The 144179-nt window shown below is 49.4% G+C and overlaps 2 protein-coding genes across 2 annotated transcripts in view; both read right to left on the reverse strand.

Annotated features, from left to right (window-relative positions):
• Nucleotides 1-10757: 10757 nt before the first annotated feature.
• On the reverse strand, nucleotides 10758-81936 carry ZMAT4 (zinc finger matrin-type 4). Its single transcript, XM_076358918.1, is given in 8 exon segments — nucleotides 10758-11230; nucleotides 19532-19628; nucleotides 29316-29543; nucleotides 38261-38417; nucleotides 46840-46929; nucleotides 62038-62139; nucleotides 81689-81823; nucleotides 81826-81936. Coding segments are annotated over 8 exon segments (936 nt in total). The 3' UTR covers nucleotides 10758-11214.
• A 43516-nt stretch (nucleotides 81937-125452) lies between these two features.
• The window catches only part of SFRP1 (secreted frizzled related protein 1), a 23722-nt gene continuing 4995 nt past the window's right edge, over nucleotides 125453-144179 (reverse strand). Inside the window, exons 2-3 of the mRNA XM_076358851.1 lie at nucleotides 142138-142215; nucleotides 125453-132065 (exon numbers count right to left, since the gene is read on the reverse strand). Coding sequence (XP_076214966.1) covers nucleotides 131743-132065; nucleotides 142138-142215 — 401 coding nt within the window. The 3' untranslated portion in view covers nucleotides 125453-131742. The remainder of the gene's footprint in view (nucleotides 132066-142137; nucleotides 142216-144179) is intronic.

Consider the following 144179-nt stretch of genomic DNA (forward strand, 5'->3'; position numbering starts at 1 on the left):
TTCGTGCTCTGCAAGGCCAAACATAAAGGACTCATCCTCACAGAGTCCATCTGAGGGCCCCACTCATCCCTGGCACTACACCATCATATTCCTGGCACTAGCAAAGTTGCTTTTTCATTATTTAACACTGTGCACCTGCTAGATTCCACATTCCCTAACAAAGATAATAATTTCCTCATTAAGAGAAGCTATAGAATCAATAGCACAGAGCTGTGAGTGAATTGAGGTCATTTGTCTGTTAAGACCAGCATTAAATGTATGTGCAAGTGGGACTTTACAGAAGATGCTATTATGAACTGGCTTTTCACTATTTCTTCCCTTCTGGATGGAAAGGCTTGTTCTGATCTATTTTTGAATGCTGGTTATCTCCAGGCCTTTGAAAATCCCCTTCCAACCCCAAGGTGTTCATCTCACCTCACAGAGCAGCATTTTTCCACCACAGCCCACCTGCACAGAGCCTGGAGACTGTGGTGGGACAGGCATTTTGCTCCAGCAAAGGGAGCAGCCCCATCGCAGCAGAGCACAGGGCACAGCCAGAACAGCCAGCCAGCCAGCATGGGGTCTGTCGTACTCCGGCACCACAAGATGCTGCTGGAGCAGGCTTTGCAGATGCCCTGGCTGAGGCGGCGGGGCTGCTCTAGCTCCCCCCTGCCTCACGTGGCAAGGGTCCCACTTCCAGCACCCACAAGGTGCAGAGTGGGAATCCGGATGGAGACTGAAGTCCCCGTCAGGCTCAGACCCCAGGCAAACCTCCACTAGCAACCGTGCCACATGGTGCCGCACAGCCTGCTCCCCTGCAAGGGTAAGAGCCTGCCACCGGTGCTAATTAGAAAGGATGCTTCCTGAGCCGGGTGAGGTGGGTCGTGGCTCTGATGCCTGTCTCAGATGCCACTGAGGGTTGAGAGCTGCCACATCCTATGAAAAATAAATTAAGGTTAGCCTGGATATTTGTTGCCTTGGGCTGACAAGGTGCAAAACAGCTTTTCTGTATTTTCTACCATAAAATTACTGCTATTGTTACAGGCTATAGTGATGTAGTAAGAGGCAAGCTGCCAAACTGCCACATTTTTTGATTCAAATGATTTCTTAACACATGAACTTGTAGGAGGCTTTATGCTTTGGCGACTATAGCCCTCATTTCCAGGAGTGAGAAAAATCATAAAATATGGGCCTAACTAAATGCCTAAAGGATTGTTTAAAATATTGTTAGATTGTCTGATGAAATAAAGGCTTTCCACAAGAATTCAGTGTGTACTCACAAAGAGCCAGTGTTGTAAAATACTAAATTTGAACTCATTCAGTTATTTACATTTACTATGATAACAACTATGATTATATAAATGGATTGAAGCTCTGGAGTGAAACATCCATCCCACGCCTTTGCTTGGTCTCATTCCTCCAGCCACTTTCTGAGCAAATGCTCAGGGGGGTTTTTTCTACCTCATACTGTTCCTTTTGTCCCGCATAGTCTGAGTGGGTGGCTGCAGAAGCTGCAGACTGATTTCAGAGCAGCAGACACGTTTCTTTTCTTCTGGAGCTGGTGTGATTGAAAACCCCTAATTCTGCGCTGCCTCCCCGCTCACAGATCGCTGAGAGGTTCCTCTTTCAAAATATTGTCACTCAATATGTATGTAGTGTTTACATGAGCAGTGCCTATTCTGGTCTCCAGTCACGTGCCTGCTGCTGTCATTTTACACAGCAAACGGGGATGCTCCGGAGAGGACTGACAGTGGCTTTCCCTGTCTTCTGCTCTGCTCTTTCCAGATCAATAGGAGGCAGGAGCAGGGGGACCTTGTTTCCTGCTGCAGGAGCTTGCTGCTCCCCCCTTGCTCCTCATCAGGATCAGCAAGGGCAGCTTTGTTGGCAGAGGAGAATGGGGGGGGGGGGGGGAGGAAATGTATCTCCCTGTTCTCCCTTCCACATGCCCTTTACTGTCTGTGTCCTTTGATCCCAGATTAAGAGAGCACGTTCAAAATTTAGTGATGCTAAATGTGAACTTGGCTTAAAGCTGCTCCTATCTCCCCAGCAGCACTCAGCACGCTCCCCACCACCCACCCTTGCTGGCCAACAGGGTTTGCTTCTCCTCCAGCCCCCTTCTCTGCCAGGGAGCTACGACAGCAATTAGTGGACTCAGGCTGGTGGGGATGTGCTTTTTCCTCTGGATTTTTCTTTTCCTTTTCCCATTTCTTTAGTTCCTCTTTTCATCTCTCCCCTTTCAGTCTTGGCTTTTTGCCTCCAGGCCATTTTCATGCTCAGCCATGGGGGAGGGAAGGTGGAGCGCAAAACCAGAGCACAGAAAACCACCTCCCAAAGCTGAAAGTGGGGAGAGCCCCAGAAGTAGCAGTGCTGAAGGTCTGTGCATCTGAAACAGCAGGGAAGAGTCAAGGAAGGGGATAGGAAAAGTAGAAAGAAAACAAGATAAACAATCTCCTCGTGCTGTGATCTGCAGAAAAGCCATAAGGATGATTTGGGATTAAGCACTGACAGCAGGGGATGCGAGTTGGAAGTCCATGGAGCTCAGCTCCTAAGTCACCTAGTCACACGTCAAAACATTCCCCCTTTCCTCAGCCCGAGGACCTGGGACAAGAGCATTGCTTCTTCTGCAGTCTTACAAAGTGAAGGTGTGGAAAACGCTGTCGGCACGGGGAATTTGTTCTCAGGGCTTGTTCTGAGCCATTCCACAAGCCCTGGCTTGTCACGCTCTTCCCTGCACACCTCTGCTGCGCAGCAGCCGTGCACACAGTGCTCCGCAGCGCCATGCTCCATCCACCCTGCCAGTGCCCCCGGGCACCGCCGCTGCCGTACGGATGGCGAGAGATGACTCCGCTGCCGCGTCCCAGTCAACGGCACTGGCTGATGAAGCCAACACAGCAGCCTATGGCAGCTGTGAAATGCCAAAACCTGGAGAGTGATCAGTGCCATTGTTCATTATTGGCATTTTAATTATTCTGCTGGGGTCAGCTGCAATAAACAGACTCCTAGACTGGGTCAAACTTTTGCCATTTTACAAGTCAAAAACGCCCAGCAAAAATGTGATATTTAGCCTAGCTTGGAGCTGTCACAACAGGCACAAAATCCTGTCTTACTCTCCTGTTAAATGATCCTTGTTCTAAGGAAAGAAAAAAAGATTAATGAATGCATCCATATGAGCCATTAAGAGAAATATAAAGGCAGAGATAAAGAAAGATAGAGGCAGAGAATGGTAGATCCTAAAACATGCGTTTTCTGTGATTTCATTCTTTATACGATAGATGCAGTTTCTTTCCTTCCTCAGACTAGAAAGATAGACTTGACAACCATCTCATCAACAGCAGTGTATAACATCATCTCCTTGCTATTAATATGCAAATTGAAATGCACACACTGATTAAAAACATATTAGACAAAGGCTATTGTCAAAGACCCATGAGCACACTACGAGCCTTGATTAGCGAGCAGTGGCCCACGGAGGGTATGCTGCTTAAACTGCTCCCTTTCAAGCACTGGCACGGCAAACCAGCCCACACCATCGAGGCAAGCGAGCTGTTCCCATCACTGCTGCACCAGCATAAGTAAAGCCTCCAGGAAAGTATCTGCAAATAGAGTCCTCCTGTCGGGGCTTCTCACAGACACTGATAAAAATTCACCCAGCTCTGCATTTAAGCTCAGGTCCTGCTGGCAGGACCTGCTGCAGCCACCAGCCTTGCTCGGGTACCTGCTCCGCTGGTGACGATGCCATCCCCCCTGCACAGCTGGGTACCCGCAGCTCCCTCCTTGTCTTTCCTGGGGAGCCCCCTGGCTCCTGCAGCTCCCAGCAGTCGGCTCGAGCAAGGGCTGGGGGGACAGACAGAGCTTAAATGCAGCTCCAGGACCAATGGGCTGGGGATGCGTGGGGCGGGGGGTGTCCAGGTGAGGCTGGCCGGGGCAATCAAGGACCCTGGTGCAGTTGGGACCCTCACAAGCATGTTGTACTGATGACATTAAGCACACTCCTTCACAAGACGGTGTGTGAAAATGGACAAGACCATCATGGAGAGATGCCCAGGATAACTGTTCAGCATCAGCTGCTCATGTTTGCCTTTAGCAAACCCCAATCTGCAACCCCTCTGTTGAAGGATAGGAATTTAGGTCCTGGCAAGAGTGCAAGCCAGCTGCACTCAGAGATGGATTTTAGTAGTCCTGGCAGGATTATGAGATGCACAAAGGTGCTGGGAAAATGAGGATATGATATAGAGAAGGAATTTTATAGAGTTTGCTTTAGATCTCCTGTGACTTAGGGTACAAGTAATATGTAAGAAAGCGGTATAAAAGTGCAATACATTGCTCTGGCTTGAAGAGTTCTGCAGCTGTCTCCCGACCCAGCTCCTTAAAGCCAAAGAACACGCTTAGCAAAGATAAACATCATGGGATCAACAGGACCAGCTCCATCATCCCTATTCTGACACTGGATATAGAAATTAGACTAGAAAATTTATCCTAAAGTCTTGCAGTTGAGCTCAGTGCAGTAATTTAAGTGGGGAACACTTTGCAATGTTAATGGATGTTTGCTTTCTCTCTCTTGAGATCCTGAACATTTAGCCACCAAATTGGGTCCTCCCTATCTCACAGATCTGCAACAGATCTGGAGGGTTCCCAATAACCACTCGCTGGTGGGAGAGGACTTTCAGCTGGTCACACGCTCGAGGAGTTCAAATGAATCCAGACAAGTGCAGAAAGCTGCTAGCACAGCCAGAAGGAGGAATGCAGACTTTCACATACATAATTTGAAGATTACGGAAGGTGGTTTTAAAGGTCAGGGCTTGCTAATTAAGTTGATGCAATAGGAACTTAACAAAGAAAGTACCACTTATGTACTAGGAGCATTCTTCTCCCGTGATTAATTTCTTAGTGTTAAGTAGCGTGTCTCAGGGTAGAGTCACTTTACACACTGTTGCCATAGAGCTCTATTGCCTTAGCACAAGCGGGCAGTTAAAAAACATGTATTATTTGTGCTGTGTTATGTCTGAGCATAAAACACTACAGAAAGTTAGTGTCTCACCTCCCGAAACATAACCTAACATATTTGCTCCAGAGCCTGAAGAACTGTATTAGTATGTGCTACAAAACTCTATTGAAACTTGTCTAAAAGATTACAGTTTTGGTGTTAATAATCACACTTCCAGCTGTCTCCCAGCGCCAGCAGTATTCCAGTTAGCACTGCTCCTTAGAAGTGTGTGTGTGGCAAGACACAACCAGACTGACAATTATTGAGATTTACTTTCTTTATAGAATGTCTTGCACAGAATTTTAAGCTGGGAAAACATTTAGCCAGAACAGACAAAATTAATTTCTGTAACGTATAGATGTTCTGCATGTTTCTGGGTTCTTTTAAATGAAGAAAATACATGCAAATGTTTTCACCCTTCAATTTAAAGTAACCTTGGGGGATGCAATGGTTGCACTGCATCCATTTTCAAAGATCTCTAATATATCTGCACACAGCATTTAAGCCTGGAGTGGTGTACTAGTCTCAACAACAGAGAAGAGCATGCAATCTGGAGGCGTTTCTGCAGGGATCACTGACTTCCCACTAGGAGATTTGTCTTTTTATGTCTTGCTTTGAAGGCCTAATGAACTTAGGAAAAGCAAGAGATTAGAAGGATTTAGGGACCAAAGTCTGATTGACTGGACCGGGACAACTTTGGCAACAAATGCAGATATTGCACTGCTCTAGTTACTCCAGTTTGAAACAGGGCAGAGCAGGGGGATGCGACGGGGCATCCCACTCTCGCCTCGCATGTCTCTTGCTCACCAGGGCCAGGTGGCAGAGGACATGGCAATCTCGTCTGCAGCGCCGGCCCTCCTGCTCTTGCGTACGTACATCTTTGCGCCATCATCTGCAGTGTCACCGGACAAACTGTCTGAAAGCTGCCAGAGTGGCATAAAAATCTAGATTTTCTAAATTAGAGACAGGCCCTCTGTCTTTGGTCATTCTCTTAGACCAAACAAGCCACCAACTCCAGGCCAAGCTGGACAGCCAGGGGAGAAGGGCAAACAGACTTGTGCGGGCTGGGTATTGGAGGCTGAGTTCAACCCCACTCACTGCAGCAGCATCAGAGCTGTTGACACACCTGCCTAGGGAAAGAAATTGTGTTTGTGCTGTAATTAATTTGCTGCAATTATCTTGTAGTGATTACTTGAGTACACAAGTTAGAAGAAGATTTTTTTTCTCTCCTGACAAAATCGCCTCTGCAGCACCCTGGGTGCAGCTTGGAGGAAGGCGCTTGGCTGCAGGAAGGAAGAATTTGGGGGGAAGGAGGCTCAAAAAAGTCAGGCTGCACATGCATGAATGATGTGCCCTATTTCCGTAAATCATTCTCTCTGTAAAGAGGCAGTTTAGTTTCAGAAACACTAGCATCTTATGTTATTATCCAACACAATAAATGAAACAGCCCCACAGCTATGAAACCTAAGGAGATGATTACTCATCTGTGAACAACCCATTCTCCTCCACACATGAAAGGCACTGATGCAAGAACACAAATTAATCATATAGAGCTTCTTCAGTATCTTTTACTGTCCCCAGAGAGTAAACAATTAGATTCTGCAGTGCATCTGACCTTTCCCTTTGCAAGACTAAAGGCACAAGCACACCATGCAGCCCATCCAGGGCCGAGGCTCCCAATGAGTGGAGCTCCAGGCAGTCTCCAGGATGCAGAAGAGCAAAGGTCTCTCTTCCAACTTGGTTCTTTCTCTGTTTAGATCCCCTTAGTGAGGAAGAGGAAATGAGATGCTGCTGGCTGGTGTACTGCAAAGGACAGACCTGGAGCACAGTGCAGGGGATAACTCCATTTTGCAGGCACCTCCCCTCTGCCATGAGCTTTCAAACGGGAAAAAGCTGTAGGTGCAGGAGCTTCTGAACACTCCTGCAATGTAGTATACATAAAAACAATGCAAATATTGCATATGTGAGCATATGCAAAGAGAGGCACACAAGTTACCCCACTTGTATATAAAATATTTTTTAAACACATAACATGAAATCAGCAAGAGTTAGTGAAGAGGTGAGAGCACCGAAGGGACAAGGTTTTGTGATGAGCTCCATGGGTTCCCACTCTCCCCCCCAGCAATATAAGGGAGCAAGGTGAAGGGAAAAATCACTTCCAGACAGACTGTACACTAGAAGCACTCATAACTTACTTCATTTGTCCCTTTTGTAAGCAGAAGATATTCTTCAAGTATGTAACAGCATCCTGTACGTTTATTTGAAACAAACCTCAGCACCAGTCTGAGTCTGTGCCCGCTGCTCTCACGGGTTACGTGGCCAAAGCTTTGTAAGTGTCCCCTGGGCCACAACGCGCCACTGCTCACCACGCACGTGAGCAGGGAGAGTTTTAAAAACATTAAATGCTAACTTCAAATAGGACTGGTGCTTCTCTCCCTCTTTCCCTACACCATTTAAGCTAACTAAACTAAGCACAAACAAAACGCAGGAAAGATTTTCAAAGACGATAAAGACAGGCAAATTTTAAAATTCAGTGTGAATTTTGTGTCTATGTCTCCTACCTGTCACAGCTAAAACAAACGAGTTATAGGGACTTTGCCCCACATTGTCTGTAACCTCTATCATCACACATGATGATATTCATATTCATTTCACCAAATATGAAGATGACCAATAGGATTGCTCTGTTCTGTCAAGTCAATTAGCTCAGCTATTATACAGATGTAGCATGTCCCTTTGATTAAATGCCAAATGAAGATAAAGCACTCAACATTGTCTATTAAATATATTTGCCAACAGATTTCATATGTGATGGCAAAAAAAAAAAACCAACCCCAAACCCAAATCACAGGAGTCTAATTTCTTCTTAGACTAGAAGGGGTCTATTTAGTCTTCACTGCTGGCAGGCAACATAACACGGGCTTCCGTGGAGCAACATTTATTATTGATCTTCCTCCTTATTTAGGAGAATTATTTCTCTTCTCTCCTGAAGATTTAGAAAGAGTCTTTTAAAAATAAATCTGTTCAGTTTGCGCTTTTAATTGGCTTTGCAAGGTAAAAGAATCATTTCCACCAACAAAAATACGTTTGTTTTCATTAAAAGGGTGACCCTAGCAGCAAGGTAGTGAGGGATTTCAGAGTCCCAGATGAGACAGTAATTAAGAAGCCAGTTACACAATATTATCCCTGTGAAGAATAGCCAAAGCGGCTTTCCGTGGCACTGCTCCCTGCAGTGCATGTCACAGAGTTGCAGCAGGAACACCCTGCAGCTGCCTGCAGCCCATGCTCTGCTCCAGCCAGCCACGGAAGATTAACTTCTTCCCACAGAAGGGAAAGATATGAAAAACAGAACCCTGTCAGCAGCAGATTAAGACTATTTTTCTTCCTCTGGCATCACAAGGTCCCCTCCACGAAAAGCCTGCTCCTGCTTCATCCCATGGGCTCATTTACACGTAGAATTGCTTGTAGTGATGGAGTCCTACAGGTACCAGCACTGGCTTCAGGACAATTACTTCTTAGCATGTACTGCCTTGTGACTTAATGACTTTAAATATTGCCTTTCCCCAAAATGTGGTTCAGCATAGGTTTACAGTGAAGCTGCCTTGATTTCACATGCACATCTGCCACTCAAGACTGCTCTGCTGTACAAACCCTTTGGGTGTTGCTTCCCTCAAAGCGAGACAGTTCAAGGTTACTGAGCAGTGCCTACAGCATCCTCTGCTACAGTGGTTGCTATCTCATGGGCTACCATGTTATAAATACACAATAATAGTAATAATTCTATGAATATATAAAATGACATTTGCATCACAACTGCAGTTTTCCAAGTGACATGCCCAAACATCTCTCATCTGAAACATACAGCGCTACTCAACACCAAAATGCAGAACAATACACTTTGCTTTGGTTTATTAAGGTGCAGAGAAGCGGATGGAGGACACAGATTAATCATCTATGTACGATTTGTTCACTTGGCAGAAAATTCACAAACCTGCAGGCTGTGGTGGTGAGCTGTGGATTAAATTAAAAGTTTCCCTGATGCAGAGCCAGTAGCAGCAGGTCACTGCTCTTCCTTCAGATGCTGGAGAAGTGGATTTGCACCTTGCTGGGATTCCTGGTAAATGAACTGATGGATCCGTACACATCACTGCTCACTGCCAAAGACACAAGAAAGCCTCTAGCCGAGTGTGCACAGAAAGGAAATGTCAAAGCCTGTTATTTCAGAGGTGCAGAAGCAGGGAAATGGCCACAGTCTCAGAAGAATTGTGCTACTACACATACATAAAACAATCAGATTGCTCTTTAAAAAGGTGATGCTTAATCCCTAGCAGCATTCACAAGACAGGTTCTCTGCATGCAAAGTGCACTCACCGAGTTTGTGTAACAGGGCACAACGAGGTTTAGTTTTGTATTGCTCATAGTACCTACGTGAAATTGGATCATGTTTATTGCAGCTCTTTGCATTGCAGCGGGTTAGGTAAGAAACCTGGTCCCTTTGTGCTGACTACAGTAGAAAAACTAAAATCCTTGTGAGCGCCCTCTTTCCAGTGGATAGAGTTACTTTTGTTTCCGCTCCCCCCAAAGCCAGGGAAGAATAAACACCTTCCCTATAGACGAGCACCAAACTGCTGCAGACTGGGACCCAGCTGGGGTCTGCACAAACAGCGTTCCTCTTAGACAGTTAAGGCTGGTTTGCGGTCAATTTTTTCTCCCTTCAAATCCTTTTAGTTTTCTCCTCCCTGTGAGCAAGCACCCCCCAAGCCACAGTCCCTGCCACGGGGCCCCTGGCTGTGGAGCCGTCAGATGAGGGTCCTGTATGGGCACTGGGACCCTGGCGGGAGGGGCTGCCAGAGACCCCCAGCACCTGGAAGGTCTCTAACACATCCAGCTCCTAACACTCCCTGCAGACCTGACCCTGCTGAACGCTTTGCCTCTCACAGTGCAAATACAGCTGAAACATACAGGGTTTTCTGATGCAGGGAAAGCCTTCAGGTCCAAACCCTCTGCCCACACCGCGGGGAAATGCCAGAGCTCAGCAGGAGACCCGTGGCTCGGCAGCACCAGGCCCCGACAGCGAGCGGCTGGGGAGGCAGCACGATGCCGGCCAGTGCCTCGGCAGAGGTCTGCCATTGGCGCAGCTCCCAGAGCGCCGGACCCTCCGTCCCCAGCCGCGGAGGATTTCTGTCCTAATGCAAAAAACTCACCAGTGCAGCAGCACTGGTAACGCGGGCGTCGAGCCCAGACGCTGGCGAGGATTCGCCCTACCGCAGTTGTGGCTCCCAGCCCAGCACCCGCTGCACGGCAAGGGTGGCTCCAGGGGCGCGCGACGGTCAGCCTCGGTGTCCTGAAACCAGCCTCCGCACGCCACCTCTCCACTGTCCCCATTGCCGGTCCCCCAACACCTTTCCCTGTGGGTGCACAGGTAACATGCTCGCAGCTGGTGCTACCCACGCGGGACGGCCCGGCAAGCTCAGCCGCTGCCACCGGTGCAGTCCTGCCGTCCTTCCTGCAGCTCTCCTGGAGGGCTGCCGGCTTCCAGGAACGGCAGGCGTGCAGAGCAACGTCTGGCTTTGGGTTTGCATCAGCAAAGTCAATAAAGCCAACGGCTTCCGTCTAGCCTGTAGGAATCCTACCGGCAGGAAAAGGATTTTACGCTTTCATTTTAGTTTTCTTTGCTCAGTGAACCATTTGTTTCTCTGAAGACAAAGAGGAAAGGAAAAAATTCATCCGTTATATAATCCCTGTGATTCATTTTCTGCTGCTCTTTATGTGTTGACACAAACCATGCTGGAGAAGGTGAAGAAAGTATGTTTATTTCTGGTTGAAGACTGATTACATCACTATCATGGATAATGTAATAGAATAATTTTATACTCTTGGGAGAAATCTATGAATATATATGAAATCTATGAAATCTAAGAATAAATATGAAAAAGTAAAATATTTTGTTTCCACTGTCTCTGAAGATGAGTGATGATTAAGTGCTGTATTTACAGGATAGTTATCATACTCTAGACTCTGTGCTGAATAAATATTATCTTGAAAGGGTAAAAAAATCCATTGAAATATTTTAACTCACCACAAAATTAAAAAAAAGAAAATCCATGTATTTGTCCAAAGTGAAGGTTAGTTACATGTTAATTATCAAATCCACACAGGATCATTGTCCAAGAAAGCATCCTCTCCTTGCTGACCAGTTCCTCTCCACAGAAGAAGCCTCGGTGGCTTTCCTTGTCTCGACTGATGAACTACTACTGGTTCTTCAGGCTGCAAGACAGAAACGAAGCAGAAGTCACTCTCCCCCCTGCCGTTCCTGGTTCAGAGCTGGTTTCTGTGCACCTCCTGAGGTCTGCCCACGCGTCTTTCTTTCCACCCTTGCCCAGGCAGCCTCAGGAGCATCTCGCTCCCCTTCCCCAGCGGACGGTACCCACTCCCCCCCACCGCCTCTTTTAGCAGCCGAAGCTCCAGAGAGATCCAGCACTGAAGGCAGATCCTAGGTGAACCGGTACTGGGGCAAACCTGCAAATTTTCTCGTAATGACCAAATAATTTTTTAATGTGAGCAATGAGGAAACTTCAATTCTAAAAAAATATATAAACAAACTCTTTCCACCCAAAAACATATTTGCAATTTTAAGGATAGTTTTGTATTTTATGAAAGAAAAATCGATGTAACAATTTGAAAAAAGTGTACTTTCTTTAGGTCTTCAATTTAAATTTGTTTAAGACCCTAGCAAACCCTGCAAAACTTGCCTTGTTTTCAACCCAACACATTTTTGGCCAATGAGGAATTTCTCATTCAGCAAGCATTGGCAATCTCAGGTTTACACTTTGAGAAATCAGTCCAATGTTTATGTTTTACATTAAAATAATTAATCCATACACCCGACACCATGAAACAAAGTTGTACCAGTCATTCTGGTTTTTCAAATTATGATCAAAACAGAAGATATTAGAGATAACTTTATTTTCACCTATATTAAAAGGGAAGGGAGACAATTGAATCCTATAATGAGACAAAGTATTACACATGCTCTCTTCATAGGCAGTATAATTATTCAGCTGCTCTCTGGAACCGAAATAATGACAAATTAAAATGCCTTTCAATTCCATCTACCTTTTACAACTATTCATCTTCTGGAGTTATTATCACTCTAAAGGCTTCTTTATATTTTAGGCATCAGCCACTATATGTTACAGAAAGCACATGGAAATTGTTACTGCTACCAATAAAAGTTGCAGTCATCAAGGTAAGAACAAAACCATTTGGCTTTGTTGTAAAGTATATGGTACAACTCAAGTACTTAATATAATTTCCTGAAATTTATTGGAAATCTTATATCAAAGAGTGCATTCGCTCTAGGTGAGGATGCACAGGAGGGAACTCGACCTCCGAGCGCTGGGGACGGGGGCTGGAAAAATCCAGGGGAAACAGAAATAACTTTTTGCATAAAATCCAACACAAATTAAGTCAGGAACTGCCAAAGCCTTCCTCTAGTCCTGTCTCCTGCTTTTTGGCACGTCATAAACTTCCAAAGCCCCCAGTGCAGGGACAGCCGCGAAGGGTGCCCGAGGAGGACAGGCAGAGCACCCACCCAGCAAACACCCAGGACCTGCCTTCGCAGCGCCCGGGAAACGGCGGGACGGCGCTGCCCTGCCTTCACCGCTCCTGCTGCGTGCTTTGCCACGTCAGATACCACAACCAGGTACATGTTTCAGCCACAACAGGCTGTAAATATTTGTTTACACTTTCTTAAATAGATTGAAAAAAATACAGAAACGCAATCATGGTGAAGGGTGACATATCTCTAGGCACGATATTTACAGTATTTTGATTAGCTGCGATTTCTGAATAGCCAAGCAGCTTGTGTTAATAAATACCCTATTCCAATTAGACATCTGTGTTCTCAATCAGAAAAAAAAAACACACCACCACCAAAAAACCCTCATACGCACCAAGCCTGCTGTCATTTGCTCCTCAGCAGGCCATTAATCATCTGGGCTTTCACAGCATGCAACCCAATGACTAGGTGAAGGGCTGCACAGGAAGATCTTCAGAGCACACCTTCCAAACTAGAAATGACCATTCTCAACCCCCAGGCACTCATTTTGACTGAATACTGCACTCCGGTACATTTAGATTCCTAGAGGATTGATTTTACTCCAATGATAGCTGCAGGATTGGGTCCCCTCTCTGCAAAAATCCTAAAATTAATCAGAAAGCATGAGTTTGAAAGGGAAACCTAGACATGTATTAGCATCTATGAATGTGTAAATGAGTGGTTATAAAACCCCAGAATACATTTGTGAGCTCTAGATGTGGCAGAGAGATCTGGCTGATCAAAGAGACAAAACAAAGGTGAAAAGATAAAATTCTTCTTTATGGAAGTGGGAATCATTATCCCCATATAGTGAGACTCTTAATTACTAGGGCTGGATCTCAGCCTCCGATCGCTGACAGCCAGAACGGCAGAGGATAGCTCACAGCTCTCGCTATCCGGCACATTATTATAGCGTTTGATATATTTGCAACCAGCCCAGAGATGGCACTAACATCAAATGTGGGTCTGGGCTCTGGTACTCTGCCAACAGCATCTTTGGTCCTTTCATCCGCAAGCCCCTGAGGAGCTACTTCAGACCTGGAACCGGGCCCTCTGGTGCATCTTCCCCAAACACAGCTATTTCCTCCTGGATGCAGGGACGAACACAGCACCCTGTCCCCAGTCCCACTGCCCGCACGTGCTAATTAAAGGAGGGAGGCACTTTTTGCAAAGCCCTAAGTTAACATTTCACACGAGCATTTCTTTGACCCAGAATCTGAATCTCCTCTGGCTTCTTTCACAACTACCTGGGACTTTAATTCTCTGTTGTTTGTTGCAAGTCGCTTTTAGCAGTGATTCTTCATCTTTCCAGTTTACATAAACCAGAAAAGAGGGAAGTTTTGTTTCTTTCAGCCTACAGTAAGCAGTAAGGAGCAAGGCTGGCATGTGATTCTCTCCCAGTATTTCAGAGATAACGTGCCCTCATTCCTGCAGCTCCTCACGAGCCGGTGTTTTGGCCACCACCGGTCCCCATAGAAACGGAGCTGCTGGTGCTGACCACGGTCCAGCCAAAGCGGGCACCGGCACCGCCGCCTGCCTTGCGCCTTGCTCGTCATTCCGCTGCTCTTCTGCCCATTGGGAGAAGGGAGAAGGGGAGATTAAAAAAAACCACTTCTATTTCTGGAAAGCAAGTCAAACAATGACTCAATCATCTCTACACAGTTCATAAATACCTAATTAAAGGTTTAGTGCTCCTCCCCGCTGCAGATGTTCCAGAGTCCAGCCACACTTCAAAACCTGCTTCTGTGCCGGCATGTGTGCATGCAGCCGCCAGCGTTGCTTATCAGAGCCCCGAACTGGAGCTCTACTTTCTGAAGACATTTAAAAAGCAGCCCTTGCTCGGCTGCTCTGTGTGAATGCACATTCCCATCAGAGCCATGATGAACACTGCCTGACCCCTGACGTAAGCAGACTGGATGCCAGATTTGTGATGCCTTAAAAGAAATATTCTCCTGTATCTGATTCTCCTGTATCTGAGCCCCAATTCCTGACTTTATGATAGGATAAAAAAAGGATGCATTTTTTCCTTTATTTTCAAATATATAGCTTAAAGTACCTACACGCTGGAGAAAAACTGGGAGCTAGTAGACATTATCTTGCTTTGCATATTCATTGGCCAGAGGGATAAGGACTAACTCAATATTAGCTACCTCCTCCTGCATCTTTTATTCAACACCAAAATACCAGCCAAGACACTTTCAGCTTCCCCCTCCAACCCCTTTTTTCCCCATCTTTTGGTCAAACAAATTCAGTCGGAAGCATTCAGCTAAGCCCCTGAGATTCCTGTAAATAACCAGCTAAGCTCTCCCCACCAGACACCCCCAAAGGAAGAACAGGTCAGCTGCCGGGTACGCAGCCTTCAATTCCTGCTTTGCTAATGGAGTTCCAGTACCATCAGTGCCACGCTGAGAAGTGATGGAGGTCCAAATAACATGGCCTGCTAAGCAGTAGTTCAAGGGCTGCTGTACAGTGGGTTATTTAAAGCAATTCTAGCAGTGGCTCGGTTGTGTGTTGCTCTCTGGAGAGCTCTAAAGAACTATAATAAATACCCACAACTTGACTCATTCCTCATAAAAGTTCTTCTCTCCTAAAGCAGCTTTTCAGAAGACTCATCTGCCCAGTATTTTTTGGGTGCTACCAGCTTCCAGCCTGCAATCACCTTCCCTGCTAACCTGTCCCAGAGCAAAATCCCTTTCCTTTACAAACTGTTCCCCCCCCCCTTTTTTTTTTTAATTATATGAAGTATGACAGCTACATAAAATGTTTTGTTGCCTTGGCAACTGCAATCCACTGGCTTCAGACTGAGTTATAAGGAAGAAGACAGTCTTGACACTAACCAACAATAATAAGAACAGCAAAAAACAGTGGGCAAAACACTCTCCAGGGTACGCAGGAGTGCTGCAGGAGGGATGGCTTCCTCACCTGGCACCCCAACGCAGAGCACAATTGCTTCACCCTGCACTTGAGAGCCAAGGTGCTGCGATGACCCAGCCTTGCTCTGGGACAAAGCGGCAGTGGAAACTCGGCAGAAGTACCAGGTTTGGATTTGAAAATTAACTTTCTTTGTATAGAAGAGGTAATTGCTTGTAGAAAGCTACAAAAACATAGATGCAGCCCTGCCAAAATCTGTTGTGTTTCTGCTGCCCTGCACATCCCTTTGCGTTGGAAACAGGGCTGAGCTGAGGGCACGTATACATTCAGTCACTCGTACAATAGTCAAGACACGATGTAGAATAACTTTTCACAATGTATTCATTTACAGCACTAGCAGTGAAGATTTCTTCATCTTTGTCTGCACTATAGACAATTTCTGTAGTCAGGAACATGAGCTGTATGAACTGCTTTACCTTCCTGAATTCTTCTGCTACCTGCTATTATCACAAGCGCCCAACCTGTGCAGCCGGCTCTGTACAAACACCGTGTACAAGGTCATCTCTGTATACGTGGCAAATAGAACTACAGTCATGAGACACCCCCCCCGACTCATTCTGGGGCTGTATCTCTGGGTCCAGCCACATTCAGCCGTGCACATGGCTGTTACAGACCCTTTAGACCATGGGGGGGATAACTGATTCAGGATAAAAGATATGGGTAACTCATTCCCTCAGTCCCACATAGAGGACAATGAAGCTGCAAAAACAGCTTTAAACAAGGAGAGTAAAATCTGGTTACATACTAATTACAGGGTGGGAAGAGCTTTTGTTGTGCACAAACCCAAGCTGCCAATCTACTGTCTCCCATGCTTCTGCACTTTCCTATAGGCGATGGAGAGATCTGTGCTGTGCTCGGATACTTAGCCTCAAAGAAAATTGTATAAGAATGAACAATGGATGGAGGAAATAGAATAATCAGAGCAATTTCCCATAGAAATCGGTCAGACGAATGTCTCTAATTGGCATTCCATTATTACATTTGTAACATACTTTCTTTTGAATTTATTACTTCCTTTCCTCTTGTACTGAATGCCCATGAAAATCTCTTGGGACCAGATTTAAGTCATTATGAATAAATGATAAGAAACTAAATTTAGAAAGACTGATAAGAATATTAATTTGCAAAAGAGGAAGGTCCTCAAAAAAAAAAATTGGGAGTCCTGCAGGCTTCTGCACCACTCTGGTGTTCCCTGCACAGGCTGGCTTGATCCTCACCGAGATGAAAGAGAAATGGGCCTTCCCATCAATAATTCATGTGCTTTCAGAGCTCTGGGAACGCCTGCGAGTGCCACCGAGCCTTGACGCTAAAATAGTGCAATGCTGTTTGGCTTGCTGGCATCTCAGTGAAATGGGCTGGGACACCATGAGCCTCTGTAAAGCAAACCCAGCCTTCCCCGCACCGCCTGCTGCTTCCTTCCCAACCAGCCCGTGTGTTCAGGACAGTATTTGTCTGTACCCTGCTGCTTTATCATCACCCCCCTGGTTCCCTGGCATTTCTGCTCTGGAGGAGTCGCTCTTGTGAGTTTGAGCAACTGCAGGAGGTTCTTCTGCCGAACAGCAGCAATCCCCCCACCACGGAATGGGGATTCCTCCACTTCCCCATCCTACAGCCTGGCCTCCTGCCATGTACGCTCAGTCGGGGAGTTGAGGGTCTTCTCCCCAGTGGACAGCAATAAAGGGATGTGAATTATTGTCTCAACTCCTGCTGATTCTTTACCCAGATATTCCCTTCAATCCCAAGCTCTGCAGTGAATGCGCTCCCTGTTAGGCTCCTACTCCAGCTACAGAAAGAGATGAAGAAGATCCTTAGTCTTTGCAATTTTTGTCAGAGTATGTCAGAAGAAAACATTTGGGAAAGCAATAGATGCAGAAGGAATTATCTTTCTGCAGAACTGTCTAAGTGTGGAGATGACACTCTGCTAGTTGCAGGTGACTGAAAAACAAAAGCAGAAGGCGTGGGTATAAAACAGAGGATGTGAGGCACCCTCCTGACACTGAAAAGGAGTAGCGCATCTTTTCTGCACATCTGTATTTCCTGTCCATAAGGCTGCTCTGATTTGAAATGAACTCCTTTATCCTTTGCAATAATACCAGCAGCAACAACAGCAATAATAATACAAACTCAGAACGACTGGGCGGGGAAGGATAAATTACAGCTCTCTGCCCGGGCAGCACATCACAACTGCTCTCATTCCAGGTTTCCAATGGGAAGAGCTGTCTGCTCTGTTTTCCAGTAGTGGGAGTTTGTTGCACTGGGTACAGACGCGGACCCCATCAGCACTGTCCTGCACGCTGCACACATCACCTGGTGGAGCAGGGGTGCACCATCAGTTAGATGTGTTAAAAAAGAAAGGGAGATGGAGGCAGTAAAGGACTTACTGAAGGTCCCAGATTGCTCGTGGCACAGCCTAAAACCATGTCTTGCTTGCCTGACCCCAGCCCTCTTCTCCACAAAACATCTAGACTGGTAGGTGTGCTGGATCACTACGGCCACTCAACAACTGCCTCTCCTTCCACTTCACCCATCCTCTGCAAAGAGCAGGGGGAGAACACCACCTCATTAGAAAGTCTGACGCCATCAGTTCCTTCTGCTAATTGAGATCCTGACTATGACTACACGCTCAGGTCCAGAAAGGGTAGCATTTGGAAGACATTCAAATGCTCCATGAATAAATTGGATAGAGCTAATGTGAATAATACCAGGAATCTTAGAAGGTCCAACATCAGCTGGGGAAGGTCTGCATTTATCCTTTGGTAGCTTAAGCAAAATTAGACGTTAGTACTTATGGCTGGTTCTGATCATCCTGCCTCATCTTTCAGACTGCCCTTAAAGCTACCTGAAGTATTTCAGTAACTAATGACACATTTTACATCCCTCCTCTAATCTGGGCTGTCCTGAGTGCTTCAGCCTGAAACTGTTCCCAAAGCTCACATGTAAATGTATTGAGAGATTAGTTCACTAATCTACTCTCTGGTACCATGTATCTTTATCACTTCATTTTAATAATTTGTACTAATTGACAGAGTAGACTCCCTCCAAGTCTCAAAGTTGGGTAATACATAATTGCTCTAAATCACAGCACAAACACTCTCGCTTGAAAACGCCTAATCCCACTACACTCCCAGTGTCTCTTCTGAGGTTTAACACATGAAGGAAGCTGCAAACTCTGTATCATTAAGCACGAATGCCTGTGGCATCAGGACCAGACATCGTTACTGTCTTGGGTTACTGCTGCCCATTTCTTCTTCATCCGTCCCAAACCAGTACCCCTGCTCAGTTTGAGGAGAGGATGGGCAGATATTTGGGTTCCTCAGCATCCTCTGACATTTTCAGTGGGGAGGGACAGCAAACCTATACCCTGGCTGAGGACACGGGGAAGAGCTGTGCAAAGCTATAAGGTACTCTGTGCTGTAAAGGCATACAGCACTGTCACGAGCAGAAGTAAGGAGTGCTCCTGCCCAAAAGACGATAACCTATCAAGGACAAGCTGAGGACAAGGGGTGTCCCTGAGGACGTGCGGAACAATAGCCATGTGTGGGAGTTTCCTGAGAAGGGGGCTAGAGGAGGGGTCTGCAGGAGAGAAGGAAGATGTTCAGGAAAGCAGGACATCCCCTTAACACACTTCACCTCTCCAGGCAGGAGCCCCTGTCCCCAGGACATCTGCAGGCTCATGACTCCCCAGCCCCAGCTGAGCCTGCAGGATTATCCCAGAGTCTTTAGGCAAAACCCGGGAAACCAGGACAAACCTCCAGCAGTGAAATGCAGCAGGCTGCGTGGAAAGCGCAATGAGCTGACAGCAGGATTTCACTGGGGCACGCCGTGACTGGGGGGAAATTAGGAGCAAACAGCCCTCTCTGCTTCGGTGGAACTCCAGGAAGCCCATCTGGGCTCAGCCCTGCCTTTCTCAAGCTGGAGATGCCTCCGATATATGTGTTTGCAAAACACCCAGAGCTCCTCAGATGACAGGGTTATCAAAGTGTAAAGCATTACAATATAAGACAGGAGGCCACCGGGAAAAGCACGAAGATACCCACTTGGTCTGATGTTTGGAGCCCTTCAGGTGCGCGTGGTACTGCTCTATCGAGTTCAGGGTGACATTGCAGATGTTGCACGTGTAGCTGCGCTTCAGGCCTGCAAAGAAAACCCAGAGTCATTAATTGTGCACTGCCCTCAGCACCGGCTGTGCATTTTGGTGCAGGCTGAGGGCAAGCGCAGGGCTGCACCAGGAGGAAAAACACCTTCGTAGCTAGGCTACAGACTGTTCAGAATCAAAATGGCAGCTGGAAAGTATAAATGAGTGAAAATGGCTGAAGAAAGTGGGGGGGGAAGGCATTAACCCTTGCCCCCAGCAAACTTGTAATTAATTAGAAGGTACTCAGATCTCAAATTTCATTTCCAGTTTCCTAGACATTTCTCTTTACAGTAACCCATGTATTTACTTTTCCCAGTCAGGGTATCCAAGCATTAGTGAAGCCTAAAGGAGTATTTTTAAGAGGCACAGACCGAGCAGAACCAAGCAGGGTTCAAAGGCAAATCCCTCCTGGAGACCACGGTCCCTGCAGTTCATCAGCACCGGCATCCCTCCCCTGTGGCTTTCTCACAAATCATCACTGCCCTTAGACTAACAAGCACACGAGGCCCCATTTATTCCCCTGGCTTTTTGGTAGCGAGCACAATTCAGGGCAATTCCTCATTAGTGTATTTAGGAGCCAGATCACTTAGGAACCCGAAGCAAATGGCCATGTTTGCTGAACGCACCCACTGACCTCCGAGAGCCAGCAACTCGGCAGCCTTCATCTGAGTGTCAAAGCTGGAAGCCTGGCGCGGTTACCAGGTGGCCATCCAAAAGCTGGAAGCCAGGAGCTCATTTGCCTGACGGATTTAGTCTTGGCTGCAATACCTGTCTACAGCCCCTGACCGCAAAGCAGACCTTGCTTTACTAATTTTAGCCCTTCACAGATACAACAACAAACAACTATTTATAAAGCTGTTGCTCTTGCTGCTGGCCAACTGAGTACCACTGAACTAGAAATAACATCTCAGCAGGTTTACGGTAGAAATGTTATGAAATTTTGTTGGGTTTTTTGTTTTGTGGGGGCTTGGGGGGTTTTGTTTTGTTTGTGGTTTTTTTACCTTCTAACAAATTGCTTAGCTGCCTCTGCTACTTCCCATTTCATTGTTTATTTGATTGCCACAGTTACAAGTGATTTTCTAAGTAAATATACTGCATTTTATTTTATTGTGATGTAAATAGCAGAGAACATGATCTAAGTGCAGCAGTGCAGTTGGCTGAGCAAGTTAACGTGAGAGCAGACAGCGCGGGTGACTCTGCTGGACTCCAGAGAAGTGCACAGGTCATAAGCATGCAAGGTTTATCTCCTGCTATCAAAAAGTAGACAAATGGTGTCAGCAGCACTGAACCAAATCACACAAATACCCCCAGAGCAACAGAAATGGGGACTGTGGCCCGTCCCGCTCCCTGGGTCACAAAAGGGCAGAAGCTGCACCCTCAGATGGGGGCCACTGGACCCACGGAAAAGACACCCACCCCGAGGCGCAGCACCCACAGCTCCCAGCACAGGAAAAGCGCTTGGTTTAAACAGCATCTGTCTCCTAATTCACTGGTCTGCCTCTGGGCACAGATTGCAGGGAAGAAAAAAAACCAGGCAATTAAGCAGATTCATGCACATCTCAAACAGAAGCTGCAAAGCGATTTATAAGCAAAGTCACCAAAACAGTCTCTTGGCGCATTCACTGGAAAACATCCAAGCTGAAGAACTAAACCCAACAAAATCAGCCTGTGCTTCGCCTATTCAGCTAAGATCAAACTTCACATCTCTGAGACATCCACTGCAGACAAGACACTTATTCACCTGAAGAGTGTGCATGCACAGAACGTGAACAGGAGACTGTAGGATTATAACGGCAGGCACTGCCGACCAGAGAATGATAATAAGAGAAGAGCCACCTTTCTCTGTATGCAACTCAGAAATGTCTCCAAACTATTCCACTGATTGTCATGTAAGGTAAAAAAGGCAAGAGACAGGAGATGATTTATGGATATAATAAGAATTGCTCATTTAAAAATTGTAATAGCTTTTATCTTGCTACCAAAGTTCAGTTTTTTACTGGAGATTGATACTCAGACAGGGACAGTTATTACGGCTTTTCTTCCGACACCATCCTTTCCACTCCATGTTATTTCAGACCTTCTAATAAAGTGAATTGTCCTGGGTAGGTCCCAGGGAAGGGGGAAGAAGGTCAGAGTTAAGGAAGATGTCCAGGGTTACGGATGCAACCTCTGTACAGCACAGCCTAAGAAAAACAGTTGCCTGAGATGCCCAGAGAGATACAAAACCCGCTATTCTCAACACTATTTAGTGTACTAAAAAGGAAAATTTTTTCTTCCTCATTTAACAGTTTGCATTTCAGAATTACAATTTAATGACTTAAGCCTGAGAGTATTTTCAGTTCTCAGCAGGACAAGGAAATCAAGATTTTGCCGCCTTTGAAAAGCTGAAAATCTAAAAATAGGAACCCAGCAGGCAGGCAGCAATCAGAATTAGAGGTGAAGGAGAAAAGGCCTTTTCCCCAAGACAGTGTGCTGCCCAGTGGCTGCTGAAAATGGCTGATATTATTTTTGATTCGTGTCAGTTTAGATTTCCTGGGAACATGCAGGCTCTTGTCCATTTCTGAGGCATTTATTCTTAGCGCCCTGGTGCACTCCTCCCTCCCTCTGGAGAGGATATTAGCCTGCTTAGCACATGGTAGATCAAGTAATTATTTACACACTAATGTTCTATTTTGCCCTTCTAGACGGGTTTTCACCCAAAACATTCCTCAATGACTTTTGCAATCACAGAAGAACATGATGCTGCCGGGGAAGTTCCTCCACACCTGCAAAAGCTGCAAAATCAGATTTGATTAATTTCTTCCTCTTTTTTTCTTTTTAATTTGTTTCTCCTTCCATAAGGAAGTGACCTGGCTCAAGAGACGACTACTAGCTAGGTTCAAAAAAAATCTATTTTTTGTGGGAGAAATGAGAAGCCTTTTTTAGGAACTATGACAACAACAAAACCAGTTCCTTGCCCTTCTGCAACATCTGACATTCCCAGTCCCTGTGCCGAGGCAGCATCCCGGCCGCTGGCATGCCCTCAGCAGGACGCTCGCCAGGCCCAGAGGACCAGGCTGGCATCACAGCCCCCAAGGGGTCAATACCCAGACCCCAAACACACAGACCCGGCAGCAGTCGCTGGCGGCATGCTGGGGGTGGAGGAGCAGCCTGCCCAGTGCCGGCAGCATCACCGTGATGGCACGGGGTAAGGGAAGGGCTGTGTCCCCCTGCGGCGCCCACGCGCTTCGCAAGCACGAAGGGCAGGAAAACAAAACACTTTCTGGTTTCTACAAATGGAGCAAACCTGGCAACAAGACAGGGAGGGTCGGTACAAACCAGAGCGTGGCAGAGGTCCCAGGACAGGACGGGACTCTCTTCTGCATAACTACAATTTAACTGCATTATTTTTCTACCTTGGGGAAAGAGTACAGCAGTTTCAGAGCAGATTTACAGAAACAGTCACTTCTCTGCCTCATCTAACATGTTTTCACCGAAAAGACAGAGTGCAGCTGAATGCACATTAAACACCTGTTTCCCTTCTGGACATCCCTGAGAGGGACAGCAATCTGAGGGCTCTTACTCCTGGTATGTAGGGCAAAACCGTACAAGAATTAGCATAGAAATGCAGACTTAAGTGTTTCCAGACCCTGATTCTGTTGTCTCCCTTACTATGCTGAGTGTCAGAGAGTGGTTTCTTCTCTCCTCCTCTTTTGTATTTTAACATCCTAATAATTCCCTTGGCATCACAGATTGCATTAGCATCACTAACATTACACATACATTGGCATTACAGTAAACCACTGATGCTAAAGTAATTTCTGTCCTGTCCTCCTAGAAAAAAAGGGAATTGCAAATTTTAGAGTCTCTGTGGTCGGGTTTCTGCTTTGCACTGATTCACTTCCATGAAGATCTGAACAGAGCGTTTCAAACTTAATTGAAGGGCTCAGCTTAAAAATACCAGAGTTGTGGAATTCTTACCATGGGCTGCTGCGCTCCTGAGGAACGGTTTTAATGTACCATGTAATAGTCTCTTTTGACTTTCCACAGCCATATTTCTTTGCAGAAATTGTTAAAACAATTCATTTAGAACAAGTAATGTATGGCATTCTCAAATTTGATCAGTCTATGCTTACCATAATTAACAGCATAGGCTATATACACACTTACCATTCCCCAGCTGTATCTACAGGCTCCCAAAAAATCACTTTTCCTTTTTGAACTTCAGACACTAGCTATACTAACAGTCCCACTTCTCTCAAACACCTCATACACCTCTCACCTAGGAATTTGGTCCAACATAAACATCTTCTTTAAAAATATTTCAAAAATATTCAGATAAGCATTTGAAAATAGCAACTAAGCAATAATGCAGAAGTATTTAAATAGTCACCTATATTTTTACGTGTCGTGAGGTAGCATGGAACAAAAATCAAATTGCAAATATGCTTACAGATGCATATAATTCCTTACTGAATTTATTCTTGATGCAATAGCAATGGTTCTATAGTCAAACCCTCTCTCCATAGCTGGCAGCTCCTGTTTCCTTTATTAAGCCAACAGGAGTCAGAAATCACGTACATTCATGCCACAACGCAGGGAAAAGGATGGAAAAGGCAGCACGTGGCTGACACGGGCGGTGCGTTAGCACCCTTGCTGCAAGACCAAGCCCTCGGACCATGCCGTGACCACTGCACGGCAGAGATCGGGACCGGGGAAGTAAGAAACTGGTAATACTTTAAATTAAGGTAATAAGGTTCTAATGCTCAGCAGCTAATTTAACAGCATACATTAACAGCAGCCTTATTGAATCTTAATTACTTGTGTAGGTGGAAACACCATCAGCGATTACAGTTCCTAACTGGGGACACTGATTTTTTTTCCACCAGCATGTCAAGGCTGCTCATGATGATGAATAAGGGGGAATCCTGTCCCTCCTCCCCACATCCAGCACAAGAGGGACTCGGCACTGCTCTGCTGCAGCGGCTCTTCCCACCAGCTAGAAAATGTGGCTGCAGAACGGGCCAATTCTGTGAACTCGCTCATGCTCAGCAGAATCACACGTCTGCTAGCACACATGGGTACGTTTTAGATTGATGGAAACATTGCCGGGGCTGGACCGGCCGGTCAGGAAGACACCAGAAGCCGCACCGCGCTCCCCAACACCGCACTGCCCCAGGGCGGCCGCGCTCCTGCTCGCCTCGCGCGGATGGGCGTTCCTGCAGCAGAACAAGGGCTGCAGGAGCTCTCAGCTGAAATCCGGCATCCTGAGACGGACTTGTACAGGAAAAGTATTGAGTGTGATATGAACTCCACCAAAACGAGACAAGGAGAAAGGAAACTAGCCTCAGGTAAACAGCAGGCTGAAGCCACAGGGCAACAATCACCTCCAGAATATCAAAATTAATAGCATTTGATCTCACTGGAGCTTACCAAAGCTGCCAACTTGGCTGAAACGTTGGTTTCATAAAATGCACTGAACCAAAGCGTGTTGGAGTTGAGTATTAGCTCAGCAGGCAGTCTGCAACAGGAACGTGGTCCCGATCAGAGCAGTCTGTGTTAGGAAATGCTGAGCTCTGTCTGTATTCACATCTACTTTTGCATTCTCACGACATCAGCATTCCCTACCCTGCATCACGACATGCACTCATGTAAAATTGAATGTACTCTTATATCCATTAAATAAAATATTAACAAGTAAAGTCATTAATGTCATTCTGCATAAAATGCATTAAAACACATTCCAGGGGAGTACTTATTAAATCGCTTTTTACTAACCAAAAGTGACATCACAGAACGAAAAGTATTTATAAGGCATACAAAGAAATTAGGAGCTGAGAAGGAAAATTAAACTAAGCTCTTTGCTTGATTTTTCAAGATAGCATCTGCAACTATGACAATTTACCTGAAAATACAAAGGCTTCAGGTGACAACATCCCTGTGCAGCTGTCCCGATTCTGCTTTACTGCAGAGGCTGCTGTATTTTATTTTAGGGATTCACAGTGTAATCCCCTTGAAAGGCACCAGTTTCTGCTCCAGGGCCTGGTGTTTTTCTTGTTCACCAGGGACCAAGTGTCCTGGGAAGAAGACCCATGTTCCTGCGGTTTACAGGATCCCATCTAATCAGCTCCAGGTACACAAGGCTGGCCCTGAATCTGTCTCCATCGCTTTGTAAAATTCAAGTTTTACTGACAGGCATCAAAGAGAGCCCAAGGTGCCTTGGCAAATCGTTTGTTGTCACACAAAAGGTGCTGAAGCACAGGTTATGAACACTGATGAGACGAAGGAGGGTCTGCCTGTACATTAAGTCTTCTGCTCATTTTGTTCATTCAAAGGTGTACATATAGGAGAGGAAAGGACACACTGAATCCACTTAACAAAGCCCAGACTTTCAAACACTGCACCAGCCTTCAAAGAGAGCGCATTTTGCTGCGGGGTTTTGGCTCAGCACCAGCAATAAGCAGAGTCCATTACTAATTAAATTCCCCATGAATGAGATCTGCCGGTCTCTGTTGCGAGGCCTCTACCCCTGCAGAGCCCACCTGCATTACAGGAGGAACAAAAGAGAGCTCAGCGATGGATAATGCCAGACATGAAGTAAAACTGGTGAAACGTGACCTGATGGAGCAAAAACGCAATTCGCTTTCTGTCTGGCGCAGGCTGTGGGAAGGCAAGAGCTGCCAGACAGAGCCGCACCAGTGCCTCTGACGGAGCAGCTTCTGCTCCGTGTTGCTGAACAGGCGCAAGCTGTCAGGGAAGAGCCCAGAATTCAGGGTTTGTTACCATACCCATGGGTTTTTGTCTTTTTATGATCTGCTCCAGGATCTGCTGGGGCGCAGCAGCAGCTAGAGGAGGCAGCTCTGCAGGAAGAAAACTCTTCATTTCTCCCTCTTTCAGGGCATGTCCATGCGCTCTCCTAACGAGTAAGAGCAGAGGGGTTTCCAGGCCAGCCCTCAGAGCAGGGGGTCCTGGACCGGCTGTGCTGGCAAGGCTGGAAAGCCGCACAAAGCCGCTCGGAGAGACCGGGCTGGACCCTGCCCAGAGCAGCGGTGTGCACTGCCGAATAACTCGCAAAGCGCCCTCCACTCGGCCAAAGCATGTGGACTGTGTGCACTCGCGTGTATTGCAGCTTTAACTCAATACAGACTAGAGAAATGGTGCTGTTAGTGAGGTTTCTTTTTCCTTTTTTTTCCTCCTCTTTCTTATTTCTGAGAAGAAAATAAGACTTCAAAATTGCAGGATGAGCACTTGGCAAGAAGTATCAATGTTTTTGTTTCCTATAAATATCAGTTGTCTAAAAATATATCTCTATTCTTATTTCTCCAAATACACATTCATATTTATCAATAAATATTTTATTATAGCCATTATCAAAACATCAAAGGCTGCTGGAATGTTTTACTTCAACCGACACTGCTTGTTCCAGGCTCACATAATGCATCAAATGTTCGTCTCCCACAGCAGTCAAAATAGAATTAATATTTAAGTTGTGATGGGAGAAGCCACCGGGGGTAGCGTAGAAAGGAAATGAGTTTGCATTCTAGCGAATACCGAGGCAGCAAAACAAGCGCAGAGCAAAGAGAGCACACAGCTATAATCCCTACCAGGTTCTGTCGAACACCAAACCCGCTGGACATCGAAAGCAATGGTCAGACAAGATTTCACTGACAACCTCAGACAGACTGCCACTGGGTATCTCTGAACTGCCACTGTTATCATTTCTCTTGAAGTCAGATATGACTTCATCTGCCAAGGTAAGGCTATTTTCTCGGACAGAAGGCAGATCTCATGCTGTGTTGGCTATTGCAGAGATCTACCTTCTACATCTGTAGAGATCTGCTCTAGCCTCACACCTAAACGCATACAGGAGAGCATATCACACTCCCTAGTTAAGAAAAATTGTGAAAAAGAGGATTTCCCAGCCATACTGCTACTCCAGCAGCAGAGGCAAGCTTTGCAGGACACCATCAGCAGACTCAAGGACATCTTCCTTGGCTCACTGAGTCTGGCTGGGCAGCTCGTTGGCGTTAGAAAGCACTGGACACCCGTGAACTGAAGACTCCGAAACAACAGCCTGGAAGTATCCAACCAGAGGACCAAAGCTGGCTTCCCCCTGTACCTGGGGATGTGTACGGCCACGGCACAGCTCTGCAGTACCCCTCTCCTGCAATCGATGGACACTGGCAGAACCACACTAGATTCAGGTGCAAATCCCAACCATGCACAGAACCACCATAAAGTTAAAAACCAACGCGGGCTGATGAGTATGTAAAGCCCTCCAATTTCAACTCTCCTAGGCACAAGCTAAATGAATAAAACACTTCACAACTGATTTATTTACAGTTAATGACATCCTCAGCCACTCTTGAGCTTGGCACAGTTCAAAGTACTAAGCAATTCCATGTTATTGTCCCATGTTTTATTTCCCCGCATATTTTCAACAGCGGGCAGTGACTCAGCCACATGAATCATTTATGGCATTGTGAGTCACACTAGGTAGCACACAAAGGATCTGGATAACCATTACAAGGTTTATTTGAGATCAAGAAATACACAATATACTGCATAGACATTGGTATTTAAAGGAAAATTATTTCATTTAGCAAGGGGAGAAAAAAGGTATTTTAAAATGTTAATGCAGTGTCTTGCTGGCAAACCAGACTTCCTCTCCCGTGTGGTTTTGAAAATCAAACCTGCACTTTTTCCTGAACCTGCTTCAGTCAAATACATTGTGTGCATACAGGAGCATAATCAAGACCACAGAGAAAACTTCAACAGGAGGCTCATACCTCTCCTCCTGTAATTACACCTCTATATTAAAAAGGCACTTTGTTCAGAATTCAGTCTTAGCTGTATCCTCAGCCGGCATAAATTAGCACATCTCCATCAACAGGCACAGTGTGACGGAGCCAGTCCTTCATCAGCACCAGGCGGCGGCTGCGACCTGGAGGGACCAGGGACGCTCGGGGGCTCTGGCAACCGTGGCTACCAGCTGGGCTGCGACTCCGCTCCGCACGAGGGGGGCTCCCAGAGGGATGCAAGGCCCAAATCCAGGTGACTCCTGGGCACAGCCCCCACGGGGACCCCACAGGTGCCAGAGCCCCTCCCGGCAGGGCCAGGATGGACGGACAGACAGACAGATGGACAGCTGCTCTCCCTTCGGCAGGAACACAGAAAACTTGTGTTTAACAGACCCATAGCAAATGCTCGGTTCCTCTTTTCTGCTGCTGACCCAGGGCCATTGCCATGTTTTACAAGCACTAATGAAATCACAAAAGACAGCTAATGCCCCACTCTCCATCAGGGAGATGTAGGGAGTGCTCTGCCTCCAGCAACAAACATCCCCGTCCCCATTTCCCCGAGGGGCTGAGCACTTTAATGTGTTCTCCTCTCTCAGCTCACAGGGATAGTCCACATTTGCTCGAGGACAGAAGTGTGTGCTAATGGAAGGGACTATTTCAGGAAGAGGCAAAAGAAATACCTAGGAAACAACTTTTAAAGGACACTGCTAAAACTGCAGACTGTCATCTTAGAGGAGAGGACTTTTTTTTACGGTAGCGGGAACCTCAAAGCAGTAGGAGCACCGCAGTCTCCCCTGCACCACGTGACCAGAGGAACAGTGACCGCGGCGGGCAAGGGCAGTGGTGCTGTGGTCACTAGATCCCATGGGGAGCAGGTCCTTGCTCTCCGCATACTGGTGCTCTCACCTCTCAGCTCTCCCAGGTCCAGGGTCTTCCCCAGCTGCTCCAGGAGGTCGGCCCTGGCCGCGTTCTTCTTGTGCTTTTTGCCATCGTAGTGCTGCTGTGCCATCATGGGGTTGTTGAACCAGGCTGCGCAGAGCTGGCAGTATCTGTCCGAGTCTCTCCGCTGATGCGGTGATGGTACCACCGGGGGACTGTCCGTGTGTGGCTGCTTTAGGGAGCTCAGAGTGGTTTCTGTAAAAGGAAACGTTCAGACATGAGCTCTTCCAGGCTAGTGTTGCTGTCTGAATAACAACAGACCCTGAGGCAGATCCCACATTAGACACAGGGAATAATTAGCAGCAGTTACAGGATCCCACTGGATATTTTGGATGGTACTGCTCGGAAATCTACCATATCTCATAAAAAAAGCAGCATGAAAGGATAGCACAGGACTGTTCCTCAACTATCTGCATTTCACTAGCTGGGAAAGGAGGATGCTCTCATTGCATTTACACATCTTATCACTGTTGTAACTAAACCTGCTAAACTTATCCTGTTTAAATTGCTACTTCCAGGAAAAATTGCCAGTGGAGAATAAACAAAACACGCAAAGCCATCTACTTCTCAAGATAGAGAGACAGATTTATCATTATCTCAGGATTCTTATTTTTCCATTTATTTGGTCTCGGAAAGAATACAGAAAGCTGTAGTAATTGTAAATTGTCAGAGATGAAAAAAATATTCAATAGTCAGTCCCCTCATTCAAATATCTTCACCTTGTGAATTGACAGGTACCAGCAACCCACAACCTTAATTTAATCCCATTTCCCTTCAGATTCACCAAGAGGCCATCAGGGAACACAAACACGATCCCCAAATAATTTCAAAGAAAAATGGGTGATTAGTCTTTACATAATGGAGCTGCACCTTGTTTGTCACAGTTTTCCTACTTTGTACAATATAAGTTACAAAGCCATGGAAAAACAGTTTAAAGTAAAATAAAGTTCAGATAACACTGGGATACAAAAATATACAATGACTAGCACTTAATTATCACACCTCATTCAAAAATTTGCTTTTATGTGGTTTTCCTTTTCTTTTCCAGATGAAATGCCTGCTATCTAAATAACTAACAAACCACTCTCTCTGTGATACAAGAATAGGAAAATTTTAAGGTGGTGAAGAGGAGCTCGATCGCTCTCCTTTGATCAAGAGGCTCTGTGCTATTCCCGCTGAGCCCTGATGACAGAACAGGTTGGCAAGTGACGAACCCACCTCAGTGTCTGATACCAGGAATGGCAGCAGTGAGCAAACCAGGGGTATATTTAGACGTATAATTACGACCGAAGCCCACTGTGATTGACTCCATGGCTCAAGAAAGTTAATATTGTTATAAATCTTCTGCTGACCTGCTCGGGCAGGGACGTCTATTAACTTTCCTCAAGGAAATTGTATCTTACATATAAGGTTACTTACAACCTTATCAATTCCCAGGGGTTCATAAGCTTCTATTGTTTTGATGACAACTGCCAAGGTATCAGAGTTTCATGGCCTGGACAGTTGGTAGAGGTACCATCACCCTCCTCGCCAGGCCGCCTCTGGAGAAACACCTGGAGAAGAGTTTCCTCGCTTCTGCTGCTGCCACCAGCACTCTGCACAGCACGAGCGAACTGAGCTTTTTCGGGGACTAGTTAATAAAGTGATTACACAATTGGCTCCTGCGGAAGATATTTCTTCTCCTCATTCTGCTGTCTCGCGAACCGCCCGCCCGCTCGTTTGGATTCATTTCACCCCACCAGAGGATTCCACTGCCTAATCTCTGCCCGCCCTCTATTTAACTAGCCTAGTTAGAAACCAAGCACAACGCCAACAAAGAAAACCTTTTTCCTTTGCCCCAGGACCCCGACGCCCCTTGCAGCGTACGAGGGCCGGGGACGGCACTCGCGTATGTCCCGGCTCTGCCGAGGCAGCCAAGGTCAGCGGCTGCTGTGCTGCCTCCTGAAAACTGCTCCTGACAGAGCTGGCGGGCAGCAGGCAGGGCTCAGGAAGGACCCAGCTGTGTTTTGCTCCTAAAACCAACATCTTTTCTAACACCTATGGTTCCAGCACGAGAAACACACCCCCAGCCCCTCCAAGGTGCCCACAACATAAACAAAAGCGCAAGTACACCAAAGAGCAGAGCCAGGGCCAACATGGTGATTAAGAAGAAAATTAGGACATAACAATATTGCTTGTCCCAACTAAGATTACGCAGACTTTGCATATGCTTGACTCATGAAAAGCAAGCGTAGCTTGCCTATTCCTCACATATTTTTGCGACTACCTGCAGGCACTCCCCAAGAAGCCTCCCTGCAGGAAGGAGTCGGTGCCAAGAGCTGTCCTGCGCGGGGATTGCGCACAGCCCCGGGGGTGCTGCCCACAGCCCCGGGGGTGCTGCGGGCACCCAGCCCTCTGCCACTCCTCGGGGACAGGGCTGAGCAGCTCCAGGGCACGGGCGAGGCACCAGGACTGGGCTGCAGAGATGTTTGGGCATCTGGACCAGTATAAATAACCAGTTATTACGGCAGTCCAGGAGCTCTGTGATATATTTGACTTGCTGCTCTCCAGGCCCCAGGCTATAAAGTTAAATTCATCAGATCTTTTGGTCAGCTTTCTCCTTGTTTATATGTTAGCTGCCGCCAGAGGGGAACCAGGGAGGCTGAAGTTCACAGAGCTGGTGGTGTCTGCAGGAGTTATATCTCCCACTCACTAAAGAAATACGACTGAGGCATCCTCTGCTGCTCAGCCATCAGCCGGACCGGCGGCCCCGTGGGCTGCACATCCAAGCCCCTCTTGATGAGGCTGGTGGCTTGTGCTCATCCAAATGCAGTGCAGGAGGGAGCCCTGTCAGTGGGAACGGCACTCCTGCTTCGAGGGATTGCACCAGAGCCCCGCCATACCCACCCCAGCCCTGCTCTGAGCCCACCACAACGCCTGGCTCCCCCCGACCCCATGGGCTGCAACCCCCACGGCAGAGACCCTGCATAGATCCAGCACCAGACCCTCTGCCCACATTGCACGGGTGCTCCCACGTGGTAGGGATTTCCTCTTAGCACACACAATACAAAATATTTTCTTGTGCAGCCACATTCCTCAGGCTCCATTTACAACTACCGCTAGTCCTAAGGCGTGCTGAACCCAGCCTGGCAATGAAAACATCCCGTGTCTTCCAAATCCTCCTGAAGAGAAATAGATGAAAGTTGACTTCTCCACAAATGTGGATTTATGTAGCACATATCAAAATGATAACTACTACAGAACAGAAAATATCATCATACCCTGAGCAAAGACATGAAAATTAATAATAAACACTCACAAAACGTCAAGTGTTAAAAATGTTTCTCCATCTAAAACACAAACATAAAAGCTGCTAGTTTGACTATTTCAAGTATTTCAAAATGCTAAATAGCTCATGACAGTCTGCCTTACGTTCCCTTCTGCTGTGGGAGGGAAGTGAGAAAGTCTTACTTTCCTGCAAGAAGCAAAATACAAAGTTAGAAACACTTTCGCACTCTGGCAATGAACTAATCTTTGACTTATTTCTTGCATGCAAAGCTTTTTATTCATAGCTGTATTTAAATGGCACCCAACTTTTTATCATTGCCACTCTCCAGGAACCGCGCATGAGAACGAGAAAGTAAGTGAGCCACGATGATGGGGCACTAGAGAAATTCAGTTTTGTTCAGAAGACAAATCTAGGACTAAGGTAGACTCCAGCTGCTGCTGGACGGATCCTCGCACCCAAACCTGAAAGCCATTTATTCTGTCCCCTTCAGCACATCTGAAACGCAAACCCCACACTAGGAACTAGAGAAGAAGGAGGTAAAAAAGCCAAAGTAACTTCCTGCCGGCAAAATCACACCCTTATTCCTCACCCCGAATGCAGGGGAACCCAGTGCTGGCATCTCTCCTCACGGGAGCCGGTACACATCAGCCCCAGCCCTGCGGCCGCGGCACCTCCCCAAGCCGTGACTCTCAGCGGCTGTGCGGCACTGCTGGTGCTGAAGGGCTAACCTCCACCTTCCTGAAACGGTGCTTGCAGGTACCCGCACTTTGACCAATGAAGGCACAGCCATTTCCCCCCCACAATTCTTTGTTTTGTAACTCATACTGATGGCTGGATGCAAGCTGACAGAAGGTGTTGGAAATGACTAGAGAAATTCATCAGCAATAGTGGTGACATAAAGCCTCTGAGGGCTACAACCTTGCACAGGAGGAGCAACAGAAAAGATCACAAATATTTCGCTGTAGTGATGAGACATTGCTTTCCTATTGTGAAAAACCCAACTGTTAAGGCACTTCTCCCTCTCCTGAAAGCACCAGCAGAGAAATGAAAGATCTGTATTTCATTAAGATGATAAAATTGAAAGGGAAGGTGTAACTCCATACGGGGACTGAGAATAGATGTACTTTTCTATGGGATTGGCGAGGCAGAAAACCCAGAATATCAAGCAGCAGTCTGTTCGGAGGCAGAACGCAGTCGCCAGCGCGTCCACGTGCATCTGCAAAACAGATCCAAGCCCTCCTGAAGGCAGGTGACGGATGCTGCAGCTTAAGGTGACCAGAAAGCGCATCTGGATTAGCTAGTAGGAATGGCGGGGGGGAACAGAACTGTCAGGGCACAGAGTAGAATGTACGTTAATGTCTTGCACCGCTTTACATACTATGCGGAGCGCAGGCTGTTCAGAGTTTAGGATTGATGTAACCTCCCTGGTGACAAGAGGGAAGTCTGTTCTTTACCAATTCAGCAGAGTTGAGATAAACATTTCACCTTGCGGCATGAAACTCATTGGGAAGCCCCTGAGCTGCTCTCAGGTATAATATTAAGCAGTGCTCTGGCACTACACTGCTTGCGGGGAAGAAAGCTCAGCGCTCAGACACACGTTGGATGTCAGCAGCAGAGGAGGTATCTGCAGAAATCCTTCCCTCTGCCACTTTCTGGCTGGAAACAGATGTGAGTCCAGGGTGAAGCCGCAGGGTGCTGTATTTGGAGAGGAGCTGCTCTGCAGAGGTGAAGCCTCAGGGAATTTCTGGCCACCAGCAGTGGCTCCAGGTCCCACGGCAGCCTTGCAGCACAGCGTGTTTCAGAGCCAATGCCTCCAGGAACCATGATCAGGAACAGAATTCCAGCTGCAGACATTTTTCAAATTTTCACCTTTGCTGAGAGTATTACATATTTTTCAATGCTATTTTTTTTTTTCTTCTGGAAAACACTGCTCTTCAAACAGCTCAAGAATTCTTCCTAAATTTCCCCTGCAGTTTCAATTGCATTCATTAGTCTTCATTTTGTCCCCTAAATTCATTTTGTTACTGTGTAATTTAAAGAGATGTTGTGCTCCACGGAGGCAACTGTATGTCTGTATGAACAAAATGACTCCTGCAAAGACAGTTGTGCAAAGAATTTCACAAATTCTTTCCTCCTTTTACACACAGACCCACTAATTAAGCAAATGGTCAACACAGAATTTCACAACAATTTAGGGTAGCAGAATAAATTTTTGTGCAAGGCTGAAAATCAGACATTGCAATCTGGAGGTTATTACCTATTTTTACTTGCCTATTGCCACTAAAATACCTTTTCAGATTAACTGTGTATGTTTAATCTCAGCCATAATAAGAGCAGTTGGGGAACTTTGAAAACATTTTAAGCTTGCTTTTTTTTTAAATTAAAAGATTGAGAGTTCAAATATTTGTGTGGAGTCTTTCTCACTTTTTTTGATCACACGTGAAAGTAAAAAAATACTTTACTCTTAAGAGCTTAGGGAAACACCAAATAAAACATTCAACCCATCTAACCATCTGAAGGATCACTGTGTTATGATCAGAATAGCAGCCTGATCTCTTTTAAAGATGCTAAGCAATTACACTGCAAGCATGAGCTCATGCCTCCCGAACCACCAGCGCCCACTCCTCAGTCATTGGGCTCAACTTCCAGGTCCCCAGAACATCAGAAGGGGTTGGATCCCTCAGCAGCGACACATTGGTTATTATCATACCTCTTAATTGCTGCAAACTAGCAGCTTACTTCTGAGCAGATTAATCCTATATTAAATGTTATTTCTCTCCTTTAAGAAAATCAAAGGGAAAACAAACCATGACTCATCCCACCAGGTGATACGGAAAGCACCATGTCCCTGTCCCACAGCTCCAGCACTGTCAGAGGGGGCTCTGGGACTGAGTGCACCCAACAGCCATGTAATTACAGGGAACCATAGCAAGGAACAGCTCCACCACCAGCACTTCCAACCTCCATCACAGGGGTCTCAAAGCTGATGCTGAAACGTTCACAGGCCTTCTGGCAGTCAGGGCTTTAAGGACAACATACAAGAGCCTCCGGAGTGCCCTTCCATGGAGCTGGGGAAGAAAAAATGGCTAGATAATCTCAGTGATGAAATCCTATCGAAAACATCATAGCCACTGCTCAAATCCTGCACAGCCACCTGCCATACCGCAGCCAGGCCACGCTATTGTCACAGACACAGGTGAAGCCCCTGGGGATGGGACACTCCTCCCCTGGAACATCCAGCATGCTCAGGGCTGTGCACGGTCGGCTCCCAGGACTTGTAAGCACCAGAGCCTCTGAAGCTCTGTCTGAGGGACTAAAAGCTCCCCGGTGCCAGCCATGAAAGGACTGGGAGAAAAATCCAGTGGAAAAATGCTGGGTGACTCTGTAGGAAGCCCAGAAAAATGCTGTGTCCAAAGGGCACATTTCTGAAAGAGCAAGGAGGTGCTTATTAATGTATTCCTCCAGCTCAGCTTCATCAGATCAAGTGTCTGGAAGAGTTGATGAGTCCTTGAGTTACTCTTTCCTAGTGATTACTACAGCTGAAGAGCCCATTACTCTCGGAGCACGTGGTGCAGCTCACTTAGAGGCTCTGCAAGGCTGATCCAGATTAAAAAATTAGACAAAAACACAATGCAAAGTTGCAGCTCCTGGAAAGCCCTGCTTCGACAGGGCTCTACAGCCTTGGTATCCACGAGCAGCATGGCATGGCTGGTTGCTGCATGGTCTAGCACAGGCCCCATGGTAAGTCAGCCTCAGCACCACTTCAGAGAGGTCTCTAACAAAGGAAAGGGTACAACTGGTTCTCATCTACCTATTGCCAGTCCACACACATCTCCGATTTCATTATCAGAAATGTTGGTTCACCAGAGTCCAAGATCTCCACCGGCACCTCCCCTGCTGAGATCAATTCCCTCCTGCCATCGATTGAGAACCACTGCCAAGGGTTTGTCCACCTGCCTTCGCACGGCTCCAGCTCCGCAGGCAGACCCCAAGCGCCTGGCTGCTCCCTCTGACCTGCCCAAACAGCTCCAGACTCACGGGGTCCTGACCGTGACGATGGTCCCAGAGGTGAAAACAGCGACTCTTTCCCCGCTGGTGGGTGAATCCGAATCGTTGACTTACATGGGAATCAGTCCATGCATTATTCCCTGAAATTCAGCACCCCTGTGACTCTGAAACTCACCTGAATTTGACCAGAAATACTAGGTTTTGTGGCAGGTCCTTTGGTGCTGGAGGATAAATCGCTGGAAGGCTGCACATGAGGGATGGGGTTCTGAGCTCTAATGCAAGCACTGGACAATTAAATATCATAAGCAAGTACACTACTTCTCCCGGTGCCCTTGTAATTATTTGCCAGCTGCAGAGAAGAGCCTGAGGAGTCCTAAAGTGAGTCAGCTGCAAATTATCATATTAGTTCATGTTAGATCCGTCCTGCTGGCTCACTGTGGGGATGGTCAGGAGCTGCCAGCACCCCCTGCCACCCGCAGGATTCACACCCGGTACCCAAAGTACCAGGCAGTTTCCAGATGCACCTCAGTGACTCGTGAACTCTGCTGCACCTCCACTTAACCAATCTTCTGAGAGCATGCTCGTTAGTTAAAACAAGTAAGCCACCGTCTAAAGTGATTCCCCGTGTTCCCTCAGGCAAAGACGGTAACATTTCCCAAGCCAATCCTGGTAAAGGACAAGTGATATTCTATGCATCAGCATCTACAGCCTGTAAAAGCAACAAACACACACACTGAGAGTGTGCACACTGCACAGTTGCACACACAACCCTCCCTTATTTAATCACATCTAGGATTTATGCACATCATGTTAGGCAGGACGTAAAATGCACAGCTAAATTTATATTCTGTTCTGACGGAAGTGCCACTGGTAGTAATACTGAAATACATCTGTCTGCAGGACCACAGCCCAGTTATCCTGCCTGGTTAGCATGAAGAGTATTTTGTTCAAGTATCCTCTGGCCCGACAAGCACAGAGGAAGTTTTGTTTCACAGTATATTAGCGGTTTGCAGGGACTTTATGGTTAAGCAAACAATAAGACGGTTAAATTATCCTATTCCAACATTTGACTTTTTAAATGTGAAAGTTAATAGGCTTGCATTATCGGAATCACCGTGGAGGAAAGCATGAATACCCATCTGGGCAAAAATCAAAAGACAATTGATCCAACAGTTTTTAAAGACTAGATTTCCTGCTAAGGTAAAAGCAAATGATATTCTGTTCTGTGCAGTAACACAAAACATTTATTAAAAGTATTAGCTGAGCTGTCAAGTAACTTCTGATAATTAAAGCGAGGCTTGGCTATTTGTGTCCAGAGGAGAGACTGTCTTCCACCAAGCAAAACATTTCAGAAGCATGGAACCAGAGATAGGACTCTCATACAAAGGCCAGCCCTGGCTGATAAACCACTGATGTATGTGAACAAAGCAGACAATAATGAGCATCAGCAATTTTTAAAGGTTGTTATGACAGCAACACAAATGAATAGCTGCTTCTGCCAGCCTTCATCACTCAGCTATCCATTTTCTGCCGCGCAGGCACCAAGCCGGCACCTCGGCCGTGCCTCCTCGGCACAGCGAGCCCGCTCCGCCCCGCGCCGGACCCTCCTGCTCCAGCTCGCTGGCTCTGGACCTACCTGTGGCCTTTAATGCTGGTTGTTCACCTAGCAACAGTTTTAACCTTTTGGCATGGATTTTCCCTTGGTAATGCGATTCGGCCACCACTGCTGAGGTAAAGGACATGTTACATAGTGTGCAGCATTTGTTCTTATCCACTGAGTCACCATCACTGCCCTGGGTGGAGACAAAAACACAGACAAAAAAAGAGGTGTATAAGCCCACCAAGCACAGTCAGGGAGAAAGAAGAGAGAGGAATCCAGGTTGTTATGCCAAGGCCACGGTTTTCAAGGGGTTTCCTTTCCTTGTCTCCCCCAGACTCGCTCCTGCCTGGTCCCAGCCCGGCTCAGCCCGGGGATGCCTCCGACCCGCGGGTGCTCCTGAGTCCCCAGCACCTCCGCTTTCATTCGCGCGCTGGGAGCTCGTCCTGTTGCTTCGTGTTCCCCACAGCTGAGAGGCTCATCCTTCACATCCACCAGCCTGCCTTCCTTTAGTCTTTATTCCTATTCTCTGGCTGAGGGAGTCATACAAATCTGGTGCTTCCCCTGCCATGAGACATGGGCACTTCTTCCTGCCATACTTCTTTAAGAGACCCCAAAGCAGCTGGGGGGACAGGATGGAGGGGGGCAGCCCTCTCTGCAGGTGGGAGAAGCAAATGAACCAGTGCGACTCATGTTGGTCCCCCAAGAAGGATCGCACACCAGCCCTGGACGCCTCCTGCCCCTCTGCCTTTGCTCTGCCGTTCTAAAGCCCTTGGAGGAGACCCCTTTATCCCTCCCCTCGTGCAGAGACCGAGACCAAGGGGAAGATTGGCCGGAGGGGCAGGGAGCCCTGGCTGCACCCCCTCTGCAGCTGGGTGTCTGCTCCACCACACAGGAGCTCCACGAGCCCATCCTGGGCAGCCCATCTGCTGGCCCTTGCGGAGGAACCAGGCTCATACCTCGCAGCAATAACTTACTGCCAGCTGCTGACGAGAGAAACTTGAAGGCAAGAGCAGCCTCATGGCACATACTAAAGACAGGAATAACCACTTGCTGCAGGGTTTGCATAAAAGGAAAAGAAGAGCAAAACATCTAAAAAACACATCTATGTTCTGCTCCTTTCCTAGAGGTGGCTTTTGAGCTCTTGAACACTGCCAGATGAAAAAAGGCAATCATACAAAGTCCAAGACGCTTTGCAGACAATGGTAAAAAACACACCCCAGAAACCAATGCTGCCTAAAACAAACTTGGAGCTGTGGTCCGTAGCCCTGTTTGAGGATCTGCGCAGCAAAACACCGTGGTGCAAAGGTGATACTCCCTTGCGAGATCCTAGGTGTCAGCTAACAGGTGACTGCAAATTTTAAGAAGTTATGAACATCACCATTCAGTATTTCAGTACCAACAAGAGGCTTTCATAGCTGCAGTGATACAAGCAGAAGCCATTCTTTGCAGTTACTAATCGCTGCATCTTTATTTTTACAAGTAAATCCCAATTTAATGAGAATATTGTCTCCAACCTTCATTATGGTTATCCTTGTCGGAATAAAAGCGAGCATGCCTCTGCCCAGCTGTGTAGCTGAGCTTAGACCTTCTACTCTAAGCAAACCCCTGTGAGGAGGAGCGGTTGTAGCTGAAGGCTGCTTGTTCCCACGCTGCAGCAGGAGCCACATTGCTGCCCATGTCACCGTACGTCCTGGATCCCGCAGCAGCTCCCAGCACTGCCCTGTGTCTCACCCAGGCACCCGTTACCCCAGGGGGGTACCAAGCATCCCAGCATTACCCCCCAATGCCTCCCAGCACCCGGTCTAGAGGCACCACCACTTCCCAGGCACAGACGCGTCTGCCGGGATTTCTCCCCACTCCGACGGGGGGTTTGGCCCCCTGCACTAGGGGAGGCAGAGGCTGAGCAGAGGCAGGGAGGCACAGAGGCACCCCTGCCCAGCAGGGAGGACCTGAGCAGCCACAGGGAGGGTTTGGGAGAAGAGCTCACAAACAGCCCCCAGGCTGAACGTCTGTCAGCAAAACTCAAGTGCTGCTGCCAGCAAGTGTTTACGAACAAACAGCTTCCACAGATACAACGGTAAGCGTACAATGAACAAGCAGGGGAAAAAACACATTTGTACCATTAGTCACAATTAATTATTCAATCCATTCCACAAAGGAAATGGGAATCACATTTAGGGCCATATATAAGTGGCCTCACTTTTCCAAAGATCTCAGTATGTTGTGTCAGCTACTGAACACAATTTATAAATTATCTCTTTTGAAAATACTCCTCTGTGCAGAGCAAGACCTTTCCAAAGCCAGGAAATGACCTGCTGCGTGCAGGTAGTTAGCATCCCGGTCCATTCCCTGAACAAGATGGTCAGCTCTGGCCCCTGTGCCAGGGTAAAACTCCCTCCAGTGACAAGCCATCTGGAGACAGTCGTGCACTTTTTTCTTTTTTTTAAAGCAAGTATTCCAACTGCTGGTATACAGTCAAAACAGAAAATAGCCTGCTTCAGAAGCTGCAATCTTCATTTCACAACAACTTCACAACAAGCTGTAAATGCATTCTGCAATTCATCCCTGTGCAAAGACTCGGGCACTTGCGGGGGCACACGACCGGTCTCGTGCTGGCTGCCCCCACGGGACTGCGCCCCTGTGCACACAAAACACATTGCACAGCTGGGAACAATGACACTGCTGAAGGGACAGTGGAGGCCAAGGGAAAGTCAGATGCAGTCCAAAAGCCAGTTCCCCTTTTGCAAATGTCACGCTTACATTCATACACAGAACGAAGGGCCCAGCTCTTCAACTCCCCCATGTAAATGGGTGAAACAGCTCCAGCACGAGCATCCACCCCTGCTGTCCTCCCACAGAAGCCCAGCCCGAGCCCAGGCTAACACAGCCGCAGCCACCAGCCAGACACCTCCAGCGCACCCCGACCTACCCGCCAGCGGCAGGCTCCTCCCGCAGCACCCGACCCTGCAGCGACGTGGTGTCCTTGGCGGCAGCAGCCCCAGAGCACCGGGCACAGGAGCACCAGGGAAACCCGCAGGGGCTGAGCCAGCAGCGCTGTGGCAGCACGGCAAGCCCTGGAGATGCCCCGAGCCTCCCAGCAGCTGTGGGGCAGGAGAGGGGCTCTGCAATACTTGGGAGAACGAACTGACCACACAGTCAACACCCAACCCACTATTTAAGGTCATTTTCTCCCAAAAAATAAGCACAATTAGAAAAAGGATGGATTTTCATCACTTTTTGTTGTTGTTGTTAACTCTAAATCAACTTAAACCTTAGGGAGAAATCTCAAGAGGTGGTAAGTACTGTTCTGAGTGTAATTTGCACTTCTTTTAAATATGTTTCTCTCAAGATATTTTATGTCTTCAAAGGGAAATCACTTGAAAGTTAAGAGCAGAGTAAAAAATTCCCAGACTCTATTGATCATCAGCGGTGGTAACATATAAAGAGCCTCCCACAGAGCTCGTTTGAAAATCTGATACACTTCGGTAGTTACGCACCAGGGTCTCTTCGTCTGCCTGGTCCGCTCCTCAGTGACATTTTTTCCTTTCTAACCTACTTTCACAGATAGATTGCAGTTAAAAAAAAAAACAAAAAAACAACCAAACTTAAGTTTAAACCCCCTCAAACACCCCTCAGACACCTCATTTAGAGCCTAAGGTCCTATTTACACCAATCCACAGTTCGCTGCGCAGCTTATCCGAGTTCACCCAAGTCTCTGGGCAAGCACCTTGAAGCCTGGATGGAGATTTGGCCACCAGACTGGCACTCGCCTGCAGGAGAGGTGTGTCTCCAATTTCATGGTCGGTCTGAGAGTCCCAGCCTCTGCACAAAACACAGACTGTCGCTCTCTAACAGCCAGCCATTTTTTATACATTAAATGCAGCTCTTTGTTAGCAGGATGCAGGAGATGTTTGGGCTCGAGTTAAGCATTTACCCAAGTCTGTAGCATTCATCAGCAGAATTGCCTCCCTTCCCTTCTCCACCACCCAAACTCCCTGCACCAAGCCACCCAGGCACTCAAGGCTGGATCCAGCCCTGAAGGGTAATTATGCCTTCTCATTTGTCAGTGGCTGTTTTACCTGTAACCAGATGTGCTAGGGGGAACCCGATCCAGGTGTCTTTTGTCACCCGTTGAATGACACCATGTTGACAGGATTGTGCAGCCAGCTGGTAAAATAACATCGCTTGTCTATCAAGATGCCCGGGCAAGACAGCCAGGTGAGCCCAGCCCGAGCCGGGGCACAGGGCTCAGCCAACCCACAGCCTGCTCGGGGCAGCCGCCCACTCTACGGGGATGCTCCGTGCCCACATGTGCACTCATCCATCTCTCCTCGTCGCTTCTATTGCTCCTGTGCCCAGCTCAGTCTAAAGCAGCAGCAGTAAATAGGCACTAACATCTCAATTTAGTTTCCATAAAACCCACACAAGCAACTCTCTAACCCCATGCTGCACAAAGCCAGCCAATGTGCAAGGAATATTTCTACCATTTGTTTCTGCAATCTTCTCCAGACAATCCCTTCTCGCTAACCTTTGCAGAGATGCAGCACTGACAGGGGCGAATGGCCTCACATAAACTGAAGCACAACGAAACACACCATGGCCTCAGAGATAAAGCATCCGTTTCCCAATGCTGACATCGCTCATCTTCCCCCCACTCCATAGCCATGCCGAGCCAGCCTAATTTATAGGGCTTCTTTTTGTAATATTATAAACTTCAAAGCAAGTCTCGTACATCCAACAGAATTAACTTCAGTTATTCAGATGCCTGTTAACAAGCTGCTAAAAGGCATAATCCTCACACAGGGCCAGGCAGTTGCAGTCCTTTGCTGATGTTCCTTAAGCAATCCTCAGGAAAAGTAAGGATTTTTATTCCACAGATACAAATCTGCTGTCTTCATTTCCTAGGCTTTACTAAGACGACAAGATTATACAAACCCTTGAAATACAGCAATATAAAACATAGCACTCAAGGCACTGCAAAGTATCTTTTAAATTTGAGTTGATTTTCTGCACATGAAGAAGGTGTTGCTGCTAAAGAGCTATTTTCCGTAACGCTCTGTGTGAAATTTAGACCACTTCCATTTTGGAGCCTGTTTTTCTTGTGGTACAAGCAAAGAGCAAGTACCAGTTTATGGCTATCTAAATCTGAAACACTCGTTAATTCTCAGAGGATCTTAGGATCTATACGTTCTCTGAAGAAAAGCCAGCCCTAAGTTAAATAAGGGGTGTGTTTGACAAGGTAAGCACGCATCCCACGGTCCCCAGTCTGGCAACAACAGAGCCATGGGCAGCTCGGCGAGGATGGGGGTGACTCCTCAGCCAGGGTGTCTCCAGCTTCCACCACTCAGCTGTGGCTCAGTGGGTATTTAAAACCGTGCAGGACAAAGCCCTGGAGAAGAGGGGAGGACCGGAGCGCAGAGCGCATGGCGAGGCACGCAGCGGAGCTGCCAGTGGGCTCTGCCCCAGGTCCAGGATAGGGTGTCCTCCAGGGCACCGCCTGGGGCTGAGAGCCCATCACAGCAACAGCAGCCCTCAGCCAGTCCCAGCCTTCTGTCAGGGAATAAATTAAGTCATCCATCACTAATTTCTTTCATTGAAACTAATACCTGACCTTTTGGTTGAAAACCTCTGATCAGGTACAAAACACACAGTAAGAACGTTGGCTCTAAAACCAGACATTTCGTCTTAGTTTCAGTGTAATCGCTGAAGATTTAAGTTAGAGCATGCAGTAAATTTTGCACCAGAAGCTATAAAAACTGTGATTTCCTTGCTGATTGGGAACTGAAGCCAAGCCTCCCAAGGCAGCCGCCAGCACCATTTGTGCCTCAAAGAGGCACAGCTCTTGGCCTAACCATCTCCAGCACCACCTTGCAGGACATGCATTGCCCTCAGCAACAAGTCTAATATCCTGCTATCTTCCCTCAAACAATTTATGCTCATCATAATAACGACCCTTTTCTTTTTTAAGGAAGATGATGCTGGTTAAAGCAATTTACTATCTTATAGTACAAATAGGGCTAGAAAGAATTTGAAGGCTTTTTTCCCATCCCAAAAAATGTGTTTCATAGCACATAGAACTTTTCATCATGTCTGTCCTGATCATCAATAGGGGTCCTATTTTTTAAAGGTAGTGAGAAAAGGCTGATTAAAACTGATTCACCAATCCTGGGACTCGAGGATATGACTCCTAATTTCAGCAGGGCCCTGACACAGGCTGCGACCTTCTCAGATTACTTTCAGCTGAAATGTTAAGCAGAAATTTAAAATGAAAGGTCAACAATCCCTCAGTACACCAAAGACACGAGGTTTTTCCCCTCCCCCACAAGAAATTTAAACAATAATGAACAGCCCAACAACTGAGTTATTACCCAGCACAAGACTAATTGTATAAGCCTCATACTTCTTACTAGGAAAGGATAACGGGTGTTTGGGGAATGCAGAGTATTTTTATGGTCTTCAAACAACAGCAAACACTACCCTTCGCCTCACTGAAAGGTCAGGTAGCAAATGCTCTCTTTAAGCCTATTGCATTGAATATCTACAACTGCAGCAGCTTCTTCCTATTGCCATTTGGAAGAAAGACAAGGTGTTTAGTTTTGTGGTCAAAAGGACAAATCAAATGGCATACAGCCATGTAACAGTGCAGTTTTTGATGAAGAAATGCTAATATTCCCTTTTTAGTTGCAGATGCTTCTACACAGAAATTTAATTGGTTTTCACAGATTGTTTCTAATATTCGTTAAAGTTGGTGTGCCATGGATTGACTAACACTGCTGGATACCTGAATTGAGCAATGCAGCTGCACTCTGTACGTGGCAATGGTTATCATGCAGCATTAGAGATGTCCTAAATATTTCTGTTCTCTTTAAATGCAAAGGTTTGGCTAATATCTGATCAGCAACAGGCCTACTTTGCGCTGTAAATGTTGGCAGATTTTCCCTGCTGTATTTTTATAACATAAATAATTTTAGAATTTAGGTCTTGCATAGGCTATCATTCACCTAGTGCATAAGAACTTGTTAATTCATTCTGCACTAAGGGCTGCCCTTGGCACAATCGAGCATCAGCAAACACAGAATTACATTACTTCTCACTGTTGCCTTTCACAGAAGAAATGGGAAGTAGTTCAGCTTTGAATTATTTGAGGTCTGTTTGGTTCTCTGTCCACCATATCCTTGTGCTAAGGTGTACATGCAGCTATGCGGTTTCTTGTTAGATGCAATGAAGCTCATTAGAGGAGCATGTTCCAAGTCTGTATGTGCATGTCCACTCTACCTTTCATATTCTGTAATTAATAACTCAATAAAAATACTGTGAGATTCTGTTGTTAAGGGGTAGATCGCATCTGCCATTACCCTGTGCACAACATAAAAGTTCCACTAAAATTTTAATTACTGTGTGAAGGAGCTTTCAGATTCCTTTGGCAAAACTTGCATGCTTCTCCCTTTAATTAGAAGATATCTCACTAAATATTGATAACATTAAGCCACAGTCACTCTCCCATAGATCTGAAATGGTTTGGATGCTATCTGCTGGGAACCTCATCAACAGCTCTCACACTGGCCCCAGAACATGGGAAAGAGCTGAATGAATAATTCACTGTGAATCAGTCCCTTATAAATTTAGTCTCCTTTTATTGCCTGACAAATGGCTGCAAGCTGGTCCGATTTCTTCAGGTTTGTTTGTTTATTTGAATGCAATTGAGGAACCCAGTTGCAATTTTTTAAAACTGCAGACTGACCACAAACCTTCGTGAGGAGCCTTTCGGATCCAGTACTCCTTTTTCATCGACTCTCAGAAAATATGGGGTTGGAAGAGACCTCCGGAGGTGACTCTGCTCTCCAGTGATCTCTCCGCTCACTGCAGGGGCTCTCAGGGGGTTTCAGCCACGATGCAGCCATGACACCGCAGGCGTCCCCTGACCTCCCGCAGGCAGGAGGGCACGGCACCGCCGCACCAGGTGTACCCAACAGCTCCATATGCGGCACCACTGCGCTGGGGGTACATACAACAGCTCTGGACCCAGCACCACTGCACATACCCAACAGCTCCATACGTGGCACCACCACACCGCACTGCTCCCCAAATGCTGGCCAGGTGGCAAGTCCTGCCCTCTGCCCAGTGACCCTCGCCCTTGGGAACAGTCATGTACTGAAAGCTGGGTGAATGGGTCTGGAATCAACCCGAGTGCTGCTTCAAGCAGAGCAACTCCAAAGCCTCTGCCAGAGCCACTACAGAGCAGCCTTTATTATCCCAACTGCCCGAACACACAAGCCTCCTGCAGACGTTGCCCTGCCTCACCTGTGCACAGGAGCTCACCAGTAAAAGACGAGCCATTGCGCTTAAACTGAATCAATGCTGGATATTTGCAGTTAGCATATTTTTTTCCTATGAAAGAACATTCGAATAACTAAAAATGCAGTTACCGTTGCTGATGCACATAATATTTCTTGTATAGTTTATGGAAAATTATTGCCAGTTACTTAGCATTTCAGCTAATCTGAATGTTACCTCTGGGTACCTGATCATCTGTGGCTGTAACAGAAAAAAAGTTGCAGCACAGAGTCAATGATTCACAAAGCAGCTGAGTAAACAGGGACTTAAATTATACCCACGTTTTCTGACCGGAGCTTTTTAGCTGGACAGCCTCCATCTATGGGATGAAGCATATAATAGAGGCGAACTTTGCTGGCATGTTTCCGACTCTGGAAAAAAAAAAGAAAAGAAAAGAAAATGCAAGAAATGAAGTTACAAAAAGCAAGAGGCTCTATTGCTGTGCATACAACACCAATCCGCAGTAAGATTTCACATCTCCTTGATATATGTATCCAACATGGGAGGAGAAAAAGGGGAGAGACCCAGGTGAGGAACATTTGCGTTTCACAGAGCTTTCCACTGAGCTGAAATGAACTGTGGAATGATTATGACACCTGCCATTAGCAGAAGTGGTCCACCCTCGCAACTCTGTGCTAAGTCCTGCTGCCTGCAGCCCCTTGAAGATACAGCGAGAATAAAGGTGGCAAGAGAAGAGCAACATTTGTTATCGGACCATTTCCATAGTGGGAGAGATTGAAAAGATCAGGGTTATTTAGCATCAGGCAGAGATGGGACGGCATCATGAAGGATCTGATGCGCACACACAAATTGAAATCCACAGTTCCTACACTTCCAGAAGAATAAAATATATAAGGGGTATAAAACCTCACTCTCTAGGAAATAAGCCAACTGATACCTGCCAAAGGTTTGAAAGAAATTTCGCCCACAGCTAATTGTGCATTATGAAATCTAATGCTTTACTCATACACAGCTGGTGCTGGCCCTGCAGAGAGGGGATAAGGACTACATGGATCCTAAGCACCTTCTCCTCTCTCAAGCATTTCTAAGGGGAGTTGAACAGTAAAACCTTCCAGACGGCCATAAAAATGGGAGGGTTTGCACTCCAGGTTAAGCAGTGCCAGCAGGGGAAAGCCCAGGCTCAACCTGATGTTTGGCTGCTGCAGAAACCAGCCCCAGGAGCCCGGGCACCGCTGTGAGGTCGTTCTGCTTTCCCAAGTCCTGTCCAGCATCACCCTCCGCCACCGCAGAGGACAGATGCAGACCGCGCTTTCCAGCATCAGCGGTGGTCACCAGTCCCCAAAACCCGCTCTGCCCCTTCATGCAAAATTCCAGCAAGCAGCCCCCGTTCAGCCAGACAGCTGGCTTCCCGCAGCAAAGCGGACCAGGCACTTCTTGTACTTTCTCCCAAGAAAGGCACCGAGTGGGCACATACTTTTCAAACATTATTTATACCACAGGAAAGTTTTCAGGGGACCTGTATTTTTGTAGAGGGATCAGGAAGCGCTGAGGGATGCCCGGAGGAGACTCTTCCCATGAGGGACACACCAGGCAGCAAGGGCAGCTTTCACACTGCCTTCGGGCATGACTAGAGCTTACCAGCAGGTAAGGATAAGGAGAGATGGAGAGATGTCCTGGTCATGCCAGCATCAACAGACAGAGCAACCCTTGTGATTTGCAAGATGTAAAGGAGTATTTAAAAGCTTCTACAGCAGGAGCACAGACATAAACCTTCAAAACACTAACTTACAGTAAGCTCTCATCTTTCAGTAGATGTAAGGGGTGGGAAAAGACTGCAACTACTAAATACCTGCATCCAGAACCCAGACATGCATGGCAGCTATTATTATGCAAATTTTTTCTCCGAATCTCCATTTCGGATTGCCTCACAGAACAATGGCACCGTAATATTATAATTTCAGATCACAGATTTGCAATTTTAAAATATTAAATTATCATTAGCATGTTCGGGAACATTCTTTTTCCCCGTGGTGTGAACTTGGAGCTAAATTTGCAGAGAGCTGTATTTGTATGCATAAATGTGACTATGCAATATTTTTTTTTAATGGAGCAAATCAGTCAAATAGTGTCAAATATCTTTCCCTGACTCGTCTTCCTGAATGCATTTAGAAAATGTGACCTGCTGTAGTCGGAGCTAAGTGCAGGAAACCCCAAAAGCTTCAGCTATCAGTGATTAGCAGTCCAGACAGCGATGGCGTAATTAAGAAATTACAAAATAAACGTTTGAAATGCAAAGGACAGATGTGCAAAGTCAGTCTCGGAGTTTGGCGGCACTCCTACTTTCTGCCTGAAGGGATGCTTGGCTGGTTTCACCTTGTGGAGGTTTGCACACCGGGAAGCCCCTGCCCCGGGCAGGCAGGGCATGGGGAGGCAGGCGACGGCTGGCCCCTTCGCACAGGGCAGGGGACAGGACAAGCCACCGCAGTCCTTCGCACCGCACACTTTGCATGGAGGAGAGTCAAACGCACCATAAAGGAGACGTGGCCAGAGCTTTTCAGCTGAATTCCTTTACTGAATATTTACACCCCTTGGAGCAGCCAGCTAGCCTCAAATCATCCTTCCCACCGTCATGAGGCTCTTCCCTTGGGTGAGTTAATCCAGCATGTCATGATGCCTACTCGTACGCAAGCATAGCCTGCTGAATTTAGAGGTTAAAGAGTTTCTGGGGTTTTTGTTAGTTTTTTGTAAGATGAAAAGGCAAGATTTTAACAGTAATCATTTTTAGTGTTCTTTTCCGTGGCACTCAGCTGTGCCATAAATGATGTCCAAACATCAGCATTAAAAGGCAGCGAAGCTTCAACCTTCTGTAAAACACCTCTCACCTTTATTTATCCACTTGTTTAGATTTATGAAAGCTAAGGAAATAACTTATGTTTGGCATAATTTAAAACTACGTGGCTCCTTATGCAGCCTTATTATCCTACGGTTATAAAAGCGGAGCTTAAAATCATCCCTGGCCTTTGCAAGTACGTAGTGAGCATCTCATTCCCTCTCAGGGAGCGGAGGTAGCACAGCCCATTTGTCACCCATTTTATCTCTGGTATTTTCTACATTTACATGTGTATTTATCATCCTAACACCAAGGCAAGAGCAAAGTGATTATTCTTAGCATGCTGCTCGCAAACAGCCCTGGGGGTTATCTTCTCCCCTCCACAAAGCAACTTGAAATCTGCAGCTCTGAGGCACGAGAAGGGCAAGTGCCAGGGAGGGGGCGGCACAGGCCCCGTCGGCAGCACCACCGCCGCCGCGCAGGAGGATCTCGCTGCGCTCCTGAGCTCCAGCCAGGCTCCGCCATCCCGTTCAGAGCTCCCGTGTGTTTGAAGGAGCTCTGGAGAACACAGCACCAGGAGGACATCTGAGAACAGCGGAGACACGGCAGCGAGTACTGCCAGAGCATCGCTGCCTCCCCGCCAGCCGCCCAGCCCAGGCAGAGCGGGTCCCTGCAGGACACCTCGCAGCAGGGGCTGGCTTGCCCAGCTGAGCATCTGCTAGCAACCGCTATTACAGATTACATGGGGAAAAAGGGGCCAAAGGAAGAACCACGTACAGGAATCAGGAAATCGGGATAAAGTGGGATCAGGGCACATCCAGCTCCCATTTTGATCCATCTCACTGCATGTACAAGCCTCAGAAAAGACAAAACCTTGACACATCTGTAAATCCATGGTCTGGAACAAGAACACTGCCTTTGGAGATACCTGCCTGTTCATCAATAGCCACCACAACTTTATCTTTGGGTGCACTAAGAGAGTATTTCTGTGCCTGTGAATATTTCTTTTGTAGCTTTACAAAGTGTTACGCCAAAGGCATTTTCACTTAAATTCTCCATCTCTAGTGTCTGGAAACAACTCCTTTAGAAGGCAAGAAGTCTGCTCTAATACTATATGCTTTAAAAACAACCCTCTCTACGCAGGGAGGGGGGGAAGCTTAGAAAGAGCCTGTTTTCACATAGCAACTGCAGACTTCTGCATTGCAACCTCATGTGCTATTGTAAGAAGGCTCATAAATAAAAATAAATAAATGGATCGTTTCTACCTATATCAAATCTACTTTAATACAGAGGATTGTGGCAGAGGCAGCAGAGTTCTGCCAATTCAACCCTAAAACATAAAAGGACAAAGCAAAGCTAAATTGTGCTATGAAATGCAATTTGATTTTGCATAAATCAAGTTTTGCAGCACACTTCTGCCCAGAGCGAGCAGCAGCACAGCGAGAGGAGACAATTATGTCTCTGTGGGAGCAGCGGCAGCTGGCGGGACCCTGGGAGCCATGGATGAGCTGGTTTGAGACGCAGCAGCCCTGCTCACCCTGGCTTATGGAGGGTTTGCTCACCACCATCATAACTTAACAGCTTCTCTGTAAATTTACCAGCAGCAGCAATGTCCCTGGGGAGGACGGAGACACGTCTCCCTTTACAAGGCCAGAAGTCCCTGGTGGAGGCTTTAGTCCAGGGTTTGCTGGGCTGCACAGACACTCAGAGATCCCTCCTTCCCTCAGTCTGCCTGGGGGATGCGGGGAGCCCTCCCATCAGCAGGAGCTCAGCAGCCTGCAGTGGCCCTGGGATCTGCTCCCACTTTGCACCACTGATTTAAGCTGACCTGACAGTCTAAAACATTTCACCATCTTGTTGAGCGACTTCTTCCCACACCCCCAACCACCTCGTCAGGTTCAAATCAATCGTTTCTGCTGCTTTCCTCACACTGCAGCTTGCACCTGATCTAATTTCTCTATTCCCTATAGCTCCCTTTATTATCTGCTTGTTCACGACTCTGCAGGCAGCATCATGCTTTTGGTTGGTCTGCCTTTCCTCTCTTGCTCTCCCTCCTCTGTGCCCTGTTCTCCAGCCAAAGACCAGAGACCCACCTTACCAGGGGACACGTGGCCGTGCCGAGCACAGGCAGAGACACACAGGTGGGAGACAAAGAAAGGAACTGTAATGGCAGCCCAAATGGCTGTGGCTTCTATTAGTTTGTAGTAAATTCTTTTTCAGAAGCCTGTTGGTTAGATTTTAATCCTTTTAGCGTGTACTGTGTTGATTTTTTTGTATGCTGGCAGTTTCTTAATTAAATTGCCATGAAACATGCAGTCATATGATTACACCAACTTTATTATCTGTATTGGCCCTACTTGTAATCTCATCAAAAGAGATAAAGTTATTTTGGCCAGACCCAGTTCTCTAAACCTCATGCAGAATACCAATTACATTGTCCTCCTGAAGCTACATACTTGAGTCCCTTTCCAGGGCCTGTTTTGCTCAGGAGCCATGCCAAGCTGGGAGGGCTCCGCTCCCCACGGTCATCCTGCAGTGCTGCCGTGCCTGGCTCCACGCTCGCCTTCCTCCACTTTCCAAGTCCCATGAAGGATCAGCAGTGACGATGCAGAGCACGTGGCCAGCTCTTTTCAAGCACTTGCTTGCAAATTACTGGACCTGCTGACTCAAAAAACCAACATTCTAGATTTCATAATCACTGCCTAACAAACTTCCAAATTTCTACTGGAACAGAACCAATTTATTCCTCATTCTGTGATATAACAACATCCTCTGCTTTTTTTTAAATAGAAGACAGAAGTATTTTCAGCAAACGCCTTCCCTTTTTTGCCTCTTCTACCTACACGACCAGCAAACACTATTGTCAAGATCCCCGTTGTTCGCTGCAGAGACAAACTCCCGTCTGTTATTCCAGACGCTGCTGGGTGCCAATGTCCTTTTCCCCCTTTGTAATTTTTGCAAAGCCTCATTTATAATTTATGGTCATTTCTATCCACTTCCCCTTTTTCCTCCGTGAGTTAATTTTTTAAAAAGCGTCTACTCATGCTTGTGACTTTCTGGGCACACAGATACGTGTCCGTAATTCCCAATTGCACACAGCTGAATTTTCACCCCATGAAACTGTCTTCTTCAAAGCAACAGGTAGACATATTACCAGTTTGGACATTGATTTGCTTACACATAAAGGCAATTACTGATGATCTATTCAGCCAAGCAACTCATTTCATTTCCTCTAAATCCATGATCATTTATCCCTGCTCGCCAAACTGACCCTGAACATGCATCCCCTCACCAGGGACACAGACAGCCTCACAAGACAGGTGTGCGTGGCTGGGAGCAGTTCACAGGCTCCAGCAACTTCTCCCAAATCTTGATCACTGCAATTTTAAAAATGCAAAAACAAGACTTCAGAAGCTCCAAGTAAAACAAGTAGCAGCGACCTGCTGCACCCAAAGGCAGCGACTCACAGGGGGTTAAGGGGGGCTGCCGTGTCCACCGCTCTGCAATCACATGGGGTCAAAGCGTCCAGTCCAAGCCTCAAAACTTTAATTATAATCAACATTGTTGTTGCTTCACTCACCTTCATAAGAGAAAAATCTTACCCGCCAGATCCTCCTTTCCAGCATGAGCTCAGAGCTCCCATGGCCACATGAAACGTGTTTCCTCCAGGAGACCTCAGAAACACCCTTTCCCCATCTACCTCCCTCCTTGCTGCACTTGAAATACTAAAGCTGCAAAGAGCCAGAGGGGGCTCACACCACCAGCCCAAGGGGCCCCTTGAGAAAAGGGTTTCTCAACTGCACTTGTTCAACGGAAAAGAAAATACCACCTTTGTTTTTTTCCCCTTGGTGCAGTCCCCATCACACAGGCAGATCAGGTGGATGGCACTGGTACCCTGCATGGGTTGGTACCATGGGTACCTACAGCTGGAATACCACCCCCGGGACCCAGCCCTGCCCCCTCACAGCTGCTGATCCAGATGGATCCAGGATCAGCTCTGCAGCTCCCTGCGTGATAGATACCTGCAGACCTCCAGAACAGCAAGGCATGAATTTTCTGTCTCGGGAATCACCATTTCAGGTATGTGACCTTTAATTTTACCACTTCCTATATTGATTTTGACTGTAGTCAAAGTATCTCTTATCCTACACACCGCAGCGTACCCTATGGAGAGGAGAATAACTCTCTTTACAGCCTCTTGCCGGAGCAGCATGGCACCAGCAGCAGGGCTCAACACCCAGCTCGCAGGCTGCCGGTGCCCTGCAGACCTGCCTCCCAGCACCCGGGATCGCCACAGGCTTCTGTTCCTCCCCAAATGCACTGAAAATCCCTTCTCACTTCATGTCCTCGCATTTCTTCTGCGGGCAGATCTTACACCTAAGCTAATGCAACTGTGAATTTACTTTTCCATTGGTGTTTAGGGATTTTTTTCCAGGCAGTTCACCTCCCTGTGAACGTGCCAAGGGAAAGGGGATGCAGGGGACGGAGCGAGTGGGGCGGGAACCTCCGAAACGTGCTTTGCTCAACAAGCTAAACACTTGCTGTTTGCCCACAGCCAACTGATGTCAAGCAGCTGCAGCTCAGGTTTCTCAGCTCAGGCCACTCTGCCGTTGGGTACCAATGCTTGAGGTGTGGATGAACTTCACTGCTGGTACCGAACTATCATCCTGCTATCAAGTAGGAAACAGAAGAGTTAACACAAACATAACGTCTCCTCCACACACAAGGTCACCCAGCACCGCACTCTACAGAGCAGCATGCACCGGCAGCACTGCCCTTGTTCCCATGCTATCTTTACGTGTCTGAAACAAATCACTTTTAAAGTGTGTCAGTGCCAGTCACTTCTGAGAGCCCACTCAGCCCCAGCGCAGTGCATGGGTGGGTTTTGTCACAACACACAACGATAACTATAGACTCTGCTTTCAAATACCTGGAACCCAAATCCAAACACGGGTTGCAAGTTTAAAATATTAAAGAAAAGCAAGAGTAAATACCTGGAACAAACAGGTGCCCTCCTATGCATTGGGAGCAGAAAGAGGCTGCCGTGGGAAAGCGAGAGCTGCAGGGACTTCTCCTCAGGAGAGCTCGGCCAGGGCGGGCCTCCCTTGGGCAACAGAGCAACATGTCATCGCTTTTATTCCACGTAGGCTTAATGTGACATCCCTTGTGCCTCTCTATTACTGCTGACCTCAGGGTCTCATCCCTGGTGGATTTTACCACTGCTCTGAAAGTACCTTTAAACTTCAGCTATTTTTAGCCAGAAATGAGATTCTGCACAGAGGTACCTTGGAAGGGAGCTGTACGAGAGGGCTTTATCTGCTCTGCTCTTGCTGCTATTTAGCAATAGATGTTGACACTGGGAGTGCATTAAAAATAATGTTTAGCCATTAACGTTGACAACAGAGTAGTAACACTGAGCCTTGAAAAGTACCATTTAATCTACATTGGTTTCTTGAAGCACACTGTGATCCAGCAGCTAATACTGCCCTGGTGAGTACGTACTTACTGTATGCAGAAAAGGGAAGAGGCAGCACGAGCACCTCACCGTAAAACACTGACATCCACGTGTCTCTTTCATACACAACGTGTGGCCATGTTTACCTCAACATATTTTAATTGCTGCTGTTAGACAGCACTACATGAACTGGGTACCACAGCAATCTGCAGAAGGTCTGTATGTGCACATACAAAAACCAGAACGGTACCTTCATCACCTTTGCAACCAAACCACAAAAAAGCTTTCTTTAGCCCGATTTTTTTTTCTCCCCAAGCCAAGGTTCTCCTACCAAACACCAGCACAATCTGCAGCATAACAGTAACGTTTGAGCAGCCACTAAAAACTATATAGCATGCATACACCACAGCAGAGCAGATTCTCAGCAGCTCTGGGGAAGGACATAGGAACAACAGGTAGTACATCCCCTCCTCCTCCATCCTCTGAAGTATTTACAGGTTACTCTCAATCAAGCAAGCCAAAATTTGGCAGGTAAGTAGCAGCAACGGCAGAACATACGAGAGGGCATTGCTAGCAAACATTAGCATTCCCTTCGATAATACACAACTAACATCAGCAAACTCCCTGACACACGAGCGCCCTGCATATTCTTTATTTCCAGCTGAAGCACGTCCTTTCCGCTCCTCCATCCTGGAAATGCCTGCAGCATCTCGTGTGGGGAGCTGGCACCAGACACAGAATATTCCAGCTCCTTGTGTTCTAGTGCAGCATTTATTTTGTTAAATAGAGTATATGCTCTTCCACTGCATTAATATTTCAGACACAGGATTGCCTTTCTGAGCACACACATCTTGATCCTTAAGGCACTAATGTGCCAATAGTAAACAATGTTTATTATTCCTTCAGACAAGCCATCATTTTATGCAGTTTCCCAGAGAAGGACAGCCCAACTGGAAGCAGATTAACCCGAGCACCACTCCAGCCCCGCGCAGACAAGGAGTATTGATGAGGCTGTCAATACTGCTCGCCCGCTTTGCTCCGGAGACAGGGTGAGAAATTCCAGAAAGCACCTGGCTCCAGAGACGAGCCAAAGGGCACGGCACTTTATTTGTTCTCCCTAGTTTCCTCTGCATTTGAATTTTAATACACTTTGCCTCTGCCCTCCCCCTGCCTCTCAAGCTCCACCACAAGCATTTAAGCATCATTTCTTCATCTCACAAGGTGAACCAACATTTGCACGACACCTTCCTGGGCTTCTCTTCCTACAGACCCGGCGTATTTCTTCATTTTAAATGAAAAAGCAAAGTACCATCTGAACACCTGAAGCAATAAAGATTACAATGGAGAAAAGTGTTATAGCAGCTCAAGGAGCAAATGTGGTGATGAATATGCAGCTCAGGGTGGAAACTGAGAGCAACTTTGCATATTTGGTAATTTTCCTGCAGGATTTTCAAGGAGAAACTTGAAAATAAATGGTAACATCTTCCTAATGGCTGTGAACACTTCTATATAGAGATGAGGACTTGGAGCTAACTAAGAAAGCTTAGCTTTTTAAATTTACGGAGCAGCTCACCAAAGGGACTAATACAACCTCTCTCAAAGACAGAGCTGGAAGGAAGTGTTAAATTACAGATGCTCTAGAGAGTATACAGCAGCAAAGAGGCTTCCCACTCCAGAGGAGGGTGAGATGCACAAATACAGAAAAGGAAAAACTCATCTCTGGGGCACAGACTTTCAATTGCATTGCAGCAAGTACAGTACCTTTTATTTTTCTTCTCCTCCTGTTTAGTAAGCTCTGTGGCACCGGCCACTTCCCAAATCACTGGTGCCCTCTGACCCTCTCTGATTCCTCCTACACTCTTCCCCTTGCAGAGGGCAGCAGCCATTGCTGAGTATTAAGCAGCTGGTAAAGCGGCCACACAACTGCAAGAGCTTCTGATCACAGGGCAGCAGCCTCAGTTATTTCTTTGCAATAACTCTGAGGGTTGAATAGCATTTGAATAGTGATGATTTGTTGATAAAAGTCACAGGAGCCTGATGCAAGATAGAGCTGCTGTAGCACAAACCGTGTGCTCTGAATCCCAGCCTTTTGACAGGCTCTCCCATCTCCCCAGAATGGGCTCTGTGCGAAGGTGCAGACGCCGGGTAGCTGCCTTCTGGTTTTCCCACCCACAAATGTCATTTAAAAACAAAACAAAAAAAATCAATCCCTTCATTTCAAAGTTGTGCTTGAAAGACACACACTGTCTGTGCCATCAAAGCAGAGCAAAAAAGGTTGATGTCAGAGATGCTCCCCGTCTCTGTGGCCAGCGCAGAAGGTGCCCCAGGAGGAGGGCGCCAGCAGACTTGCTCCTCGCTATGCACCCAACCCTCCCCACCTTCCCTGCCACCCATGGCACCAGGAGGAGGTGGCCGAGGAAGGAGCTGCCGTGGCACAGCCCAGGCATCCCTCTGCTCCACGAATGCTGCAGGAGCTGCCGATGCTGGCGTCAATTAAAGAGCATCAGGAGGAGGCTGGTCCCAACCTCGCACAGATCAAGCGTCCTGTCTGTAAGGGGTCTGCCAATCATCCACACACACCTGACAGCAGGCAAGCGAGCAAGAGAGGAGGCTTAAAATACCCTTCCTTCCTCCAGACAGCACCGCGCATTTGTCCACCACCTGCCTGATGCAGCCAGCAATCGCCTGGAGCGTATTGCATCCTTCTGCCCTTTTTTGTGATTCTTTATCTAATCAGTCATCCCGCTTCATCTTTGTTCTTCCCGTGGGGGGAAAAGGAGAGCCAATGCACATGATGAATGCTTGGCACATCACGGCAGCACAGTGAGCTACTACCTAGCAGGGATTTTATCAGGCATCCATATTTGGATGCTTTATTCCAGTAGCAGAAATAAGAAGGGAGTTTTCTGATACTTCAGGGGACAAATTAAGATATTAATTTACTTTAAGAATTAAAATATTCAAACGCACGATCTTTTGGGCATTGACAACAACCAGTAAGATCCATCTCATCTCTTTCTTTCCGCTGCATGGAAGCTAACCAATATCTTTAAAGCAACCTCCTGTGATACTCAGCATCACAGTATGCAGAGAACTTGTTAAGACATTTTCTCATTTGGGCACCTGCAACTTCATTATGAGTCAATATCCCAAGGCCAGCTACTCAGATCAGCTCTGCCCTAAGGTGAACCCTGGACAGGAGAGCAGTACCTGGCAGTTTCACAGGGATGGAAAGGAGAGCAAAGGCGCAGCAGACATATCAGACAAAGCCATAGACAGAGTTGCACAAAGCACATAAAATAAGGGCAGTATTTTGCTCTATGTCAAGTTTGAAGCAAAAATATGCTGCAAATACTCTGATCCTTTTGTCATTTTTCCACTACACTTGCCCTTGGAAATAATACCACTTAATATTGCACAACTGACATCAAATTATTTTTTATTCCTGGCAAAGTAGTACAGAAGAAAAGAAGAGTTATTGGTTGATGATTTGGAGAAGGAGACGAGACTGCGATTGGAACTGACTATTCCTGTTTGGCAAGATAAAAACATCCCCCTTTCATACACTGTTTCCCCTCTATTTTCTTACAGAGAAATGTCTTATTTTGCATGCACAAAGGAGCCAAGATTTCAGTGCCTGGCACAAAGGCTGCAGATCTTATTCGGCTGTGCTAGAAAGGCAGCAGATAAATTCCCTTTCTCTCTAAGCTCTGGCTCAGTAAGGGTAAGGGCATTACTGACCAAAACAAACCGAGCCACAGAGGAAGATGCATTACCAGCACAGTCTGGGAGCTTGAGATTGCTGGTTTCCAGTCCAGTCTTCTGCAGGTACCTTCACCAGCTTGCAAGTGTGAGGCTCAGTGTGTTCAGTGCACTGCTCAGCTTGCTCCGCACACCCCTTTGCACTGCTCCTTGGTGCAGGCAGAGCCCCAAAGCCCCAGCAGCCACCCAGGCTGCATCAACACCGAGGTCCACCAGTGCCTGTGGGCACTGGCCCCAGCCCCAGGGGCTCCCCATCGGCTGGTCCCTCCTTCAGAAAACCAAAGGAAACGAATGCTCAGGAGCACGGGGCGATCCAGGCTGCGCAAGAAGTTTCCCCACGCAGCTCTCCTGACACCAGCGAGCACACTGAGCTGAGTGGAAATGCTGAACTATTTTGACTAATCTGCATGCACCACACCAGTATGGAATTTCTATTTTGCAGTGTTTCACTTTTCCCCATAAAGTTCAAGTCAATTCAGAATGAAAAGTTTTGCTCTGTGCAAAAAGTTCATTTACATTGTGTTCTTATTGTGTGCTTTGATATTGACAGTATTTTTTCTCCAATCAAAAAGCTGAAACAAAGCAACTTTAGAAGATTAAATGAAAATGTATTTGCAGAAAATTCAGCCTTCTGAAGTTGGTATTTTCCCTATGAAAACAATCAGTTTTGACCATAGAGTACTTTTTAAAAGAAAGGGGGGGGGGGGGGGGGGGTGGTGAAAATTGTGACTAGCTACTTTTTAATTAGGAAGAAACAGTGAATTTTACATTCCTGCTATTAACTAATCGGCTTGCAGCAAGGGCTGGCGGTCTCGGGCAGGATGGAGCTCAGGTACATTCAACACCACCGTTTTGTACAAGAACAGTCATGTTGCGAATCCTGATGTTATAAAAGTGAGTATTTTGACCACAGATTCGAACTGCTCATCTGGCCAGGGAAGAGAAACACCTTATGAGCAGCTGCCTGGCAGAAAGAACAGCCTTCTCCGTTCGCGGGGCAGATGCTCAGACCAAACTCTTTTTGAAACAGCATCAGAGCAAGAATTATTTGCAGAAATTACTCTCCAATAATTTTCCATTATTAATGTACATGGGGAAATCACATACTGCTTGTCCGATGTCTGACTAGAAAGAGAGGCCAAGTTCACCTAACAAGTGACTCACTACAAATTATTTGCTCAGGTCTCTCGAAACCCCGTCCAGCTCACATCGGGAAAGAGCCAGGAGCGTTGCAGAGTGGTTTTCCGTTCACGTTTGCAGTCAAAGCACATGGACTCAGGAACCTCCCCCGCAAGGCTCGATGCTGCACCAAGCTGCCAGCAGCCCAAAGGCTTCGTGCATCGGCCACGTGGAGGAAAACATCCAGGGTACAGCTCTGCTGCGCCCAGTGAGAGCTCCTCGTGGGCATGCCTGCCACCCAGCACCACCTTCCCCATAAAACCTCGGGGCAGGTTTTCAGCCCTCTCACTGTGTCTGCAGGTTTCTTGGGACCAGGGTACAAGGAGAATTTGTGTTATGCTCAAGAGCGGTGACCAGAACAGACACTCCAAAGTGCCAAGCCTCCCTGTCGAGAGCAGGGGCTACTGCAGGGACACGGCAAAGCATGGCACAGCTGCAGGGCAGAGGCACCTTCAGCCTCTGGGGACACCAGAGGAGACCCCCAGCAAGGGCTGGGCCAGTCCCCCTGCCCGGCTCGCTCTCTCCATCCCTCTGCTTTGCGTTATGCATCCCAGCAGGCAAGATTAGGTAATGACATTATTGTGCCAAATGTCTACAGCGTCTGCTGGGATTTCACAGGGGATGACAAATGAGCACAACACCTCGCACTAGAAATATACAACAGAAAACCATGTTGTTTTCCAAACTTCAAAAACATCTGCTATGAATTAATGATCCAGCTCATACCTACAATTACAGGTGCAGAAGAAAAGAGATTGGCTGAGCACCCCCCATTGCTCACCAGTAGCTACTCCTGTTTCTGTGGCAATGCTTCTGCCTCCTGTAGACAAAATTTGGCATCCGCATCGCCCATTATCAAGATCTGGAAGGTGCCCCTAAAACCGCAACCTTAGACTTCACAGCAGCTGCCAGGGATCTCTGCTGCACACCGAGGGCAGCCAGAGGAGCGTTTACAGGAGATGTCTTCAGAAATTCACCAAAACAGACGTGTAAAGTGCCTTACAAGTAAATGTGCGTTACTGTTCACATTGTTTATTAATGCAGCACAGCATCCTTGGATATCGTACATTGATTAAGCTTCTTGTATGTCTCCACTGGCCACACTGAGACAAATGTCTCCCCTGTATATCCATTGCTAAACACTTGAATCAGAGCAAAAGTTTGGGGAAACTTCATCTTCCAGGCCTCTTAGCACAGATTTTGATTTTGTTGAAATACTGCAGACACCGATAGTCTTAGTGTATTCAAAAGCAGGGGCAAAACACAGCTAAGTCACGCAGCCCCCATGAGTGCAGAAGTCCCTCATCCCCAGGGTCTCCACATTCATCACTTCTCCTGGAGTCGTCCAGGAGACACTGGACCGTATCACACATCCTTCCTCCACACAGCACTGACCGCACAGCCAAGTATCACCAGGGGAAGAGAGTCCTCTGCTCCCTGCACAATTAATACCATGCAAAGGGTGACCGACTGTGCTCTAATCTCTAGTGCACAACCATCACACAAAGTGATCCTGCACCCTTCTCTTCATCTGAACATGAATGAGAAAATTTCTGTTCTCCTGTTGGGTTAACACTGAGACAGCCCCTCACCACAACAAGGATTTACGCCACGCTGCTGCAGAACTGCTCGATGCACGTTTCCCACGTCCCAGGGAACAGGTGCCAAGACACAGACAGGCAGCGGGTTTCCTTTCTTGAAGGATTTCACAGCAGCTTATCCCTCAGTAATTTCCTCCCTTGTTTAATAGGAATTTATTTAATTTTGTTTTGAAGATATGCAGTGCTGTTAATTGCTGTTCTAACATGCCTCTAATAATATATCCTTTCTAATTTTTTACTGCTTGCCTACCTCTTAAGTGCTTAAATACATTCACAAATACTAATCTATTCTCTGCACAATCAGTGATGCCTACTCAGCAAAGCATAGTGCAACACATTTAATATAAAAACTTGAGCTCGTTTTGCTGAACTCTTAATTGATCTCCTTGCTAACTACGTTTCTTCGAAAACTAGCTTTCAGTCATGTTCAAATTGCAGCCTGACTTTGCAAATTTAGACAGAAGAAAAAAACAGACATGCAGCAGACAACATTGCAGTGACATCAGTTACAGAATAAGACGCCACCAGCAAAAATAGTTTTCCGAATCTTGAGTTTTCAGAGAGTTTAAATGCTGATGTAGCTACTCACTGGGAATGCAGTAGCTGATGCCACCCTGTAAAACATGCAGCTGGAAGAGGCAGCGACAGAGGAGTTACAAACAGACAGAGAAGTTACCAAAGAGCATCCTACCTCGTAATGGGCCACGCGCTGGGACTCGGATATTAGCTGAGCGCTGCACACTTTGCAGTAACTTTCAGTGAATAATTCCTGGTCGATGTCGGACGATTTCATCTGTTCATGGCAGAGACGACAAACAGAATCAGTTACAAAAGGCAGGCAGAACAGGACATGTTTGATGAGGGTCCCTACAGAGACACGGCAAAGCAATGCTTGAGTCGAGCGGTTCTTGTCACTACGAGGGAACGAAACCAACTTTATAAACCTGCAAATGTGAAACACATACGGTCCCCCTCACATCCCCAACATCTACAATTCAGAGTCCCCGGGTTTATGCACAACCAGGTTGTGCCGAGTGTTCGGTCCTCGCGTGCAACAGCTACCAGGCACTGCTGGAGACCAGCGGCATTTTCCCTGGTCCCACATCCCCACCCGCGGGTGAGAGCAGCCGGACACACACCTCTGCCCAAGGAGCACCCGACCCGCTGAACACCCTCGGCCACAGACACAGCACAGATTCCTGTGCTGCTCTGCAATTGTATTTCATGTGTGAGTTACAGCTGTAAATGGCTGTTCTTCTCTATCACCTTTCATATCTAGAAATACCATGTACATAACCAGCTATAGCATATATCACTCATGGCTCAAAACACGCTTAACCATTTGTTATACAATACAAAAGAGCTGATAAAGAGTTTTCTATAAAACGCAAACATCATTACAACCCGGAGGAAGGTGTTTTTAAGCTGGAAGGGTGCTCTGCTATATTTCTCAATTTAGACATGGAAGGAAATTGCTTGGGTGATTTACTGGGCTGTGCTGTTCTCAAGCAGCTGTTTAAATATTTGTGCATTCCCCACAACTTCCAACGAGGACACCTGCACTTACAAAAACAGCTCACTGAGTGATCTGGTTCACAAGAATACCTTAGTTCTCTCTTCACACCTTCCTCGTTATGCAAGCAATTGCAGGTATCCAACTCTGAACTGATAACCAAGGTGCATATCAGGAAGGTTGAGGTTTATAAAAGACTGAACCCAGGCAGAGCCAGAAACACCAGAAGTAGCCTCACCGACAGGATATTTAAAAACAAAAAAAACCCGTGCAATTCAAGAGGGAAATAGAGGCCGATGCCTTCTGACTAATGCCAAGATAAAGTCTATTAATTCACAATCATAACAAACCTGGGCATAATGAAGACTGATAATACAGTTTTTACAGAGTTTATTCCACCGATTGGGAAGAAAAACAAAAAGGAAATGAACAAGTTATGAGATCTCATTAGCAGAAAAACAATCAGGTGGAGAAAGACCTGTCGTTGCTGGGCCGTGCAGCGAAGCTTGGGGCAGCGCTCGCTCTGCCTCTGGGCTGGGGACGTCCCAGACCTCCCTGGATGCCATCCTGGGCCAACCATGCCTGTTCCCTTCGGCTCGTGGAACGAGGCTTTCTGTGCACGTTTGCCTGCCAGCCTGCAGCAAGAGCTGCTGAGCTGGAGGTGGTTGCACCAAATCCCCAAATGTATTGCAGACCCACAAGTATTAAGATCCCTGCACATTTTATAAAAACAAGCAGCTGAGTCAACACCAGAGGCTCCCAGCCTGGAAAGACCGACTTGCCCCCAGCTCCAAAAAAAGGTTTATTCGGGTGTTTGTGGTCTACCAGACAAAAGACACAACTCTCAGAGCTCCTCTGCTGGTGCCCTTGCTCTCTGACTCTGCAAAGACACTTGCTTGTTTTCTCTTGCTATCTGCCTAGGTTTAATCTTCATTTACTCTGTCTAGAGAAACATTGCATTGAGAAACTTTCAAAGACACCAAAAGACCCTTTTAGGAGTACAAGTGTTGCAAAATTGCATCAAAGGCAAAATAAAGCGGAGGGAAGAAATCTCACTTAAATACAACAGATTGACACAAGGCAAACCAAAAAATCTCATTAAACTTCAATCCAGCAACCAAGACAGAGGCAGGTAATATTGCCCTCATTTGCATGCAGTCTGCAATGTTCACAGTATAAACTCTCATTGCAAAAATCAGAGTAAATCAAAAGCTGCTCAGTATTAGCTTAGCCCTTCATGCTCTGATAACAGATACCAAGTCTATTCTGCCTCTAACATATGTGCATACGAATGGAGCTGTCTGTTCCCCCTTTACAGCAGCAAGGGCTAAACAGGCTTACCCAGAAACAGGATTTAATGTCTTTTCTCTAAGCAGTAACTTCTGATACAGGTATAGGTTTTGTTAGACTCATTATTGCCTGTTAGGTTTTATATGCCATTGTTACTACACAAGGTTGTAATGCATCGCAACAGGTGAATACAGTTATGCTGACAATGTGAATGTTATGCAGCATGATTCATGCATAACTATTCAAGTTACCTAATAAAGTCTCTCTGGAATGGCAGACCCTCAAGTAATGCACCAAGAGCACAGTTACAGACTACACGCAACAGGAGCATCCTCAGTGTGCTGTCCCTGCAGGTGACTCGAGTACCAGCGGGTCCCACCCTGCTGTACAAGGTCACGGAAAGCAAGAGTTTTAATGAACAGTAAATCCTCGCCGCGACACAGCTTGTCCCCTTCGACCGCAGCACCCAAGCTCTGCCGCTACCCCACTCGGGGCAGCCACGGGCCCTTGGCTAAGGTCACTTGGCAGCTCTCTGCCAGCGCTGGCACCTGGCAATGACTCTGCTCTGACTTGGGAGCACAAGTGGCACTCACTGAAACGCCAGCACCTGCAGGGTCCCACCAAGGGCTGACTCAGTCCCTTGCTCACTTCAGCTCAGGCTCTTTTTTACTGCAACTGCCTTTTCCTACCACCACACACGGTCTGACCTGATCCACATGGGACCAGTGTTCAGCCACGTGTGCCCGGTGCCACCAGCACATCTCCCGAAGGAAGAGCTGTCTCTCGCCGCATCCTTTCTCTTACCCACACAGCAAACCCCGTAGCTGTGGCTTGGGGCAACAGCTACTTCACTCCCATTCTCCTGCCCTACTCCCAGAACTGGGTGCATCCTCCCCGCCAGCGGGACCATGCTGCTCTGCCCGACCGTCACTTGAACATCTCGGCAAGGAGCAGCTCTTGGCTGCCTTCACCCCACTCTCCACAGCAGGACAGCCAGGCACCAGGTTGCTCTGACGTCCTCAAGCAGCTTGTTGGGTCCCAACTGTTGTCTCTGAGTTGCTGCACTCTCGTTGAACCGCTGGCAGAAGGACAGGGTGACCCTTCTCCCCCCGGTGTTGTGCAGGGACCAGGTCTTTTTGCTTGGCTTCAAGCACTGGATGCACAAGTGAGCAGTGATGCCACAGGAGATCATGGTTCCCCGAAAGCTCTCCGTGCCGCTGGGAAGCGCAGCAAGCCCAGGATCACTAAAGCTTGCAGGACAGCAGAGTCCCCTTGTCAGGGAGCAGAAATGTAACTGAGTGTCCTCCTCATACTTAGAATCCTGGCAGAAGGTTTCACTGCTTGTTTTTGTATGCGTTGCTTTTTAATAGTGATGAAAAGGACAGCAAGGCAGAGGAGTGAGGGATGGGGATTAGGGGGAACAGGAGAATAAATGGAAGCAAAACCTCCTTCATGCTTTTGCATGAATATATTAGGCTACACTGTAGAGAGGATTCAAGCATATGTAAGCTTGGCTACTTAAAATAATTAGAAAGCTCTGGTAACAATAACAGCTTTGGGCAAAAATTATTATGAAGGGTTTGACAAAAATAATAGATTCACCTTAGCAAGGAAGATTTCCACACAAGCAACCCACTACCAGCACCCATTTATACAAGTCACCCTTGCAAAGCTGCCACTAAAACCTAGACAGCCTGAGAACAAGTTTAAACTCAAGTACCAGCTATTGACTTGAGAAAACAGACTTTTACCTGTCCCACATAAATGCAATAGAAGAGCAAAAGTCTCTTCCTCTTCTCAGTAGCCTCCTACTTGTCTCTATGCTGCTGGACAGCCCCCATACAGCCTTAATTCCCAGAGCCCCTTTCCTGAGGACTGACACTTTAAACTCAGCTGGTGCAACCTGCTGGCTCTGAATAAAGCTTTTATGTTTGGTGGCTGTTAGCCGGTTCCTTTGCTTTTCATAAAATATATTTTTTTCTGTACTCTTCTATTTTCCTTTCTAAAATAACATGCTAGAGCAGTACCTCAAAAGGATGCCAAGGTAACATGCAGTGAAATGAATGCATGAACATGCATCTCTCCATGCCATGTGTTTTAAAGCAGGCGCTCTCACTGCCACGGTCCGCAGGGTGCCACCGGCTGCTCTTGCATGCAGACCGTAGGAAAGGTCCAGGACTGATATTTCCCTGGGGATCTGTGCAGAGACCCTGTTACAATGCATGAACCAAACAAGGGACCTCTCTGCTTCCTACAAAGGGATTGGTACAGAGATGCTGTAACTGCAGCAAGGCAACCGCAGGTGGCTTACTGATGGCATCTGTGCATAACTGCAAGGGCTCCCCTCTGCAGCAAGAGGCAGACTCTAGACACGAAGCCCTGAGAAAAAGAAAACAGCTTTGTTGTGTGGGTACCTGACCTAAAAACAGTGCTTTCTCCTGCTCCAGAAAAGCTCCCTTTCCACCCCCCCTTTTGCTTGTCTCAGATACATTCTGCATTATCGTTTTGTGGGTCAATCCTAGCAGTGATTTATTAACTTCTTCCGCCTGCAAGTGTCATAAAGGGAGTTCATAAGCAATTAATATTTATATATTTCTAATCACTTAATTCCACTCTGACTCTCCCTGCCTACAAGTGCCTAACAGCTCCTAGAATTGACTAGCCTTTGGCTGATCCTCACTACACAGCCTACCTTTGTCAAAAAGCAGAGTGGAAGCGGGGGCTTTTCTACACCACCACCACCACCACGTCATGGCTGCAAAGCACCACGTGCCTCCGAGACGCTCAAGGAGAACCACAGATGCTGAACAAGGAGGGACATGTTCCCTGCATGCTCTCAGAGGCTTTTCTTGCTGAGAGTTGAAGAATTAATGTGCAATTCGCAGCCTTGCCAGCTGGACTCAAACCGTTCAGCTGAGCAGAAGCCCTTGGTCTGCACACCAAGGTCTAAATATCTAAAACTCTTGGTCTCCTCCTCCTCAGGTGGGGACATGAACAGTGGAGCCTCCAACACAAACACTGACCACTTTGTATTCTTTCAGTGGCGTTTATTATTGCCTCTTGTGCTGACACTCAAGTGTTGACGTCCCCCCTCCCCGCTTCAGATCAGTAACCTCTGCACATGTCAGCTCAGCATCTCCAGGAATGGCAAACTGTGCCATAAGAGACTTCATTTAAATACCTTGTGCCATATGGCTACGATTCTTCTCAGCAGTTTCAGTGACTATAACAGCTTAATGAAAATCAGTTTGATGGGGCTGACTCCAGTTTTTGGCAACTGCTAGAAAGATGCTAACTAAGTTGCATTAAATTTTAGAGGACAGCAATCCACATATTGACATCAGAGACATATTCAAAGCCAAATTCCTTGTTAAGGATATGCTTTACACCAGCTGAATCCCACCGGACACGGACACATACCGAATATGGACCTATCACAAAGGAGACTGATGGAAGTGCCCCTGCAATAAATGCTTTTACAATCCAGACCCAGCCAGGACAGTAAAACTGCTACAGGACCTCATTTAGGTCTAGAGTGCCAGCTGGATGGGTGTGAGTTGCAGCAGCACTTTGCTGTTGCAACAGCCCTCGGGATCCTCACTCACAAGGCAGGAGCAGAAGCACAATCTGCAGTCACTGCTAGCAAATACTTCCCATCATGTTTCTGATAAATACTGTTGTAATCTCCTTTATGGCAATCTTCCCTCAGCAAGCCGCTTCTATTTTTATTGTTGTATACCCCCTGTTATTAAGTTCATCGCCCCCTTTTATTGAGCAATAAGCTCAGTGAATAGGAAAAGAAGTTCTTTTAATAACGGGAAATTCATGACTGGTAGCAAAAGTTCCAGAGTACATGACAAACATGAACAAGACAGTTTTTCTAATTCCAAGTTTTGCCTTCTATATCACTTTGCAGACTAGCCTTGGTATTGTTCAGTATCAATTATTTCTGTGTTTCAAAAACAATAAGCAGAAAACCACGAAAACCCTGAGAAGCTGCAGACAACTTCATGTCATTTCAGGGTAGGGAGTTTGAAAATGCAGCACCATCCCTTGCCTAACCAGCCTGTTGTCAGAAGCAGACGGCTTGCAGCTTTTCCAAACGTTCCTCCTGTGCTGCTCACAAGCGCCCGCACCAGCAGATCCCACGGCACTTAGAGCAACGGCTCAGGAGGGGACATGTTAAATAGAGACAGCAAATGAAGGATCTAAACCTGAGATCAGAGCCAAGTTCCTGGGTAACTGTTGTCTAAAGTTTACAACACATGCCTCAGGTACAACGATAAAAGTTACAGGCAGACATCCCAGAAGTTGCTGACTCGGCTGCTGTGACCGCAGACCCGCACACCCAGCCTCTTCGACACCCAGATGTTAACCCGCACACCCAACCTCTTCCTCACCCAGCCGAGGCCCCACAGATCTAGAGGACTTGGAGCATAAGGTGGCAATAACCTGTGCAACATGTCCAAACGCAAGCAGGAGAGGCGAGCCCATCTGCCCTGCTCTGGGCACTGCCTCGCTGCGCTCCGTCAAAAGCGCCGGCACCTGCGGGAAGGAAACCACTTCCCACTGTCCCCGCTGGCCATGCCTCCCACTGGTTGCTTCCAGCTACATTTCTGCCTTTCTGATTGAACTTCTTTAAAAATTTTTAAAATTACTGCTTCTCAGTGCCAAATTTCCCCCCCAGCCCACCCCCAAACACTGCTACCAGGTTTAGGGGAGCATCCCCCAAGCTACCCTCTGCACAGGGTTGCTCTCCCCGAGACAGCTCGGACCTACTTCCCTGCCTGCAATGACACCGGGGCAAATTCACTCCCACGTGTGCATGGACCCAGAGCAGCCACACCGAGATCATCAGCTGATACAAGAAAACTGCCTTTGCACCATCATTTAACCAATGGATATCGGAGACCTTGGGGCACATCAGCCCCTCAGTCTGGCCCACCCATGGTGTTGGGCAGACACCAGCATGCTTCACCCTGCGCCAGGGCTGCCCCATGCAAGGCTTGTCCTGAGCCTTGCCACCAAGGTGCTCGTTCGATCACCTGCTTGTGGTGATGCACCAGGAATTTCTGCACAGGTTCATTTTTCCTATTGTACAGTCAAGGACAAGGAGTGCTATACGATAAAGCACTGAATTCAGCAACTCTGTTTCTTCCAGTCAAGAGGAAAGAAAAAAATTGTGGTCCCTTATCCAATTTACTTTCAAGGGCCTTAATCACCTTTCCCAGAATTAACAGCTTCCGAAACCTCCGTATTGGAGCACTAGAGAAGTGGAAACTGAGCATGTGCATGAATGCCAAATGCAAACAACAAGCCAAAAATTAAATGTCCTGATTTTCGTGTTATGAATTATTTGTGGCTTTTGCTGCTGTCACTCTCCCATGGATTAACATCTCATGTAACACTTCCTGTTTTCTTCTGTTGTTTAATTTGTCTTGCAATAAAAAGAAAAAAAGTCTTTACTAATAATTAATGTGCTTTCAGCAACTCTGTCACTGCACTTACCACAAGGCATCTGAAGAAATGCAAAATACTGCCTTTTGAAGTGCCTTATTTCCCAGCACTATCAGCATGATGGATGGTTGAGCCTGTTCCACGAGTTCAATTCTCCTTCTGCTTTTATCATCTTGAGAAAGGAGTGCTCTGGGCGCTGGAGACCACAACAGGCTCCCAGCACAGACAGCACCACCAGCTACCAAGAGAAAAGGGCAGGGGACGGGGCAGCTCATCAGAGCAGCACTGCACTGCCAGCTTTCCCCAAGGAAGAACATCAAGCAACAGACAGGATGGGATGCCCCATCCCACAGTGACGACGGGACCCTGTGCAGCCCACCCTGAGCCTGGTGCAAGAGGCTGACTTTGCAGCCATGGGATCTGTAGCCTCCACCTGTACCAGCACCAGAATTCACTTGCTCTCTTCTGCAGCCCCAGCGGAGGTGGGACAGAGCCCTCACCAGTGAGCGATGTGACAGAGCCCAGGTAATCCTGCGTCCCAGAGGTGATGCTGGTGAGGTCCCTACCCACGAGGAGCTCACTACAAGCCACATCCTCGGAAGATGTGCGTGCTATTTTCAGTTTTTCCTGTTTTCCTGCCAAACCAAAGATGCTCCGTGTCCCTCCAGCTGTGCTACACATCTGCCGTCCCTGCCACGCTTTGCCTTCCCTGCAATTCTTCTTTGGTTTGGGGTTTATCTGCCATCTCCCTACTCCCTCCATTCCTGAAACCCTCTCCAGAGTCAATTTGCTTCACTTCTGCATTCAGCCTTTGATGCATTTTGACACGCTTTATTGGAGCCTTGAAAATCAGAACAAGATTGTGTGTGGCATAAGCTGGGGAGCAGGAGAAGTCCTGCACGTGTCTGCTGCATGTGTCAAAACACAGAGGAGAGGCTGCGGAGAGCAACACAGAGGAGACGGAGCCTCAGTGCAGAGGAGAGTCTCAACCCAAGCACCCCAAACACCCAACTTTGCACAACTTCCCCCAGCGTAAGCTGCCAAATTGCTCCTTTGCTAGGATCTACTTCACGATGTTTGCCAGGACTAGGAAAGGGACACTTAAGACAGCAACAGTGTCTTCTCAATGGATGGAGATGATGTTTTTGAAAGGAGCCTCGCAGCTCCCACGCCACGGGAGGGGAGAGCACCTGCGTCGGTGCTCCTTGCCCCGCATTGGGAGAGCACTGCCCTGCTCCCCGCAGAGGGTGAGAAACACCCCACGGGACCACAAGAGCAGGCCCATGGAAAGAGGGACTGGTTGCATGCTCCTCTGCGCAGGATTCAGCCGCAGGATCAGGATCTCACCAGGGATGTCTCGCTGAATTCCCCTGAGACTCGTGAGCAGGGGGAGCTGCCAGATGTTCCCACCTCCTCACCTCATCACCGGTGTCACCGAGGTACCGTTTATAAATAGCAGAACCAAGCAAGAAAAAAACTGATGAACTTGTCAGGAAAAGCAGTGCCCTCTGGCCAGAGGGAAGCCACGAGGCACGGATGATACCTTCCAGGCAGAAAAGCAGCAAGGCTAAGGCTCAGGGTGTGCGCAGTGCTCCACATCCCCTAAGCAGCACCACGCCACGGCACGCGCTTGGCACAGGAGCAAGTGGTGGAGATGCAAGCTTATGCGTGGCAGTAAAACCCAGCCCGTGCCTTTTTGACCTACAGCCTGTCTGAGGTGGGAACAAAGGGCAAACCGAGGAAATTACAGGCACGGAGATTTACAGACCAAAGGAAAGAGCAAGCCCTCCGTGCCACAAATTGCCTCAGGGGGTGACGGAGGAAGGATGCTGCCAAGTTTAAAGGGAGCTACACTGCAATTTTGAGAGTGGCACCATCCCTTCCCTACAAATATGTGTATCCAGTTATACACATGAATTGTTCTAATTATTCACACTACGTCGTGTGGCAGGATTTAATTGCAAACATGTGCTGACTTGAATAAAAATATATTTTAAAAAGGAGATTGTGACTGCTTTATTAGAGTTTGTGGGAAATGAATGAAGAGCAATCACATTTCGTGCCTCAGGGCATCAATTCTGCATCCTGCACACTTCAAGGACGGGGCTCTGGCACTCACTCCAGCGTGGCCAGTTGGCACAGCTCGGCCCCTTAGCAGCAGGGACGGCCCAGAAACGCTCCTGAAAGAAGAGGTTAAAACAGACCCGTGCAGGCCTCGGGAGAGGCTGCACTCCGAGATGGAGAGCTTGATGTAGTCAGATGGCGGAGGGGAGGGACTCGCTCATACTGGGATGAGCAGAGAGCTGGTATGGGCAAGAAACCAGGTACCCTGGCCTGAGACATCTCTGCTACTGGCACCTCCCGACAGAACCAGATTCCCCTCGACCGAGTCCTGGCCAAGCCCCACCCTGGGAAGGAAGCCTGGTCTGACACAGCCTGGCACGCAGCCCTGGCACCCGCTCCTTTTCCTCCTGCTCGCCTCCCCTTTCAAATCCTCCCACCAGTGCCCCCTCCACACTTCTCCCCGCCCCGCGCCCCCCCCCCCCCCCATCCGGGGCTGCATTTTTGGCAGCTCTCGCGGTGCCCCCAGCCGCAAGCACCATGCTGCCCTGGCCTCTCCAGGACCTGCACTCCCCAAGGACCCCGCATCCCTCTGGGGACCCGCACCCCCCCAGGGACCCCACGAGGTGCCAGGGCAGTGTGGGGCGTCGCGGGCCAGGATCGTGGGGTGCAGCGAGGCACCTTGAGGGCTCACAACGCTGCGGAGCCAGGGTTACCATGTGATGCTCGTGGTTGCTATGGAAACAGTGGTTTCTCACAAAAAGAGGCATAAATAGTTACCGAGCCTCCCCGGAGTGCGGTCTGCGCTGCCAGGCTGTGGGCACCCCGAAAGTCAGGGGGTTGCTGCTGCCCTGCCCGGTCCCTGCCTGGTGGGTCGGTGCCAGGGCTGCGCCGCAGCAGGAGCCAAGGCAGGGGAGAAGCCCGAGAGCGGCTCCCGCGCAGCCTCTCTCTGCAATTACAATCAGGATGCCACATTTATTTTTGGATAAGCAGGACCTACTTTTTCCTGTGGCTCCCTAATAACGTACAAAACAGTAGGAAGCGAGTCAAGCTGAATCCCGTGCCTGCAGCTCATAGCCTTTGGTACTTTGCATAATCAGGGCTTGTCATTCCCCATCAGCTTCAGCTCAGAAACCCAAAAGGCAAAGCCATGTAAGGTGGCAACGAGCTTAGAAGAAGCCTTTGGAGAACAAATCTGTCCATCACTGATGGGGGATTATTTTAATACTGGATCCCTTGATAAAATTCTACACGCCAGCCTAGCTGGCCAAGCTAAAGCACCTCTTACCAGAACCAGCTTCAGCCTCAACAACACTAACCCCAAATCAGTTTAACATCACTGCTTGCTTGCCGACAGCACTAAAAGCTCCCTGCCCAGCAAAGGTTAACGAAGTTAGCGACAGCAGGAGCAGAGATGCTCCTGGTTATCCTCACTGTCATCTGAGCTCCTGCGGGTGGGCTGAGCTCCTCTCCCCTCTCGTCTGCAACACATCCGATATTTGCCAGCCGGAGCTGCCTCACCTAGTGCCACCCGATGAGGATTTATAGGAGTCCAGGTCTCCCCAAGGCAGCCAAGCAGTGCTGGCCAGGAACCCTCCCTACTTGTAACGATTAATGGACTCTGTTCCCTTCAGCTACAGCTCCCCTGCTACAGTAGAGCTTTTTGTAATCAATGAAATGATTTAGAAACAAGACACCAGGAATGCAAATGGTTTGTATCTAAGTCCCCTAGTTAGCATGGCGCAGCTAAACTCCTGGCCTAATTTAATTGCACATCCAAATTCCACATCCTCTAAAGGGTATCAGCAGATTTCATTAAACTTCTTCACATTATCATGTAATCTGGCAATTAGCTTTGTGTGCAACAGCAAACAACAAGGAGCTTTATCTTAAGTAAAACATAAAACACTTACATCCCTCCTACAGCCTTTTCTTTTTATTTGCCCATCCGTGATTTAAAAAAAAAAAAATACAATCCTTCTTTTGTTTGCATTTGTGTTCCTGTAAGAAGCAGGAGCATCTACCATGCTCATCCACATGAAGCAGAAGCATGCTGGACTTTTAAGTTTTCTGTCAGACCCGCCTTGTATTTGGGAGCATTTCAGCAAGCCACTCGGATAATTCATGCTTCGTTTTCCCCACTGGAAGAAAACCACAACACTATTCTCTCCCTTAACAACAGATGAGCAATGAGAAATGGTTCATCAATGTCTGTTGTAGAACTCCAGCTCTGCGTGTGAAAGGGTCTCCAGAAATGCAAACTATTCTATTTTCGTCAGTGAGAAATTAAACTGCTGTTGCAGAATGGCTGGAGTCAGGCACGCTCCAGGCTGGGCAGTGGCTGCTCCTTTCAGAGATCGGCTCTGACTCCAGGATTTGGAGAGGTCTCCCTCTCTCTGCACAGTCTGGGGACTCCCATTCCTACAGTATTTATTAGGCATCCCCTGTGGTACCAAGAAGCAACAGCAAGGCATTAAAACAAGTTAATGTGTTTCATACCACATCAGTTTTCAAAGTGGGGTTTGTAAGTTATCCTTCAGTCATGGTCATCAGCCTTCCTTTCTGGCTAGAGAGGAAAAAAGGCTGAAAAATGCTTTTTGTATATTCTGCAAAACCAAAAAAACCTCTGTGCTTTGGTAGGGGTGGGAAAATACCTTTGCATCATGTGCAGGCAGATCCAAAACTTCTAAAAAGGTGCAAACTTCTCCAAAAGAGCAAGACTGAAGAGATGCCTCAGTTATACCACCTACCAGAAGCAAAGAGGTCAAGACCTGGAGGTACAGGATTTCTAGAAACAGGAAAGCATCCATCGGGTAACACCAAATTCCAAAAGTAAGGCATCACCTGGCACAATCAGAGCCAGATGAGAAAGAAACACTCATTATAGCATGACTTATTCCCGAGAAGACTGAATGTAATGGGGTTCACCATGATCTGCGTCAACTGGCAGAGATGATATGAAACAGCCCCATGACCTCCTCAGCACAAACAGAGCTCGCTCTGAAACCGTAACAGAGCTTGGTAATTTGAAAAAGCCTGAAACAGCCTGCATTGCAGAAAGAGACTGTGAAACTCCTGAAGAGTTTCATAACCAGGAATTAGTGAAGATAACTATAGATGGCACTGAGAACTCGGCTCCTTCCTGCTTTGCAATATCATTTCTTGCCCGGTTTTGGAGCCGTGCACTGCAAAGCAGCTCCTTGCGTCCCTCTGACTTCACGCCTCATCCAAGCACTACCCTGTCTCTGCATATGGGGAATCCCCCATGAACCCCCAGCCTGTGCCGCGAGGAACCAGTGCCCCCAGGAGTGGGTGAGGGCAGCACCACAGAGCACGGGGGGCTGCAGCCAGCACCTCTTCACATCAGCACGGCATGCGGAAATCACAGTAAAAAAGTCTGACAACTAAAGAGAAAATAACAGGTCCCCACACTCTGCATGGCTCCCGTCCCTGCCAGACTCCTGTGAACTACAGTCGTGTGCTTGAAAATTAGACGGATTAATTATTGCTACAATTAGTAGCATCGTGAAGCATCTCTGGTGGCAGGAAATAATACTGTCATAAACTTGTATAATCACTCAATATTTTCAAATGAGCAGTTGGATCCACAGTTATCTTGACGCTTTCACCAGTGACATTGCAGGGTGGAAAACACAAAATTGATTAATTAGTTTTCATTTTAAGTCAAGCTAAGCTCTGGTGCTCTCTGCCATGTGCCGTCACTGAAGCCAAGACTCTGTAAAGCTCAAAAGAGGAGGTAGGTGTGGATGTGGAAAGCATCAGCGTCCCGTGATGCATGGTTACAGCTGAGAGCAGGTGAAATGTCCCCGGGGTTCAGCCCAGCTCTGACCACGGGAACACAAGCACCACTCACAAGCACTGTGCACAGTCTGGCGTGATCCCAGAGTGGCTCTGGCCACCCCCTCCCATGCACCCGGCATGGCCACAGGAGGAGCCCGGGCTGTGAAGACCCGTGCCGGCTCTACGGCCACCCTGCTGCTATGAGACCCAATCACAGAGGCTGCTCAGCCATCCGACACGCCGGGGCGTGCGTGTGCACACCAACATTTCAACTTATGTTTTTTGCACAGTGGGAAGGAAAAATCCCGCTAATCATTCCAGTCTCCCACTTGTTCACGAAGAGCGCGCGGGCATGTCCACGGACCCCAGAGCATTTCAAGGCACGGGTGTGATAGGCAGCACCTCCACACTGTGATCTGGATCAAATCCTGGGGCTCGGGTTGGCCGCGCTGTACCTGCACTGTGCCAGCCTGGACACCTTAGCCATGCACAGAGGCCACTCAAGTTTCTGCCTCTCTTACTAATACCATCAGCTCACATGTGCTTATTATATTTCAAACAATAGAGGAGCTTGCACAGCATCCCATACAACAGGGTCTTTAACCGATTAATTTATGGCTTCAAAAGCAGTGGGTGTTCAATTCCATCCTGTTCCTGGAGTTTCTGACAAGCCACTCTGGGTGCTGCAGATCCAGCACTCAGAGCTTTTCCCATTTCTTTATGTAATTTTGAAACCAGTGCATGCCTCACATTCACAGCTAGCTGCTGTGTGTCATGTCTGTGGCTGTATCCTCCAAGACAACTTTAAATACCAATATCTCTCTTTGCCACCAAGTCCACCCACTGTTTTTAAGCGGTTAGATCAAATTTGGGAGCAGTTTTAAGTTCACAGTGCAGTTCCCTGCATCTCCTCGTGTTGATACTGCTTTTTCAGAGCCACATGTGCAGCTCCATCACACCCAGCTCATGGGCAGCCAGGGCCTTGTTCAGGTACCCTGTGTGATACACACAAGTAATATGTACGTGATATATAAGCAAGTAGATCAAAGGGGGAGACAGGTGACACCTCTAGGGCCTCAAGTGCAGAGGCTGATATACTGAAAAGGTTTATTTATACTCTCCCACCTTGGGGATTTGTTTCACCAACAGACATGTATTGGCAAGAAGCAGGTCCAAGCTTAACTACATCTTCTACCCCATTTCTCCTTTAACAAGACAAAATAAATATATTTCTGCTTTGGAATTAAGAGGAGCGATATTATTCTCCCCTATCGCTTTCCAAATGAAGCTCCTGAAAGCCCTTTTTGAAGCTTCCCAGTTGCATTTCCAGACCTGCTCCCTCTCTGTGCTCTGGAGAAATGGATTAAACGAGCCCTTTGAAGTGCTGCTGCTCGTGAGCCGCTCTGGGATGAGCTCGGCTCGGCTTTTTGTCATGTCCTGGAAGGAGGACAGCAACCACCGCTCGCCTTCCTATTTCCCTCTCATCCCGCAGATGCCAAGCAGCAATGGGGCTGGAGCCAATGCACACCCCCAGGTGGGACACAGTGCTCCCCCACAGCAGCCCTCGCTGCCCACCTGCAGCCACCACCTCCCTCTGAAAGCAATGCCCAGCTCAAGAACAAGCCCCTGGCAACTGGCATGAGCCCGCTCCCTCCTGCCGCATCCCCCATCCTCTGCTCGGCATGAGGGCAGCACCCTGCAAGCCGTCCCATCCGCCCAGGACCCTGCAGTGGTGCACAGCCAGTGACCACCTGCACAGGCGCCTGCAGTAACACAGCCTGGGGGGACCGACCCTACCTTACTCACAGGCCAACAGACCCTCGACTTGGTGTCACCAGATCTGCGAAGTCTTGCAAAAACTCCCAGGACCGAACCTCGCACATACGGGCAAAATGCTGTCATGGGACAAACACTGCGCTGCACGCGTGAATTCCCTTGCACGGACAGTCTGACAGCCAACACAGGCTAAGCCACCGGCGTCCCCTGCCAGCACATTAAAGGCCTAAAAGCTGTCAAGCATTGCACAACAGGCAAGTTTTAATATTGAGAATATTCATCTCCAGCCATTTCTAGTTAATGGAACAAAGCAAACTGTCGAGAAAAATGGGAACATTACAGTAAAAACAACAACAAATTAAACTCTAATGCAATTAGAGAGCAATTAGGGATCTATCCTCTGGGAGCATTTTGGAACTCTGGGTCTTTCTCAAAATCTGATCTCTCTGCAACTTTATTTCTTTCTAATTAATAAATGAAGAAGTGAATGGCATGGCTCCCCCCCAGTCCCCTGCAAAATGCCATCTCCCTGTTCTGCAGGAGCAGAGGTGGTGGCAGGTAGAAGCGTTCACACCTCCGAGCTGAGGAGATATGCAGCTGTCAGAAGAACGAGGCACCAAGGCAGGGAGAACAGAAATCACCGCCTGTGTCTGTTGCAAGGTGACCAGAAACACAAAGACACAAATGCTCTTGTGCAAGAGCCAGGCTGAGCAGGAACAAGCAGACAGCAGAGCATGAGCGACCCTGGAAACCCCTGTGTTTTCCTATACACAGCTCCCACAAAAGCCACAGCCCAGAAAAATACGTATTTAATTCCTCTTGACTTTTTAAACTTACCCACGTATATGCCTGTAGATAAGCACTCACTTAACCAAATTGCTCAAATACGCTGCAGAAAGGAGCAGGATGCCCTTTGGGCATCGGTCTCTGCTGCGTCCTGGCCAGGGCACAAGGAGCCTTCAGCAGCCCACGGTGGCACGGGTGCCCCACAACCTGCACACTGCCTGGGCTCGCCTCTCTGCCACCCCAGCAAGTCTGGAAAGGAGCGTTTGGCACGTCCTTCCCTGGAGGGCAGTGGACATTGAGCGTGGTGCTAACAAAGTGCCCAAGAAATTACAGAAGAACTGAAACGAAGGGGCAAAGCTGCACCGTCCCATTAAGCCAGCGCCTCTCCAGTCTCATCCATAAGCTGCCTGAAGGTCACAGCCAAAACCGATACAGCAAAACCTGGCTCTGTTAAACCTTCCGTCAGTGGATGCAAACACAGGAAACGCTCTCTGCGGAGGAGATGGCATGGTGTGGAGAAAAGGCTTCCCCCTCGTTTCCTGAAGCTGCTGCTATTCCTGGGGGCAGCCCCGTCTGCACCACGCAACTCCGGTACTCTTCAGCAAGGGCTGTTGTTCACGCTTTGTAAGGAACAATAAAGCTTCCATATGTCCTGCTACCTGCCCAGCAGCCATCAGGGAGACGACTCCCTCAGCATTCAGGGGAGGAAGGCACCTGTGCCACAGAGGGAGGTGGGAACCTTGACCTTCATCTTTTTCTGTACCCAAATCCACCCTTGGGAACACCAGTGGCCTCGTTTTGGCCTAGAAATTGGCCCAGTTCTGGTCTCTCAAACCAGTTCTGGATCTCAAGTCACACCTCTTTCCTTGGGAGCTTAACCCAGATAAAGCGAGACACCCAGATCTGACAGTGCCCGGGCCACCTAGTGCAAGGATCAGCCAGGACCAGCCCCAGGAGCCCCAGCCTTGCCTGGACATCTCAGACCCTGCAGCGATTTCTGAGGGGCTTTTGGGAGCCCTCCCGACTCTGAAGAACACCTTGCAATGAAAAAGGGTCTGATTAGAGACTCACGGGTCTGAAAAAGATTCCAACTTTTGGTCAAAAGTTGCTTCTTGCAAAGGAATAATTCTCAAAAAATCCCCACTATTATTGTCTACGTTTGATCACTGACATGGGGGAGGAGGGCTGTTTGTTGGTGGGTTTGGGGATTTTTCCTCCCCTCAAGAGCAAAACCCCTGCAGGAAGGGGTGTTAAATGCACAGCTGTACCAGACTGGCCATCAGCGTTCCCAGGTAAATCTCCGGGCACGAAGAGGGGGAGTTAGGTGGTACGGTGCCATACACCGAGCCATAAAGCCGCTCAGAGAGAAAAAGCTGGGCTGCTCACTGGGAGTAAGGTGCTAAGTCAGCAAGGATCAACTAGCTGCACCAATTCCTTTGCAAACTGGAAGCAGCAAATAAACCAGATCCAGGCAAACATCAGCAAAACATCTCCATACACAGACAACACCTCTTCAAGAAGGGTTAGCCAGCAATGCTATGAATAGCTGGGGAGGCCTGTCAGGAGTGTAGTATGTGCTCTATAGCACACCTGGGAAAGTGGAAACGCAGCAGCACTCCACCTCCTCTGGGCTTTTCAGCACAGGAGAGGGCAGAGCAGGGCAGAAGAGCCTGAGGGAGGAAGGCTGGATACAGGAGGAAAGTTAAGACAGTGCAACTCGGAGCCAAAGGAAGTGACTTCCGAAACACGCACACTCAAGTCGGCCGGGTCCACACACAGAAACGCGGTGCAAACTGCTACGCAGGGGCAAGGATTAATTATTTGGAGTGACTCAGAAGTGACTAAGAATGATCAGATAAAATCAACTGGGGTGGGGGGGGTGGAAATTAATCCAAATTTTGGAACAGTCCCACCCCAGGATGCGGCCAGAAGGCAGAATCCTCCCCAGGGAAAGGGATGCAGGAGGTGCCAGAGAAGGTGCAGGGGGCACGGGGATTAGGAGGTTTATAATCGACAGTTCTACACTGCTCTGGGAGTAATAAAGGATTCCTGCCCTCCTGTTTCTGATAAAGTCAGGGGGAAAGACCCATTTTTAAATGGGTCTAGAAAGCTCCTGTGCTGTCCCTCCCTCCTGTCCCTTCCTACAGTAGATGAGTCACTGTCTAGCAACCTTTATCAAAATACCTCTTACAAAATTATTTATCAAGTCCCTGCCGCTCCCCGCCCCACAGCACAGTGCAAGGAGAAGTGGCAGGAGATGCTCCAGGTCACTGTCCCTTTCCCGTGGAATGACGAGAGCCCCGAAGCTGAAACTCCTCTGCCCAGCATCCCCCTTTCCATGCCGCCCCTCTCCAGCAGCATCCCCCTGCTCCCCCAGGCTCACCTCTTACATTCCAGAGCCGGTTGTTTGTGTTTTGCAGATGGATTGCACGTGCTCGTGCGAGAGCCTACAGCACAATCTCATGCAGAAAATGCAAACTGGTGATTTTTAACTGTCTCCTCAAGGCTTCGCAAACCTTGTTCTTCACCCAATACTGCATGCTAAGGTCACTCCAACATCAGAGGAGGGCAAAAGGAGTGTGTGGCTGCCCAAAAGGCAGCAATCAGAGCGTGTTTAACATCAGGAACTGAGCGGGCACTGCCCAGGCCTAGTATCACTAATCAACGGATACAGATAACCAGCAATTCAGACGGCTCAAGGGGCAGTTACTAGAGATCTTTCACGCAGCCCAGAACAGCAGTCACTTCGCTCATGCTGCATAAGGGACAGCTTTTGCTTAGGCTCTCAGACCTACAGACGACTCCAGTGCAACACATGGAGTCAGCCAGCCCCACAGAGATGCACAGTCTTATCCCCCTTCACTGGCGACGAGCAGCCGTACAGGCTGGCAGCTGCTTTCCCCATGCTGCTGCGGTGAGTCAGGTCAGGGCTGCCCCCAGGGACAGCAGCCCCAGCCCCCTGTGCTCAGCTGCCTCCCTGGAAACGTGCTTCTGCTCTCTAAGTGGTGCTGACTTGGGAAGTTCTCCAAACTTCCCAAACAACAGAGAGAATAGGCTTGTTTTCCTGCATCTGCAGACATCCATGCTCACAACCCGCAGTCCTAGGAGCTCCTGTTCCCACGCTGGACTGTGGGGACACCTGCACGGAGTCCATTCAGTAAAAGCACCCTGAGTTTCCACTGACTGTCCAGCACAGGGGCTGCCTCTCAGGGGATGCCCGCACCGAGAGGCCTGCCTGGCTGTGGCCACCGGCTCACAGGTGGATGCAGCATTCTGTAAAAACTCCACTGGGAAAACATTCTAACACCTGGCACGGGGCTGGACCACTCGCACAGCATACGCTGGTCACCTCTGACCTCCCGCCACGGGTCCGGGGGTGGCACAGCCAGCACAGGCACCAGCTCCCCCGCAGCGGGTGCCGGGTCAGGCCCCCAAGCATAGGCTGCCCCTCCGCAGCAGCGCTTGTGGTACCAAAACCGCTCCGGCAGCCTCGCCACACCTGGCAGCTGATCCCAGCCAGCGTAACAGATCACCTCCCACTGCTCTCCCACAAACACTGTTATCAAACAGCTCTGATCTCCCAGTAAACTTTCCTCCAACTCTAATCAACAGATTCAAGCAACAAGCAATGCGCAAGCTGGCAGCGATGGGTCCGTACCTTTGTGCCGCTGGCTGGGCTGACGCGCCGAGGACAGCGGAGCTGCTCCAGCGATGCTGCCAGGGAAGGCGCCCACTGGAGCTGCGAGCACGGCTCTCCTCTCCCCCGACCAGCTCTTCCAGCAGCCAACTGTGCTGGGAAGGCGCTGGGCGATTCTCCGCTGGCGCTCCAGCTCCACCCCTAGCAGCAGCGATTGGCTCTGCCGTGCTCTGCAAGGCTGCACTGGTCCCAGCAGCCTCCCTCCGCATCCAGCTCCTACTATGAGCAAGAGCTTCCCCAGGACCGATTCCCACAGCCTGAGACAGGCCCTGGTCTTGGGCAGGCTTGGCAGGTCAGGGAAAGGCAGAGCTGCCCGACACAACCTAAATCAGAGCACCTGAGAGAGATTTTCCTCACTGTGAAAATACAAGGATGTGCAAATCTGATTTGCAGGGCAGAGGCTGTGAAGGATATCACAGGCTCCAGGGGGAACATATTTACTTCCAGATTCATACTTTTGCAGATGACGCACTTATTTTAATACCCTGGATTTACGGAGTGAGCACACCTCGTGCTGCAGGCTCCTGCCACACGCAGCACCGAGGGACAGTGGGAGGCAAGCCCCCCACGCAGGGATAAAGGGCAGGAACAGCTTTCTCAAAGCAGTGACCAGAGGAAAGCAGATAACAAAGGGAAAGGACAGATTCATCTTCAGCCAAAGGGTAGTCGCGGCCTCCCTTAGGCAGGATTGATGGGACGCAGAAGCCAATGAACAAGTGCCCAAGGCCAGAGGCAGAGCAGAAGAGGGCAAGGCAATAAACAGGGGAAGGAGAAATGGGGGGGATGCAGACCCCTGCAAACCATACGCGATGAGGAGACACTCCCTAATACAGCACCACGCACACATGCCCAGGAGTCTGTAATGCACAGCCAGGCTTAAACCAAACCTATCTCCCCACTCTGAAATCCAGTGACAGCTGAATCTAGAAAGAGAGTGGAGTTATTTTTTGTGCACAATATTCTCCAGGCAAAGCCACTTCAGAGGACTGAAAGTCCTGAAAACCAGGTTGTAGATGAGCACAATCCCATACACCTTCCCTCTGCCGATGCAAAACTTGCAGAGGCAATGTCATCTCACTGCCCTCCTTTCTGCTTATAACGAAATAAGGAGGGCGACGACCAGCTTGGTACTGCGGAGGGTTTCTGTCCCAGCTTTGCTGAATTGGCAGGCACCTCATTTGCCAACACATAAGCCTTACTACTTGCAGGTTAGGTAAGAAATGGGGACGTGACGGAGCAGAGAGAGGTTGTGCTCCAAGCCTTGCGAGGTGACATTTCCAGTCTGTGAGGCATATGCAAACAAGGAGAACGGCAGTTAATCTGGCTCTGCTCCGCCTCCCTCTGTTCCCATAACATCTCTCAGCAGGGATGACGGTGCTGGGTCTCTGCAGGGGAGAGGAGATGTCTCAAAGGTCTTTGCAGCTCAAGGCAATAGGGGGTTGCACCCTGGAGGAACTGGGGAATACTCGTCTTGCATGCTGAGATGTAGAAAGGCTCTTCTATGCCTTCAGTTCCAAAGCCAGGTAAAACCAAGCATGCTTCATTCCCCTTCTGAACATTTGGCTAATCAAAGTGATTACAGGCCTCCCCCTTTTCTCACAAAAGAGCTCTGCTGTCTAGGTATCACCTTTGCCAGAGCCTGATAAAAATGCTGTATCTTAAGCAATACGCCTTATTGGAAAGCCTATGTTACAACCATAACAGAGTAATAGCAAAATCTGACTGGTATTCTGGGCGAGAGGTCTCCAGGCACTTACAGGTCAGCTATGGCTGATAGTCACTAAGGGGGTGGGTCTAGAGTACCTTTAAGAAGTGAGTCTTAGTTTGATTTGTTTCTATTAAATATACTTTGCAGACAGTCTCAGGGATTTTGTTTGTGCAAAGTAGCTGGCTGAGCCACACTGCTGCACTTTTGCTACCGGGTATCTGGAGCCTCACCTAGGTGGTGAAATGGATTTTAAATCACCCTCTGTCACACAAACATTAGAAAGAAGAGAAAAGACTTCACCAGCAATTTTTCCATTTCCAGCTTAATCTGCTTGACAGCAGTTTTACAAACTATCTGAGCTGTGATGCTTCATGATCCTGCTTGGCTCTTTAGCTGTAAAAAAAAAAACCAACTGCTAAGGAGCATTTAAGCCATGCATCTGAGCCTCCAAAATTGACACAAACTCCTTAGAGCTGCCACCTGAAGCCTCAGATACTTCAGTGCTAAGAAGGGCAGATCAGACAATATTTGCAATGATGCAGCTGCCATCCAGGGAAGAGATATTTCTTAAATCTCTTCCTCTTTTTTTTTTTTTTTTAGGATTATATCATTCCCAGGAGCATCCCATGCTCCCTTGTAACAGCAGCATCAGCACAAGAGATGTTGGAAATAACTTACAAATTAATAAATCCTTTAAAATTTTTCAAGGTGCACCCTCTCACGACCTACCACACTCACCCCATCTGTCGCAGAGCACTAGCTGCCTTTCTTCATGTTTGCCTGTGGCTCCTTGACCCAGTGAGCATTTCGGGATGCTGCCTGTTCCCCAGCCACCAGAAAGGGACACGAGGGTGTTCACGCACTGCGCTGTTGCTAGAAGAAGCTCTGTGCCAGAGTCCAGCGGCAGCTTTGGGGGCAGTCAGCTGCCTTGCTGATACGGCTGCGGGACCAGACCACCCTGTCACCCCAAACACAGGCAGCTGGGGAAACCTCAGGCCAGTCCAGAGACCAAGCTCTGCACTCTCAGCAGAGAAATGAATGGAGCTAACCAAACCCTGGAGGAGCAGGCTGTACAGCTCCTCGCCAGCCAGGAGAAAGCACGCCTGCCGTGCGGAGGCTGCTCTTACCATGCAGGGACCAGGAACCTTTCCTCTCCCTGGGGATGCAAAGCCCCAAACGCTCCCCGAGGTCTTCCCAAGAGCCTGGCAGCATCCCCATGGTGCCGACTTGGCATGCCAGCACGGCACAGCTCTGGGTGGCCCACGCCTGGACAAAAACGCCTCTGAGCAGAACTCTCTTTTGCAGAAAATAACGGTGAGAATGAGTAATTCGTTACTGCCCTCCTTTGTGCCAAACAAACAGGCTGCCCCATGGCTCTCCCTGATAGACTTGGGCAGCCTTGGCTTTGAACAAAGTGCAGCACTGGAAAATTGAGCTTTTGCTCCATCCCAGCACCCTGCCAGGGCTCAGGAATGTGTTTACTGGCCCTGAGCTGGGCTAACTTTGGAACAACCTGAAACGCATCAAAACATGGAGCTGTAAAGCAGCAGTTGTGATTGATTAATCACAGTAGTGAATCTGAAGAGTTTGATCATTTTTCAAAAGCTCTTTAACATCTTATTCTCCAAAGAAGGAGAGGTTACCGCAGCCACAGAACAAAGCAGAGCACAAACCAGGGCCGTTTCCTCCTGGGAGAGGCTCTGGACAGACTGTGCTGCCTTGTCCAGTGCCTCTGGGAAGCAGGAGATCAAGACAGATGAGTGAAGTCGCCAAGTTGCTGCCAGCTGGGAAGGAAATGGTCTGACTGACATCTTGGGACGGGTTCTCGAGATGTGCAGTGGCACCTGCATGGGGAGACCACTCGCCAGCATGCACGGCCTGATCCTACACAGGCTGCAAACCCTCAGCAGCTGTTTACATACCCTGAGTCAGCAAGGGCATTTTTCCCCCCCTCAGAGTAGCCCGGTCAGGCCAGGTCCAGCCCATTTCCGTCAGTGGGCACTGTCTGGGAGACCTCTTTGCTCTCACACCTCATCACCGCACATCCTCGCTGCCAGAAGGCTGCCCGGGACCGGAGCATGCACAGCCCCTGCTAAAAATCCCAACCCACGAAGGGCATCAGTTACTCTCTGCCTCGAGAGAGAGGCACAAACCTTCCTTCGCTTGCAGGTAGATGCCGACAGCCCTGCAGCCAAGTGAATAATTGGATTTCCCATCCAACCTCCTCGCCCAGAGGAAGCTTACCCTTCCTCTCACACACATTACAGCTATGAAATATTTCAGATTCCTTGTATTTTTATGGGAACAATACATTTTTCCTTTCTAGAAAGAAAAAAAAATCCATTTTTGTCTAATTTGACTCTGGTGGGCAGTCACATTGATTAATTTGCCTCTTCCACCAGCCCAGCTTCCTCCCAAAGGCCAAGCTAAGCGCTGTCCACAGTAAGCACATGGTACAGTAACCATCACCCCACAGGGCTGTTCAGCAAAATATTTTTCAACCACCAATTAAATACAGAACTGTTATCTGGTCAGCAATTAATTGACATAAACATCAGGGTGCGCAGGGAGCCAAGGCCCCCACAGTGGTGCTAAAGGAAGAGCCCTCATGCAGTATGCAGCTGCAGCACTGCGCGGGTCCAGCTGCACAGGGAGCCTCCAGCCCCAGGGCAGCAAACAGACCAACACACCCGCTGAATCAGGGCCCTGCTGTGCACAGAGAGCAGCAAGGACAATTAAACACACCTGCCCTGGTACACAGAGGCTTTGAGCTTGCATCCTTGCATTCGCCTCTGCGCTGGCATCAGGAACACCTCTTTCCAGGTGGATTCCTTTCCACATCAGTGCACCCAAGGTACAAGAACCAGTCACTCAACTCTTGAGTGTTCTCACTTGCTTAGGCATGTCAAACATGGTCATGCTGGTCCAGCCTAAAGCATACTTAATGAACAATTGGCATTTACATGGCATTTCATGCTTCCAGACTGGTGTAATTACCTGGAGTCCTGCAGCAATCTTTGCTGTGCTGAAGCAGGCTAAAGAGATGGACAACACAAATGCAAAAGCCCCAGAGAAGGGAGAGGTACAGCCTCAAGGTGTCTGAATAAACCCTGCACCCTTCACCTTCCTTCTCACCAGAGAAGATGAGCCCCTTGCTCTTTCAAATACCTCCAAGCAGATCTCACTCACACAGCCAGGGGACAAGGGGTAGTCCCTGTGCAGGAGGGCGTGAGGCAGGGCGCCTTCTGCACCAACATGGGCACGCATAGCTGGTGGGCTGGGCACCTGGGATGCTCTGCTCCCAGCGCTGCTGCTAGACTTGTGACCTGCCAAAAATGGAAACCAGATTTTCCCCAATGAAACCCCGGGTCTGACTGCCCGCTACTAATCTACCACTTTGCTGTGACATCCAGTTCCTGAGGCACTACATAGCTCAGTGAATAATTATAAAAATCTCCAGAAATAAACAAGATTTTTGTCACAGCTGTAAGCACAGCTCCACGTTGCTTTGCTGCCCAGGAGAACACACCATTGCTTTGGTTCTCCTTTGTGCTAAGACCACACATTAACACTATGGCAAGTGTGGAAGCGTAACTTGTGGCGTGATGTGGCCAGAGGATAAATGAGAACCAGGCCCTGCAAGACTATTGATGTGCCCTTGGTGTAAAAGCTCAGTTTACCCCCCTTTCCCCAAGGGAGGAAAAAAAGAAACCTGTTGTCTTCAAAGCCATTTTCTTAATTAGCAGACACTGCAGAGGTCAAGGGGCATGGCAAAGGCACTGGGTGGAAGGGAAATAAGCAAAGTAAAATTAGTACTTGGGTTTTTCACAAGGCACAGGCAGGCCCAGCTCCTGTGTGCATTCACAGCTCAGTGCCTGCACATCAGAGTATGTCAAAGGACACTGCAAAATCTGCCCAAGCACATCATAACCAGGACTAGCTAGGTGTAGGTCACCTTGTCAGACAGAGGGGGGGTTGTTGGAAGTAGCTGCATTTTTCACTTTAAAAGTCTACTTTCTATCTCATTCCAGTAAAACAATTGACACATGGCGAATGCCATGCTGTCCAGGGGACAGCAAAGGGCACCATTCCAGGCCTTCCCCTGAAACACCACTAATGGGACGTCAGCCTGTGGATTCAGAGTGAATTCTGAAGAGAGGATAGATGATGCTCTACTGTGCAGTGTAGCAACATCAGGTGTTCCTCTCGACGTTTGCTATTTCCCTTCCCTGCCTTGGGCTATACTGTGCTATCCACGTTCTATTTTCTGAGCTGGCAGGCATGGGGGAGTGAAGAGAGGAAACTGTAGGCAAAGGCACAGTCACCTGCGCATTGTTTATGAGACATCCTTGCAGCAAACTTTGCCTGAACTGAGACCTCATTTCCAATGAGACGTGGGACAAACAAAGCTGCTGGTGCTCCCCCCTCCCTGGTGTGCCACTGGCGCAGGAGGCTGCAGGCAGGTGAAAGCTGCTGCACTTGCCAGAGCAGCCTCCAGCTCTGCTGCCACTCCTCTCCCAAATCTAATTCCCATTTCTGATTAGAGCAGAGATCGCAGATTGATGCAGAGCACAAAGCAGCACTGGCTCAGGGAGCGGCAGCTGCTCAGCATATCTGGAGAAAAGAAACATAGGCTTGAGCAAAGCTTCATATCAGAGTTCACAAACCCTGCGGCCACGTGCACGCAGTATGAGGCCGTTCTTTTAGCAAGGCCAGTGTGCAAAGCTAAAGCAGGGCAAAATGTTACCCTAATTGTGCTGCCCCTATCGTCCATCTCCTTCAGTGGGAGAGGACCCACCCTAGGAGAAAATGCTATTTGGCATGACAGTAGGAGGCTTGGGCTCCAAGACCAGCACTCTCAGGCTCTCCAGACAAGCCTCTGCAGTTCCCATCAGAAAGGGCTGTGCCTTGACCACACAAGGCGCTTTCTGCTCTGCCACTCCACAGCCACCTGCAGACACTGCCCAGCTTTTGCTTGGCAGAGCAGCGCTGCTGCAGCCTGTGGTCTTGCACGGCTGCCTCAGGCGCAGTGAGGAGCCCACCTTCCGCGCACCAAGAGCGGCAACAAGCAACCCTCCTTGGACCTGGGCAGTCCCTATTCCTTTGGGATGGTAACAACTCACATTCTCTTCTGAGGCATGACGCCCTTTAGACTTCTCCTTTCCTGACATTCAGCAGTGAAATTGGAGCAGTCAGCAGCAGGTTTTTTTGCAAAACAGTTTGCTAAACGTGTTTAAAGTACTACGTGCTTCTTCACTGAGGTTTGTGGGCCCTTCTGCCAGCTCATGCTGTTTGAAGCAACCTGAACTAGTGGCTGACCCTGGCTCCATCACACTGTTAAACATGCCTGCGGGATGTCCCTAGATAGGTTACTTTGATTTCGTTAGCTCATCCTCAACAGCAGTTTTTAATCCTTGGGATAACAAAAGACTGAATCGTAGCCGCCTTCCAGGATCTCAGACTCTGGCAGAGCATCTTTAGCTCTGTGCATAAGAATTGCAGCACCCAGGGAGCTTAAATAAAGAGCCCCAGGCAGTCCCAGCCTGAAACACTGGGAACAATGCCATCGTTCACAGATAGGGGAAGATGTTTGGACATGCAATTTCCGAGGTCACCTTTTATCATCTAGGCAAACCACAGGCACAGGGTAGAGCCTAGCGCCACTTTTGTCAGCCAAAGCCAGCACTGGGGACTCTCCGCAATTACAAAACAGTGGTCACCACATTTTCAACAGGTCCTCTCCCACCTCCCCGGTGCACACCCCAGCAGCTGAACCCCAGACAAGGCAGAGGGGAGCCAGCTGCCCACCAGGACTCTTTGCAAGGGATTTCAGTCCTGTCCCTGAGGACAGGAAGGCTTGGTCCACTAATCTCAGAGGCTAAAATAAATTTACGCTTTCTTCTGAGAAATCCTCACAGCAAAGCCTGGAAGATGCAGCGAGCCCAGACAGAAACATATTTCCCCTGGTTACCCTGATGCCCGACTGCCAGCACACTGACATGCAATTTGTGCCTCACTAGGCCAAAACCCAGTGAAGTGCTTAACTTGACATTCTCCGAACACTGCCACCTCAACTGACCCCAGCACATCACAGGCTCCTCCAGCACCTCGCCAACACCCACTCCTGCAGCTGCCTGCAACACTCCACTTCCCAGCAACTGTTACCTCCACACCAGTTCTGCAGGCTCCTCATGCACTACTTAACATTCAGCAGTCCTTCGTTGCACCCTCTTTTTGCTGCTTCAGAAAGTTTGGAGGTTTCTCCCACCCCCTCTTAGAGCAGACCAGCACAAAAGCTGCCCTTGTGCAGAGAGCCATCAAGTGGGCAGCCAAGGTCTGGCACAGAGGGCCCAGGTGCGAGGAGACCCCCTCAAGCGGAAAGCCTGGCAGAAAGATTGGCTCTGGCACAGAGGAAACGTGGACCTTAGCCCAGGCTGAGCTGCATCTCAGAAGCTTGTAAATAACAGCCTTGCTTGGCCCGTAGCTCACTAAGCATTGCTAATGCTCCAGTTTTTCCTTTGGCTTAGAGACATGGGGACCAATCTCTCTGCCCGCACCACTAGCATTAGAGTTAGAGAGTGATAACACACAGAGCGGAACAGATACGGCTGTCGCTGGAGTCCCTGAACGGGAAGAGAGTGAGTAACAAACCCTTACCTGCCAAAGCATCCTGAAAAATCCTTGATGGCTGAGACCAGGCGTGAGGAGACAGTGGGTGGAAGCTGGGTGCAAGCCCACAGCCCTGAGCACAAGCACAGACATGGAGGTGCACTCTCAGCTTGCACTCCCTGCTCTGTTTTCCCCAGCCCTCCACTGCTGCAATGCTGCCGGCACAAGGAGCAGCTGGGGGAAATCAGGCCAGTGGCTATCAGTGGTCTGCCAGGACAGCCCATAGTGATGGGAGATGCAGACCAGCTGGGCAGGCACCCACATGAGCCTTTCTCCTGCGAAAGCCCAGCCGACCACACACTTCTGCTGGCCATCCTGGTTGCACCTGGATGCTTGGGACTGCACAGGAGAGGGAAGCCCAAGTGCTAATTGCTTAAATGGATCCCAGTTGCCCTGTAACTGGTTACCCTACGCAGGCTGCAGTGCTGCTGGAGGACCACCCCACAACGGACCAGCAGAGCTGGCTCAGCAGGAAGATGGGGCAACCTTGTTAGGAAAGGAGCACATTGCAACACGGATCTCTGCCCACAGATCCTTCTGTGCAAAACCTGACATCAGCTCCGCATGCACTGTACTGCTGCAAATGCCCCTTCTGTCACCAGATTATCAGTATTGGTGTTTTCCCAACACCAAACAAGGCTTGCCTGGATCTCCGTCTCTGTGGCACAGCACATTCGGCTTGCTTTACAAGCAGCCACGCAAACACTTGCTCCATTATCCTCCCCATGCAGGCTCAAGCATTTACCAAGTTTGTCTTCTGTGTATCAGTTGCTAAGGGTGCTTGCTGCTGTCTAATGCTATTTAAACCAGTGGACCAGGGCTCTCCAGCTCCATGGACAAGAGATGAACACATAGCAGCAGCCAGCCCAGTCCCAAGACATAAGTATTAACAACAGGCTGTCAGATACTGTTTGTCACTGCTAATTTATCAGAAGGGCCATTTTGATTGGTTTCAACGCCTTTCCCCAGGGACACTGAGGAAAAGGAGAGCTGAGTCGATTCTTTATTGTTCCTTGACTGAGACCTGCTCCAGCCCTGTGCTCTGCATTGGCTGCTGGTGGGTGCCAGTGGCAGAGGGGCCCTGTGGACACAGGCAGGACAGGACTCTCGCCAGGACCTCAAAGCCTAGGATGGTGACAGCCTACAGGGGATGTCCAAAGTGATCCCCTGTGGCAAGTCCAGAGAGCGATACCTGGGTCAGAGTAGACAGTTTGCATCTGTCTGCATATGGCCAGAAAGGGAATTTCCCTCCCAGAAGCAAATTACTTTCTCTGATTTGGGCCCCACAATACAGATGGCACCAGGAGTAATTTCCATACCCACCCTAGCCCAATATGCAGGGTCCTGTTTGTCTGCCTTGCTATAAATAGTTGCTAGCACTGCTGAGCAAGGATTAATGACTTTTCTAATTATACCACCATCAGTTGGTGACAGGGGAATGATACTGTGCAGATGTCTGAGCCCACTCACCCAGTGCTTGGCTGGATTGCTCTGTGCAGAACATACCCATACGTCATTTCATAATTCCAAGGAATATCAAGTCATGAGTGCAGCAAAGCAAGTTACTAAAAGGAATCCTATCGGGTTTGGGTGGCATCTCACAGAGCTGCATTTCCATGTAAACGTTATCTGTGATTTGTACCACCTCAAAGCAACGCTCCTTCTGAGTATACAGAAGACCTGTTTCATATCAGCTTCCCAATTAACACTTGATTCCAAATTGGCTTGCCCTATTTACTAGGCAACTGCTTGCTTTGTCGTACTGAAAAGGAGCATTTTCCACGTGGCCGCACTACCCTGGTCGCAGCAAGACTGATCCCTGCACCGTCACACAGCTGCTCACCAGCCTGTGGCTGTTTCACCAGCTTGTGGCAGCCCTTGCAGACCCGAGCTGTAAAACCGGTTGTCCTTTGTCCAAACATTCCTTTTCCACATGACTTGCTAATAGTGCACACAAGAATTTCTGTAGAAGGGCTCTTACTTCAAAAAATGCTAATAATAGGAAAGCACATCTTGCAACACCTGATGGTAGTTTCAGTCTACCTTCTGCGTTTTAAGTTTTCCTATTTTACGACAGCATGAACAAGATGCAGTTTCAGAGGCAAGTATTGTATTTTGGTGCCAAAATAACTCTCCATTTTCTGAACGGTTGATGGCTATGGCAAAAAATGTTTTCTCCTGAGGCCATGGCAGGTGCATAATTTGCCTGGGAAAATTACTGGAAAACTTAACAGCCAAGGAGCACTTCGTTCAGCAACTGCAGCACTGAAAGTTTCAAACTGCAGGTCCCCAGCAATGTGGCAGGGGCAGACAAGCCCGGCTTCCCTCTGCTGCCAGGGCTCCAAGAGCGAGATTTTCTATCCACTGTACTAGAGGCTAAGCACCGCTCAGCAGACTCTGCTGGGCTTCTGAAATAGCATTTCTTTGCAAGAGCTATCAGAAGGGAAAGGATCAGGCAAGTTATTTTGCCTAGTCATTTGGAAACAATACAAGTCACTCCTTGCAACAGAGATCCTGCCCTTTGTCAGGTCTAATTTAAGGCGATAATTCTATCAGTTCCACAAGGCAATACCTTAGGTCCTGTAGCTCAGGCTAAAGGAATTGCTGTGGGTTTCGGATGTCGGCACAGGGAAGCAGTCCCTGCAGTCCACGCGCCTGGCTCCCGTGGGGCATTGCCCTGCCAGCATCCTGCAGGTGACACCGCTGGGTCAGAGCAGCCCGGAGTGATGCCGGGGAGGGCCAATGCAGCTTGGGAGAGCTGTGCTGCTCGGGCTTCAAGGCAAGCAAGTGCAAGGGTCAGCCATCCCACAGCCTTGCACCACTGCATTTCTCGTGCCTTCCCTGGGAAGCTGCGATGCGCGGCCGCCGGCCCCGCTGCCGCTGAGAGGGGCTCGGCCCCCATCGCCATATGGCAGCTCCTGTCCTCCGGCTCCGAAGCATCACTTCATTTCTGTTTCACTGCCAACCTTGTCAGAGTGCCCCAGAAACCACTGCTGCTATTTTTAGAGGGTTAACAAATACCTCTAGGAAAAATAGTCCACTGGTACATGACTCCCTTTCAGTCCAACACTCAACAAATGGCCACAGCATCAGTCCAGTAGCTGTAAAGATGAAATGCCATCTGATGAACCCTGTCTCCCCTCACCCACCTGCCCATAGTGAATGAACACAAGAAAACAACTAACCTTCTATTTGGTTGCCAAGGTTTCTCATTTTTATGTATAGCTATGTATATTTATAGTGCCCCTTGCTATCAAAAATGAGCAAAGGGAACACGAGATAAGACAGCCCGGCAGAATTGTTTCTCAACAGAATGTTTTTCAGTTTCCACGAGGCGTCAGCAGCTCTTTAAAGTCTTTTTATTACATTCTGTGTTAGATGCAAAATCGTATTTCAAAGACACTTTAACTTTGAAAAAACAAAATGCAGATTCTGTACTGTGCCACCTGCAAACAGCAGAGGCATGACCCACATTAGAGAGAAACTTCTAAGGGAGGGAGCGAGCTTTGCAGCCAGGACCGGGCCATTTAAAACACTTGAAAAATAAAAGGTCACAGGGAAATTGCTGCCTTCCTAATTATAGCATTCGCTCTAGTGTTACCATGCCACAACTCAGGTTCCTAATTTAAATTGTCATTAAGCCTTGCTGCAGGCCCCATAACTTAATGACTTTTGGTATGATAGCCTGTTCTCCACCAAGGAGATGAAGAGCACATTCATACAGAGACGGGGTGAGGAGAAACAACACACAGAGCTAAACAAGGATCAAAATCACAACACATCTCAGGGGCTGCCCTCCCTTTTTCACAGGGTCTTAATTCGATGTAGTATACCCACAAAACAAGCCTTTTTTCTTGTCTGCACTCATGGCCTCCACAGGGATGTCAGAAGAGCACGGATGTTCAGGCACATTACCCCAGCTACACATCAAGCTTCACGGGGATGGAAGGCCTGATCCTGCCTGGCTTTGGGGAGGTGCTGGAGACCGCTCCAAAGAGGTCGTCCACAGCGGGACAGCAGCCTCGGGTGGTGTGGTGGCCTTGGGCACGGACCGTGATTTCCCCTTATACCACAGGAAAAGGCAAGAGACTCCAGGGGAGCCGGGTGCTCGACTCGCCTGCAGCAGACGAGCTCAGCAGAGGTTGTTCACCGCCCGCCCGCCCGCTCCCCACCTCAGCGGCTGCAGGGCCACTGCCTGTCCTCTGCCCATCCCGGGTGCAGGCAAGGCACCCTGGCAGGCTGCTGCCAGAGCCCCAGTGGGCCGAGTGTTCGCAGACACAACCCACTTGGACACCAGTCCCATTCCCAGCTCAGGGCTCCCATCACAGCTCATTTCATAACGGCACGGAGTAGAAACACACAGACTCAAACAGATGGCACCAGTCGTTGCTCAGACTTTTAGGGGAGACCAAAACATAAAACGGCATATAGCTTGCAGCTCCTTCACATGGTTCCCAGCAAACACCCAAGTCATTACCTTGAGCCACTCCTGGGCCTGGCCAGGCTGCGGGCGAGACGTGCCCCTGGCTGCAGTATTCCCCTTTTCCCAAAGGACCTGGTCTCCCTGTTGAGCATCCTGCTCTTTGGGGCAGGCCCCTTGACGCCAGCACTCCTCATCCCTCTCGCACTCCTTTCTCCCGTGCCTACAGGTCAGCGCCGTTTTGCCAGGGTGCGACACTTCCCAAGGACTCCCCCACTGCGGACACCAGGCCTTGTCCTTCCCTCGGGGTTATGATGGGCAGGTCTGCAGTTACCATGCAATTAGCATTTAAAGCCACATAGCAAAAATTAACCAACTTGGATTTTCTGTTAGATGTTAAATAAAACCAGCAAAGCTTCCATTATTTTTTGTTCCTTCCTAATTAGTTTATTAGACCACAAATTACAAATCAAAAGTCTTCTCATCTCAGTTCCTTCCAGCATAGAGACTGTTACCAACTTCTGAATTTTCTCGGGATTGACTTTTACCTTTTTTTTTTTTTTAAGTATGAAAAGTTTTAACAGCCACAAGCAATTAGTGAAATGAATACAGAAGCAGCTTGCATGTCCAGATTGGTTATGCCATAAAGAGGCACCATCCTAATTGGACCGGAATGGAAGCTTTTGACTGCTGCACCTGATACTGCAAAACAGGAGATGTGCAAAATTCAGAAGCAATTTCTCACCAGCATCATGACGCTCTCAGCATAAATCATTTTACACATTATTATCTGGGTAGAGGACATGCAAAGAGGTGCTTCTAGTATTTTGACGTATTCTTTAAAAAATGCAGTATTTAGGGCAAATAGATTTTGCCAAGATTCTCTCAAGAGCTGCAATTAAAAATAATAATAATAAAAACTTTTAAAAAGGCCCCAGGCTGAGGAGAAAAGGCCTTTAGAGGCCCCAGAGCTCTGCCAGGCCGGGATGAGGACACCTCCCAGCCCCCCGTGGAAGCATCCCTCGCCTCCCAGGCGGGGCTTCGGTTGGCGCCGGGGCACAGCTGCACCAGCAGCACCCTGGAAATAACGGGGCACACCCCGGCAGCGGCGGCGCGACGGGACACGAGCGGGGCGGGCACCGCTGCCGCCGGCCGCCGCAGGCCGCGATGCACCGCACCGCCCCCCCCGCGCGATGCGCGTTTCCGAGACAAACGCGCCACCCCGCGGCGCACGCGGGCCGGTTTGGGGCGAAAACCCGGTTTCCGGCAGCCCGGCGGGGCAGGGACGTGCCCGGGGACCGCGGGCAGCAGCTGCTCGGCGGAGGGTCCGCGGCACCCTCCCGAGAGCGGGTCCCGCGGGGAGCACCGGCCGCCTGCAGAGCCCGGTGCCTCTGGGGAGGAAGGGGGCTGCCCGGACCCTGCTGGGGGGGGGCAGAGGGCGGCTGAAGGCCACCCCCGCCGCGGCGCCCGCGGGCGCAGCCCTGTCAGCAGGAGGCACCAAAGCCTAAAGGAAGAGATAAACACGGAGAATCTCCGCTCCTCCTTGGAGCCGCAGCTTCCCGGCGGGGGGCGGGGAGGGGCGGACGCCTTCGCCCTCCAGACCTCCACCGACTCCCACAGGAGCGGCTTCGTAAATAGGAAACGACCACTGCAGCAAGCCTGCCGTCGGCTTCGGGTGGCTTCGTGACGCCCGAGTACAGTCTTGCAAGACGATACGGCAAACTAATAGAAGTTACAAACCAAGTTTCCAGTGTCTTTGCTTAAGTCCTTAAACGGATCTCTCCAGCGGGATTCGTGAGAGTCGGGGGCGCTGGCTAGAGGTGTGAGCATCAAAGTCCCAGCTGCACAAGGGATCCGAGTCAAAAGCTGCAGCGTAATTAAGGGCAAACCACATTTGACTGCTCATATGCTTTCCTGCTGTTAAAAAATTCCTCCTCCTACATGCCTTAAACAGGGAAAATTGCATTTTGGAGGGTCAAGCATAAAACCCAGAGAGTTTGGGGCATTCTGCTTTAGTGCAGTTTACCAGCTGCGTGCTGCCTAGTCCCCTAGCAGCTCACCCACAGCCCAGCATCTGCTTCCAGCCAGCCAGCACACTGCCAGGCTGGGAGAAGTGTCTCCAAGCTGCAGGATCACTCTCAGCCCCGGTGTGCAGCTCCAGCAGCATTCCCACCTGTTTTTTCTCAGCCCAGGTACTGCAGGAGGACCTCCTCTTATTCATAAAGTAAGGTGATCTGCAGGGAATTGATTTTGGACTCCATCCCAAAGCTGAAAGCAGGAGCAGATCAAGTTTTGTACTGCTCTGGAAGACACAACAGTGCTTTTCTGAGACTGAACTGAAGAAATTTTAATATCTGCAGGCAAACAATGAACCTCGTTCATATTTTAGGTGCTGCTGTCTGTCTTCCCTTTAATTCAGTCATGTAATTGCAGACAATTTGGTTTCTAGACTGTAATCTGATATTTGCACAAAAGTGATACAAGTATCCTGCCATTAAGTCCCTTTTACTTTGAGGAAACAGTTCAGGTGTTACGAGATGCTTATCAAAGAGCAAGACCCTTTGGGTTCCCAGCTAGAGCTAAGCAATTCTGCCTGAAGGAGCAAGGACCTTGTTCAGATGGGAAAGGGCATTTGTGTGCCTCCCTGGATAAGCAGAGGATGCCCTTCTCCTTTCCAGAATTATCTCGGCCCATACCAAACATGTGCAGCAGGAGCCAAAAGAGCAGTACAAGGGCATTTAGGAGAAGCTCCAGGTAAGACAGGATGACTATAGACAACGGAGAAGGTGTAATCACAGAGAATGAGGAGCTTCAAGGACCAGATGTCGCTTGCGAAATATACTATAGGGATTTTGGAAGCGACTCAAGTTCTCAGTTGGACCAATCTGTCTGCTCTTGCTATATATCCGTTATCAGACTTACTATTTCATCACTTGAGTGGAACAGAAGGACCACTGAAGAAAAACAGGGTGGAAAAATGAAACTGGGTTTCAGTTCTCCCATTGTACAGCCTTCTCAGTCTTGCAAATTTTCTGAGAAGGCAAGCACCAGTTTCACAAGAGTGGAAAAGTATTTCAAGCACAGAGGTCAGCAGAAACAATGCAAAACTTTACAGTCATAAAAAGAACAAGAAAATCCATAGCCCATGCTGTGCTGGGACTTGCACAGCCATTCTGTCAAGGAGAGAAACAATAGCTTATAACTTGCCAGCACAGTACGAATTCCAGACTGCCACCTGGGAACGGTCACTGTACCGCCGGCTGTAAACAGCTACACAGCAAGGCTTATCCACTGAAAACTTTCACCAGCCATCTGGGGAAACAAGCACAATGCATAGCTTCGTACTGCGTGAGGGAAGGAGCAAAGATATGTCCGTTTTCATTTCGTTTGTTATTCAGTCATCTCCAGTCGTATGTTCCAGGTTGCAGGAACTGTACTGGGACAAAACGGGAATTCCTCCTCAGCTAAAGCAAGGAGGGCGTGCTTTGCATTGGGGTAGTATCTTGTGTACTTATCTCTGCCATTCTTACCTCAGCGAACACTGCTATTCAAGTAAACAAGGCATGGTTTCATTGTCCTGGCTAAGTACAGAAATGCCCCTGTCCTGAGGACCCTGCATGTTACATAGATGTGTCAAAGGGCAGGAGAAAGATGCATTCAGAGCAAGATCAGGTACTGGCTCCACACTGGACAGGAAGGAAGCGCTTAGCAGAAATGGAGTTGAGCACAGCTCCTGCTTACATCCAAGATAAAGGGCAGAGCCACCACTGAAGGTTTAGAGGTGATGCTGCATTGAACTTTCAGACATAAGACAATCCTGTCCCAAAACAGTCAGTATCTGGTGAACTTAACCAAGCCCCGACTCACAGCATTGCTGCACCAGCTTTGTGTAGGATGTGCTTGTCAGGGCCTTTGTGAGTTGCAGGAAAGCTGCAGGCACACGCCCCAGCCATCGCTTCTAGCAAGAAAAGCACACTACCTCCTCCTCCAGCCCTTCCTGTTGCTTGACCCTGATTTTACCACCAGTTGGAAGTCAGTCTGTCATCCCAGCCTTGCAGGGTGGGGATTTCATGCCTCAGCATAAAGGTGATAAATAGGATTCTGCGCAGGGCACATTGGGTTTGGTTATTGATGGTGCACATTCCAGCTTTGGGAAGTCCTTGGAAGCCTGGTGTTTATATTTCAGTCGAGATTTATATCCAGGAGAACAATGCTCTGTTATAGGAGGGCTTTGCTCTCCCAGCCACGCCAGTAATTCTCAGCAGCTTTTTCCTGAGCTCTTTTCTGGCTCCCCACTTTGACTCATTGTCTATTGTTGCACATCTGTCGAGCGTAACAAGGAAAGCTGTGTACACGCCTCATCCACTGCAAGGGAGTTTCTTTATGCACTGAAATTTCAGTGCTCTGCTCTCTTAACCCCTACAGTGCCATGCACATGCATAGGAAAATCCTGGTGAGAACTGAAGTAGGGCAAGTAGACGATTCTTTGCCTCCTTTCCACAATCCTTGATTAAAGGTAAAATCCCTTAAAAGGCATTAATGTGCTAATACACCACAGTACTATCTTAACCAGAACAACATGACAGAGTGCAGTGCATCTACAGGGACAGATTCCCACCGGTGTCCCTCCGAGCAGAGGGACCTCTGTCTGGTCTGATCCCATACTCTGAACTCACCGAACACAGCATCTGCTGCGTCTTGCCACACCTTTTACTAATCCCAGCCAGAGCTCTGTTTGACATTTGATTAAACACCAACTTGCTCCCATAGTTTTAGAAACAAGCTAGGGACCTCAGCAGATTTATTAGTATAATTTATGGGCATGGTTCATACAGTTATTATAGCAGACTTCTCACATGATCATTTCTTTGTACCTCTCAGAGGTACCCTGTCACTATTTCTAGGCAGCTCCCTTTAATATACATGCTGTCAATCCTTGACTGTATTTTCCCCACTGTCCTGCACTTTCTGTGCTATCTGGGAAGGACCACATGGTGCGAGCTGTAAAGCCTTAGGCTTCAACAGTGACTGGCTTCAGCAAGGCTTTCACAGGCCTCCCTGAGAACAGGGCTCAGTGCTGATGCTGTATCTTTGGAACCCTCTGCCCCTGGGTTTGCTTCAGAAACAGGTCTCTTTCGGGGATGTCAGGGCCTTTTTGAGCTCTACAGAGGGCTTGTAGTCTCATTCTGTGCAGGCAAACCGCACTCCTTCCACTGTGGTATGGGGAAACTGCAGTAGAGAAAGAGCCTTGGCATTCCCCTCCTTCAGCATGCAGTTCTTTCCCATGGTCATGTAACAAATCAGAAATTAAGCTAGAATAACCAAGGCCCAGTCCCACAGGACCATCCTTCCTCCTTAGCTAGTTCATATCTCAATCACTTTGTTCATACAAAGTTTTATATGGCGAGCTGGAAACAGCATCATTTCCCAGCAGCACTCCAGGAGATTCTTATGCAGTACCTATGTTTTCTGACAACTACCAAGTATAATTTCACCGCTGCTGGCTTTTCTCCCACTTGCACCATGAGAATTAGGAGCCACCTCCTCTCCCATGCACACTGGGTTCCCAGACCTTGCTTGCAGCCAGTGAGACTCCCGCCAAACCCAGATCTCATTGCAAGGATCCCACCCACAAAAGATGGGGATTTGGCTACTTTGTCTGCAGAGAGGTGACGCTAGACTTAGAGCCCAAAGCATTTATTTGCCTGTGGAAGGGAATGACAAACATTGCAGCTCCACAACCCAAAGATGTATTTCCAGGCCTTTCCAAAGATACTGTATTTCAGTAGTTGAAAATAGGCTTACTTTCTCCTGCAGAAACATACTGGCTGTAACGTAGCTACTGACATTAATGCATGGAAGGTGACCGTCCTTCAGAGAGCAATTTGTCTCCCATCTTTGCACAGAATCAATCTGAAATTTGTCCAGAGTGTTCACCTTGTCACAAATGATGCTCCAAAACCAATTGCGTCTCCTTTTCAAAATGTTCATTTTCTTCTCCCATTTACCTTGTCAAAAAGAAACCACAAGTTTAGTCATTATGGCTCTCTGGTTTATGTTGTGCATTCAGAGTTTCTTCCTCTTCCAGAGTCCAGCTCCATGCCCTGCTTGTGCTGCCCAAAAGGGTGGGGACCTTTGGTGGCTCAAAAAGAAAAGTCTGCCGGGACCCCAGTCTGCAAGGAGACCCAGTAAACTGCTTGCCAGGAAACATCAACTGCTGTTCAGAGAGCAGAGTGCAGGAGAGCAGGTTTTTGACAAGTTTCCCACTGCAGAGAGTTCCCTCAAGTCAGCCCCAGGCTCAGCCTGCGGTTTAATCACTGTGTCCCCAGGCCCCTGCAAGTCACCGCAGTGCCAGAGATGAACTTTGCAATTGGCTGCTCCGGCTCAGAAGGAGCCAGGGGGATCTGTCTCATCTGTAATAAGCGGTTTTCAAGGAGGGAATTATGTACCAGCAGTAAGACTTCAACACTGAGTGAAACCCTAACAGAAGTTAGCAAGAGCCACGACAAGAGCCAAGCTATTTCAAACCAAGCCAACACTGCTTTCCAAAGGGCACAGTTTTCCTAATTCAAGCAGGGCCTTTACTTTCAGCCACTTAGAAGAAGAAGGTGCAAAGCGATCACCAGCAATACTTCAGCAGCCAGGACACTTTCACCATCCCTGCCTCGGAGCTGGACCCCAGCTACACCAGCATCCCTGTGACGGGTGCTAACGGAGCAGAGTCTCAGGGGAGCACGCAGGGTCCCCGGCACTGCGCCAGCAGCACAGCTAACGGCAGCGGGAGTCCACGCTACCTTTATTGATGATGGACCACGAGAGAGAGTTTAATTATTCCAACGCTGACTGTTTTACAGCAAGCAAAAGGGATCCAGGAAAATGTTTTCCTGTGAGTAAATGATTGTGAGAAGCTGGCTGTAAACACAGCACTTGGAGTCCAAACAACACAAAGCCGATTGTTACCTGTCACAATAAATTGTCAGCCTCAGCCTGCATGTTCTGCGAGGAACTGGCTGGAGGAAGCAGACACCTGGCGTGCTGTTGTTTGGGCAACACAACCGCGTTAATTCTCTAAAGGAGAGGAGAGACTGCAGCCCTCTGCTATTTGGAAAGAATAACGTACAGACAAATCACAGAGCTTTTCTTAATGCTGCCATGATATACAAATAAGAGGCTTAAGTATAATTATAGGTTGTATAATCAGTGTGAATAAAGAAATATGTAGTAATTGATGCCATATTTTATAAATATCCTAACTGTTTAAGAAACTGGAAATGTTTTCAAAAGAAATACTTTAGCATAATGATTATAAAGCCCTTTAATGTGAGTGAGCTGCTTTCTGAAGGCAGTTTTAGATTCAGTCTCATGAACATAAATAGAGTTAATTGCCCTTCTGTGCGAGCTGGATGTTAGCACATTCCAGCAGAGTGTGCATTTTCCAAAGTGCCAATTCCAACACATTCCACCCTGTGCAATTTCTGCCTTTTTATGCACAGCACATAAAACACACGCACATCTGGGCAAGGGTAAAGTTAAGTGCTTATAGTAGTGAGCCTTGGAAATGGATTGAGACATCAACTGCTTGCCCATATGTTATTTGGATATTCAAGTGCAAATGTGGCTTTTCTGAATTCACCCCAGAAGGGAGAGCACATTTATGTGCAAATCGGGACAGTGGGGAGAAGGGATGCAGGGTGGCTCGGAGGGTGCAAATGGCTCGTTCCCGCTTTCTTTTTGAAAATAAGCAGCTGCACTGTGGGGGCTGAGCAAGGGGACGATGCTCGCTGGTGAAAAGGGGAAGTCCTTTACCAGAGGCAACTCCTCAGCTGAACGAGTCCCCAGGGCAGTGCACCTGCAGGTGCAGGATGCTGACACTGCTAGGAGAGGATGCTTAGGGAAAACTGCCAGGTGCATGCTCTGCCTCTTCCCTGGTGCATCCCTCTCACCCCGAGCAGTCAGCAGGACATGACCCTGCTGGCATGGGCTGCACCCAGCCACCCTGTCAGTCCCTTCTGCCAGGCCAGTTCTCCATGGAGCTGCCAGTCCCACTCTGATCCCATCCAGGCCACAGTAATAGCAGCGAGGGACATTCCTCCCCCCAGGCCATGCACACTCTCAAACACAAAGCTCATTTTCTCTATATGACTCACATACTGAGTTATACATGAAAAATGCAAATGAAAATACAACACAAGTCTATCAAGAGACCTTACAGAAACAAAGCATTTACATCTCCAAAAGTAAATACCACCTCAGATTTGGTCCTACAGGATGAAAATAGGGGATACTTTGTAAGTAATGCTAAAAATAATAAAAATATCCCGATTTGGACAAGGCTTTGGGGCACAGCACAATGTGCATTCACAACTGCCAAATCGTAACTGCAGAGGAGTTTGCGCAGATGACCCATTGCAAAGGGCTGTCTCAGAGCACAGCACTCCCCGGCGTGTTGGGTTTCTGCCTTTAATGAGCTGGTGATGAGTGACCCCTCCCTCGGCCCTCCTTCACTCCTGGGCCTTCTCCTGGGAGTCAGGCAAAACAATTTTAAATCCAATTTCCTCTTACAGATTTTCTGAGACTGGGGGTGAAGTGCACTGCTGAGCAAGCACAAGTCCTGGCTCCACGCTGCAGCCTCACCACCTAATCCAAGTGTCTGTCACCACATAGGACAGCCACACGCAGCAGTGGAGTGGCATTTCTGCCCCCATTTCAAATCCCAACCCCACTGCCAACCCAGGGCCTTGCGAAGGTCGTGTTTTCCCAGGGCACACAGGCTCAGGGCTTTTTCTGGCATCAGGCTCTTTAACAAAGAGCAGGGACGGCCACCACCGGGCTCTCAGCACAGGGCAAGGTGCAGCCTCTGCTGCTGGCCAATGCAGAGGGAAAGGCAAGAGCCCTGCACCTCCACAGCCACTCTGCTCCTCACGAGCAAACTGTCTGCAGCGTGGCAGAGATGGGGCAATGCACCAGGGACTGGCTCTGCCAATGGCCTGCAAACAGGGACTGGGGAAGCTCCCGGGCAGCGGCGTGGCAGACAGGACATGCTGTCCTCTGCTTGCCTTGGTTTGGTCCACCTCTGCTTCCCTGCAGCTCCATTTCAGCCCAAGACTTCCACCACCATAACTGCCAGACCCATTACAACCTGCTGCAATTCTCTTTATCTCCTTTGCAAGAGCACACTGGCCATTCAGGCACCTCCCTCCTAATCAACATCTCATGTCTCTTGCATGCTCTGCCACAGTTAGGGACCTGCTGAAAACAGCCTTGTGCCCACTAATTGCTTTGGCATGTAGGCAGTGGGAAAACAGCCAGGGTCTGCATTGAATTAAATGATTACTCTTCTCTCCTTGGAAACACTCTCCTGTCTCTGTGCCTTCACAGTAGCCTTTCTGCAGCAATGCACAAAGCATTCATCGCTGCATGGCATATCCCAAGTGCAACGTCTGTTGTTCATCAAAACGGAGCCAGTCTCCCTGTTCCTAAAGGCCGCAGTATAAGCCAGCAGCAATACAGCCGCTGATCAGCAGTTTGGGGCCAAAAGGATCTGGCTGGTCACAGTGCCTATTTGCATTTGCATCTTTGAGCACCTTTCTCAGCCTTTTTAAACAGACATGACACAGTCAGCCTTTTCCTTGGCCCACAAAAGCCTGCAATGCCCATTGGCAGGCTGCTGAAATCACACCTCCCCTTCTGCTCCCTTCAGTTTGCATAGTCCACAAGAAGCTTTGAACTCTGACAGCTGTAAATACAGGAGGCTGCATCTGGACAGCATGGTCATGGTAGCCTCCAAAAAGCCACAGCTCAGCTCCTAGCTCAAGTTTTGCTAGCCCTCCAAAACTAAACAGCAGGAACGCATCCCATCCCAGGAGGTGACAGGCCTCCTCCTAGAGACACATTGGTCCTTCTGACCACAGGAGCCAAGTCAATAACTCTAGTGCTGGAGGCACATCCCGAGTCTCAGGGAGACTACGGTACTGTCCTTCATCCACCTCTTGGCTCTACTGCCAAGGAGGATGCTTTGCCGGTGGTTGGGGCTGCAGTGGGACTTGGGTTAAAGGAAGACAAGTGAGGGCCTATCTCTGCTGCCATCAGCCTACCCAATGCTGCTACCGAGAGCTCAGCCTTTTTTTTTTTTTTTGGGCGGAGGGGGGCACACAGTGTAGCAGCCTACAAAGAATCATGGTGCCATAACTAGGCAGCTAAAACCACCCTCAAATGGGCCAGCACCAGTAGCTACCACTTGACTGCAATGTAAATATACATTAAGAGTCTATGCTGTGAAATGATGCTGCAGCAGAGCTGAAAAGCAAAAACGCAGCACGCACTCCAGCTAGGTCATGCTCTGTTTATAGCCAGGCTCATTTGGACCTGAACAAGGGTTTGTGTTCTTGGTCATCAGCAACCCTACAGTTTGGGAAGGACAACATTACATTTGGCTACATGCCTGAGCTAAACCCTGCCCCATCCATCAGCAGTTTGGCTTCTCATTCACATGATGGGCTTGATCTTAAAACCATCTGTTTTCCCTCAGCTTGCATCCAGCTTTCACTTGGACAGCAAAGCCCTTTCCAACTACAGCCCCTGGGCATGGGGGTGGGAAAGCCACTTCACTTGCTGTTCTCTGCAGCTAAAAAAAACAAGTTTGACTGGAGACACGCACCAATGACCCCTCTTTTGCAGGTAGAGGTGAGACTGGCAGGACTTGCTAGCGAGGAAGACCAGAGAAGTAGCCCTGGGACAGAGCTCAGAGGATGCAGCTGGGGCTGCTCGGGCCGGATCCTTGCAGAAGGGCAGATCCCATGCAGCTTGGAAACACTCAGCCCACGCAGACCCTGCAGTGCATGGAAAAGGTCTCCAGGAAAGAGGTGCTTGGTCCAACCTAGGACTCCAGGAAGGAAAGATGCTCTCAGCAGTGGGAAGAAACCTTCAGCAGTCTGAGAGCCTGTGATGAATAGTTTCCTTCTTGTAATATTTGCTGTAACCTGTCATTGTGTTTTCTGCTCCCAGGCAAATGCGATCTGGATTCTGTCACCGAGAGGCTCCAAGTGTGGTGGTTGTGGCTTGGGGCTTTGTTTCTTTTCCAGGGAGTGGAACCAATGTGAACTTCACTGAATTGGTCATTCCCTTCCTCTCCTTGGGATGCTTTTGCTTTATTTCAAGGCTGTTATTAACTGACAGGTTGGTGTAAATACACGTTTTGAAAGGCACTAGCAGACAGCAGTGCCTCACTGCACACACAGTACTTGTGCATCTCTGCAGCAGAGATCACAGTGATGATTCGTCCTGTGCCCCAGTCAGCAGATCGCGGCTCCAGCATCCAGGCGGGGAGGAAGGAGCAGGGCTCTGGACTGCACCTCTCGCATGGGCTCACCTGGGAAACAAGTGGCCTCTGGGCCTGCCAAATGAGCCACTGGCAGCTTTGACTTCTGACCACTGCCCCGCAGTCCCCACCTCCCCAGCCAGGTCTGACCTTAGCGGCAGCTGCAGCACCTCACCGTCACTGTAAAGGCTTCTGGCACCACGGAAAAGGCTGATCCGCAGGTCCTGGGGAAAGCCCATGAGCAGGGAACCTGGTACGCCTGGCACTGCTTGGTTAAGGGCCTTCTCCTCCAGAATGGAGCTTATTTTGAACCCAACTCCTGAAAGCCATGCAGCAGGGCAGAGGGAAGGAGCTGTGCACATCCATCAGCCAGTCTCCTTGCTTCAGACCAAGCAGTCTTGCCAGCTGAGCTGCACAAGCCAGCTCTAAAAATCCACAGAAACGAACTGCACAACTGTGCACTTCTAGTGCTGCAGGAGGGAAAAAAGAACATTTCCTGCAGATGTTTCCCATTCACTGGGCCAAATCTAGACCTGGCATAAGCCGGAGCAATGCACAGAGGAGCTGTGTTAGAAAGAACCTCCCATGCTGACACCCAGTGCAATAACTCCTGTCCAACCTGGTGGGGACACCATGTGATACTCCTTCAATCTCTCAGTAGCCTATGGTGCCAAGTTTGCAAGAGCAGGTGAGGTACCACATAGTGACGGTAATGAAAACCAGCTGCCGAGGAAGTGTCTGGAGACAGCAGCAAACTGTCAGGCTCAGGATAAGTACTGTCTCCTAGAGCATGGAGACAAGATAGCTGCATCTCTGGGAGGGCCCTGCAGAGGTCATTTTGCAGGAATGGATATGGAAGACATTTTCATATTAACCCTTTGGTTGACTTGAAATTGCATGGTTAAAATCCTGATTGTTGCTGCTGAGCCATTTAGAAGTTCAGCTGCTAAACAACACCCAAGCCCTCTCCTCACTGAACAACCCACTGGGGATTGCACCTGCAGTCATCCCCTGATGCATCGTAGGGTGCATCTCCATCCTCGAAGGACAAAGCAACCGTTAATGCAGAGCCTGGGGTTCCGGGCAGCACTTTCTGCGCTTGTGCTTGGAGCAGCCATTCTAGCTCTCTGTCTGCTAGAGAGAGTGCCCTTTCCAACCAACATGGTCACAGCCGCAGGGGACAGAGGCTGTCCTGGCCCTGCAGCGGGACGCAGGCAGAACCATCTACTACTGTTGAGAAGCAACAGAGAGATCGGCTCAAGAGAGAAAACAGAAGAGCAGCTGCAGAAGCAGAGCACAACTGCACCGCGCCGCAACCGCGCTTCTTTCCTGCGGGCGCCGAGCCTGCTCCGGGGGCGAGGGGCGATGCTCCCCAAGGGAGGTCTCGGTGCGCTCGGGCTCCCCCCGCCCGTTCCCCTCCGTCACCGTGAGATGGCACCCGCCTCCCGCGGCTGCTATGGCCGGCGGGGGGGGGGAGGCAGCCGGCGCATCGCCGCCCCCGCCCCCAGCGAGCGCCCCCGGCCCGGCTGCCTCACCGGCGTCCGCAGCGAAGCACGAACTGCTTTTTCCGCAGTTTACCGTTGTTGTCAGAGCTGCAACTGCTCCAACTGCCTCCTATTACACAGCACCTCAGGAAACGCAGAGCCTGACACGCTGTCCCCACACAGGACCACTTCATCCCCTTGTTTATTGTTCCTCTGGTTAAATCTAGTGGGAATTTGCATATTCTGGCTCCTGAATCTAATCATAATGAGGGCAACTGCACAAAACTCTGCTCAAAAGCTCCTTTCTCCTCTGCTTGAGTTACCTTTGAGGGGGCTCGTGTGAATCTCCTGTAACTCAAAGGAAAAAAAAAAAAAAGGCACATGCTTTCAATCCCAGGCGTAGTCCACTGGCAGCAGGCATCCAAGCCATAAAACTGCATTTCTGGGAGCCGAGAAGCACCTTAGGGAAAGTGGGAACATCTCTGCTCCTGCTTAGTCACATATGTTGAATCCAGGTGCTTGGAGAACACAAACCAGACTCAAAAAACTGACTTAAAATCCTGGATCCTCTATATTTTAAATTCCTCTTTTGCCTTTTAACCTTTGAGTGACTTTGTTCAGCTTTCCTAGCCCTCCTGCTGGAGAAGAAGTTTCCTCCTTTAGGAAGCAGAGAAAATGAGGAGTTTCTGCACCAGATGCCTGCAACAGCTGAGGCACTGCGAGTTTCCTGACCAAACTAGGGAAGGTGACAACAGGACAGCCACATACATTCTCAGGGAAGGGCTGCCAGAGTGCCACCAGCTGCCCAGTTGAGGGTATGTCCAGCCACCTGGCATCTCTCTGCATCCTCCCCTGCAGCACATCTCTGCCCTGAGCACAGATGCTGGCAACGAAGCATCCTGCAAGGGCTGACTTCAGGAGGGCATGTCAGCAGGGAGCACGCAGGTATCTCAGCTAGTAGCCCTGGCAGCAACAAGCACATCAGTTTAACATCTCCAGTGCATTAGAAAAGCAAGCATAGTTCAGACATTTACCAAGGAAAACCTAGGCTTTGAAAAGTCTCTTCCTTGGGCCAACCAAAGTAAGCCTCCTAGCTGAGACACCAGGAGAGCAGCCTGGAGAGCCAGGTGTGCTCTGCAGGCCGAGGTGCTGACTTGGGAACGACATGTTGTCTGCGCAACACACCAGCCCAGACAGCCACAGTGAAATACATTAAACCAGTACTTTTGTGCTTAACCTCCCGTCGAGATAAACAATGACATTTGCATCCACTACAAGCCAAGCAAAGCCAGAAAGTCTGCTGGGAAAGCAAAAATATTGGAAAGGCTGGGCTGTATTTTGGGTTAGGGCTGAATCCCTCCTGACTTTCTTTTCAGCCTGTACAAACCTGTGCATGTTCCTGAGGGACTGGGAAAGGGCTGCTCATGAGGACACGCTTCATGTGTGGTACCTGAAAAGAAGCCTTTCTGACTGTAGTAATGGCAGAGAGCTTGTAGGAATCTGCATGAAACTTGCCTGTACACAGGAACTGAGATGCTTAAGCCCAGAAGGCAATTCACAGGGAAACATAAACTGGGCATTTTGTAAAGACACTGTGCATTTCCAACAGGATGATAACATGCTATCTAGGTCCCAGCCCTTAGGCTGTTTAATGATCTGTGCAAACAGCATGTCACGCTCTCTCAGCAATGGCATGTAACGGATCTTCAGGTTGCTGTACTACACAAGGCCATGCTGAGCTGTATGCCCAGCTCAGAGCTGGGGCTTCAGCTACTCCCAAGACTCACATCAGCATCCAGGAACCCAACTGCCCATTTAATGCCTCCCCATTCCTCCTAATGTTCCCACACTGCTGCAGGAAGGCAGAGGAAACACTCCATCCTCTTCAGCAGATTTTGCCCTATGCAACTGAAAACCCTTGTAGTTCAGGAAGAATAAGATGTTTCCTTGTGCGTATACCTGGACACCCAGCACTAAATACCTGACTTCAAGAACTGACAGGCAGCCAGAGGCCATGCAGAAAGAAGTGCTGGCCGAGCAGGCTGGCATCTCATCCATTAGCCAGTGCCACCCTCTGAGCCCTGGTCCACAGTTACACGTGACATGGCACACAGATCTCCCGTTGCACAGGACCAGCCCTGCAAGCCTGAGACTCGGTGCTTTACGCTGCCCTGTAAGTTATTGCACACATTTGTTGCTGATAGGTACTTTCAATCCTAACACAGCACTGTCCCCATTTAACAAGTCAGGACAGCTTTCAGCTTAGATGTGCTTATTTCTGCAGCTGGTAGGACAGCTTTCTTTGCCCCAGACACCCTCCAAGCTCCCCACCACATCCCTCATGTCCCCATGTCTCTGCGGCAGCCCCATCACCAGCACTGAGCCCTCCAGGAGCCAGTGTTCAGCGGGATGCCCCAGGCCAGGCAGTTTCCTAGCAGATGAGGAATGAGGGAATTAAAAACTGGGAAATATTTCTAATGGGCATGAATAGCCTCATTGAGAGAAGGCAGGCACACACTGCCCTTGATCTGGCTGCTCTCAGCACATCCCTGATCCTGTCCATCCTCCCAGCTGGGCTCTGCAGCAACTCATTTGGGTTTGTCAGGGCTTTCAGCCCCTGTCCCCTCTGCATTTGACTTGTCACCATCTGATCAACACTCCTCAGCCTAATCTTGCCCATCTGTCCCTGGACCAGCCAGGCTTTGTTGGCCACACTGCCGACTCCCTGGTCCTGCACCATTTCCTTCTCCAGCCTGCAGCTCCACCGGAACAGTTCCTGCTCTGTCAATCCCAGGACACTGCCAGGGGCCGTGCAGCTCCTTCGCCCTTCTGCTGCTCCCCAGGGGCATCCAAAACACCACAAAATTACTGCAAGGACCTGGGGCAAACCACAGGGAGCACCACCCTCCCTCCCCAAAAACTGACAGTCATCAGAAACACTCAACACATGAGCAGAAAGCGGTTCAGATTATATTTTACAGGAAAAAAAAAAATCAAGTGTGAAGCACAGGGTTATTGCATTTTAGACATGACTAAAGGATTGTTTGCTCCGTGTGTAGTAGGAAGTGTCTTCACAAGAGTAGCTGTTTCTAACTGTAACCTGCTAGGACTAAAGGCAATTTATGCCACTGATCCTTGACTTTAGGGACCAAAGTTGTGCAAGATCAAACCATAGAGAAAGAAAACATTGAACACGCATTGCTTAGAAGCAACAACAGGAGGACAACTACCAGTCACCAGCTAATTATCGCAGAAAATTTTGTGTGAAATTACCAACGAAAAGATCAATATGAACCAACTAGATTTGTTGCTTTTGGGCACTGCAGGAAGCTGGCTGGCTGAAACTCACGCATGCTCTCCATCTTCTCCCTTTGTATCTTGCTTTAAAAAAGCATTAAAATTTTTTTTTGTAAACAGATCAGTGATGCTGAACAGAAATAATTAAGGCCAGTGAATCACAAATCAATGTAGTGCAGTTATTATACACAAGACAGCCCAGAATCTTAATGCTTCTGCTCTCATCTGAATCCTGTGGGATTTATGATTGACAACAAAAATAACATATTCCTTTGGGAACTCAGTCGAGAGTTGTCAGTGCTGCTGCTGGAAAGTCTCCTCACTGGCTTATAACCACATCGTCTATGACCTGGGCAATTTGAAAAGGTCAAAGACAGGTAGTGAAGAGCAGAGCCTGCATCAGTAATCTTCCCATACACAGAGTCAGTCTGGTGCCAGCAGGACACCGTCTCCAGAGCCTTCTCCAGGCTCACAAGAACTTGCCAGTGTGGTCTGATAACGCTGATCCCTGCTCATGGTTAGCGACAGCAGAGCCATTCCACACGGCCATGCTGATGCCTGCCCAGACGGGTACCCAGCAGCAGGTTGGCTCACGCAGCCCCGCTGGCTGCAAGGTGGTTTTGTGGCTGCAGATTGTGTTTCTGTGGATAGGGGAAAAGACAAGGAGACCACACAGGCTCTGAGCAACGTTTCACTTCAGAATCTTTTCTAGAAAGGCTCCACCACAAGTATCCTTCTTAGAAAACCATCTTTGTCTTAATACAGAAGTGCCACGTACATGCTGCCAAGACATCCCCTCCTCTAGAGAGGAAGACCTGCCACACGGGCACTTCCCACCCCTTGTTCCCAATCATTTGAGTGCAAGTGCTCTCCACTGACAGGTCCCATCACCATTCCTATCCAATAAGGCCCAGCAAATGCAGCAGGGCAGCGCCCGTTGGGGCTCAGGCAGCCAGGACAAGCTCAAAGCCTGCGCACACGCCCAGACCTCACTCACTGCAGTCCAGACCCGTCCATGGTGCCTGATGGGGTGACGGCCCTCTCCCCACCCTCCTCTTCTGCAGCACCTTGCTCTGCAGGGAGCAGGTTCCTCCACGGGACCCAAATCTGCAGGTGGTGCCAGTGGTGTCTGGGGAAAGCTTGGGGGCCTCGAGGTGGGCAGGGAGAGAGTCCTACCGCGATGGCTGCAGCCGGTCTGCAGGCAGCATCCCAGCATCTGCAGGGAGCTCGGGATGTTGCGGGGCATAAGGGCCATCAGAGGACAACATGACATAAGGGATGGGGCCTGGCAGGAATTAGCCCCTCCTCATTCATTGCCTCTAATAAGCACAACCCTTGGTCAGCACAAATTCTTTCATGTTCACTTACAACATCTATTTATAATATCAACAAAACCACAGGACATAACAACCTCAGACATGCTCAAGAGCTTCAGACAGAAGAGGGTTTCCACCAGCAGCAATTCCCCAGCAGAGGCAAGAGGGTTTTGTGGTTTAGGCTGCGGACGGAGACACAGGAGACCTGGCTCAGCCCAGATGCCGTGATGGCCCCAGCTGTGCTGCGCCGCGAGGGCTGCACGGGACACAGCCCTGTCGCAGGGATGCAGTTCACGTGTCTGCGGCAGTGGCCACACTGGGAGGGAGCCGGGACGCATCACCAGGGCACTGCCCAGCCAAAGCCACCGCCTCCACCTGCCCAGGCAGAACACAGCCTCAGCTTGGCCCTCACCCAAGCATTGGCCTCATGCCTGCCTCCCTCCCCTTTCACTGGATCCTGCACCAACAGCTTTTCCCTATCTCTCCCCCCCCCCCCCCCCCCCCGCCTTCCTTCTTTACAAATCAAGTAGTAATAATTTAAAAATGTCTCTTTCTGCTTGGAGGCAGAGGTCTCTGAGCAATGGCTGGGTTTAAAGCAACTGTTCTATCTGCCAGACCCTATGGAACACCCAGATCTTTTCAAGAGTCCTACCAAAGCTAGGGCACATAAAAGCAACTTTAGTCACAGAAATAAACGTTTCTTTGGGATCCCTGAGCCCAGACACAACCGAGTTCCTTGAGGGTTTTAGGCCTGGCAGGACTCCTCCCTGCATTTCACATTTTTGAATCATAATATCCCATTGCTTTGATATATCAGTGGATTTCCAGTGTCTGCTGGAGCCATGAGCATTCACAGAAAGGCACTGCCATTTCTCCTCTAGTTTTGCAGCAGTTGCTGCCTTTACAAACCAGCAGCCTGCATCTGCATCATGAAGCCCTTGAGCTCGGTCTTTCCTTGCGTCGGCTTTGTCTCTGCACAATGGTACTGGCAGAGCGACAGAGAGAACAGACAACCCTCCTCACTAAGGGCTGCGAGGGGAGCACAGCTCCGGGCCGGATCCAGCTGTTTCTGTTTCAGCCAGACAGCCTGCAAGGTGGCACGTGTTCTTGAGCTGCTGGAAACCCTTGCCCCATCTTAAGACCCTTCTCCTTGTTTCTCTTTGGTACCTGCACCCCAGAGCTGGCGGCAGTTGTCCTCAGCCATCGGCTGAGTGTGAACAGCCCCCGGGGCACCTCAAGGTCTGTATCACAAGGCAGTGATGCTGGGCTTCCCTGGAAACACACTTTTTAACCCCCAGATGCATTTGGGATCATCCAAGGGGTTGCTGTTGGCACAGAGACGGGCGGTTTGGCAGATACAGCTCTAAAGAAAAAGAGGGGGGGCAAACTGGTGGAAAAACGTCCCCTCCAGCCCTCTTGTTGAATTAAAACACATGTATATTTTTAAAATACAGCGGAAAGGAACGACTCTCCAGCACATGTTCAAGAGCAGAGTCTTATTTCAGAGATTTCAAAAAATTAGTGGCTGAATGCTGAAACAATATAGCCTTTAGACGAGGGCATTTGGAAGTGATTAACGAGCCTGAACTCATGCATTCAAAATAAAAAGTTAGTACCTCACGCTGGTAACAACTGTCAGCTACTAAAAATTCAAGGAGGGGGGAAGAAATCAAACTCAATCCTGCATAATCTAATGCTCCAAATCAGCAGGAGAACACTAGCAGGCTCGCCAGCCCATGCCTTCCCTGGGTACATCGCCTCCAGACCCCCGCCCCGGCCCTGCTCTGATGGGAGGGCTTGGGGGCAGCCATGCACCCCAGACCACGCAGCCCCGCAGCCCCATTTTGTTGCCTTTCCAGGGCAAACAGACCAAGTCTGGCAGCCATGTCCCGTGGGAGCTGCTGACTGACTCCTGCAAGGGGCACGGCCCCAGTAAACCACCGTGGGAGCAGGAGAGGGGCTGAGCCACCAGGGCTGGGGTTTGCAAGGAACTGTCTGCTTCTGCTTCCAGTCTTCCTGTCTTTTAAATGATAAAAAATGAAAATCTGCCCAAACCTGGCTACTCTGTGCCCTGAAGGAAGCCCTGCCAGCTGCACGCTTGGGCGTAAGCAGTGCAGGATCCCAGCTCACGGTCCCTTTGAACTTTAAACCTGCTCTGCTTTTCAAGGACTTTTCAGCTTGGCAGCAAGAAACTAAAGCAATCCAGCGCTGTGTTGGTGGTATCAAGATCAAACAGCTCAGGAAGTCTTAGTTAAGGAAAAATCACACCTCACACTATAATGTAGAAGCTGCTTCTCGTGCCCCCAAATCTGAAGTGATTAAGAAGGACGTTTGTTCTCTGTGGCAGCCAGCACCAGCAGCGACTGCCAGCCCAGGGCAAAGGCAGCCCCAGGGGGGCTCAGCCCCACACAGGGGTGCTCCAAAAGCTTCGCTGGTATGGCTCTCCCGTGCCTGTACGACCAGCAACATCCCCAGCATTGCAAAAAGATGCAAAGCCCAGAGCTCTTGGCACATTTTCCCTCTCTGTAAAACTGAAACCAGGGTGAATTCCCACAGGAGCAGCGCTGCAGGTGACAGTGGACTACATCAATGGCGCACCAGTGCCACCGCACAGAGCATCTCACCCCACTCCTGGTGCTGCCGGGAAGGTGGATGGAGGATGGGGACAATGGGGAGACCCTGCAGTGTGGGAATACCCCCAGATACAGCCGGGCCCCCACTTGCAAGCCAAGCTCCAAGCTGCAGGGCCAGGCTTACAACCTGGTTCACAGCCACACGGGGATTTGGAGAGCTGCAGTCAGAGGTGACTGCTGGGGGCACGTCTGTCTGTCCTCCACAGATGGGCTGCAGAGGTAAGAGCCAGCCAGTCTGCCAGAGCTTGCTGTCCCAGCAGAGATGTTTGCGTGTATCCCGGGCTGCCCATCCCACCCCAGAGGCACCCGGACCTGCAGATCCAGCACAGAAGCTGGGGGGAGACAGTCTCCCCCAGAATGGGATGCCACGGCACATCCCCGCCAGGCCAGGGCCGGTCTGTGTTTTGGGTTGGGAGCTGTACAGAAATGAACTTCCCCATGTCTCATGTCTGAGAACTTAAAGAAAAATAGATGTTTTGAATTTGCTTCAGTAAAAAGAAATGTTGGTAACATGACCAACATCTGGGAGCTTAAAATGAAACCAGACTGTTCCTCCTCTGCAAGGAGCAAAAGCATCCTCAGCCTGGGGAGCCTGGCAGCCCCCCTGTCACACACAGCTGGGCCCAGTGGGTGCACCAGTGACAGGAGCCCCAGGCTGAACAGCTGCTGTCCTCTGTCATGGGACAAGGTCCTGGACTCTGTCTGTGGCTTACTCAGGCTGTGTCCCCTGCCACACATTTTCTCCCTGCCTTAGAGTGAAGATTTGGCCGTTTCAGCAGCACCCAGAAATTCATGGCATTTTAGAAATTAGCCCAGTATTTTCCACCCTTCTCATTTCTTTGTTTTGTTCTCAAGTCGGTCTGAATTGCATGCTGCTTCAATGGTTTTTCCTGGGCTGGGTGATAGTCAGGAGCTAGCAAGAGCATGTGCGTGCTTTCACACACACGTGCACTCGTAGTGCCATTAGCTGAAGAGTCCTGGATATGTTTCACATCCTCGGAGCAGACCACGTGCTCTGGCAGAACAATCCCAAACCCCCACTAGCTCAGCTAGACCCAGCTCGCTGAAACCCCAACCTGCACCCATCCCCAAGAGCTTTCTCAAGGCATCTCTCGACACCACGCAGCAGGCAGACCCTGCTGTGCTGAGCAGCCTCTCCTATCTTTGAGGGGTTCCTCATAGTCCTTTCTCTCTCACTCTCCAAGCCTGACAGTTGGCTCCCTCCAGCCCACACTTGCAGACACAGCATCTGGTGTCCTTCCCATCAATGGGAACGTGCTGCAAACGCAGCCAATGGGCCAAGCTGCAGCCCCTAGCCAGCCCCACGACCAGGAAAGCAGAGGACCAGAAGCACAGGACAGCAGGAGGGACACTCTTGCACACTGCAGGGGACAGGCACAACAGACCTCTGCAGCACACTCAGAAAAACAGCCACCTGCAGAAGAGCAGCCAGCCTTTCCAAGCTTTTAAACCCAGCTGTACCGTGCTTTTGCCTAGTGCTGTGGAGGCACAGCACATTTGTCCGCACAGGGCACTCAAAGGTTTCTGCAGTCAGGCTCCCACTGGACCTTTTGTTTTGGATACAGAAAAATACAACCTGACAGCAGCACATAGTACCCACTGCTTCTAGCTAAGAGCTGTTCACATAATCCCTGCACACTGCAGCACACCTTTTGTTACGTCAGCCCACACATTACGGCGCTAGGCTTTGGTACCAGCCAGGAGGTAGGAAAGGAGAAGTTTCCAGCAACAAGACATAGAGCAACAGCAGCCATGCACAGCGTGCTTTATGTCCACACTGTGGCATGGTTGCATCCCCTGTGCTCTAGATCTGCCATGCACTTTTGCCTCTTGCACTTGCCCCAAAGTTTCCCACTGAATAGTCTCATCCTTTGGGCACAAAAGTTGTCCCAGGGGAGGGTCTCAGCCCTGTGTTAGTTACCATCTTGCTGTGAACACGGAGAGCATCTCCATATCAGCAAGGAGACCAGCTGCCAGGACCTGGACCTCACGACCTCTCTTGACAACAGGTATCTGTCTCTCTCACACTCACAGAAAAAAACCACCATCTCTGTGGTCAGACACACCCCTCCACCTCTCCCCAAAGATGAAGATCCACATCCAAGCAGAGCGTGTACAGTGGGGAACAGGAGTTGATGCTGCTAGGAGGAGAGAGCACAAAAAGCTCTGAGCCAGGGGATGCGGCCCCTGTTAATCTGCTAAGGCTGAAGCATGAATAGCTTTCTTAGCTGAAAGGCATTGAATGCAATTGTGACTCCACTCAGGAGCATTCCTGAGCACAGATCATTATTATTATTATTTTCTTGTTTCTTTAATGATGTTGAACATGCTCCGAGACCCTTAATCACAGAGGAGATTACAGCAGACGCCCGGAGGGCTGACAAATGGGCTGAGGAAGGCCAAGAATAGCTGCGCTGACAGCATGCCCTGCCAGGAGCAGCCTTTGAGAGGAGACGGAGGGATTGGGGAGGGGAGCAGCCCCTTCCCTGCACCCCAGGCAGGAGGCTCCCACCCGGCTCTCTCTGCCCCACAGAAAGGATGGAAGGAGCCAGGCACGGGGGAAGCCCCCTCCAGCCTGCTGGGTAGCCCGTGCTGTGACCACAAGACTGTCCCAGCATGTCTCGAGTCCCCTGAGCTCCCCTCCCCGGGCACACGCACCACACAGGCAGGGCGGGAGCCCCTCGCAGTGCTGCCTGCAGCTGCCCTAGGTGGGCATCCATCACTTCCACCAGCACCAGTTCCTCTGAGGTTGGGGAAAGTGAGAATGGAGCATTTTGGTCCCACAGCTGTTCCTGCAGCTGCCAAGGATGTGCCAGGGTGCCACCCCACCAGCTCGGGAGAGGTGCTGGTTCACTTGCCCAATCCAAGAGACTTCTATGCTTTGAGTACTGTGTTGGGGACAATTTTCATGTTTCGGAGCATGCTGTAAAACCAGCAGCAAATAATTTCCAAAAGGATTTGCCTCTCTGGGCATGTCGCGGAAGGCGGTGAGCGAACAGCTTCAGAGCCCTCCTGCTCCCCAGACCAGCCCTTGCCTGCTCAGAGGCTTTCGTGTGGGAAACCCAGAACTTGCTCTGCGCAGAGCAGAAGGCATTTTCCCTTGATATCAATCTCATGGTTTATCCTTTAATTTTGTAAAATAAAAAAAGATGATTATTTTAAATGAAATATATTCCTTTGTATGACACAAGGAATTATGAATTGATAAAGATTTCCTATTATCTTACAAAATCTACCACACCAATCCTTCAGCGAGGCCGTGCCCATAATTGCAAGCAGATGTCTTTCTCTGCTGACACGTTAAATAGAAGCAGAAAGACCCACTGCTATCTCCCATCAACAATTTGCACTAAAGCAGAGAACAGATTTTCACAGAACAGGACTGCTAGAGGGGAACGGAGATTAAGTTCCTGCAGACCAGGCGTCTAAGCATTACAGCAAAACAAGGCAGCTCGGGAAAACAATGAACTCTAAACAGTCCCTAATCCCAAAGTAACCAAAAGCTTTTGTGAAGGAAAATGAATTTGCTGAAATTAATACTGCCAGAGCCCAAGGAGAGCTCGGAGACTGAGGTAATGCGCAGCGAAGGCGAGATTATCCAGCTGACAAGTCCTCACGTTAGCTCTCCACATAGGCTGTCTGTGCAATATTGGCTTTTGGATGTCTGTATTAGCACGTGTAAAACCAGGCGAGAAAGCAACACGACCCCAAGGATGGCGCAGCCACTCGCCCTGCGCGGCCAAGGCTCCTCCTGCCCTGGGACACTCACCAGGTCCCCGAGCCGCCCAGCGCAGACAAGGGGTGCACCGTCCCAACACATACCCTCAGGATCCTTTGTCACAGGCAGTCACGCTCCCCGCCAAGCCCAGCCTGCCAGACCCCGGCAGCATGATTCCCAGCCACTAATCCCAGGTGGGTCTGGCTGCTCCAAGCCTCCCCATCAGTTCTGTTCCAGGTGAACAATCCAGCTCCCAGGCCCGAGGGGACAGAGACGTGCAGCTGGAGGCTGCCCTGTCCTGCGGCACGGCTTTCGGGCAGAGCACAGAGCCCAGCTATTCTGCAGCAGCCCGGGAATTATCAATAGAAGTGGAAGTGACAGGGTGTTTAGCAAACATTAAATCCAGGAAGCTTAAAAGGTCTTCCAGGATTATTAAATAAACATTTAGGGTGAGTGAGAGGAAAGAATATGAAATGGTGAAGAAATTGTAAACACTCTGGAGCAGGCGGTTAGGGGCTACACTAATTCAGCTGGGCATGTTTAATAATTAAAGTAGTATCACCCATAATTATGCTTCAGCTCTTCGGCAAGTATTAATTCAAGGGGAGGGACTTTTACAAACATTTAGCCTGATATTAACATTTTATTAAGACCATTTAACATGCAACTTTAAACACGCCATGCCAGCCTGCCTGCAGCCACAGCGTGCCAGCTCAGCAGAGTGGGGTCACCAGCAGCCCCTCATGGGCCCAAGCCTCTCCTCACTGTCCTGGGCTGGGAGCGCGGTTGTTAAACCCACGCTTGGCTCCAGCAGCCCGCACACACGGGGTCAGCGGTTCCCGTCCCAGCTGCTCACCATCTCGCAGCAGCCTCGAGAGGGCACGGGGTTCTCCAGGGAGCCGAGGAAATCCCGTCCTTCATGGGGAAGAAGTGGGGTGCTCAGGTCACAGCCCAACAACCGGCCAGGATCCCCTGCCAGCCAGTGCCATCGGCTTGGCAAGAACAGCACGGCCATCACCATCGCACAAGCCCTGCAAGAAGGCACGCAGCCACACACAACCACATGTTAAATTACCCTGGAGCTTCCACAAACGAGCTCAGCCTTCTCCAAATCAGTTATTTACCCTTGCTGTACAATAACTAGGGAGACTGTCTGGGCTGGGTGTGATCACCCGCCCTTGAGGATGACCAATTTAAAGGCATCACATTTGCATTTGCCTAAAGGGGTTGCAGTTCATCATTTTGGGGGTTTAATGTAGTTCTGAGTACTGTACATGAGAGACTGTGCACATGCTCACTAGCCTGCCAAAGACAAATGCCCTGATCTATTAATTTCTTTTCAAGTAACAGCAGAGATACTCACTCTCCACCATCCTTCTGGGGCTATAATTTATTTATACACAACACTACACCTCCTAGTAAATTAATCTCTCAGCCACATTAATAACTCAGGAGTTTGGAGAAAGTCAGATTGAGGTCGTGAACTGCAAAAGCAGAGGTTGCTAATAGTGTAGTATGCCCCAAGCTGAACTAAGCAAAAGAAAAAGCAGAACAGTTTTAGTAACTGTACTGAGGTACCTTTGCATTTAGGGTTCCTGGCAATGGCTTTGGAGCAGCATGGGGAGCACCTGCTTGCCAGTAGCACTGGACCCAAACACACACACAAGCACCCAGATAATCATCTCTGGTTTTATCATCTCTCTTTCCTTTTACTGCTTGTGAAACACCCCACGTTGTGGCACAAAGTGCCCTTTCAGTATCTGCTCTGTGGCACATGCCCCTACCCAGAACACGGGTTGCAGTCTCAGAACAGCCCATCCTGGCCATAAAAATCTATAAACTTGGATTTCTATGGATCAGAGCCCAGAGGAAAGGTCAGCATTTCAGTCCTCCAAAGCACAAGTCAGGCCTGGCGCTGAGAATAGCTGCAGGAGGGATATTATCTTGGTAGGTGATGCCTGCCTGCAATCAGAGATGCATTCCCTGCCTCAGCCACAGCACTGTATCAAGGTACAGGTTATCGTTTAGGAGGCAGGTCATGATATGGCCACTTCACTTTTTGCCCATGTTGCAGGGAATGATATCCTCAAACAATCACAAGATCTCACAAATGCAATCGGGACAGGCAAGTCAGAACGTCTTTTCCAGGTACATGCTGGATCAAGGCAGAGCACACCCACAAACATCACTTGTGCGATGCACCATCCACCATATCATCAAGTGCTACTCTCTATAGCCCCCAACAGACCTTTCTTCTGTAAATTGGGTCTAACGTGTGCAAAGCAGCCGCACGTGGACTCAAATAGAGTTCCCTGCACCTCAAGGATGGGAGCGGAGAGCTGGAGAGCTGGGAGACTGCAAGCAGCCCCAGCTCGTGCTGGCTGCTATCAGGTATGGCTCCTTCCAGCCATGTCCTGGCTTTCCTCCATCTCCTTTCTAGAGCAATGGCTTGGCAAACATCTCCTGTTTGTCTCTAAAGGAAAAATGTTAGACAGCAGCAAGTTTCCAGGCTGTGCACATTTCTGCAGAAAAGCGGGACTGTTTGCTGACTGCTCGCGGCTCTCAGGATCTTGGCAGGCTGTGAGCCAAGCCTGCTGTGCGGCAGAGCACTGATGCCCCCACGCTGGTGAGCGGAGACAGATCCATCATTCTGATGTGCCGAGAGGAGACAGGGCCAGGCCTCCCCCGGCGCTTGCTGTCCCGGGCACATCCTGCGCCCGATGGCAGGGGCGCAGCAGAGCCTGCTCCTGCCATGCAGACAGCATTCTTGTGGCAGACTGCCAGTCCAGAGGAGATTCCAGCCTCCGCTGGGAAGGTCTTGAAACAAAGTCCTCATTTTCCAAAGGCTGGGAGGCTTCCACAGAGCAGCCGGCCACCCTGACAGGTTGATCTGCACTCCCTCCCTTGCGGCTCTCCGGGACGTGGCTTTGCTTAGGGAAGCCACGTGCTGCAGAGCCCCGAGACCCTGCACGTGGGTCTGTCTGCAGCATGGGCGAGAAGCCTCGCAAAGACGAGAGGAGCCAGCCAGCTTGCCCCGCTCCCCTTCCAAGAAGGACATTCGAGCATGACTTGGACACCTATGGGCTATCAAAAGGGAGCAGCTTAGCCAATGGGTAGCATGCTCAGAGGCTCAGATGGAATTAGCTGGAGAATAAATAATAATAAAAAAAGGTCTGTTCCTTTGCAAAACAGATTTTAAAAGCACTTGCTAAAGATGCTGGAAGACTTTATTCCCCACTTGATCTAACGGAGGCCTTTCTCTGTGGTGGTGCTGCTGTGGCATGCGCAGGGCTTGGCTGGGTATTGCTTGGCTGGAACGGCAGAGAAGAGCCTCTGCGTCAGCGAACAATAGTTTCCAAACACAGCTCTGGCCTTGGGGTGGAGGTTGGCTTTAATTACATGTGTGCACGTGTCCTTTTTAAGGGTCATCCAACATGATTCAGTGAGAAAGCAGGAGCAGCCACTGAAACACAGTGGAGCATTTTCTCTGCAATGCTACTGGGGTTGGGGGGGAAGGAGTGTTTCACTGCGGCTTTGGAGAACATTTCAGAAGAGACCCAAAACTCCCCTCAGAAGAGATCTCCCCAGTTTACCCGGCAGCCACTTGCTGCCTGGCCCATCTCTTCAGCCGTGGGGGGCTTAGGAGTCCCCCTCCACCCGCCCTCCCAGGCGCTGCACCCCACACAGAGCAGCAGTCACTGTAAATGCAGCTCCATCTGCCAGTGAAAGGAAGGAGCTTGTTATTTCTGTTATTTTTCTGTTATTTCTGCTATTATTACTGCAGGATCTGGGTTACCTGTTTGCAGAAAAGCGAATTAAATAGGGAACTTGCACAGAATGGTGGATGTCTGGCTGATGAGCCCAGATCAGCTGCCTGCAAGCCAATGACAAGACAACTCCAGTCCCAGACTTATCTGGAGGACCCCACGGTGCCCTTGCTCCCAGCTCCTGCTGTTTCCAGCCCTCGTGGCTCAGCTGATGCTGCCCACAGATTTACCTGCAGATTCACTCACAACCCACAAATCCTCCACGATCCAAGTGCAATGTAGCTGACGCACAGCTGCTACCCTCAAGGCAGCGCATTCCTCCTGGCTTCTCAGAAGGATGAGTCATGGCCAAGACACAGGTAAGGACGGCTGCTCAGGTTGGGACAGAGGCCCCTCATCCACCTCCTGTCACCAGCCATGCAGCAGTAGATGGCAGGGGAGGGAGCAGAGCGAGCACAGAGCAGCATTTCCTACGTCCGCATGCTCTCCCACAGCTCAGGGGCTCACTTAGCCAGAGGTGGGACCTTTGCATCCATCTATTCTTGATGGATCTTTTTTCCACAAAAGCATCTGAAAGGAAAGGAACCATTTCTCTCCTGCTTCCTGCTCTGTTCATCATCTCAGGACATTACAAGCCCCCTGCTAGTGCTCTGTATGTCTCTCCTGGTCTATGCTTTGCATGGCCACACGCAGAAAAACACCCCCTGCTTTGCAGGGGTTTATCTCCATATTAGAGCATAAACATCCTTCTGTTTGTGAAAATGATCTAGAGCTCTCTGCCACTGCTAGAGGTCATTAGCTCCTCAGTCAGGAGTGTGAAAAGGGAGAGTCAGCATTTTGCAGCATCAGGCTGCAACACCAGCGTGTATCCTACCAAAGTCTGAGGACCTCCAAAAGGGAAGAGGGCTTTGATGTGAATTACTATTAAGGCCTGCTGAGAGGGCAGCAGCTCCGCTCTGGGACCAGCCTGCTGCTCACAGAGGAGTGGGTAAACACAGGAGTAATTTTCCCTTCCAGACACCGTCACCAGGCTGCCCAGAGCAGCTGGGGTGCGTCACCCTCTCGTCCTGCACAATATTAGAGCTCCACATCAGACACACCAAGCTGGTATCTGCTCTTCTCCAGGAAAAGAAGTCCTCCCTAATTGCTCAACTGTTCTTTCTAGCCTTGCATTTCCCAGCAGGGGTCAAAGCAGAACGCAGACTACCAGCAACGTAAAAAATTGACGGATGGAAGATGACTTTTGTATAGCATGAAAGAAAACTGTATTTGTTTATAACTTAACTACAAACCGGAGGCCAGAAACTCAATTAACAGGCAGTACTCAACAGAAGGAATACTGGAGCAAACAAAATAAACATTACTGGGAGGATAAATTGAGTCACAAAAGGACAATATTTTATTTTATGCAAGATTCATACTTCAGACAAGCCCAGGCTGCTAGCAAGCCTGAGCATCCTTGTCCTCCCAGATTGGCTGCTGCAACCCTCACAGAAGTCAGAAGCAGTTTTCCATGGGGGACAACCCAGAGACACGATACACGCACTGCTGGAAGTCCCAGGAACCTGCAAAGTGGCCCAGCAAGACCCAAGCATCACCAAGTCTCACTCTCAGCCTCCTTGAGTACTGAAACTTGTTTCAGAGTCAAGCCTTGCTCCCAGCTGAGCATGGGAGCCTAAAATGAAGTGTATTCAGGGTTCAGTTGCAGATCAGCGAAGAGCTGAAGCTCTTCCCTAACTTCAGGCATTTCTTTGCACCCCCAAGAGTTCATCAGGATACAAGCACACACCATGCTTTACACAGCCATAACATCCCTGAAAATATTCACACGGACAGGGGGTACGTAATATATGCATTCAATTGAGCCCCCATTTATTATACAGCAGAGCTTCAAAAAGCAGCAGGTACATCCAAGGCGATACAATCTGAGTATTGCATCCCACAGACAGCACGTTCCCGTCTCTCAGAACACCCTACAGCCCCCAGTGAGGCAAAATTGGAGGTTGTCTCCCAGCAAAGCAAGGCATATCTTAGTTTAGCCTGAGCATTTACGCAAATGCTTATAACTTAAACTAGAACTCATTACAACAATCAGTATTTGAACTATTTATAATGTGAAATGTACCCATGAACTGCACAAACACCAGTCTTTCTGCTCCTGGGGAATACTAAGTCAGCAGACACCCAATTTCTGATTTAAGCAGCCTCTCATACTTTCATATTTCAGTAAATGTCTGTTTGCTCTTCCATACAGCCCTGCACAAGCACGACTCCAATATCTCAGGTGCCTTCCCCAGAGTTTAAACTTACATTTCAGGTTTCAGTAGATTTTCTTTTCAGAGAGCAAAACAACAAGTGTAAGGACAGCAAATGCACCCACATGCAAGAGTTGACTGTGAGTCTCACTTTTTACATGACCTAAAAATACTTCGAGAATTGCCAGTTCCCTTTTCTAGATAGATGTTACTAGAAGCTAGTAAAGGAACTGAGTTTGTAAGTTTTCAGTAAACACATTGACTACCTTCCTGCATCTCTTCAAACCTACCTGATGCTCATGCTTTGGTTAGTAACTACAGAAGACCCAGCAGTAAAATGCCAGCAGCAGGAAAGCACAAAGCAAAGAGCAAGCCTTCACCCCAACCTCTGGACTACCCCTGACACCAGCTTTGAACTGGGAAAAGGAGACCCCAAGCAGCAGACCTGAGGCACTGACCTTACCTGCTTTCATGGTGATAACACTGCTGCAGGCAATGTCTCTGGCTGAAAGTGCTGTAGAAAGAGAGCTTGCTAGTTCCCCTGAGCTATCGCACCTCCCATGCGCACCTGGGACCTAGCCCGGGCTGCAATGTATTCACACCACTTGGCCATTCCTCACCTGATGGGTGGGTAAATTACTTTGACCAAAATAAGCTGAGAGCTGAAGCTAGGACTGGCTGGCCAAAGAGGGTGGGAGTTTTCCAGGAAGCGTCCCTGCTCTCCTTGCAACCAGCTACAGCAATGGCAAACTTTCTCTAGGAGGTGACAGGAAGGCAATTCCTGCAGACAATACCGTTTGCGACAAGGGGTTCACTGCTTTCCTCTCTTTGCATCAGTGTAAGCTAAAATAGCTTCAGCTAGTTGGTGTACAACAGGGATATTTAGCGGGAAACAACTATGCAGATAAAATACTGTAATCCAGCAGTAGTAATTTGACAATAGACTTCTCTGTCTCCAACATTGCGGATCTAAGACTTAAACTTTTACATCATCCCTTACTAGGCAGCAGTGGCAAGACGCTGTGTTTCACAAGGAGACAATGCACTGGGGCCCTGGGATGTCAGCACCACATGGAATGACTAAAGCAATTGATATGGAAAAGGCAATAATAAAAACAACTTTCAAAGAAAAAAGGCATTTTATTGAGGGGTTTCTTGTTCCAATCACAGAAGAGAGAAAATGGAAGCCATAATGTGTTTATATCAACCACAAGTTTAAAACAAAGTAAAACAATCAAGCATAGATTTCTTCATCAAAATACAGTGAGAGAAGCAAGCAGCGCTTGCAGCAGGCGTTGTGGTCATGCAAGAGGTTCCCACAGACAGCAAGTTCTTCTTGCTCTGCTTGCGTGCTTGTGCCTGCGTTGAGGTGCTTACACATCAGCGCTCCTTACCAGGGCCTGTGCGCTTCTACGATGATTATATTTCGAGTATTTGCCCTTCAAGAAATAGTTTGCATGTAGCTTGAGCTGTTCTCCTCACATCTCCAGGGTAAATGAGGTAAGCAAAGCCCTTAAATCAGAGCAGAGCTCTGCCAAGTGCGTAACAGCCCCTCCACCCCTTTTATTCCTGATACCCACTCATGCATTTGTACAGACTGGACGTGTTAGAGGAAGCAGGGCTGTTCCCCACGCCCATGTGAACCCGTTCCCTTGCTGCCCTCCTGCCCCTGCCTGCCTCTGTCAATGTCCTCCCACACGTTGGTCCTGCTTGGCAGTGCCTCCCCTTCTGGTGCAGTGCCCAGGAACCAAGTACTTTCCCAAAAAGTAAAGCAAAATGGCAAGCCCCAAAGCATTTAGGAACACAGCTGTCCTTTACTCGCTACCCAGGCTGCCCACGTTGTTTCAGGAAGACAACCTTCAGGCAAGGATGCGCAGCTCCCTCTTACCTAAGCTGTGCACGGCACGGACCCTAGGCGAGAGTGGGAACCTGCCTCCCCTCAACCCGCTCACGGCAGCCTGCATCTCGCTGTGCTACTCAACAGTCCTAGTCCTTCCCCGCCAGCTCATCCAGGTGCCTTCCTCCCTTCTTGGCTGCTCCACTGAAAATATCCAGTGCACCAGGTGCACCCAGAGAAGCAAAGCCACTGCAACCTCACAGCACCACGATCCCATACTCTGCACAGCCGCGCAGCAGCGACAGCAACGTGCTGAAAGCCAGCACGTGCCAACTCTCCGCACGATAACACAGTTCTTAACTGTGGGGCTCCCCTTGTTCCCAGCCCTGCACAACCTGCCCCATGTGGCTCTTGCATCCCCCAGACCGCTTCCGAGATCTGATGAGCGGCAGGCTGCATGACAAGACAAAGTCTGCCAGTCTTGGCTCCCGCAGCAAGGATGGATCACTGGGGAGTTTGGGGCTTGGCCCGTGAAAAGCATCTTCCCTTCCCCATGTCCTGAAAGTTACAGCTGTATGGACATACCAGCGTACGGCAGGATGCCGTTTTGGGCTCAGGACCACGGGAGGCTCTGGCAGTGTCACCTGTTGTCTGCAGATAGGGAGGGTACCCACGGGCACTGTCCATCACCACTGGGTCTATGGACTCTTGTGAACTCGTTAAGTGCCAGACTTTGCCCCAACATCTTATTATTGAAAAGCTATGGCAGTCTTCCTTCAATAAACTGAAACTTTAGGCAGAGTGAAGCCCCAATACTTTTCACTGGCATGAAGTCAAAGAGAACAGGACAATAATGAGAAAGGCTGAATGGCCAAAGGTTTCCTTGTGTAAATCATATTATACTGAAAAGGCAACTGAACTGAATGAAAGAGCAGAACATGCCAAAAAGCTCGCATGGGGATTTCCCTGAACAGGGCCAATAGTCTCGATCTTACCACCTGTGTGACAAATGACACCAGTGTCATGCCCAGAGCATCGCTGCTGTGAGCGGGCAGCAGGCGCACCCCTGTGGGACCACCAACAGCCTCCTGGGGTCTCACCCCAGCACATCCTCAAACCAGTCACTCTGCAGCAACCCTCAAAAGCACCAATGCAGATTAGAAAACAACATCTCTTTATAAAAAGGGGGAGGAGGGGAATCACACTGTAATTGATTAATTCAGCAATTTTAGTTAAGTGAATATTGATACATGGAAGAAAAAGCATTAAGAAAACAGAACCACTATTAGACTTGAAAATAAATGTAAGTCATAACATCAACAACTGCTAAAATAATGTAACGTGAACACACTGCTGAAATTTGTTGGTTAAAAAACAAGAGCACTGAACGTTTTCAGAGTGTCTGAACTTTTATACACATCCGAGAAGTGGAAGCTGACACCGATTTTGCAGAGTCAAGCTTGTCACTGCGGGCCTGAATTAAACCCACTGGCACTGGGGGGTCTCCGGTGCCCCCCGGCGTGCAGACTAAGGCACATTGTGGCCATGGCGGGAGCTCAAGAGGTCCCAGGCAGCAGCCGCAGCCCGAGCTGAGGCTGGCTCCTGCCTGTCCATTGAGGCTTGCCAGTGTACATCACTGGGCAGACATCCACGTGTTCTGTCGCTCTCAATGCATCAACACCTATTAACTAATTAATGTCTCCTAAAGGAGAGAGAGATGTATTCTGGGGAGTGTGAAACTTGGACATTTTCTCTTAAAGCCTCTTCTCTTCAAAGTGGATCTGCTTCTGCTTTGCCAGTGCAGCAGTCACCTAAACACGCAGTGCATGTCCATGCCTCTGCAGAGGGAGCATTCACGCGGGCCGGGCCATACACACTGCAAACACCAGACCCTATTTTCCTTCAAACTCATCAGCGTGCGCCAGGGTCTCCTCCTGGTGCCGGCGCTGGTGTTTCGGTATGTCTCTCTTACTGACTCCACCTTCACCTTTCCATGAGGTGGCGATTTCACAGTATCACCCACCAAACCTTCTCATTGCAACCAAGCTCCCCTTGAAGTGACAGGACAGGGAAAAAGCTCCTTTTTCCAGACATTTAGGATGTGCTTCCATGCCAGATTTCTTTTCTAGAGTAAGAGCTGCGTTAGCCTTCATACTGCTAATCGTTACATCTGTCAGCCTTTAAAAGGTGTAAGAATATTCATAGAAATAAAAAAATCATGCCAGCTACGGTAATGAAAAGCCTCATGCTTTTGTTTGCTGCCCAGAGAAGGCGGTTCTCTACAGTGCCGATTTTAACTGGTCTTTTACATTTTCTCTTTCTCAAAACTTCCAAACAGAAACGCAGTCCACTCTCATCTGCCACACTTTTCTAAATTAACTATCTAAAATAATATTAAAACAAAATGTAAAGATACCTTAACTGCTTACAACATGATGTTACATCAAACGCATTTCTTTTAGTGCTGTTATTTTTATCAAAAGCCTCCACATACCAAGAGAGCACGAGGGAAGTGGAGTGACAACCAGTCAACCTACACACTGGATCCACGCAGGAACGGCTGGCAGATCACAGAGCAGTTTGGCAAGAGAATGGTGAAATTACTTTTCCAGGTACATGGAAATGTCCAAAATACTGTGTCTGAAATACGATGTGCCAATCTGCTCAGCAGCTCTGATCAGCTTTTTAAGGACAAACATACAGGGTCAGAGTGGTGTTTGACGTAACTGATAGAGCAACTAGTAACATACAATTATATTATGCTTTAAGTAGGTAATTACAGTGATAATTTGTTCTTCCCATGGGTAGCTCCAAGGTCTGGGGTTTCTTCAGCCCCGGGATGCAGTCTGAAAGATTGCACAGTCCTCGCACGACGTCTGCCACGAGTCCCAGTCCAGGGCCGTCGCTCCTCGCATCCCCGTGCTGCGCGCTGGCATGAACACCTACAGGCAGAGGTTCTCCAGCAGGCTGGGCCAAGTCCGTGAGATGACGCGCAAAACAGTTACAAAGAGCAAAACACATGACTCGTGGGCACTCTCTTGCTACTAGTTTTTCTGAACTACTTCTGCAGAAAAAAGCACCAGCGGTATTAACAAACTCATGTACATCATTTCACGCGCTGTACTGGAGCAAAGGACAACAGGCCACCGCCCTGTTCACTCCACCTGCCTCTGGATCCAGGCTTTCAGGCTCAAGATCCACTGGTGGGAAACAGGCTTTCTGAGCAGTGAAGGCTGCCAGGGGCTGAAAGTGGCTCTAAGCACATGTGAACTGGTTTGCTCTTTGATGTGATGCTTCCTGCTGAAATATGTATTTTTAAAATAGTAAATCAACAGCCCATTACACAGCAGGTTTCTAAAGGTGGCCAACAGGACACCCATCAGCAGCCTGGGCGATAGCATGAAAACCCCAGCCCAAGTAAATGTTTAAGCATCTCTCTCTCACGCAAAACCAATTCCTCTTCCGTGTTGCCACCTGGCTGTGGAAGGAAAGCTGGTGGGGGTGGACAGCCCCTGCCCCGGTCCCTGCGGGGCTTTGCCGGGTGCTGTTGCTGTAGGTGCTCCAAGATAATCAGCCTTTCAGCTCAATGTGTCCCAACTCTGGGCCACGACCTGTTTCTGACAAGGCTGGATTTGTCAGCCTTCCCCATCATTTCACCTCATCAATCTGTGATGTTAAAGCCTATGGTTTATTTATTTCTTTAATTCACTGATAAAGCACATTATCTACAATGATTAATTTTGCATCAAAGAAACAACGCTACTACAAATGGTGGTCTAAGACAACCTAGTGGGACTTTCTACAGAGTTCGCTTCCTAAATCCATCTCTCTGTTAACTGTGAAACATCATTCCCCAGTGCGCTTGGGCTCTTCACGGAATTCTACAATCAAGTCTGCAGCTCTGTCCCCACGTGGGGAATAAACAGCACTCCCGAGCTAAAGAATAATTAATTTACCAGCTTTGAGTGGGGTTGGTTTAAACCTCAAAAATGAGGATTTGTTATTTCACTTAACTGCAATACAACAGGATTATCTGAGATCACAAGATACTCATTTTCTCAGAGAAATCGTGATTGATGAGAACGCTGAATGGAAGCAGGATAGTATAATTAATGTGGAGCAATACGGGTCTATGGAAAAGAGAACTTGTCCAATTAACGTTATAATGAATTTCAGCTTGGTCGATAAATGTAATTATTTGGATGCAGTATTCTTTGTCTTTCCTAAACTATTTGACCTCACACTAACATGACATTTTGATTAAGGAAAAAAAAAACCCAGAATGATACAAAGCCAAGTTGTCACACATCAAACAGACAAAAACCTAGAAACTGATAGGTCCCACAGCGACTGCAAAGAGGGAAAGACGGAGACGATGCATTTCCCGTGGTGCTCCATAGGGACCAGTTCTCGGCCTTCTGCAATCTGGTATTTTGCCAGCAGCCTGAAGAAACTATAAAAATATCACTGGTAAAGTTAGGGAGTGACACAAGCTGGAAGAGCTGGCCGCGAGCTCTCCCTCAATGGGGAGTCCCAGGCTGCTGGGCTGGCCAGCAAACAGGATGCATTCGCATGTGGCTAAAATTGAATTACGTGTCTGGGCACAAGCAGCACTGGCCATGCGTGCACGAGAACTCTGCTGCGAAAGGCTGACATGGGAGGCGTGAGGGTGGGGGACACTCAGCTGAACACTGCTGTGGCCAGGGGTCCGTGCGAGGCCAGAGGCACGGGCGGAGGCAGCCCCCCTCTGCCACTGGCCCCGCGGCCGCGGTGGGGCTGCTGCACCATCAAACCGGGCAGGGCTGCAAGGGACTCAAAGGCTGGAGAAGGAGCAGCACGGTGCCAGGCTCGAGGGGCTCAGACAGCTCGGCTCAGCACAGGCCAGGGCAGGCATCCCGGTGACACATTTCAAGAGATGCTGGTAAGGGAGGGCTCCCCAATCCGGCTGATCAAGGTATCACAAGGACCCCAGGGTTAAGGCTTAAACTAAGCAGGTTTAGACTACAATGGGATTTTTTTTTACAGTGAGGGCAATTAGCTATTAGGAGGTTTTATCAGCGGTTGTAACAGGTTCTCCACTACTCGTTTATTAACTTTTATCATGAAGATGGGATGCTTTTCTAATTGGCCGGCTCTAGTTCAAACAGGAGCTTTTTAGGGCAATCCTGCAGCCATGAAGATGGCAGTAACATGGTCACAAGGGTCCTTTCTGCAATCGTGTAATCTCTTGACGGAACTTCACACCCCTCCACTAGCCCTTTTTACCTGATAGCTGCTATTTAAATGAATGTACATATCTGTACAGCACTAGGTCTTTGGATATTGTGGATGTAAATCGCGTGTGACCTCAGCGACTGTTTGGTGCACACACGTCACACTTGCATGCCTGGGCGATCAGGAAAATGCCAGCAGCGGGGAGGTGGGAGGGCTGGGATCAGCAAGGGAAGCTCTGAGGAGCACAAGGGAGGAGCAGGAGGGCTCAGCTCCAGCATCCCCGCTGCAGAGGAGCGAGGCTGAGCTGCTGTGCCGGGCTGCGCGAGGTCCAGGCGACGGCTCTCCCACCACCCACCGCATCACTTGAAGACGGACGGAAATGTTGGGCAGTCGGGAGACTTCATCTTCTTCATGAACTTCTTGAACTCTTTGTTCTTCTTGTCCCACTTGTAGATGGCTGTCAGCAGGTACTGCGTCTTCACCTGGCGGCCCATGATGAGGAAGTAGTGGCCGAGGTTGTCCAGCTGATGGCAGGGGCAGTCGGCCCCGTTCTTCAGGAACAGCACCAGCTTCTTCAGATTCTTCTTCCGGATGGGCCCCAGCTTCAGCGCCTTCCTCTTCCGCGGGACAATCATCTTGTCCCCGTTCTCCTTCTTCACTTCCTTTATGGTCATCTTAAGAGCTGAAAAACAAGCCAGAGAGAGGGGAAAAACAAAACGACTCCTGAGCAGCCTTCGCCGGCACAAAGCCTTTGCTAAGTGAGGCTGGGGGCAAGGGTGCACCAGCACCCCTGCCCCAGGACAGCAGCAGCACTCTGCCCAGCTGCAGATGCCCAGCGACCCGCTCCGCACCGCTTCTGCATCCCCATGCTCCCCTCTCTGCGGCATCGTCCTGGCAATGATTTGTCCCACTGACCGTGACACGAAAACCCTTGCACCTGAAGCGGAGCCATCCCCGCACCCGGGAGAGCATCAAGGTAAAACACTGACATCTCTGTTTCCCTTCCCCCCAGCAAAGCACGCCAGGCGCTTTTTATTTGAGAGGGAGACTTGTTCAGCCAGCGATATGCTCTTTGCTAGCAAAACGTTAGCTGAGTAAACAAGGTGATTTCCCTGCTCTAGACGCATGAAGAGACTCTTGAAAGGGCTATTTAAAAGGTCAGCTTGGCTTCTCAAGCATTTGTTTGCAGTCACCCCTGGCCCTCACGTGCCTGTGAAACAAGAGCACTGAACATCTCTACATTCGAGCAGTGAAGCCCCCTGACAAACAGCCGTGTCTACGGGACCCACGCACAGGAGGCAGACCCACATGGAGCTGCCACACGCCTGCACCTTCCCCAGGAGAAGGGGAGTTAATACAACTTCCAAGGAAAATATTTTCCTCTTTGGGTTCAGCATTTTCCCGAGTTAATCACAACCCGAATAAAAAAAAAAAAAAAAAAAAAAAGTTCCTTTGCCACGACCATGAAGAGGAATTTAGTATACATGGGAAAAATTATGAAAATATGTTGTACATTAAAGTATCACTTCTGTGCCATTTGGCTCTGCCTCATTTTGGGGGAAAAGCACATATGGCCAAAAATTACTAACATATTTCCATCATTTGGGAGTTTACTTCAGAGCTGCAGATAAATAGTGCTCGGATAGGTGATTAATTGTCTGCTGTCCCTTCTCATTTGACTCTCAGAGCCTGTGCAGCAGACGGCATGCAGAAGCCGCTGGCTCTGGCAGGGAGACGGGTCCCCGCAGCATCATTCCTTGAAGTCTTGCTCTGCTGGAACTTGTAGCAATGAACACACGTTGCTTTCTGGATGGCAGCTCTGCTCACCGTTCCAGACACAAATGGCAGCAGGACAGAGCGATGACAATCCTGAGAAGGCAGCACAGTCTCTGTATTACCCTCATGCTCCCAGCCACTGCACTGGCAACAGGAGTAATGGTATTTATCTGCCCATGTGCCAAAAACTCCTGCTGTGTTTGCCAAGAGCCCTGTCGTGTTATACTGTTACTGTACAAGAAAGTAATCCAGGACTGGAAACCTAAGTGAAATTTTAATTCCATCTGTTTTCCAAATTCAGGATGTTTAAGGACCTAAAGAGACTCAAGCTTTAAGGAGCTAAAGACGCTGAACCAGATCAATTTGCAACAAATCTGGAAAATGAAGCAAGTAGTTTTCAGGCAGCTCTAAGCTCCATGGCATTAACTGGGCAGCAGCAGCAGCATCCCTCAATGTGAACCTCAATTTCTTTATCCGTTCTGACTTTGAACTCTTGCACTAAGCACAGTGGTTGCCAGTGCAGGAGGAATGGTAATAAGAGACTTTTCAAAATGCCTTATTTGCAAATTGCTTTGCTGTGTTCGCTGCAAGTTTAGATCCTTGTTGCTAGAGGAAGAAAACAATCTAGCAGCTAGTGGAGGTGCTGTTCTACTCCAAGTATCGTAGTCTATGGAAGACAGAGGGTCTGGTAATTCTGTGCCGTGGGAGCTCACAGCTGCTCCCTTCCCTGCACAGCAGCAGTTATCTGTTTGCAAGCCAGCGATGCAGGTTCAGGGAGCATGGGAGCTGCCCAGGTGAACCATAAATCCAGACGTGAACTAAAAACTCATCCAAACCTCACTCGTGCAAAGCAGTGCACAGAGCCAGGATCAGATAACGCCAAGGAGGACCAACGAGGAGGCTGACCAGGGGTGCAAATAGTTTGTGTAGGACTCTGCTCTTCCCAGCAATGATGCCCTTCTTGTCATCAGCAAAGGGAGTTTGCAGTGCTACCCAGGTAAAATGCAGCCTGGCTCAAGGACTACCAAGTTTTGCCCGCCTTGCTGTGGACTATGCAGTCACACGAGCAAAAAAAAAAGGCATTATAATCACTGCTCAGTTTTCACACCTCTGCCAGTGACCTGGCTCCCCAGTCCCCCCTTGCTCCTCTACTTGGGCTGCATTACTTAAGGTCAGACCCGCTTTCTGGGTGAGACTCCTGGGCACAAAAGGCATGTTTTACAGCAGCGGGGCCGGACACGCAGCTCTGGCATTTTCCACGCACATCAGAAAAGCAGCGCCTGAGGGCACGTTCGTTCCTGGCTGCACACCCAGCTCTTGAGAGCACAACACCACACAGTGGGAGGCAGCCCCTTGGCTTGTGGCTTTCCTAAAACATAAAGGATTTCACAGGGGGGACCATCATGCAACTCGCCGCTGCTGCAGCTCACCTGGCATCCCCCCAGCCCCAGGAACACCTCCGCCCCAGCAGCGGGCAGGCAGCGGGGGAAAGGCTCGAGTGGGACGGATTGAGTCTTGGCTCCAGGATCCGACTGAGTTGCCAAAGTAAACAGCTTCCTCCCTGGGAGCCCTGGCCTTTCCACTCCCCCCGCGCCACACCAAATCTGTCTCAGCGCCGAGCGAGAGAAGAGCTGAAATTGCCTCCGAGAGCCCAGGACGCGCTTGCTTGCACAGACTAAATCTTCAGCCATCGCTGCCAGGAAGGAGCTGACCCCAGGAAGAGACCTGGAGGGTTATTCACAGCACGCAAGCTTGTGCAGCCTTCCCAGCCGAGCAGCTGCAGCCTGCCTGCACCACAGCCACAGGACTGCCGCAGCATCAGCCGTGGCATCGGCTGCAGCATCAACCCACACCACCCCGCATGCTGCAGCGGCTCTGCATCGCTGCAGAGGAAGCACACCAGCCACAAGCCCGTGTTCCCCTTTGCTCTCACGTGATACACACACGTTCCAGCACAACCTCTTAGGAAACCCATGCTCCCTCACTAAATTGCAATCACATCTCCTCACCCAACACACTCAACACCTCCCACTTTCACCCAAGCTCCTGTTAATCGAAGTGTCCACCATGTTCCTGAAGATGCTGGCTGACGTGCTCACACAGAAAGGCTATGAGCACCCATAGACAGACGGCAGCCTCCAGGGCTGCGGAGAGACCATGAACTTTCCTGTGAACAGGAGCACTGACAGGACCAGGAGCTGACTCCCAGCCATACCACGAGAGAGGCGATGGCAGAGGAGCCCCATTCTCTGCTGTCCCAGCAGCGCTGGTGGCCAGCTGCAGCTAGGACCACCCATAAAACCAGGAAAGCCCTTTCCAGCCAGGCATTGTCTCAGCTCTGCTTGCGACATCACCAGCACTGCTGAGATGCAGTGCCGGATCTGGCACAGCACTGTGCCAGGACTGCAGCCCTTGGGTGCCACAGCGGGAGGTAAGCAGCATCCCCAGGGATGCTGCACACCCTTCTGGGACATCCATACCCGCAGAGACGGGGATAGGGACGACCCTCCTGGCCATGCAGGACTGGCCAAGCAGGATGCTCTCCCCTCCACTCCCCTCTGGCAGCGAGCACACCCTGGGGCCATGTGGCTGATGGTGCTCAGGGCAAAGGGGGACTCCTGCACGGTACAGGGAGAGGTTTTACTTTCGTGCCATACATGGTCCCAAAACATCCTCCCTGTGAGCACAGCCAGTACATCGGCTAGCCAGAGAGTCATGGCAGGAGACTTCTAGTGCAAGCCAGCGTCCAGTTGCCCACTTCAAAGGCTCTTCCCAGAAAACACAGAAGTGAAAGCATTACTCAAGCTGGGAGGGAAAAAACAAAACACAACAAAGGCAGATTTCAGGATTTAATTTAGCACTCGACAGCTCTCAGCCATGTTGTGTTTACAGCAGCAGAAATCCTCCCGGCGCACTAAACCCACACTTGCCCTTGCTTAGCCCCAGCGTCAAGAAGCTGATGTCTGCCCAGGCACGAGCCACTCGCCAGCACTTTGCCACGGCTGGGAGAGCCGGCACCAAAAGCCCAGCACAGGCACGGACCCTCTCACCAGACCCTGCCACAGCAAGCTGCCAGTGCAAGAATTAGACATAGATGCACTGTCACTGAACAGCGCAGAGATGCCTGCAAAGAGCCTGCATGCACCAGCCAGCAGCTATGACCAGTTTTCCCCCAGCGTCCTTGCTCCCAACGCAACACTGCAGCATCAACCAGCCCTTCCTTCTCCCAAGGCGTCATGCAGCAGAACCACGCCACCAGTGACCATTGGAATTGAGAAGAGAAGGCCAGCATGGGCAGCCTCATCCCCTCCAAGGTCCTCCTCTCCTGCGGCCCCAAACTGCCTTGCACTTCCCCCGGATTGCTCCGACCCCGGGATGCCCAGGGAGGACACGCGAGAGAGACAGCGGCAGCTCTGGATGCGCAGCTGCCCCATCACCAGCCACAGCTCCCATTAGCAGAAGGTCAGACCCCAGCCCAGGGTGATGCACCCCCATTAGACCAAGCCACGAATTTGGTCCCAAGTACAAACAGCTTGTATCAGATGGTAGCATAGCTCTGCTATCTCTAATGCAGAGAGAGTAGGGAGTGCTGGAGATGTAAAAATGTCTTCTTTTACTTCTACTAATATGAAACAAGGCATATGAAAGTTTTTGCTCACTTGGAGTGAAATTACTCTTGGCAGCAGCACCTCCAAGAGCAGCAAAGGCCCCGCAGATCTGGTTGGGGTCCAGCCTGACAAAGCACAACTTGCTTTTCATCACTTGAAACAATTCTTATCAATGTCCCTACAGCTCCAGCTTCCCAGTCCCACCCCCAGTGTGGGGAAAGAGGAAACCCAGTCTCCCAGGCAAACTGGGAGCACCACATTAGTGCCCCCTGAGAGCAAAGCACGCTCCTTCCCCAACACCAGCACCAGGGCTCAGGCGCCCTCTCTGCGTCTCCGACGACTGCACTGTACCAGCGGCGGCCACAGGCTGAGATGCACGAGCCCCTGCACCCTGCTCACTGTCCACCACCACGCACCCACCATGACTGTGCCCCACAGGCACCTCCAACCCCTCTTTTTCAGCCCGCAGGAGCCTGGGGCCGGGACACTGTCTACTGTTCTCCTGCCTGCACAGGCAGGGGCCCCACTCCAGCACCTCAGGGGCAGGGAAGAGAACGTGAGAGAAGGGAAAGCTCTGCTGTTCCTTCAGCCTCATTGCTCCTTCCTTTAGAAATCACTCAGAAGGAGGAAATCTGCCAGAAGACACATTAGGGCTGTAACAGGAGAAGGCTGCAGGCAAGGAGCTGTCAGTCACAGGAAAAAATAAACAGCATGTATTGATTGTACTGCAGTCTCTAGTGCAGCGAGAGCCCATTCAGCAGGATCCCCTCAGACCCCAGAGAAAGGGCAGAAACAATAAATAAAATCACCAAAAGAAACAGAGAGAGGAATGAACTCCAGAGCCAGGCCAGCCTGCACAAGGAGTAAGAAACAAACCCTGGCTGCAGCCCAGGGAGACTGGGGGAGGCGGCTGCAGGGGCACAGGAGGGCAGTCTCACACTTCATCATGCATCCATCGCTGCCCCCAGCACACCAGAGCTGCACCAAAATCTAAACTGCAATTAGGCCACACATACCTGGCCCAGCCCCCAGGGCTGGTCTGTGCCCCAGGCAAGGGTCCCTGCGCCACTCACTGACACCCTCTGCTCTGCACTCCCACAGCCCCGCTCCAAGCCATGGGCGATGCTTCTGCTGCCTGCTCCCAGCCTTGGCACCCAGGCAGGCAGATGTGGAGCAGCACTCAAACACAGCCAGAGGTGCAACAGGACCTTGCTGCATACTGCAGGGACAGGGGACTGCTGCTACGGCAAGTAACTGAGCAGCAAACCAGATACAATGCTGGGAGCTGCACGCAGAGATGCTGGATCAAAAACATTTCCCCTTTCCTGGAGGCACTTGGCTGGTGCTTCCAAGGAGAGAGCTAGGGTGGAGAAGAGGAGGCAGCTCCTGCAGGCTGCTGAAATAAAGGAGAAGCTAATCTCCAAGTGCCTCCAGCAGTGCCAACCCAGGTCCCCTCCACCTACAGGCAGGACGGCCACAGCAGCAGGCAGACAGTGCCAAACGCTTTGCCGGGGGTACGGGAGCATGCACATCGCTCCCACCGTGTGGCTATTGCACAGCAAGCCCCAGCCAGAGCCATGTGGACAGCAAGACATGCTGCCAGCCCAGAGCCATCCTGCTCTTGGGGGAGCTGCCAAGCTGCTGGCAGCCCAGCAGGGAGCAGAGCTGCCCCAAACCAGCACCCAGGAGCCCACGTTCACTGCTGCTCAAACGAATGCAAACCTAGAGTCCTGCTGGCCCACGAGGCTGGCAGTCTCCTGGCACCCCTCCAAGCCCCAAGGTCTTGTCCAAGGCCCTCTCCTGGCCCAGGGAAGAAAGGTCCCTTTTCTTTACAGTCTTCCTGTGTTCACAGCTGGATGCAGCTCTCTTCCTTTGCTGTCCTTGAGACCGACATCGCTCCCAGGGCTGTTACACAGCCACCTCCCACCCTGGCACGGCCGCACACCAGTGGTGGGCAAAGTGTCTTGTCTGTAACAAGCCACTGGAGTGTAAGTGAAACCCGCGGTAACGCTACTGAGGGAATCAGTGCAGGACCCACCAACAGCTGCCCTGTGCAGCACCCGTTAGTTTAAACATTTATTGTACGTGTCTGCTTTGATGAGGATCTGTAACCTGTCATCTGCCAGTGTTTACCTTGGTGGATGTGCATGAGAAATCTCAGTCTGAAGGGCTGGGAGTTTATTTTAGTGCCAGATAAACAGCTCTCCTTGAGAAATTGCCCCATGACAATAACACCCAAGACTAAACAAAGATCCAAAGGCCACGCACTGTGCTTTGAGAAAACTTCCTGAAGTCGATGCCTCCTCTGCTGGCTCCTCTCCACAGCTGGGACATCCCCAGGAGCACCCTGCACTGCCCTCCCTTGCAGGGAACAGGTAAGGCCTGCATCTCATCTCTTCCCTTGCTCTGGCTCCCCAGCTGGCTACAGACTGGGCACATCTGGAGGCAGCGCTACGTGCACCCAGGACCCTCCTGGATGGGGAGGAAAAACACAGTGACAGAAGAAAGAAAACACCAAATGCAACTGCATGAAACCTACACCACTGAAAACCCATGCAAGTGAGCTTCCCACCACGATTGAGTCTGGTGGACTGGAGGAGCAGGGGAACAAAAGTATATCCAAGACACAACCAGCTTTCCAGTGTGAAGACAGAATGATTGTTCACATGCAGCAGACATCAGCTGTGTCCTGCTCAGCTGCCTTTGGACTTCTCTACAGTAGGGAAGTCATCTCATTTTCAAATGAAAAACCTCTTTCTGAGACAAAAAAAAAAGAGAGCAGGAGTGGGAAGGAGGAGGAATGGGAGCAACCTCAGCATCAGCAAGAGCCCTGACATGTTTAAAAAATAAAGTTACATGTTGGAGTTGTGCTGATCCACAGAACAAAGAATGATCCCAAAGTCCTTGCAATGGTCAGAAAAAACATCAGACTCTGCTTTGGCAGAGAAAACAAATGACTTTATACAAAGCTGGAGAAACATGGTGATCTGGGGGAGTCAGGTGGGTGCACCGATGCAGCTGCGATACCTGACATTACGACTAAAGCGATCCCAAGGGCTCACACGAGCCGGTTCAAATCTAGCCGCATTTGTCTGCACAAGCTGCTGTCACGTGAATGTGGGCATAGGGCACTCAGTGACACCACTGAGCTCCCCAACACAGCAGAGAGCAGAGCTTCTCCCGGCGAGCCAAGCCTGTGGAGCTGGCTCCCATTTCTCTCCCTCCGTACTGGGATCCATCACAGCTGGCCTGGGAACAGGGACCCATCCCCACCACCCCGAACCACAGCAGGAGGAAGGCTTCTGTGAAAACCTTCACAGCCGTTTTGGATTGACTGGGTGTAGGCACAGGGGCTGAAGGTCTCCTCTACTTGCTGCTCCTCTGCTGCTCACGGTGCACGGTAACACTATATCTGGCCACTTGCCCCAGCCCTACCCAGAGGGCGGCCTGCCAAGAAGTATTTCCATCCTCTGGACACTGTCACCACAAAATTTCCCAATAACCAACTTACTCTGTGGGCAAGTCAATGTCTCAAGCCGCTCCACTGAGGCTGTGAATACTTCTGTTTTGGCCTCTGCTCCCTGTTGTGTAACTGTCCCAGAGCATGGGGAGGATATTTAGCAGCAGAGGCTGATGACAAGCATGCGGTTAAACTTGTATTTCCCTTCCCAGCACTTGCCCACCAGCAGGATGCCACCTCAGTTTGCTCCTTGCGCGCCTCCGGGGAAGCAACAGGTATCGCAGCGACCCACCGACAACGGAGCTGCCACTGCCACCCAGCCAGCACCCCTCGCTCCTCCTCCAGGATAGAGGTCCCCAAGCCCAGAGCCCCTGGACTGGGGTGATGCCTCTGTGTCACCACAAACCCAGACACACAGCCCCTGCCCAAACCAGGCGCGCTGGTCCCAGAGGCCACATGCTCCCTCCACGCCAGCTGGGAAGCTCCCTCCAGTCTCTCCCCACAGATGCAGTGGGGCAGGGGCACCTCCTATTCACCTCTCATCTCATGCCTGCCCAGGGCAGAGATCAGAGTGCTCCAGCTCACCAACCTCCAAGCTCTCAGCCCAACAGTCGGGTGAACAGCACATCCCACTCCCCAGCCAGGCTGCCACGCCGAATTCATGCGTCTGTTACCCAACCCAGCTCGAAGTACACGCATTCCTGGGAAACTATCACACGGGTGCTCCTGTGTGATGCTTTTCCCTGTTAGAAAAAGTCTGTGCTGAACTTAGGACTTTTGGCATACCAAATCTGCAGGAGAGTTGAGAATTCATTTCCAGCAGAAAGGGTAATACGCCAACATGCAGAGCATAGTGCGCTCTGGCACAGGGCACATTCAAGTGCTAATCCCCGAGGAATGCACACCTTGTTCAATATGCCTTTAATAACCTTCCGGGAAAGTTACATACACCAGCAAGGATGTCAAAACCAGTTAATTCCAGGTTTGATCTGAGAAAGCTAATATTTTTCCCTGCAATACTTTTTTTTTTTTTTAAATGAAGTTCTGTTTACCTATGATTGTCTTACTCACTTACTCAGCCATAACATATTTAGGACACAGCTTTCAAGTAGCTCTGCATTTCTTAAGCTCACTGCTTGGCCCTAGCTAGACAAGGACTGGCTTTGGGTTTTTACACCTAGACTTGACAAGAGCAGCATAACTTTGGTAAAAAGAAACCCAGCGGTACAAGCAATCTGGGGGAAGGAAGAAGCTGGTTTGCTCCTTCATGATTGCAAGCAGAATAAGGGTCCATCTTACGCATCATTCCTGCAAGCACACAAGAACACGGGAACACCAAGGTTCAGTTACAAACCGCACCAAGTTCACCAAAGAACAGGCACTGCCACTTCTGTCCCACCCCCAGACTCAAGACCAACACCATCTGGTTCTCTGCTCGCAGCTGGGCTGACAGCAGCAGCAGGGCCTCGCAGCCTGCAGCATCGCTGCTTCAGCGGGTGATCCCGTGCTTGGGAACCTCATCCTGCATGGCGTTTCGCCGGGTGGGGCAGGAGAGATGCTCAGCACTGCAGCCAGGGAGATGCAGGAGCACAGGCACTGACACCAGGACCCCGCTGTCCCGGTCCCCGGGTGTGCTCGGCTGCAGGAGCTGGACACGTCCCAGACACATCCAGTCCGGTCCTGTCCCGCCACGGGCCTCTGCGTGCCAACACTGACATCTAGAGGCACGCTCGCCTCAGGGAAGGACTGTGGCTGCCCGCAGGCAACGCAGCCACACCAGCCGCACCACTGGCCGCACCGCTCTCAGGGCGGGCAGGGAAACACAGTGGTCCAGGATCCGGCCCACACAGGAGCTACGCTGCCCTGCGCCCCCAGAAAAGCCTCCCCATGCCCTCAGCGCTCCTCCTTACCAAACTCGCTGGCACACAGGTGCTCCACGATGGCCTCCGACTTCATCTCGTTGTCACACGGGGGACACACAGTCGTTCCTGGCAAGAGGAGAGAAGAGGTGGTGAGGAGCCAGCTCAAGAAGCACCACAGAGCTGGGCTGCCCATGCTGTCAGATCACTGCCCTCAAGTGGGTCATGCACCCAGGCACCCTGCCATGGGGTCCCAGCCCTGTGGGCTGACACCCTGACGGGGGTCAGGAGCCATCCACCAGCTCACAGGGCAGCGCTGGCCATAAGCAGCCTCCTGCCAGCCCTGCTCCAGTGCTGCCAGCAGCCCCAAGACCAGGCACGGGCAGGGGCAGGCAGCTGCCAAGAGCAGGAGGACAGTGCTGGCAAGGAGAGGGGTTTTCAGGGCCAGGCACTCAGCTGAGGTGAGCCACTCATCGCGGGGCATGGCCCACAGCCTGCTGACATTCCCTCCCTGCGGCATGCCAAGGCCCAAACCCCAGCACAGCAGGAGGATGGTGCCCAGGGACAGCTCATGCGCCAAGGGGCTGCCCCAACCAGGAGCCGCCCCAGAGCCAGGCAGGGGGAGTTCAGGACTGGCACAGTCCAGCTCAGCGCAGGTTCCCCCTCGGTGCCAGGGACCACCCCACAGGCTGCCCAGGCATCACACAGCAAGCCCCTCACCTTCTTCCCTGCCCCAGAGCGGCACTGGTCGGTAATGGACCCGCAAATCTCTCACATGCGCCGTCCCCCCTCCAGGAGCCCCTCCAGCATGACCCCGAGATCAGACGTCTTCTCTTTTTTGTTTTCGGCCCGGCTACACCCTGCAGGCCTGCAGGGCAGCCTCGCAGCTCCAGCAGAGAAAAGTCAGCTCTGCTCACCAGCTGCTGGCGGCGGCCGACATCCTCCTCTTGGGAAATGCCAGCCCAGGATATTTCACCAGGACCCATCCTGGGAGGAAAGCTCACTTCACCCAGAGAATAAAAATCTGTTTCCAGGTTGCCGTCTCCAGCCAGAGCAGAGACCACCCAGCAGCACAGACGCAGATTTGTGCTACTGGCGGATGAATTTATTGAGCTGGGAGATGCTGCTTCTGTTCCTGGCCCAGCAGAACGGAGGGCTCTTTCCCACACAAGGGAGTTATTCTCGGGGACAGCGCTGCAGCAAAACATCTGCCGGTCCCTGCGTGCAGACGGAGCACTCACCCCCTTCCAGCCCTCAGCCAGGCCAACAAAACCCGCAGCATTGCTGGACAGAAAAAACAGAGGTCTCCAGCAAGAGGGGTGCAGAGCCAGACTGGCTGGCGAGGGAGGCACGGCCGCGACCCGCACCAACCACAGAGTTGAGTCTCCTCAGTCACAGATGCCCCACGGGGTTTCAGGCAAGACATTTGTTTTCTGTGGCTTGTTCTTCCCCTCTCGCCCCCCCAAATGTGTTCTGTGCCAAATGCTAATTCCTGGGGTCATGCACCATGTCTTTATTAATCACACATGGAGAGCAACTGGCCTTCCAATCACCTCGATGTGCAAGTCACAAGGCAACCTTCGCAGCACCCAACAGCTGACTTAACAGTCCCACTCCTGGTACCTCACTACCTGTGAGAGCCGCCCATCACCTGGGTAACTTCCAAAATCCTCACATGCAATTGCCACTTTTACTATCTTAGAGTGGCACAGGCAGAAGCCAGCCTTTAGGGACATGATGACATCCCCAACACTTTATTTTTAAAATCAGCAGTCAGAGTATTTCCATCCAGGCTGCACATTCAATGAGCTCATGACAAGGGAAAGGGGATGCTGGCGGGAGAGTGACAGCCCCAGCAGGCTGTCTCTGCTGCAGTGCAAAAGTTAGTTACCGTGGTGGGGACCACCCCCAGGAACAAGAGGGGGTACCTGCCATGCATTAGCTCATCTCCGCACGTTCCTGTGTGCAAAGCACTTCAATGTGCCTCAGCAGCTAAAGTGCACGCTAGGAGACTGGCCAAGCCTACACAGGCCAGACAAACAACATGAAAGCCACCTCTGCGTCCACCCTATGAGCTTTCCAGACAACCAAAG

This window comes from Aptenodytes patagonicus, chromosome 24 (genome assembly GCF_965638725.1).
Source record: "Aptenodytes patagonicus chromosome 24, bAptPat1.pri.cur, whole genome shotgun sequence".
Lineage (NCBI taxonomy): Eukaryota > Metazoa > Chordata > Aves > Sphenisciformes > Spheniscidae > Aptenodytes > Aptenodytes patagonicus.